Source organism: Crinia signifera, chromosome 8 (genome assembly GCF_055691185.1).
Source record: "Crinia signifera chromosome 8, ASM5569118v1, whole genome shotgun sequence".
In the NCBI taxonomy this organism is placed as follows: domain Eukaryota; kingdom Metazoa; phylum Chordata; class Amphibia; order Anura; family Myobatrachidae; genus Crinia; species Crinia signifera.
The window spans coordinates 121,911,008-122,055,186 of record NC_139224.1 but is presented as its reverse complement, the minus strand read 5'-3'; the positions used below and the strand labels follow the sequence as shown (position 1 = coordinate 122,055,186).

The 144,179-nt window shown below is 43.4% G+C and overlaps 1 protein-coding gene across 2 annotated transcripts; it reads right to left on the bottom strand.

The window, feature by feature from the left end:
- Positions 1–40,464: 40,464 nt before the first annotated feature.
- On the bottom strand, positions 40,465–140,787 carry DIPK1A (divergent protein kinase domain 1A). Of its 2 annotated transcripts, none has more exons than XM_083157087.1 (6): positions 140,654–140,787; positions 81,801–81,894; positions 72,070–72,204; positions 57,848–57,955; positions 45,930–46,106; positions 40,465–41,873 (listed from the first exon to the last, which is right to left on the bottom strand). In XM_083157087.1, exons 2-6 carry the CDS (start codon positions 81,801–81,803, stop codon positions 41,061–41,063), a joined length of 1,236 nt encoding a protein of 411 aa, XP_083013213.1. In that variant the 5' UTR covers positions 81,804–81,894; positions 140,654–140,787; the 3' UTR covers positions 40,465–41,060. The 2 variants fall into 2 exon arrangements, with proteins under 2 accessions (XP_083013213.1, XP_083013214.1); XM_083157088.1 differs by lacking the exon at positions 140,654–140,787 and adding an exon at positions 118,232–118,254.
- Between the last annotated feature and the right edge of the window lie 3,392 nt (positions 140,788–144,179).

Below are 144,179 nucleotides of genomic sequence, written 5' to 3'. Positions count from 1 at the left end.
ACGGTGAAATCCCGCACGACCAGGGAGCCGTGCCGCACACATTAGTTGTGAATGGACACTATTGTGTCCATTCACACGGGACGGCCACGGCCCGGCCGCACGGTTGCAGCCGGATCCCGCCACTGGTCCCTGCCGGGCTGTGGCCATCCCCTCCATGATAAAGTACTGTGTGCGGCACGGCTCACTGGCCGTGCGGGATTTCACCGTCCGGCAGGAGCCGGAGTGTGTGAAACCGGCCTTTGGACTCAGTGATTCGATCATTTGTCAGGTGTCAGGGTGCTCAGTGATTCGATCATTTGTAAATCTAATGGTGTGTTTTGTGGTTGCTATGCGCGCTCCCACGCATCTCACAATGCAAAGTACAAAAAATGTGCATCTAGTTCAAAACACGCTGCTGTAGCATATCCCCAGCATTATCAATTGAATGTGATCTAGTCCAAAACGCACAGTGCACATTGCACCATGAATGGCCAGCTTTAGGAATTATTTCAAATTCTTCACATTCCCCTCCAATGCAGAGAACATACTGTAGTTGAGGGCTTCATACCAATGTTGGGTACTCTTTACCTAGAACGGCTAATCGCGGGCGTCGGGGGTAAAAAATCGCGGGCATCGCGGGTACATAAAAAACGGGTGCGACGCGATGCCCGCGATTTTCCCATAGGGATCAATGTTAAAAGTCAGATTGGACGCGATTTTAGTGTTAAATGCCTCAATGCCCGCGATTTTTACATAGGAAACAATGTTAAATGGGCCACAGAGCCCTAATAGTCCCCTGAAGTCTTAAATGGCACCCACAATTTTTAACGCCACCCCACGATCAACGTGAACCCGAAGCGTGGCGAGCGCAGCGAGCCCGCGAGGGGCGGCGGTACGCGTCCTCCGACCTTTTCATACCCCCACTATCCACGTCGGCGTGGAGTTGAGAATAGAATAGTGTGGCGAGCGCAGCGTGGCGAGCGGACGCGGATACCTTCACAGTTATACGCGTCCCCTCGCGGGCTTCACAGGTGTCTGTGGCAACGCGGACACCTGTGAAGCCCGCGAGGGGACGCGTTTACCTGTGAAGGTATCCGCGTCCCCTCGCGGGGCTCGCTGCGCTCGCCACGCTTTGGGCTCGGTGGCTCGCTGCGCTCGCCACACTATTCTATACTCAACTCCACGCCGACGTGGATAGTGGGGATATGAAAAGGTCGGAGGACGCGTACCGCCGCCCCTCGCGGGCTCGCTGCGCTCGCCACGCTTCGGGTTGACGTTGATCGTGGGGTGCCGTTAAAAATTGTGGGGGCCATTTCAGACTTCAGGGGGACTATTAGGGCTCTGTGGCCCATTTAACATTGTTTCCTATGGAAAAATCACGGGCATTGAGGCATTGAACACTAAAATCGCGTCCAATCTCACTTTTAACATTGGTCCCTATGGGAAATCGCGGGCATCGCATCACACCCGTTTTTTAGTGCATTCGATGGTCGCGATGGGCGCCGTTCTAGGTAAAGAGTACCCAATGTTGTATTGCCTATAGTTCGGGTGTGGTATATGATCCCGACAGTCATTAGCCCGACGTCTGGATCCCAACTGGCCAGACTCAGACAGCGGAGCAAGCACAACAAAGCCCCTTGCGGGCTCGCTGCCCTCGTCATGCTGCGGGCGCGGTGGTTCGCTACGCTTGCCATCTATTCTCCCTCTATGGGGGTCCTGGACCCCCACGAGGGAGAATAGCCGGTGGCTGTCGAGAGCCCGTGTCTAGGTTTTGACTGTCGTATACCTCCCAACATGACCCTCCTCAGGAGGGACACATTGCTCTGTTCCTGGACTTCCCTCTTAATTCATGATTGCCAGCACCTTTGTGGAAACACCTTTCTTATCTATTAACCTGTTTAGAACAGGTGCTGGCAATCAAACATTAAGAGGGAAGTCCAGGAACAGAGCATTGTGTCCCTCCTGGAGGAGGTAATGTTGTGAAGTATGCTGTCGGGGTTTTCACTGTCGGGAAACTGTCCGGCACCCTATAGTTCTTTAGTGCACACCAGGATTGAAGTAATTGTTCCCAGAGAAGTATCAAAGAATAAATCTTTGGACAAAAATACAATGATAATTATGGTTTCTTTTTCCAGGTGAAATCGATCTAAAGACACACCAGCATTCCAGCATGTTAAAAATCTAAATAAGTAAGGTAATTCTAGTAAATATATACATAATAAAAAATAAACAATGCCATTTAGTGTTACGATCTGCCTCCAGCGGATCGGTGTATATGTGCTATTCACATTGTCTGTGTGTAGTTTGTCTGTTTTCCCTGGATTCTGCTCCCTGGGTTTATTCCAGCCGGTGTGTGTGTTTACTCGCTGGTGGCCTCCAGTGGTCAGCGTGGGCCATTGCAGCTCACTCTCAGCAGTGCCGAATTTCCCATTAGGCACGTGAGGCACGTGCCTAGGGGCGGCACATGTTTGGGGGCGGCACTTGGATGCTTCTGTTGGTGCTGTCAGCCTGAAATTTACCAGTAACTGCACAATATCCACTGTACTGCTCCATATTCCATCTTCTATAGAGTGTACAAGGATAGGGCATGCAGATACTGACCCTGTAAACTGTCCTACTGTACTTACTTATTCTATTCTATCAAATGAGGGCTTAATCAATAAAAAAAATACAATTAGGCAGGGGGGTGGCCATTATTGTTGTGCCTACGGGCGCCCTCGCTCCTAAATCCGCCCCTGACTCTCAGTGGTGTGTTATTAGGACTCAGGTGTGTCTTAATTAGGCTGCTAGCTTGCAGAGCTCACCTGCAGGCAATGTATGATTATCACCTCCTTGTGCTCACTATATAAACCCTCTGGTCACTCACTCCCTTGCCAGTTATACTGTTCAGTTCCACACTGTCCAGCTTCCAGTCAGTCTCATGTCCAGTCTGTATCCCAGTCTTGCTGTGTTCCTGCCGGTCTGTCGTGATCCCTGGATCCTGTATTGCTGTGCTCAGTGGTGTTCCTGGTCCCTGGTGGTTAACCCTCGTCTGTCCAGTCTGTTTGATGTACCGGGTACCCAGAGTGTCATCCCCGTGATCCAGTGTACCTGTTCTGGGTTGTCCTGTGCTGCAGTGTCCCAACTTCTTGGCTGTATAAACATCTCTCAGCTAAGTTGGGGATTATCCACCTGCCCATTGCTTTGTATTGTTACAGTTGCTTATTACATCTCAGTGTATTGTTACACCTGCACCCTGTATTAGCACTATTGGTACCGGTGCATTTATTTTCATTGTGTGTCATCTCCTGAGCATTGTTGCTCCCCTGAGGTTTCTGGGAGTTCCCCGTTTCTTGTGGGTATTAGTTAGCTTGTCCCTTTGCTCTCTCCTGGCCTTGGTGGGCGCGTTGTCACTCTTAAGACCGGGTGGCATCGGGGTTGGAGCTAGACTAACTGGCTCCTTCGAACGCGGCTATTATTGGCGAAGCCTAGTTCTGCACACGCCCGCCAACCCTAGTCAACGGAGGTAGGTTTGGCGGGGACACTCCAAGAACCCTTACATTTAGTGGCTTTTTAATTAATCAATTAAATTGGCAATTATCAAATGAGGGCTTATAAATTTCCAATAAAAAAATAATACAATTAGGCTTGGCGGGCATTACTGTTGTGCCTAAATTCCGCCCCTGCCTATAGGTAAGTATGCTTGTAGTATGTATTTAACTTATACTTTTATTAGTGTGTTTGTTTTTATTTTGGTGTTGTGGAACTATAAGAACCAGCAGACCCATTAATGCCACACATGCTGAGACTTGTAGTTCCCCAAGTCCCTGCGTGCGGGGGAGGCTTTCTGGTTCTTATACGGTTTTCAGAAGATTTCGATTTTCGGATATCGGGTTAACGGACACTCGAACTGAAGTAGGGAATGTCTGTAAACACCTTCCAGTTAACAGGATCTATATGCCACTGTCTATTTATTTATGCAGGGGCCAAGATGGGCATAGACATAACTTTAAAGTCTGTCAATTGACTCCTATGCAGAAAATCCTGCTAGCAGGTGTGTATTTCCAAACTCTCAGGTTCTTGTGATATGTCCCTGTCTTATTTTACTGGAATTCTATTAGGTGAGGGGTATGATGTTCATTTTGATTCCTCTAATTGTATAAAAATCAAAAGCCAAGTGACATTACAGTATAGAATACCTTTGTTATAACCCATTCTCCTTGTTTTAGCCAATATGTGCGCTTGGTTTGACTGGGATTGGTTGTAAGATATACAATTTAGGTATCCAATTTCTATTTTCCATATTGCAATCCTCCGATAGCTTTGCATTTTGTTGCCATTACCTAGGGGCCGATTCAGTTGGAAGAGCCGACATGTGCCGACAGGTGGTATTTCTGGCCCTACCAGCCACTAGGGCGTGGAGGGAGAATATAATAGTGTGGCGAGTGCAGCGAGAAAGCAAGCCTGAAGTATGGCGGCGAGCCATGTGAGAGGACGTAAGCCCTGTCGACCTTCAGTGGTCGACTCAATGCATGTTGACCTTACTTTGGTCAACCCAATGACCGATACCTGTATGTACAGGTGCATCCTCATACATCCAGCCTCAATACGCCATGCAGCGTGAGATGCCGACATGAGGGAGTTGCCAGGTCCCGTGCATCTCTGCTGGTGTCTTTTGTTGCCTAGAATGTATCTTGTTCTCAGCTCAATGTGACAAGGATGCACATGGAGACTGTGCTGATTAGTTTGTTAACCCTTGTATATTGTGCGTGACTGAGTCTATATATGGAGCACAGCAGTACTTGTATTGGAATAAAGCTTCCGCTGCTAAATTGATTCAGAGACTCAGTCGCACACAGATTAATCGGAACAATCTCCTTGTGAATGCTGGTTCCCTTTTTTCTGTGACTAAGTCACATTTTCGACAAAGACGGCCGTGGCTAGAAGATTCTGAAGCGACCTGGCGTGCCAAGAGGGGCAGTTTGGCGTGACTGCAGCAAAGATGAATGAGGACACATTGGTATTAATGCAAGTTAAAACAGAAACAACTACATTGTGTTTTCCCCACTCTTGCCATCTCATTTACCCACATTCTAATTTCCATGGGGAACCCTTGTTATCTGTGCAGAACAATCAATAACAAATTCTGAATATTCGCTTACTGATTTGTAATCACCGTGGCAGCGCATGTCAATAGCCTGGTGACTTACTTGGTTATCCAGTAAGTAAGGTCAGATATCTGTAAAGTTATGTGTTAAATCAGTGGAAAAAATAGTGTGGTGACAGCAGGAATAGAGCGATACATAGGACCAAATCTGTCCATGAGTCGGTCTGCTCAGTATAGCCGTAAGTACAGTACATGCTTAGCAGGGTTATGTGACCGCTGTGAGGCATGGAAGTAACGCTACTGTACCTAGACGATAATACAAGTCAGTGTATAGCTGTGTACGCACTGGATGATGTGTGTACCCAGAGGCATCTTCCCATACTAGGCCATACCTCTCAACTTCTGCAGTTGGGAGGTCGGGACTCTCGCGCGGCAAAACTGCACGCGCTCCCGAAAAGGGGACGTGGCCGCACCCCCATTTTCCGCCGCTCGTCGGCGCTGAATATTCTTGGCAGGCTGGGGGGACTCCCAACTGTGTCCCCCCCCCCACCGCGGGACAATGGCGGCCCGGGGGGGATGCGGGAACGTCCCCGAATATCGGGACGTTCCCGCGGTAAGCGGGACAGTTGGGAGGTATGCTAGACCCAGTCGGGTGCTGGCATCGGCAAGTGCATTCATGCTTGCCAATGCCGACCGCAATGAGTCATGTCAGTGCACATCATCAGCAACATTGTGCATATACACTAGACTATATTTAGTTTTTTTCATTCTGACTCATCGAATCCTGCAAAATCAATTAAAATGTCACCTGATAATAACATTAGGTATTAACTTCCAGATATTAGGGTATTCTAGCAATAAAACATATTGGCTGGATGGGGTAATATTATTAATGAAACTTCTTGTCGGCAGATGTAAGTGTATCCTAACACATTAACCATATTTATTTGTGGATAAAATCTAACTTATCTAAAATAATGACACGGACAACAGAAATGCCATTAAAATCAGTCAACCTTTTTATTTTGCAACACTTTAAATAACTATGGTGGCAGAGAGAAAGAACGGCTAGTTTATCAGTGACATTACGTCTTCAGGTGCATACACACTGGGCGATTATGCCCAGTGTGTATGGTGCACAATGATGGGGAAAATAGCTGGGCTGAAAAATGCTCAGTGCATACACACTGAGCATTTTTCGCCTGCCCAGTCATTTTCTCCAGGGGTGGAAGGTTTTCCATAGCAGGAGGCTATGGAAAGCCGTCCACTCACTCGCTCATCTACTGGTAATACCAGCAGATGAGTGGCGCCCGGCAGCGATGATGCCGGAGTGAGCAGCTTTACGCTGCCCTGATGTCCATGACATGCACTCAACTAAGCCAATTAGCCATTAACCAATAGAAAGTGTTAAGGCCCAAACTCTCCCCCCCAATACACCACAATAGGACGGCTAGACAGCCACGAGATCACTATATTGGAAAGAGATTGCGCCTCCATAAAGCAGAGCATTAGCCACTAGACTGCCGTTCTTTTCCGTCACAGAGAGGTTGACCAACCCCAACAGGAAAGGAAAAAAGAAAAAAGTTTGGGCTAGGGTGGGTGGGGAATTCAGGCTAAAAGAGGCAGCCCCTAGCTAGTAGTAGTAGTAGTAGTAGTAGTACGTTTATTTATATTTAGCTAGCCTAGAATCAAATTGCCGACATCTCCAGAACTATCAACATAACAACCTGACTAATGCCAAGGGAGTAAGGGGCTGGGATGACTTGGCCCGAGGTGAAAACCTGAAAAAACTGCACAGGGAACACAAACCAATAATGTCACTGTGTATTCAGGAGAAAACAAGACAAAATCCCTCGGGACCCTCACCGATAACGGTGACGAGTGGCAATGCTCCCAAGTCATGTCTATTCGTGATGTGGTGTAGAAAGCGAGGAAGAAGATTGGTGAAGGAGCCGGAGCAGTATTACACTATAATAACAAGCGAATGGAGCATCTTAAAGGTCGACACAGGCAGCCCCAATCACAAGCCGCTAGCCCACCCCCACACCACCTGATGAATAGACCATATACAATGATAGGCATCACACCTCCTGCTGCATCCTGGGATGCAGAATCTGTTCTTCTGTGACAAATTTGGCCGGCTCGACCCAGTGGGGTCATGCAAGCCAACCACTGTATCTATTCCGATCAGGTCTGAAAATCTCGGTCCTCAGAAGTAGATCCTGGTCCCATCTTTCCCAAACAACCTCCATTTTAGAAAAAGGAGAGTTGCCACCCCCAAGCAGCATCAGACTATCAATCACAGACTGTTCCATTATTTTCAGTGGTGGGGACTGGCTCTAATTGTGGGCGGAGAGGATAGATTTAGGAATATCGGGCCCCGATTTAATCCTATTACATTTTAGGAACCCAGACCTCCCATTCTTTGAGCTAATTGCATCCATCTTTTATTTTGTACTCTTATGCTGTGATTAAAGGTATTTTTAAACTTTACACAGTACCTGCTTTCTGTGCATTATTATTACAGTGATTTGCATAAGGAGGATTGGAAAGGAAAGACTCCTCAGATATGCCGTCTTTCCATTGACCATCTGTGAGTAATTTGCTTAGGGGGTATCCCCCACATTCTACAGTATAAGGATTGAAACACCTGTGGAGTTTAATGTATATGAGTGCCTGCTTTTCTATATCTTTGTGAGTGCTTTGAAAGGGGGCATAAACCCTGAAAAATCTTAAATTATATATATATATATATATATATATATATATATATATATATTAAATACCGTATATTTGAAAAAATAACAGTATTGCACAAGGAGATGTGTGTATTCTCTCTCTCTTCTCTGGCAGTGAGAAGGAATCTCTGAATTAACACATTTACAGGGGAGTACTCTTTTAGGGCCAGAAGCACTAAGCTTCAAAAGTGATAAAATGGAGAGTGATAAACAACCAACCAATCAGCTCCTGTCTGATATTTTTCAAACACTGTCTGTGACATGGCAGGTAGGAGCTGATTGGCTGACTGTTTATCACTCTCCATTTTATCACTTTTGAAGCTTAGTACATCTGGCCCTTATTCTTTTATCAATTGAGGTGCCACTGTCAAATTGAATGAGACAGTTTTGTGTCCAATTGCAAATTTTTAGGGGTTAGGTGATACCTCTTGTCTCATTAAGACATAGGCTGCCTGTATTTGAGCAGACAATTATATATTCTACGTCTTTGAAATGATCAATTATAGACTGTCTGATGCCATAGTTCAACCAATGTCATGGGGAGAATGGGTACAACACATGCGCAGGGTACCAAGTGTGAATGAGACAAATAACAACATGACTAATGCAAATTGTGGGGGGGGGGGAGATGACTTGGCCTGAGGGGAAAATCCTGATAAATCTGCACGGAGAACACGAGCCAATAGTGTCACGTGTATTCAGGAAATAACAGGGAAAAATCCCTCGGGACCCTCACCTCTAACGGTGACAAGTGGCAAAATGCTCCCAAGTCGTGTCAGCCCTAGGCCGCAGGGGTGTGGGTGGAGTTTAGTAAAAACAAATACCAATCTGACATGCCAAGTGAAGGGGTAGGAGGGGGTGAAACGACTTGACCCGAGGTGAAAAACCTGATAAACCTGCACGGAGAACACGAGCCAATAGTGTCACCGTGTATTCAGGCGAAAACAGGACAAAATCCCTCGGGACCCTCACCGCTAACGGTGACGAGTGTCAAAATGCTCCCAAGTTGTGTCTGCCCTAGGCTGCAGGAGTGTGGGTGGACTGCAGAAAAAAACAAATACCAACCTGACTAATGCCATGTGAGGGGGAATAGAGGGGTGAGATGACTTGGCCGGAGGTGAAAACCTGAAAATCCTGATAAACCTGCACGGAGAACACGAGCCAATAGTGTCACCATGTATTCAGGAGATAACAGGGAAAAATCCCTCGGGACCCTCACCTCTAACGGTGACGAGTGGCAAAATGCTCCCAAGTCGTGTCAGCCCTAGCCCGCAGGAGTGTGGATTGTAGTAGACAGCTGAATGCTGATGGGATGAGATAGAGCAGTTGTGATGGTATGGAATGCAGAAAAGAGTGGAAAGAAAAGAGAGGAGAGAGAGGAAAACCTGAAGGAGAAATAACATTTGTGAGGAGAAATATAGGAGGAATTACCACGATGTACGGTGGATTAGATTTTCATGTTCTTGAGGCTTTCATCAGATCCAGAAAATGTGACAATAGTCACCCAAAAGCGCTGGATAATAAATGCACTCCACCAAAATAATCAGATTTATAACAATTTGTACAATAACTCAGGTAGAAGCAAAGTTATCTAATTGATTGGGCAATACTGCAGCCCCAATTAAGAGGGTGTGTACCTCTGAATTGCAAACAATCGGAGTGTAACAGTCTAGGTGGCAACCAGCCACAGAGTCTGTTTAAGGGGCGCTGCTATGCTCAATCACACAAATACCAATATGACAATATAAATTTATATTTTATTTATAAAAAATACATAGAACAAATTTAAATACATGAAAGTGCACTTTTTACATGAATATACACAAGACAGACAAGACTTACAACGAATAACACTTAAAAGTCATTTTTGAATTACTGAGGCTGTGAGGCTAGAAATGGCTCTTGTAACACCTTTAACATAGGTATAGTGGAATAATGCCACCTTATAGTTACCAGTCCCGCTCTTGGTGGATAGTCCTTGGTTGCGTATTTGTAATCCAAATAAATGATGGTGAATATCAGGATAGCAGTTTCCCTTTCTTACCAGAGTTGTGCTCTGGATAATGCTTTTGTTGAAGGTACTCCTGCACCAATAGGACTCCAGCAAGCCACCATATAGACTCTTAGCCAGCGGACTTTTAGATCAGCAGTAATCTGGAGAAAAAAAGCACAGTTCAAAACGCGTTTCTCCGCCTATGTAGACCACATCAGCGGCTTCCTCAGTTGAACTGTGTATACATATACAGGCGAGTTTTATAGCCGCAATTTTCGCGCTGCTCATTAGCGCCGTACTTCCTGATGTGCGCTCCAAGCCTCATTCTGAGCTGCACATATTTATAATCTCTCGCGGCCATCTTTGATTTGCGTTCCACGCCTCGTTTTGACTTCCCAAGCCATTTGTATGTAGAACGGCGGCCATTTTTATTCACGATCTATTTGAAAGTGACAGAACTATTGTATTCCAAGCCTCATTTTGGATATCGTGTTACCCTATAATCAGCACTCATTCTGTGTGCCGCATTTATATACCAAAGATAGGTGTATTCCAAGCCTCTTTCTTTGTAAACCCTCAGAGCCAAGCCTCAATATAAACAGCCATATTTATTCAATGCCATTCTAGCTCCAGCCATCAGTTTCAATCACATAACGACATGTAAACATATAATAACAAGACAGTTAATTTTAAATGGTACCATTATATCATTATAACAGAAAAATCATCCCAACCCATAAAAATTACCATTATTAGTATAATTAATTATAAATATAAAAATAAACAAATAAATATAAAAATATTAAATAATAATTAAAAAATATAAAAATAAAAATAATAAATAATGAATATAGAAATATGAAAAATGAATTTAAAAATAACAAATTCATAAATAAATCATTAATAATTCCAAATAATATAATAATCATAATTCTACAATTCACTAAATATTTCATGGATCCTTGACATCCAATATATCAGATAAAAAATACTGAACAGTTCCCATTATAATTATAAAAATCAAGCTATAGACAAATAACCACAAAAATAAATTTTATAATGGTCATAAAGGTAATGACAAAAACACCCCAATATGACTATAAACCCTCAGCCTACCAATCAGATATTATTAAGTTCTATACTATCGTTGAGGCCCAGTGGATTTAGTGTACGCAAACAAAAAATCCAGTAGGCCTCTCTTTTGCATAACCGAACATATCTATCCCCCCCTCTCGGTGTATTTTTAATATGCTCGATCCCCACCATCCTGATGCCTCTCATCTCCCCTCTTTGGCATCCTGCCATATGTCTGTACAAACTGTTGTTATGGCTGAATTTTAGAATATTACGCCTATGTTCCATAAACCGCACATGCACATTTCTAATAGTGCGGCCTACATATTGGAGGCCGCACCCGCATGTCAGAAGATAGATGACATATTTTGTTTTGCAATTAATAAAATCTTTTATCGGGAAAGTTTCCCCTGTAACATAGGAAGTAAAATTGATAGTCTTCTTATCAATAATTGCACATGATACACAGGTTTTGGTTCCACCCCCCAACCCCCCACAGACATGATACCCCTCAGGTTTTCCCGGCAGCCATGTACTTAACTTACTAGTTTGCCCCTTCTCTTTATAAAAACTGGGCGCTAGCCGATCTTTTAAATTTCGAGATTTTCTAAATACTATTGTATTCTCGAAGTTAATTTCTTTATTCAGAATTTCATCTGATTTAAGTAAACATAAATTCCTCTTAACTATTTTCTTAATTTCCATGGCTTTACTATTAAATTGTGTTACAAACACAGCATTTTTGTCTTTTCTCTTTTTACTCCGGGGGTTGGATCCTGAACTCTCTATTTCCTCTAATCCACATGTTTTTTGTTCTCCATCTTCCTGTTTATTGACCAATGAATCCCTTTCTATCTTTCTTACAACAGCCAACGACTCATCTAAAATCTTCCTAGGGTACCCCTGTTCCATAAAGGCCTCATACAGTACTAAACATTGTTTTTCAAAAGCGGCGTCAGTAGAGCAGTTCCGCCTAATCCTCAGGAATTGACTCTTAGGGATGTTGTTTTTCCATTTATTGTAATGATTACTATGATAATTTAAATACCGGTTTTGGTCAACATTTTTGACATAGGTTTCCATCACAATTTTTCCCCCTTCAACTTTCAGGGCGATATCCAAAAAATTAATACCACCTTTGTGAAAATTACTTGTGAATTTCAAACCAAATTTGTTATTGTTTAAACTATTAGTGAATTGAATAACAGAATCGTGATCCCCATCCCAAATAAAAAATAAATCATCTATATATCTTCCATAAAGGACCAGGCTCGCCCCGAGATCGCGCCCCCAAATGTGCTCCTCCTCAAAGTTGCCCATGAAGAGGTTAGCGAAACTCGGGGCGAACCTGGTCCCCATAGCCGTACCATGTGACTATAAATAAAAACCCGAATCAAAAATAAAATAATTGTGAGTTAAAATAAACCTAATGGATTGTGTGATAAATGTCACCAGGTCGCCCGACAACTCAGGATCTTTGGATAGATAATAATCCACTGCGGCTATACCAAGCTCATGGCTGATATTGGAATACAATGCTTCCACATCACTGGTAATAAAACAATAAGTATCTTTCCAATCAATTGTTCCAACTTTTTGCAAAAAACTGGTGGTATCTTTGATGTATGACCGTAATTCTCGGACATACTTCTGCAAGTAACTGTCAACAAAATATGAAAGGTTGTTTGTCATGGATCCTATATCCGCAATTATCGGGCGACCTGGCGGACATATAAGTGTCTTGTGTATCTTTGGAAGAAAATAATATGTGGCAGTGACTGGATAGGGAACATAAAGAAAACCATATGTGTCTTTGGATATCGCCCCTCCAGTGAGTCCGTCATCTAACAAGTGACTATATTCTCTCAGAAACCTCTGGGTAGGGTCCCCAGATAATTTTTCATAATAATTAACATCATTAAGCTGTCTGTACGCCTCTTTTAAATAGTCTGAGGTGTTCATAATTACGACACCTCCCCCCTTGTCCGCCTGTTTTATTGTTAATTCTGCATCATTACACAGAATTTTCAGTGCAGCTCTTTCTTTATTTGTTAAATTGTCTCTAAGGGGGTCTTTTTCTGCTTTATTGCAAAGGGCTCTGAACTGTTCCATGGTGACCTTGTAAAAGCTCTCAACGAAGGGGCCTCGAAACTGTAACGGGTAAAATTCGGATCTTTTTTTAAAAATCTTTTTATTAGTCATATTTTCTTTTGCATCAAATATGGGGATAATTTCAGCCTCAGAACTCTGTTCTGTTGCCAAGGATTCTAGTATCTCAACCATCCTTGTGTCTTCTGAATCCAGAACCACAGAGTCCCTCCTCCTCAAACCTATATCTTTTTGGTGATTTTTGATAGCAAAATATCTTTTTTGACTAAGATTCCTGACGAATCTATTCAGATCTATAAACAGCTCAAATAAATTAGGTTTATTGGCAGGGGCAAAGTTCAATCCTTTTTCCAACAGACTGACCTCCTCCTCGGTCAACACTTTTTTTGATAGATTAAATATTCCCCTCCCCTTACCCTTGTCTGTGGGGGGTTGGGGGGTGGAACCAAAACCTGTGTATCATGTGCAATTATTGATAAGAAGACTATCAATTTTACTTCCTATGTTACAGGGGAAACTTTCCCGATAAAAGATTTTATTAATTGCAAAACAAAATATGTCATCTATCTTCTGACATGCGGGTGCGGCCTCCAATATGTAGGCCGCACTATTAGAAATGTGCATGTGCGGTTTATGGAACACAGGCGTAATATTCTAAAATTCAGCCATAACAACAGTTTGTACAGACATATGGCAGGATGCCAAAGAGGGGAGATGAGAGGCATCAGGATGGTGGGGATCGAGCATATTAAAAATACACCGAGAGGGGGGGATAGATATGTTCGGTTATGCAAAAGAGAGGCCTACTGGATTTTTTGTTTGCGTACACTAAATCCACTGGGCCTCAACGATAGTATAGAACTTAATAATATCTGATTCCATTCTAGCTCCAGCCATCAGTTTCAATCACATAACGACATGTAAACATATAATAACAAGACAGTTAATTTTAAATGGTACCATTATATCATTATAACAGAAAAATCATCCCAACCCATAAAAATTACCATTATTAGTATAATTAATTATAAATATAAAAATATACAAATAAATATAAAAATATTAAATAATAATTAAAAAATATAAAAATAAAAATAATAAATAATGAATATAGGGTACTCTTTACTTAGAAGGGCGCCCACGATTTTGATCGTGGGCATTGTTAGTAAAAAATCTCGGGCATCTCGGGCATTGAATGCACTAAAAAATCAGGTGCGATGCGACAGACGAGATGCCCGAGATTTCCCATAGGGAACAATGTTAAATGTCTCAATTGACCCGATTTTCCTGTTCAATGCCTCAATTGACCCAATTTTTCCATAGGAAACAATGTTAAATGGGCCACAGAGGCCAAATAGGCACCCTGAAGTGAATAATGGCCACCCGAATTGTTAACGCCACCCCACGATCAACGTCAACCCGAAGCGTGGCGAGCGCAGCGAGCCCGCGAGGGGCGGCGGTACGCGTCCTACGACCTTTTCATACCCCCACTATCCACGTCGGCGTGGAGTTGAGAATAGAAAGTGTGGCAAGCGCAGCGAGCCACCGAGCCCGAAGCGTGGCGAGCGCAGCGCGCCCCGCGAGGGGACGCGGATACCTTCACAGGTGGCTGCGCTCGCCACACTTTCTTTTCTCAACTCCACGCCGACGTGGATAGTGGGGGTATGAAAAGGTCGTAGGACGCGTACCGCCGCCCCTCGCGGGCTCGCTGCGCTCGCCACGCATCGGGTTGACGTTGATCGTGGGGTGGCGTTAACAATTCGGGTGGCCATTATACACTTCAGGGTGCCTATTTGGCCTCTGTGGCCCATTTAACATTGTTTCCTATGGAAAAATCGGGTCAATTGAGGCATTGAACAGGAAAATTGGGTCAATTGAGACATTTAACATTGTTCCCTATGGGAAATCTCGGGCATCTCGTCGGTTGATCGCACCCGATTTTTTAGTGCATTCAATGCCCGAGATGCCCGAGATTTTTTACTAACAATGCCCACGATCAAAATCGTGGGCGCCCTTCTAAGTAAAGAGTACCCTATATTCATTATTTATTATTTTTATATTTTTTAATTATTATTTAATATTTTTATATTTATTTGTTTATTTTTATATTTATAATTAATTATACTAATAATGGTAATTTTTATGGGTTGGGATGATTTTTCTGTTATAATGATATAATGGTACCATTTAAAATTAACTGTCTTGTTATTATATGTTTACATGTCGTTATGTGATTGAAACTGATGGCTGGAGCTAGAATGGCATTGAATAAATATGGCTGTTTATATTGAGGCTTGGCTCTGAGGGTTTACAAAGAAAGAGGCTTGGAATACACCTATCTTTGGTATATAAATGCAGCACACAGAATGAGTGCTGATTATAGGGTAACACGATATCCAAAATGAGGCTTGGAATACAAAAGTTCTGTCACTTTCAAATAGATCGTGAATAAAAATGGCCGCCGTTCTACATACAAATGGCTTGGGAAGTCAAAACGAGGCGTGGAACGCAAATCAAAGATGGCCGCGAGAGATTATAAATATGTGCAGCTCAGAATGAGGCTTGGAGCGCACATCAGGAAGTACGGCGCTAATGAGCAGCGCGAAAATTGCGGCTATAAAACTTGCCTGTATATGTATACACAGTTCAACTGAGGAAGCCGCTGATGTGGTCTACATAGGCGGAGAAACGCGTTTTGAACTGTGCTTTTTTTCTCCAGATTACTGCTGATCTAAAAGTCCGCTGGCTAAGAGTCTATATGGTGGCTTGCTGGAGTCCTATTGGTGCAGGAGTACCTTCAACAAAAGCATTATCCAGAGCGCAACTCTGGTAAGAAAGGGAAACTGCTATCCTGATATTCACCATCATTTATTTGGATTACAAATACGCAACCAAGGACTATCCACCAAGAGCGGGACTGGTAACTATAAGGTGGCATTATTCCACTATACCTATGTTAAAGGTGTTACAAGAGCCATTTCTAGCCTCACAGCCTCAGTAATTCAAAAATGACTTTTAAGTGTTATTCGTTGTAAGTCTTGTCTGTCTTGTGTATATTCATGTAAAAAGTGCACTTTCATGTATTTAAATTTGTTCTATGTATTTTTTATAAATAAAATATAAATTTATATTGTCATATTGGTATTTGTGTGATTGAGCATAGCAGCGCCCCTTAAACAGACTCTGTGGCTGGTTGCCACCTAGACTGTTACACTCCGATTGTTTTCATCAGATCCGACACAGGACCGGCCTTCGAGTGGACTGTCTGCGGCACACGGAACAGCTGGGATTTGTGTCCGTCTACACGTAGATGCAGCTTGGATGATATCTGTGGCCACAGAGCACAACTGTCACCTGCTCTCCATTTTGGAACTCCGTTATGCAGATCACACAGGATTGCATCTCTTCATCCTCGGCAATGGTGCAAGATGGAAATGCGCTGATCTCTAGATCCAAGGGTGGGAGATTCTCCCTGTTGAGCTGTATCAGCATGTATTCAGGGTTACGACTGTCGCTGTCTACTTCCATGGCCAGGAGATTCTGTCCGTTGATCTGTACAATCTGGGCTGGTTGATTAAGACCGCTGATCTCCACCACTGCAAACGACAGGAGGTCTTGCTCGTTGGTCTCTACAAAGATGGGCAACTCTGGGTTCTGCTCCTGCATCTCCAACACCATGTCATTCAAATGCTCCCTGTTGATCACTTCCAATGATGAATTCTGGTCATTGATCTCTTCTACGATTTCTTGGAGATTCTGCCTATGTTCTGCTGGATGTAGTTCCCTGGGACCAGGGATATAAATAGGCGAACGGCTTCAGGCTCTGTTCTCCCTTTGAGATGTTTCTCCTCTTGATGTTTGTTCTCGGATTTGCTGACGGGATCTTCTTTGGCGCTCGGACCGCAGCCTCTCCTCAAACACGGCCTGCATAGAATCATCTGAAAAGATATACCTTTATATTGTAGCTATAATTACCTATAGATAACATGTACAAAGCAATTGCTGATCATTAACTGGGTTACTGCAATAACATTTTGGTATATCAATGATGAGAGGCAGAAGATCAGGGTTATATTTTTAAGTAGTAGAATAAATTATCTAAATTAGTAAATATAACAATGATTTAAATTAATAGAAGATGTTTAGAGAGCGCCACACAATTTTTGAAAAATTGATTACAGTTTATTATAAAAAATACATATAAATATAAAAATACACAATTAGAAATAACTCATACTGTATAAAAAAGTCACAATAAATGACCAAGATATAATTAATAGTATCCGGCTCCAAATCACTCAATTTAGGAATATATAATGAGATTTCAAATTTTCTTAAACACACAACCCTGTGCGCACCAGGGTGTGTGTATTAATTGAAAAAAATAGTCCTCCAAATTTCTTTTTAGAAGATACGTGTATGGCAATTTTTGTCAGTGCCAAAAGAACTTTAAAACTTTGATTGGTGAAAATAACAGGACACCCTGAGAGTTGGATAGGTGTCTAATCACTCATGGTGATTAGACACCTATCCAACTCTCAGGGTGTCCTGTTATTTTCACCAATCAAAGTTTTAAAGTTCTTTTGGCACTGACAAAAATTGCCATACACGTATCTTCTAAAAAGAAATTTGGAGGACTATTTTTTTCAATTAATACACACACCCTGGTGCGCACAGGGTTGTGTGTTTAAGAAAATTTGAAATCTCATTATATATTCCTAAATTGAGTGATTTGGAGCCGGATACTATTAATTATATTTTGGTCATTTATTGTGACTTTTTTATACAGTATGAGTTATTTCTAATTGTGTATTTTTATATTTATATGTATTTTTTATAATAAACTGTAATCAATTTTTCAAAAATTGTGTGGCGCTCTCTAAACATCTTCTATTAATTTAAATCATTGTTATATTTACTAATTTAGATAATTTATTCTACTATTTTTATTGACAATTTCCAGAATTGTCTCTGGGAGCGGCCATTATCTAAACTTACCAGATTTGTTCCCCCCCTTTTTTTTTTTTGGTGTGTGTATGTATTTGTGTATATGTGTGTGCATGTATATGTACACATATATACACTGAGTAGTGGATTTATTAAAAGAGATCGCGCCCGATTATATTCTTTTTATATTTTTTATATTTTTTATATTTTTTATATTTTTAAGTGAATTTTTGTTATTGTTTATTAATAAAAACACATTACAGAGCAATTATACACAGACCCTACAGGGCCTCCAACTGCCGGGGAGCCTCAACATTTTCTAACATATTGTTTTTGTGGTGTATTTAAAATATATATATATATATATATATATATATATATATATATATATATATATATATATATATATATATATATATATATATATATATATATATATTTGTGCATTTACTAATTTGGCAAATAAGTTAAGACCTAGGGCAAGATATAATGGGGTGTGATTTTATGACATGCAATTGTTAGGCAGAAAAAAACTGCTGAAATTGCACATATTTCACAAATCGCACATGTAATAAGTTACGATTTGTGGTAAAATTCGCAGGTTTTGGCCTGTCTAAAAAATTGCCAAAAATCACAAAAACAAAATAGACCAGGTCCAGGCTGGTGAGTTTGTCAGAACCATGTACAGATCATTGTGATCTGTGCATGCTTATGTCCAAACAAGTGAAAAAAAAAAATGGCTTGTGGTCCCCCCCTCCTGAGCATAACTGGCCCCAGGCTCATTGAGCTGGTCCTGTTTCCCCAAATATACGGGCACCCAGCAATCTGACTATTCACACACCCTGCGTATGTGTATGCGCAGAAACACATCATCCCAATGTGAACGATCAGCCGCTGCAAATGGACTTGAATAAGGTCCCGAGTGCTCTGTGATATGTCAGTGGCCAATGTATTGTATCCTGTAGCTGGAAAATTATATTGAAAACTTATTTTTTTTTCACACAAATTTAGTGATTAAACTCTTAAGCCGCATACACACTGGAGGATATTAGAAAATAAATCGCTCATAAAGGGGCTTCTGAGTGTTCTCTTTTAAAATACACTTTAGTGTGTGTGCTCAATGTTATTAATGATTAATTCATTAATGACTGAACATACAGGTCAATTTGGCTATATAGTCAACGACCCTCATGTTCTGGGTCCTGGTGACATCACTAAACAATATTGTTTACCAATGTTGTTCAGTGTGTGCACTCAAATCGGCCACCTGCGGCCGGGTTGTGTCGCATGTATGGAGCTTTACAAGGACACTGGCTGTGATGAACGTCACTGGGAGAAGAGTCTGCATCAGCTCTCATATTGTGCATGCAGTGGCGTAACTATCGTCCCGCAGCCCCCGCGGTGGCGGGGAGGCGCTGAGGGTATGTGGGCGCCAGGGGGGCTGCGGGACTATTATTACTCACTAGCTGCCTTCTGCCGCCGGCGCTTTTATGTGCACCGGGTCCCAGCTCTCCAGACTAGTACTGCTGCAACCGCAGCGCTGCTAATACAAAAAGTGACACTTGGAAAATGGCTGCCCCCATACCGCAGACAGTTTTTCGCCTGCGGTATGGGGGCAGCCATTTTCCAAGTGTCACTTTTCATTAGCAGCAGTAAACGGGACGGGAGAGCCGGGACCTGGCGCAGACGGATGTGGCCCGAGGTAACACACACACACACACACAAACACACACACACACCCGCACCCCGGCTCCCCTCCACTTGTGTTTTTTTACCCGGGGGGGCATTTTTGGCAAGGGGGCGCAGAATTACTAGTTACACCACTGTATGCATGTGAACCTGTAGAAATCCAAATGGTCAATGCAGTAGCCCAGTAGTCACCAACACGTCGCTCGCGAGCTACTGGTAGCGATCTGGGTGGCTCGACCACTCTGCAGCCGCCCGCCGTCACTTCATCTGCCACCGCCGCTTCCATCCTAAGGGGAGGAGAGCCCATTGCACGTCTCTCCTTCCCCTCATGTTACCGTGAGTGGACTGTCAGCCAATCAGAGCTCCCGGGCCTGCAGCCAATCAGGAACCGGCCCGTGAGCTTTGATTGGCTGACGGTCCAGTCACAGTAATACAGTGAGGGGAAGGAGAGACGCGCGATGTGCTGTGCTCTCCTCTCCTCAGGGAAGCAGTGGCGGCAGACTCCAGCAGGAACACCGGACTCTCCTCTCCCCAACAGCAGCAACAATGGTTAGTTGTGCTGCTGCTGGGAAATTATGCACATTGGGGGCATATGTGTTTCAGGCACTTTGGGGGCATACCTGGCACTGTAGGCGTATACTTGGTGCTGTGGGGGCATACTTGGTGCCATGGGGACATACCTGGTGCTGTGGGAACATACCTGGCCTCGTGGGGGGCACACCTGGCACCATGGAAGCATATGTGTATCTGGCACTATTGGGGGCATATGTGTAACTGGCACTGCACTATTGGGGCATATGTGTATTCCCCCCCCCCACCACCATAGTTTCATTGACCGCACCCCATGTGGCTACAGCTCTTAGAGTACTGACCATGCCCTCATAGTGGAACAAATGGGGGATGTGGCCTCGCAGGAGTACCATGGTAGTAGGTGACCCCCCCCCCCCTAATTTTTGGCACACGCAGATGTGCCTTCTCCTCTGCCTCCAGTGTTGGGAGGTATGTTTGTGACATATTGAACATTGTGGTGTGTGGCATAATGTGTCAGGGGAATTAGAGTGTGTGGCATTATGTGTAAAGAGCATCTTTTGGTTATGCAGATTTTTTAAATTTAAGTAGCTCTTCGGGTGGCTTATTTTGTTACGAGTAGTTCACGGCCCAAAAAGGTTGGAGACCACCTAATGATGCCGTTAGTGTATGAGGCCTAGCTCAGAGTAAATCTGACAGCATATCAGCACCTCACCCCTAAATCCACCTCTGCAGACAGCCATGCTGCAGATGTGTGTGCATGCATAAAAAGGGCTTTTTTACACCTGCACAAATCATATGAATTGTGTTTTTTTGTAACAAAGGGCGGGATGTTCCAACATCCACTGCCCGTTTCACCCCTCTCTGCCAGGTACCGCATACATACTAATTGTATATGCTCTAACATATGCGGTTAGTAACGCAAAGGACAGCTCTTGGAATAAGAGCTCTTGCTGTCCTTTTCGATGCGGCGCTGCACCTGGACTTCCAGGACTGAAACCCGGGAGTTCCTCTGCGCATGCTGGGAGGGATCACAGCGCTGCTGTGTGAGGGATCTGAAGAGCTGGCAATGTATAGACTGAAGGGTTGGTTTCCTCTGGGCTCGATCTCACCAACCCTTAGTAATGTTGTAAAGTGTGCCACAGTCTGTGATAGCAGGCAGTAACGTGTTCATGTAACAGAGTAAAAGGGATTGCACAGGTCATAGAACAGAATGCAAATATGAATTTACAAAATGCATCATCAAAACACGTCACTATTTTCTAAACCCATCGCACATGTGTGTATGAGTCCTTTCTCCGACATAGTCATTTACCTACTGTATGCCCCTTCTAGTTTCAGGTAACAGCCAAGGGAAGAAGAGTAAAAAGAAGCAAAGAAGACAGAAGAGAGACGCTGACCGGGAGATATCTGGGCTGGAGCCACAGACGTGCAACTGCAATGTGTGGGGGAGGGGGGCGCGCTGTGACATAAGCTTGCTCCGGGTGCCCTAGCTGCACCCTACGCCACTGGCTGTGCTTTTCCAACAATAGTGTCAGTGTTGGACCCCCATTTAAGGTCCCGGGAGATTGTGGTTCCTAGGAATTTAAAGGAGTCCACTAGCCACCCCACACTGTCATTAATTGTTATCGGAGGAACACCAACAGACTTCTTCCTAAAGTCCACTACCATCTCGACGGTTTTGAGTGGGTTGAGCTCTAGTTGGTTGTTGCTGCACCACCACCGGTCCAATCGGTCCACTAAATTATTGTGTGCCTTACACAATCTGATATTATGTCCATTTCCATGCATTGATCGTGATCTTGACTACGTCTATTTCTGTTCTGTTTAAGCACTTTTTGTCTGGAATCATATTTTTGTATTATGTACACTTTTTTGTTACATGTCTCATTTATAATCGGATTGTATACTTTATTGAAAAAAAAGAAAGGATCCATACATGGCAGTGGAAGGTGTATTTAGGTGGTCAAATAGGTACTTTTTACCAAATAAGGTGGTTCTGATAGGATTCAGTTCAATAAAGGCACTGGAATAAATGCCCCTGTGTATGATACTGCTCCCAAGTACTTGATCCTGGTCTCCTACTCAGCAATGTCGCTATTACTGTATTCCCCCAGTGGGCCCTTCCTGCCCCAGTCCAACACTGCAGATAAATGCAATTTATGTGTAACGTGTTTTCAATGGGGAAAAATGAAAAGCATTATTTATTTCTGCCAGTAGAGGGCATAAGCCGCTCAGTAATATTAAAATAGCTGATATAAAAATAACAATCTATGGGGCACATATATAAAGTCTTAAAAAGAGATAAACGCGAGGGCGATAAAGAGTGGTTAAACATCCAGCCAATCCGCCCCTAACGGGCATGTTAAAAGCAGTGGGTCAAAGTTTCAGTTAGGGGCTGCTTGGCTGGTCAGTTAAGACCCTTGTGTTTATCTTTTTTTATGGCTTAATACATCTCCCCCTAATTGTTTTTATCATGGCTGTAACTAAGACTTGCCTTCTTTTGAAAACTAGAATCAGGGAGATGACAGCAGATCGTGTCACGTGAAGCATGGTGTGCCGTTAAGGGGTGCGCCACATTCTGCTTAAAGAGCATGTCTAGCTCCATATATGGATGTGTATGGCTATGCTTAATGTATTATTGTTGCAAGATACAGGGAGGGGGGGGGGGGATTTACTAAGATGTGTATTCTACTTCATTCTACTATCATCATTCTAGAGCAGGCATTCCCAACCACGGTCCTCAAGGCAAGGGCGTAACTACCAAAGGTGCAAGGGGTGCAGCTGCTATGGGGCCCAGAGCTGAAGGGGGCCCATCTTTGCTGTCTAAGTAATATGTTTTACATACATTTATCTCCATCAGTTGCTAAATAGGGGGCCCTTACAAACTTTTGCTATGGGGCCCACGAATATCTAGGTACGCCTCTGCCTCAAGGCACACCAACAGTGCAGGTTTTAGTGATATCCAGGCTTCAGCACAGATGGTTTAATCAGAATCCCTCAGATACTAATTAAGTCACCTGTGCTCAAGCCTGGATATCTACAAAACCTGCACTGGTGGTGTGCCATGAGGACCGTGGTTGGGAATGCCTGTTCTAGAGGGTGCTAAATAAATAAGTACATTCTGATTGGTTGCCCACAGCAACATCACATGTGAAGTAGAATACACATCTTAGTAAATTTCCCCAGTATGTCTATAAAACATTAGTAACAATATATTTTGGGAAGTTTTGCAAGTATTGATACTAATAGTGCTGCCTGCAATATGGAGTTTATTGTTTGCAACTACTGTACGCGTTCACAATGATATATCCGTTCTTCTCACTCAGCACAATATACATGGTAAATGTGATGCCTAGGCAATAAATTCCAAATGCAATCGGACCTTGTATGAATTAATTCCTAAGCATATAAGTATTTTAATTGGTCTATTACATGTTATACAATTGTGATCACGGTCTGCATCCTGAAGGAACTACCTATATTTATTGTATGCGCCAGATTCCATACAATTATACCATTAAAGAATTAGCCAAATTGGTAACGACACCAGATATTCTGGTTTAATGTCTTCAGGTATGGAAAGATTACTAACAAAAATTCTTAACCATGGCATGCTACTGTTGCTGCTGCTGCTTGTGAGTTATATTGAGTGCACACCAGCACAGATAAGACCCTGTGTGATCATGTACTGCTATCTCTCTCCTCTCAGGGGTGTCCCCAAGTGAATATAATGAGATTTGCCTTCAGGGACTCCTAATCAGCTGCAGAAAATCACCGTCCTTGCAAAGATAATCCTTAGTGGCACCCCTGGCAGAATTGGCGGAATCCAGGAGATTAAGGGTGCAATAGTTTAACCATTCAATAGTGGTCTCTCAGGACCCAGTAGCACACAGTTTTTTTTAATGAGATGATCCCATTTGAATTCATGTTTGGAGCACCAACACACACACACAGAAGCCACCCCCTGAAAAATACTACATTTGTCTCTTCATTTAAATGCCTAACCCAAGATCCTTTTGCTGATTTCTGCTTTCCACCTCATGTTGGTGCAAGCAGAAGTATGGGCACTCGCAGCATTCGTGTCTGATCAGAGGAATAATTGCATTGCTAATGCTCATTAGTTAAAGCTGTCATAAACACAACTACATTTCTCCCTTATTTTATTCATTTCTAAAATGAAACAGATTTCATCCTGTTTCTGAAACTAATTTACAAGGAACGTTCTAAGTACCAGTTTCCATGCACCGCTGCTGTCCACTATACTCTGCAGCCGGCAGCCGAGGAGGTGATTGGATGCCTGTGTGCGGCATCCATTTGCCTCCAGGACGACGGCTGAGGGGGATGCACGGGGGCTGGGGGGCAGCCCAGCAGCTTACCTCAGCGTTGCCGACTCTCCCGGAATGTCCGTGAGACTCCCGGAATCCTGGGACATCTCACGGACTCCCGGAAGAGGGCCCCTTTCTCCCGCAGCTGCTGCTTTCCGTCCCCTATATGTATAGTGCGCAACTGCGCATGCGCGATGAAGCCGCGCCGTACGCATCGCGGCAATAGTACCTTCATCAGCCTGGAGACCTCCCCGATCCCCGTGTACGGCAACACAGTACAGTGTGCACGTGAAGCCGTCCACTGCCTAACAGCAACAGGTGACAGCGGCTTCCCCTCCCGTCCTCCAGGCAGCTAGTATTAACTAGTGAAGTCTTTTCCTGCAGCAGCAGCACACAGTGACACTTGTGACAGCCGGCTCCGGCACACGGGTCACGGAGGCTGCTGCTTTCCACACACAGCACTAAGGTAATTGGATACTCTAGGCTTCTGTGTGAGTTCCCTGTGCAGCATTATAGCCCCTTTATCACTTGCCTTAACGTAAACAGTGCCCAAGCAGCAGCAGCAGAGTTGCAGCAATAATATTATCATCTCCCTCCTTGAGTCTGTCCTCCTCCTCCTCCGGGCACATCCAAAACCATATAACCCTTTGAGGACTACAGTGCAGGCAATCCATAGAGATATTTTTCTGATATTAATTTCTCATATTAATACCTAGATAAAACCCATATCTGGCTGCTTATCAAAGTACTGTAGGCCCGCCCCTGGTGACGCAAGGCCCGCCCCTGGTAACGCAAGGCCCGCCCCCTGGCTTTTCATTTTCTCCCTGAAATTAATTTTCAAAAGTAGGCAACCCTGGCTTACCTTGGTGCTGGGCTTCCCCCAGCATGGCGATCAGCGGTCCCAGTGCTTGGAGATGATGTCATCTCCAAGTGCTGCCTCCGTCTACACTGCGGACACTGTGGGTAGGCACCGCAGTGTAAACGGGGTAAATGCCAGATCCGACCCGGCTTGGATCCTTGTTCCAAATGCTGGGCCGGATCCGGGATTTTTGTTGTAAAAGGGGTATTAGAAAGCTCTGGTTGTACATTAAAACAGTCAGTCTGGTTTGTTGCATTCAGTCCAGACTGAGGAATAGTTTCCTATTTATTCCATTTAATCGCAATCTACATGGAGAAACATAGGAAGATTATTAGTTTAATTATTTATAGCAATTCCCTTGTTACATATTTATTTTACAAGGAAGCATATTCTAAAACTGTCTAAAATAAAATGTGGAAATCATTGATCGGGGTTTTAAAAACAATTAAATAAAACATGGGATTTATGGAATGGAAATATCATAAGCTGGGCTGCAGCCGAGAGGTCACTAGTACCACTAATCAGCTTGTTCTGTTCTATCATTTATTATTTATAGGCCAATCACCTGCCACATAGCACAGCAGCACAATTAGTGCTATTCCATATTGACGCATGCATATATTATGCCATTTGAGTATGACGCGCTGAAAATTGTGACTGCAGAGGTAAATGTTGTCTCTTCTGAGTTCATTAGGAAAGCATATTGGAAGGAATAATTTACATTTAACCTTAAATTATGGCTAATAGCAGCCAAGTGAGTTTATGTGGCCTATTTATTTATCTATAAAAGCTCACAAATATTCTGCAGCGCTTTTACGGAGAACAGTCCCTGCCCCCAATAAACATCTATCCAATCCCCTCATACAGATGAAGCGCCTCTCAGCCAGCGCCTGGAATCGCCAGATTCCCTTAGCTGGCAATCGCCAACGGAGAGGTGCTCCATCTGATGGGGATGCGTGAGCGTCTCACATGCACGCGAGTCCCCGTCGGCACGGCGGCAGGGAGCACTTTCCCTGCACGTATCCGATCAATGCTTACCTGGCCCATAGTATGTACTAGAATGTGCGTTAAAGCAAATCAGGAAGCCTACAACTTGCTGGATGTAATAGGCAGCATGGTGTAAGCTCACCAACTCACAGCAATACACCGTGCTTAGGTCGGGGAGATTGATGAAAACTGACAATGAAGTCCTATTACCACACAAAAGTGGCCTGTGTAAAAACTGTCACGCTAGGTTGTTGTGGCTCCACCGTAGATGGCTGTTCAGACACAGATTGCATGGGTGGTGAGAGTGTAGCTGTAAATATTGCCTTCGCATAAGTGGATGGCTCTGGAAAGTTGACTGAACTCCCAGTCAAAGGCGCGGAGTCTAACTGGGCAGTGGCCTTCACCATGGACCCCCGCAAGGGAATATGGACTTCCCTGCGTCCACCCAGCAGGTCGCGGCCCTCTGGCAGGAGTCTCACCTAGATCTCAGAGTGCTGAAGGGATATAAGCAGTGACCTTCTGAGAACCTGCAGGCAGCAGTGACCAGGAAACGGGATCTCCACGGGAAGCACAAGTAACTTTGGTAGCCCGGCAGGTCGGTAACGAAACTGAGAATAGATCACAACTGAGGACAGCCCACTCAGCGTATAAGGGTCGACTGAAGATAACTGTGACTGAAGATAGCCAACTCGGCGTATAACGGACAACTGAAGATAACTGTAACTGAAGATAGAGACGGATCAGGAACAAAGTAATCTGCAAGGCATGCTGGGATTGTGAGACTGGACAGAGGTGAAGCACATGGGAACAAAGGCTGTGGGAGCCGGCTGGGTATTCAGGAAGAAGCAGCAGCAAGAGGGGACAGGGGTCCATGCCCTTTATTCCCCAGGAGCTGTCCCAATTGGTCCCTGACCTCTTACCAGAGGTCATAAATACAGCTGCCCCCAAACAGGAAATGCCACCTCCAAGATGGCGGCGCCCATACCGAGAGCCCGCATCAGCATGTGGAGGGGCGAGTGGATACTGACAGGGGAGCCCGGCGCGGGAGGACCGCCAGCGCCCGTCTCAGTATGAGAAGCAGCGCATGACCCGGCGGCAGCGGCGGGGCATGACAAAAACATTTATAGGCTAAAGAAACTGGCCCACAAGCCAATTAAATACATTTTCAAATATAGTTGTACAGGTTGAGTATCCCTTATCCAAAATGCTCGGGACCAGGAGAATTTTGGATAACAGATTATTCCGTATTTCGGAATATTTTAATATTTCAATTATGTATTTTGAAGTATCTTGCATTTATGCTGTATAAACACATCAACCACATGCAGGGGCTGGCTGGCAACTTTTAGCCTAGGGGGCAAGTCCAGAGCACTGGCCCATAATCAGCCAAGTCACCGTCGGAAGGAATGCTTTTGCGCGCCGTAGGCGCGCCGAAAAAATAGGGGCGTGGCCTATCATAAGGGGCGTTGCCTGTACCATGATTGTATTGTGTACCTGCAGATTGCACATTTTAGCGAACCTTGTAATACCCATTACACATAAAGCCACATGCCGTAATGCCAATTACACATTATGCTGAACACCATGATGCCAGTTACACATTACACCCAACACTGCGATGCTAATTACTCAATACACCGCACACTGTGATGCTAATTACACATTATGCTGCACACCTTGATGCCCATTACACCCCATACTGTGATGGCAATTACCCAATGCTCCCCACACCGTAATGTCCATTACGCCCCATACCATGATGCCCATTACACCGCACAATGTGATGTCCACAGTGCCAGATATGCCCCCACAGTGCAAGATATTCCGCCACAGTACCAAATACACATATGCCCCCACAGTGCCAGACACAAATGCCGCCACAGTGCCAGATATTCTGCCACAGTGCCAAATACGCATATTCCTCCACAGTGCCAGATATGCCCCCAGAGTGCCAGAGACACATATGCCCCCACAGTGCCAGAGACACATATGCCCCCACAGTGCCAGAGACACATATTCCCCCACAGTGCCAAAGACACATATGCCCCCACAGTGCCAGATATGCCCCCACAGTGCCAGAGACACATATGCCCCCACAGTGCCAGAGACACATATGCCCCCTCAGTGCCAGAGACACATATTCCCCCACAGTGCCAAAGACACATATGCCCCCACAGTGCCAGATATGCCCCCACAGTGCCAGAGACACATATGCCCCCACAGTGCCAGAGACACATATGCCCCCACAGTGCCAAATACACATATGCCCCCACAGTGCCAGACACATATGCCCCCACAGTGCCAGATACACATATGTCCCCACAGTGCCAGATACACATATGCCCCCACAGTGCCAGATACACATATGCCCCCACAGTGCCAGATATGCCCCCACAGTGCCAAATACACATATGCCCCACAGTGCCAGATACACATATGCCCCCACAGTGCCAAATACACATATGCCCCCACAGTGCCAGATACACATATGCCCCCACAGTGCCAAATACACATATGCCCCCACAGTGCCAAATACATATATGCCCCCACAGTGCCAGATATGCCCCCCACAGTGCCAGATACACATATGCCCCCACACAGTGCCAGATATGCCCCCACACAGTGCCAGATATGCCCCCACACAGTGCCAGATATGCCCCCACACAGTGCCAGATATGCCCCCACACAGTGCCAGATATGCCCCCACAGTGACAGAAACACATATGCTGGGGTGAGGGAGGGGGGGGGGGAGAGCGCTTACCCACTCGCTAGCTGCGGGCCGTGCTGCGGCTGGATCAGCTTCTCCAGCCCTCCTGCGCTGGCCGCGGCTTCCAGAACACGGCCGCGGCTACAGGAAAATGGCCGCCGGCCTCCTGCACTGAGAACATGTCCTCAGTGCAGGGGGCCGGCGGCCATTTTCCTGTAGCCGCGGCCGTGTTCTGTAAGCCGCGGCCAGTGCAGGAGGGCTGGAGAAGCTGATCCAGCCGCAGCACGGCCCGCAGCCAGTGGGTGGGTAAGCGGCCCGGGGGGCATATGGCACTCTGCCCCCCGGCCCAGCCCGCCCCTGACCACATGAAATGCACACAAATATATTTTATTTATTCAAAAAACAAGGTTTCAAAACATGAAACAAAGTTTGTGTACTCTCAATCTCCGTCACTGACTTTGAATGCCAAGCAATCATTTTCTTGTTACAAATGTCCCCAGTAAGTTTTTAGCAAAAAAAAATATTCAGATAAGGGATACTCAACCTGTACAACCCTTCTTCATTAAGTAATTTGGCAGATGTGATGTAATGCATGTTACATAGCTGATATATTTTATAATCAACCACCAATGTTATGTTACTTTAAAAAAATAGAATCTGTTCTAGAGGTACAGTATATGGGGTACTTGTGTAGTATCACGGCGCCCATTGCATCGCAGACCATAAGGCATGCGATGGTATGCGATGCGACGAGATTTCCCCCAATGTCATACAATGTTAAAATTGTATAGCATTGTATATGGCATACAATGCTATACAATGCGATGCGATTTTAAATTGTATAAGCACCCTAATGGGGGCTTACAATGTTAAATGCACCCCCACTATGAACGTGAACTCGAAGCGTGGCGAGCGCAGCGGTACGCATCCTCCGACCTTTTCATACCCCCACTATCCACGTCCGTGTGGAGTTGATTTTATATAGTGTGGCGAGCGCAGCGAGACACCGAGCCCGAAGCGTGGCGAGCCCCGCGAGGGGACGAGGAATACATGTAAAGTAATACGCGTCGCTCGCCACGCTTCCGGCCCGGCACTATATACAGTCAACTCCACGCCGTTGTGGATAGTGGGGGTATGAAAAGGTCGGAGGACGCATACGGCCGCCCCACGCTCACCACGCTTTGGGTTGGCGTTCATACTGGGGGTGGCGTGGGGGTGCATTTAACATTGTAAGCACACATTAGGGTGCTTATACAATTTAAAATCGTATAGGGGGCTTATACAATGTTAAATCGCATTGCATCGGTGTGCATGGGGTGTATGGCATGCGATGCGATTAAAAGTCGTGCAACTTAATATCAGGGGCGCCGTGATAATACACAAGTACCGTATATGGTTTTGAAGTTTTTATTATTAAATTCTTTTATGTGTAATGCAAATGTGAGGAGGTCTGAGGCTTCCACTTATCTGCGACTGCAACGGGTTGGAAGTGATCATCGCTGACATCACAGATACTTTGAAAAACTGACTGGACACGCCTGCGTTTCATCATACACACACAGAAAATGTCCGGTTCTGCCCAGAAACTTTAGCTCCCTGTCAATCAAACTGTGATTACTGCGATGAAACTGCTAGTACATAGGTCAGGAATTTTGATGCTAATTGAAGCCTCGCATGTGCCATGCAGCCAATGCACATGCACAGTCATTCAATAATCACCTAAATTGCAAAGTTGCTGATTAGAGGTCAACTCTGAATCAGGACCTTTATACCAATTACTTTGCATGAGAAATACTAATCTTAAACACTTATATACTGCTACGATGTGAATAAGATGCAAAATTCTGGTAAAATCAGGAATCATTACCCGTACCAGGGCATTTAGGTCACGCTATACATCCTGTGACATATCATGTGATGTTGGAGGACACATCTGTAGGACATGTATTGCCAGCCACCCTCATTACTCCTGTAGCGATCTTCCAGTGTCTAATGGAAATTCACCCCATAAGAGTAGAGCAAAGCAGGGACCAACGTTTCATTGATGCCAATGGAGTGCAATGTCCAGTGCTGTTATAGAAAAACACACAGGCACCACATCTATCTATTTATCTATCTCAGACTTAACAAAACTCTTAAAATTATGGTTTATTCATAAGACACACATAAAAACAATCAGAATGTTGAGATCATTCATCAAGATGTCCAACTCCAATGTAATTCCATGATCACCGGTTAGTATGACGTAATTCCATATTGTGTACAGCTGAATTGACAAACCCAACGCATTTCATCTTCCGACTTCATCAGGGATAAGTCCAAATCGTGGACAATGGTATATAACTATTAGGACGTCTGATTGTAAATACAATTTCTTAAAAAGCACATGTACAGAATTGGACCAAATATCTGAGATTAATCCTTTGTGACTGCAGTAATTGGTAAGTATATCCAATTAGACAATGTCCTATCCTGCTCATCACCAGCTAGTGGATAACGTCCATTGTTGTGTATTTTACAGTATATGGTATTATTCACTCAGGACTGTAAAATTATATCATGGTGTAAACAAGGATTCCTGTTAGCATACATGTATATAAGGATGCAGGCAGATGTGGTTTATACAGTAGATTAGATAAAGGGAATTTCTAGCATCTATAATAATGTAGAGTATGTACTGCTCCTGCTACTGCCCAAGCTTCCTTAATTAATATTGATGTCAATCATGTGAACTCAATTATACTTGATGACTGCAGAATCAATACATGTATTATTTACAGGGGACTCATTTTCAATACAAGTGATGTTGATATATGTACAATGCACAGTGCTCACAGTTTAAAGACTAAGGACATTAGCCAGATGCGATTCTTTCTTTTAATAACAATGTGCTAAATGAGAAATACTCACATGGAAATGAAGCAGCTTAAGCGCGTAAAAAAGTGACCTACAGAAGTGTAATGGGGTGTACATACACTTTGATTTTGACATGGTTTTCGATTCAATTTTTCTGAATCAAACAGCGTTAACTGCCTTCGATGCAGAGTTTCTGGTTTATATCTGTAACTATCCCGATTCCCTGCATAGTCCAGCAGTAATACATATGCTGTATACACACAGTGAGATTTGACATTCGATTTTGACTATATAGTCCAAATCGTATACACATCGCATGCAGATCTCACAGGTTTTTTACCTTGCGCTCCCGATGCACGCTCCCGTGACAGCACAAATTGAAACCCAGATAGACAGGGCAGCAATGACTATATAGTGCAAATCTAATGCAGATTGTATGAATTGTATGTAAAAAGTACAGAGATAGCAAAGATTGCATAGCATTTGAATCATTTAAGTCGAATAGCAAGGGAATCTCACCGTGTGTACACACCGATAGAGATGAAAAACGCACACCTTAAAGTAATTTTGATAACATAATCACCGGTATCTGGTAGCATACCAATGTTTCAGAGATGCCGGCAGTCAGAATAGCTACATCGGAATCCAGACATTGGTATGAAGACCGGCACTGGAACTCTAACGCCTATCATTATGCCAATGGAATCAATGGAACTGTTGGCATCCCGAGCATAAGTTGGCAGGTGCTTGTGTTTAGGCATATATATATATATATATATATATATATATATATATATATATATATATATATATGTGTGTGTACTTTATAGGGGAGTTCATGGTTAGGTAGAACATGGAGGGGAGGAGGTTTAGACTCCTGGGCTGCTATTCAATTGTTATATTCCACCAAATATCCTGTTTTAAATGACAGGCGTTGGTAGGCCTATATCAAATTGAGCTTTTTTTTTTTTTTGCGTATTTCGTGCTCATTATGGTCAGGTTTACCAAAGCATTTGTGTATTTCACCTCACCACCCCAGGGTATAGCAAGCTGAAATGTTGATGAAAAACAATTGACTACCGCCCCAGGGGGTGTGGATCATTAAGTCACCAGCATGTTGGTCGACAGTCATTAGGTCGACATCATTAGGTCGACATGGTCATTAGGTAGACAGTGAAAAGGTCGATATTTAAAATAAAAATTTGTCCCGGATGTCGACGCAGTGACATGGACACTGAAACGCAGTACCGCGTCCCCTCACATGGCTCGCCATGCTTCAGGCACACTATTTTAGTGTCCCACCACGCCCTAGTGGATGGTAGGGCATGAAATACCGCCTGTCGGCACGTCGGCTCAAAAAAATTGTGAAAAACCCCATGTCGACCTAATTACCTTGTCGACCTAACCCATGTCAACCTAATGACTGTCGACCAACATGCGCCAGGTGTCAGGACTGTGTGCATCGGGACCGCTGGCATCCTGATACCATAACTAAAAATCATGCTGCCATTTCATAATGTGACCATTGGGGGCACTGTTGAATGAAAATATGTAGGCAATATCTCATTTGACATTACATTGTCCAGTGAGACAATAACGGCGAACTTATACATGGGGAATATTTCACCCACAGGATTTTGTGCTTTTTAAAGATACTGGAAGTGTTTACAGGTGCTGCATATTGTAAACATACAAAGTTATATAAAAATTAAACAAAGAACACTTTAAATATATGAAAAAATTATATTTAATATATTAAACATACATATAGATGAAATCATGAAAATAAATTAGTTTTGAATGATAATATACATATCCGAGTGGAAGATGCCAATCAGTAAGTATTTTATCGATTAAGTAGCTGAATAACACAGTAAGATATATCCCCCGGAGATTCTTCCATGCTTTATGAACTAAGATCATCTCTCTCGTTTATCCTTAATAAAAATAGAAAAGAGCAAAAGAAGTGCAATACGACATTACTACCACATCCATCAGTGTCCTGACCAATACCAGGACGCTGGGAGGACTTATTCACAGTATGGTAACACTATGCGGACACAGCTTCTAATGAATGTTAATCACGGGATCCTGACGATCCCAATGCCGGGATTGGCATCCCCAGTTGGAGGTCTGCGCTTGTGCAGACCCCCTTTGGCGAGCATCACACCCTTACCCGCTTGCTCTGCAGCGAATATATGCAGGTCTGAATCCGGCCCATGGTTTCCTCAGGCCTGTGTGAGCCATGTTTAGGCAGATGACATCCCAGCAATGTAGGCTTCATTTTAGGTCCAATCTACTCTACAATTGAAAATACTTAGGCAACCAAGGGATATGGTCAGCTGTTCCTCAGGCAAACGCCTTACCTGTGACAAACATTCTCAGGTGTATACCACAGTAATTCGCAGTGTTTCCCAAGCATGGTCCTAAAGGCACCCAACACTCCAGGTTTTAGGAATATCCATGTTTGTGCACAGATGGTATAATCGAACAGAGGTACTAATTAAGTCACCTGTGCATAAGCATTGATAGCCTTAAAACCTGTATTGTTAGGGAGCCTTGAGGGCCCCATTTGTGAACCACTGGACTAAAATGTGCTCACCACCTACTAACACTAAAGACAGCCATTTTGTGAGCTGAATTAAACAGTGCAGCTTATAAATCCAGTACAAACTACTGATATCGCTAAAGGTTTCATTTAAAATGATAATTGTTGCTGGCGATATATTTGTTTTAGTATCACAGTATAAATATATCAATGATACTATTCACCTGCCAGTATTTACTTTCAGTGATCTGTACAGCAAGCCCCAGTGATGTCCCTTCAGAGCAGCATCTTCTGCTGTGTTACCAGCAGTCTAACCCAGGCGGTGACAGGTTACTGTCCAATGCAGGTGCACGGTGCCCATCTACCACTACACATAAGGGCCTTATTCAGATCTGAGCTCAGTACAAATTTGTTTGGAAAATGGGCAAAACCATGTGCACTGCAGGTGGGGCTGATGTAACATGTGCAGAGAGAGTTAGATTTGGTTGAGTTATTTTGTTTCTGTGCAGGGTAAATACTGGCTGCATTATTTTTACACTGCAATTTAGATTTCAGTTTCAGCACACCCCACCCAAATTTAACTCTCTCTGCACAGGTTACATCTGCCCCACCTGCAGTGCACATGGTTTTGCCCATTTTCCAAACAAATTTGTACTGAGCTCAGATCTGAATAAGGCCCATAGTGCTTATGTGACACGGTAGGGTTTCCATAAAGGGAAGACAGGCTTTGCTGGGTCCTTATTGCCAGCATTGGGCACTGTACCTCTAGCACCCTCTATAGCTGGTATAATGATTTCTACATAAACAGTGGTTCATCAGGTGTCGGAGACTAGTAATAAAGGGGTTGTGGCTTGTTGGTAAATGGAGCCCATACGTCTCAGGTATCCGGACCCTAGGTTGACCATGTTTAGGATGACATTTATTAGGTCGACAGTCAGTTGGTCGACACCACTGAATGCTCAACATACTCATGGTCGACATCGTCTAAAAGTCAACACAAGGTTTAGGTCGACTATTGGATGGTCGACAGTCCAAAGTTCAACACAAGATTTTCATGTTTTTTGAGCCGACAGGCGGTATTTCATGCCCTACCATCCATGACGGTGTGGTGGGAGAATGAAATAGTGTGCCGGGTGTAGCGAGGCACCATGCCCGAAGCATGGCAAGTGCAGCGAGCTATGCGACTGGACCCAGTGCATTTTTTTAGTGTCCATGTCGACTGTCGACATTCAGGACAAAAAAAACATTAAAAACTTGTATCAAACTTTTAACTGTCGACCTTCCCATTGTTGACCTAAACCTTTAGACCCTGTCGACCATTCAGTGGTGTCAACCTACTGTTGACCATAGGGTGTCGACCTAGCATACCATAATCATGTCTCAGTGGGGTGATTCATTCCTAGTGAACTGACAGACTGCATTCCTATAACTGTTGGTCCAGCCCACCAATTGGCTGCCTTTTACTACCAGACTGCCATTCTTACCAAGTGCCTATACGTTAATCATTATGATATTGAACATCGGGAACGTAGTCATTCAGCGTCATTACATAAAACTCACAATTCATACCTCCATACAAATTTTTACAAAAATGATTGTGTTTTATGTTATTTCCCATACTTTCATATCTATTTTACATAATTAGCATTTTAAATAAAAAAAATGCACAAAATACCTACTGAATAGATAACCTCTGACACCTATGTATGGACTACAGAACTTGGATAATTTATAAATTAAGCAACAAGCCTCGTTAAGATGGCTTTAAGTAAGGCGACCCTGTAATAAGGCTTTAGCGATACCTCTTCATGCCAGACCCATTTGCTGTGTAACCATTCCTCCATTGGATCTCACTGTATAAAGGCAAATGTAGAGTATGTGAGGCATTGACATACATAAAGGTTAGGCATTGTGCAGCTCCCTATGCTGCCTGGCAAAGCATGCTGGAACCTGTAGATTCACAGCTGTGGTGTCACAGTTTGTAAGCATGGTCTACACCAATACAATTATATACAAAAGGTAATTAGCATGGTTACATAAATACAGCTGGATTACAGCACTTATAATGAAATCCCTTTAGAATACACACAACCTGTATCATCTAATGATGGAACATTATAATGTGAGCAGACTATTATAATCAAAACACAGTGGATGATATTGATGCAGTCAGCGTGATATCTCCGTGAGTCTGTATTACAGATAATGAGATGTATAATGCTGTAATACCCGGCAGCAACCAATGGATGGATTCTAAATAATAAAAAAATTTTGATTATAGAAAATAAATTTATTTCAAAATCTGCCTTTACCTGTAACGATGACTTGCAGTCTGCTGTGACATTACAGACACATAGGTGACTATACAATACTGGTTATCATTATATGGCTGACACAGAAGGGAAGACGCAATATGGATACAGCACATGTTACAAGAATCTGATATTTAGCACAACTGGCAAATCATATGAAATTGTTTGGAACACTGAAATTAACATCCTGTAATTTAATGTTGTATATATTCTAAATAGCCAGCCAATGAGAATAGAGTTATATGGACCAATGAGAATACAGTTATTAATACAGTTATTAATGTATTCATGATGTCCTCTTGTGTTACTTCTATTGATTTGCCCATTTAATATTTCAAACAGCCTCTGTTAGATATGCCCAGGTTCTGTTCTTGAAGTTACCATGGGGGATATTTATCAAAGTTTGGAAAGGAAAACATAAAGGAAGAAGTACTAGAACACAAGGACATCCATCAAAGGTGGTAGATGCTAAGAGAGTAGAGCAAATTTAAACATGCTTGGGGTAGGCATATGAATATCCTTAAAATAAATAAGGATCAAATAGGTTTGAGGTTGCCAAATGGTTAAAAAAAAAAAAGGTGCAGACTGGATGGGCCAAGGGGTTGGAATCTGCCCTAAAATTCTATGTTCTAAGTAGCAACCAATCAGCTCCTAACAAGGTTCTCAAACACAGCCTGTAAAATGACAATTACAAGTTTGCTGTTTGGTTACTACGTTATCTCCAAGCATTGATAAATATCCTCCCAAGTCTTTCATATTTATAAACAAAACATGTATCGGGTGATACAGATCTCCTGCTGGAAAGGACGTCACTCAAGAAGATCATGTTATCTGTTATCAAAATCTATGGTTTGAACCTGCCATATAACAAACAATGTGTTGTAATGATCAAAATGTGATCCCATTCCTGCCTGCTGTCGCTGTTTAGGGTTTCAGCTGTATATAGGGGGACATTGATTAAAGCTTGGACAGAGACAGAATGGAGAGAGATAAAATACCAATCAGCTCCTGTCACTTTTCAAACACAAAGGAAGATGTATTAAGCCTGGAGAAGAGATAAACTGGAGCCGAGCGCACTGTTGTATTCTCCCTCTATGCCCACTGGAATGGTAAAGTGCGAACATGTCGGTTTTTGGGAAGAAATCATGAAAAACTCTCCACTATTATTTATCATTATTTTATCTGTCGGCACTTTGGTTGTGTTAGTGTTCTCTGCCTGTCTGCGTTTTACTTGTTGGCATTTCAATTGTCGGTGTAGCATATATGTCAGTATATTGCCCATCAACATTTAGTTGTGGGGACTCCGTACATTGGCAACTACATAACTTATTGGTATGATAAAATCTAAATAAATAACAAAAATGGATAGACACTAGGAGAAAACAATAAAGCTAGACACAAAAGATCAACAAATGAATGTTTTGGGGCTATAAATGTTCTCTCTCTTTGGTGTTTTCTCCTAGCATCTATACCTCCATTTTCAAACTACAACAAACTCTATGATGGTGTTGGAGCTGAGCATACGTTCGATGGGTGCGGGACGGGATCCCGACAGGCATTCACCCGACGTTGGGATCCCGACTGTCAATACACTGACAGCCGAGTTCCCGATGGCGGTCGGCTATTTTCCCTCGTGGGGGTCCACGACCCCCATAGAGGGAGAATAGAATAGGTGGCTCGCATAGCGAGCCATCGTGCCCGCAGCGTGGTGAGCGCAGCGAGCCCGCAAGGGGCTTTGTTGCGCTCACCATGCTGTCTGGGTCCGGCCAGTCGGGATCCCGACGTTGGGATAATGAGTATCGGGATCCCGACTGTCGGACCCCTATACCACAACCACATGAGATTACCAGTTCATAAAGGGGAGAGGCAGCCTGCAGTGTCCTTCAGCTGCAAAGATGTTGCGCATGCAGGGATTGCCATACTGCGCTACTCCTAACTTTATTTAGAGTCAAGCTTTTTTTCACTTGTAATCACTTGCACAAGGAGAGCTGGGACAATGGCCACCAAAACGAAGTATGGTAAGAGTGCAAAGATGCAAGTCAACTATGTTGGCCTACACAGTGCATGCATCCCATGATGTTGGCCCACACAGTGCACAGTGTTAACTTACAAAGTTGTAGTGGTGAATGAGGCGCTCGGTCTCAGAAACCTATTCAGGAGCTGCGATCGGGTGGTTGCTAGTCAGATGCACAAAGGCGTACCGTTTTATGGGTGTGTACCGGGAATATAGCAGGTGAAAGTGGTTACACGTTGAAGTGGTTACAAAATCAGATTCCAATTGCTCACATTGGAGGCCATTCTCTGATAAAGAATGCACCAACCATGGGGCGTGGGGTAATCTAAAGTCTCACCCAAGCAGCATTGTAGTATGTAAAGAAACACAAATCGAGCACCCTAATCCTTGAGCATTTTCACACAGGGATTGACATCTAGTTGTACTTCGTGTAAAGTCACATATGCAGCGATAGATAAAAATGCAACACTACTTAGCCAGAACTAGCCAAATGATCCAAGTTGTGTCCATTTTGCATATAGGTATTTTGAAATGTGATGGGTAGACCTTTGAACATAAACTACTAAGTTTTTGAATGTAAGGTTTAATGGTTTTTCAAATGACGAGCCCATGACTGTTTGGCCAATGCATGATCTACATGAACATCCCTGGGATTCCTTAGCTTGTCCAGTTTTATTTCTTATTGTTCTCTTTGTGACGATCTCACAAAATGATGCCCATATTACTTTTACATAATTAACACTTAGCCATTTACACCTAACTTAATGAATTAGGGGGTGACTCCATTATCAGAGCACATAATCGTAAACAGCACATTGGAAAATGTGCTATGTTGGTGGTCACATGGTGTCTGGGAACTGGCCAGATCAGCACCAGGCGGTCACCAACACTAATTAGTTTGTTACTTTAGATTTCATCTCAACATGCACTAAGTGATTAAAACAATTTGATTTCTAGTAAATTCAGTCCAATTGAATCCAAATGTTGAGCTGACTTGATTGACAGGAATAAGAGAGAGATTAAGTGGGTGGAAAAAAAGTACCAACCAACTCCTAACTGCCATTTTACAGGCTGTATTTAAAAAATTACAGTTGGTTGACTGGTAATTTATCTCCATCTATTTTTATCTCCCTCCAACCCTTAGTACATAGACCCCTTAACCTTTGCATATACCACTTCATAGCTGTTAAGGCTCCCAACCACTAGTGCGATATGGCCACTTTTTATGTGATTCCAATGCATTGCTGCTACGGATCGCATAAAGAGTGACACATCGCATCTCATTCACCTGCGATTGCGATGTGAGGCGCATTTGTGTGCACCTCGCATTGCAGAGACTAGGGGCTAGGATCACATATGATACATTGTATGCAAAAGGACGAATACAATGTATCGTATGCGATCCTGTCCTTGGGAGCCGCCGGGTGAGTTGGTGGGGTACCGCATGCGTTACCTCGCCTACTTATTTGCAATAACCTTTAACAATGCACAACACTGCTGTTACAGTTTACATCCTACTTTTACTAATTAATAGCTTCAGAACGTTGTCATGGGCTTTCAGAATCTTGCCAAGTTGAGGTGTTGTTTTCGTTAAATTGCATGGTCACCACCTGATGTAATATGCAGAGTATATGTTAAATAATGTACATGTAAAATGAACCATAGTACAAAAATACGTAAGCATAATCTAACAACATATAAACCACTTAGTCGATTGCACATTTTAATGACATGTTAGCGTTTACTTATGTTCTGAACAATAGTGTGCAAATTCTTCCATGCTAACTTCATTTTAAATGGGTTTTTAAAATTCCATATAATAAAACAGCAGCTTTTACTCAACCACACTACAGCAGGAGTGGTCTTTTGGCTGGCGTTCTTAAAAAAGTTAATCTTCTATAAAAACGCCTATAGTTACACCATGAGAAGAAATTTAGGAGGCAAATTTCACAGCATTGTAACATCCTGAAAGTAGCGAATATGATGGAACCAGAAAAGCGATTGTTTAAATCCCAACAATTCTGGCTTCTTAAGTGCTACCAGTCACTGCAGAGCAACTAGATCCGATACGAGATGTCAATGACACATTGACCACATAAAATCTAACAACGGTTTGATTTTTAAATTGACAAACGAATGGCAATATAATAAAATACTGTTTTTGTTTGCTCATTTCACAATGATGGATACCATGACGATACAAAAAAAAAAAAGGTTATTAAAAGTGTTTTGTAAAAAAAAACAAAAAAACTTGTAGGCTACACATACAGCAGATGTTTTTGACAGAACGTGGAAACACATGGGCATTAGGAGTCGTTAGTATGAGATATCTTCTTCCATAAAAGGGCTTTTAGGTTGTTTAATATTAAGGAATGCTGCATCTCCATGTTCTTGGTAACAGCTTTCAGGGCAATGCAGGAGTAGATCTGTTTCTCCAATTCCTCTTGGATTTCCGAAGGGCTGCCCCGAAGCAGGTAGTCCTTTACCAGCAGGCATATTTTGGCTAGATTTGGATGGGTTATGTCGGCTGTGCATTTCTTTTTCCTTTGGTCGCACACAGTGCTGCAGTCATTACCATAAACACAGTCAGAGTCAGTCTCACAAGGTCGGTCTTTGATCAAATCCTTCAAGTTCATCTCTGGAACAATGTTTCTCATGTCCACCACTTTCAAGTCATATTTGTCATTATAACCAAAGTGTTTGGCACTTATATCACACATAAGAAAATTTCCATAAGGTCCATGAAAAATGTCTTCTACAAACTCTAGAAGACCTATAACTATCTTAGCCTTTCGAGGCCAGGATGGGGTAAACCACTGGTCCATGCGTTTTCGCAATCCTTGTGGAACAAATATTTCAAAGATCCATGGTAGGCTTATTCCATACAGTGAGGTGTAAGGTACGGGCTCAGTTATATATAGATCGCCACAGAACCCCAGCAATTTTGGAGTGTGCTCCTTGTCTTGTAAGATGACCATCAACAAAAACTCATTGAGCTGTAGAAGTGCCCACGCGGACTTGGCCTCTGGAAGGGACACGTGACCATCTTTATTACCATCTGCAGCGGCCAATATAAGGTTTACTAGGTCTCGAAGATTACCTTGGTCTCCCAATTTAGTCTAAAACAATAAAATAAAAAGTTTTCTTTTCAGTGATAAAACAACAACAACTGTATATTTATACATATATTTACACACACACACACACACACACACACACACACACACACACACATTAAAAAGTAATGAGAAAATAGCACTCTCTAGTGTAATAGGTAAGTGAAATCACCACAAATCAGTGCTTAATATGCGCACCATGTGAGAAAGAATATAGTGCTCATCAAAACATATATGGTGACCCTTTATGGACTTGGTTTTACCGGGATCTCCCCGGATGGTGTCAATTTGGACCTTTCAAATGAACAGTACAATGGTACTAAAACACAGCAGAAAAGAAGAATAAAGTAACCGGTGCACAGCACAATTAGTTGTACATTTTAATAGTCACATTGGTTTATAATCGGATATGTATCTACAACGATTTGTGTACTCTGCCCCTGTAACAGGGCTGTCTACATAAATGGTCCCTACCTTGTGCTTCCTGAGGGCTGTTACGTCCGGGGGGGGGGGGGGTGTTCACGCATATCAGGGATGGGGAAGGTGGGGTTGTCGGTCATGTGCCCTTTCAATACTGGGGCTCATGGTCAATTTCCCATTAAGCCAAATGGAAGAGACGGCCCTGGCCTTGAAGTGTTTATAATTATTAATTTCCAATTATTATTAGTATCTTCATCTAAAGATGTGTTCTCATACATCTTTGTAGCAGTCACACCAAACAACCCCCCCTTGGCGCAACAGGTCATGTAAGAATCTTCAAGGATCTTAGTAGCAAAGCATTGCACATAGGATACACAAGGAGACTGCACTGATTAATGTAATATATAAAACTTGTATATATATATATATATATATATATATATATATATAATGCTATATTAATGTAATATATAAAATTGTATATATATATATATATATATATAATGCTATGGCATTCTGAAGCTGTGTATGAAGTGTTACACTATAGCAGCCGCAGCTCTTTTCCAATACAAGTTCTGTTCCACTACATACACAGACTCAGTCACACACACTATACAGATGATACAATGATACAAAGATGCAGAGAAGTTGGATGCTCAGTCATGCCAGGCATCTTGTGCTGCATATTGTATTGAGGCAAGATGTATGAGGACATATCTATATGGGACCACAAGAGTTTCGCAGAGGCTAAGGGCCAGATGTATCAAGCTTCAAAAAGTAATCAAATATAGAGTGATAACCAGCAAACAAATCGGCTCCTAACTGCCATGTTACAGGCTGGGTTTGAAAAATGGTAGGAGCTGATTGGCTGGTTGTTTATTATTCTCCACTTTATCACTTTTTGAAGCTTGATACATCTGGTCCTAATAGAGTACAAAAACACATATTCAAACAAGAAAAAAGTGAATTACATAACAAGGAAAAGCAAAGACAAAAGACATGGTATATAAATATTGCTGCACCAGTGGTCAGGGCACTCAAATAAGCAGCAAGGTTGCAAGAAACATTGGTTATGTGCCATTGATGTGAGAGAAGATGATAGCATTAGCAGGAAAGCCAAAGCACATGTGGGGACCAGCTTGTGACAGTTTCATACCAAGCAGAAAAATCTGTTGTTCACCAATGAGGCTGAAACAATTGAAACAGTAAATTAACAGTATATTTTCTATAATAGTATATCAGTTATGCTAGAGATACTGTAGTGTGCATCAGGGAGATTTTTTTCCTTTCTTTTCTTGTGATAATTGTGTTATTGGTGTGTATATATGTTTATTGATTAAAATATAATTATTTCGACCCATAGTCTAGCAGTGTCAATCTTTGTGTTTTTTGGTTGACTTTGCTTTATGTAATTGAGTATCTACGTCAGGCTGCTGCTTGAATATAGTAACGGTAATTTGAAGCACCGCCAGGAATTCTGATATATAGCACATTGCCATTCTTTCCACTATTCCAGCAAAGACAGTCTAGGGGAAGTATAGGACTCTCTCACCTTTCCGTCTTCTTCATAATTTACCCTGATTCATTTGAAAACATATAGGGGTAAATTTACTGAGATGGGAAATTTTCCCTGATAAATGATCATTTTTTTATGTGTTGGGTTCTGCAAACACACATAATCCCACAACTCCATCCCATCTTCACTACAACTCCTATTTCAGTAAAATTACCCCATAGAATCTGTGAAAAGCTGTCGGATTATGTGTTTTCGCAAAACCGCTCTCATAAATAACGGTCACTTATCAAGATAATTTCTTGCATCGGGGGTAGCCCCAGCAAATTGGATATCACCCATGGATAGTTTATATACGGAGAAGTAGTGCAGTATCAGATAAAGTGAATTAGGAAACCTCCCACTTACACCATGGTCTCTGAATCATGGCTGCAGTCTGTAAATTAATCTCTATACATCAGACTCAGGATAGAGGAGAACAGAGCTAAAAGCCAGAAGCTCAGCTAGCTGAAAATCACAATATTGATGACATTGACTTCTGTCAGCCTGATTACTAAACAGTTCTAAAGACAGAACTCATCAATAATCATTCTGCAGTGCCAGCGGCTTACACTGCAGAATATGGCATGCACAGGATGCTTTACAAAAAAAACATCAAAACAAATAGTTTTGGTTAATGAGGCACAAGTGTTTTAAAGAGCCATTAACAATACAAATGTTCAAACTTTGGGTACTCTTTACCTAGAAGGGCGCCCATCGCGGGCATCGCATGTACTAAAAAATCGTAGGCGATGCGACCGACGCGATGCCCGCGATTTCCCATAGGGAACAATGTTAAATGTCCCAATTGACCCGATTTTCCTGTTCAATGTCCCAATTGACCCGATTTTCCATAGGAAACAATGTTAAATGGCCCACAGAGGCCAAATAGGCACCCTGAAGTGTGAAATGGCCCCCCCAATTGTTAACGCCACCCCACGATCAACATCAACCCGAAGCGTGGCAAGCGCAGCGAGCCCGCGAGGGGCGGCGGTACGCGTCCTACGACGTTTTCATACCCCCACTATCCACGTCGGCGTGGAGTTAAGAATAGAAAGTGTGGCGAGCGCAGCGAGCCACCGAGCCCCGCAAGGGGACGCGGACACCTTTACAGGTATACGCGTCCTCTCGCGGGCTTCACAGCTGTCCGCGTCCCCTCGCCACGCTTCGGGCTCGGTGGCTCGCTGCGCTCGCCACACTTTCTATTCTCAACTCCACGCCGACGTGGATAGTGGGGGTATGAAAAGGTCGTAATACGCGTTGATCGTGGGGTGGCGTTAACAATTGGGGGGGCCATTTCACACTTCAGGGTGCCTATTTGGCCTCTGTGGGCCCTTTAACATTGTTTCCTATGGAAAATCGGGTCAATTGGGACATTGAACAGGAAAATCGGGTCAATTGGGACATTTAACATTGTTCCCTATGGGAAATCGCGGGCATCGCGTCGGTCGCATCGCATGCGATGCGACCGACGCAATTTTTTTTACTAACGATGCCCACGATCAAAATCGTGGGCGCCCTTCTAGGTAAAGAGTACCAAACTTTGTAATAAATAATGAAATAAAGGCAGTATCTATTAATCACTCTTAGAAGTTACAATCTCTGCCTTCCCTCAAGTTAACTCACTTGTTATTGTATATAAAAGGCACCATGTCAGGTCTTAACATTGAACTTCCTTCCATTGAACTGTGCTGGTAACCCCCTTTAAAGAACCTATCAGGACACTCTGTGCTCGATACTTAAATATTAACTAATAAATATATGGACCCCGCACCTGTCGGGTCACCGCAGACATCCAGCGGCTCCCACTGTTCTCGCCCACTCTCTTCCTCTCCTTTCTGTCCTACTACACTTAGAGGCCTCCTCTACGCTATCCCGGTTCTCTTCTCTCCCATCACTGTGGCATGCGTTTGACAAGCACATGCCACAGCCACATTGGGGTCAACACACAAATGAAATCACCATAATTTGTACATTTTGTTTTGAAGAAAGGAAGTAAAACACAAATGGTTTTGTAACTTTGAAACCTTCAATATCCATAAGGGTGTATATAAACAAAAGGATACAATACGAGACGAAACACTTACTTTAAAAAGACTGTGCACCATTTCTTTGAACTTTTGGACAGTGGTACCTCTTGTTGGCTTGTCAAACAGTACAATTTCTTTCCTTGGCTCAAGTTCAGCTCCAAAATCGAGACGTAGAGTATCCTCCATTTGACACTTTATCACACCTTCCAAGTTTCCCCAGATCCCCAGGTACAGCTATAGAAAATATACAGTATCCATGAGGCACATAATTCTCTTGTATTAACTAACACTTCTAAATTACATGATTGGTGCAGATTTACAATTATACACTACATAACAGATGGATTCTGCTAGATTTACCACCACATGGACTATTATCAGGAATAGTAACCTATGCTGAATGCAAGGGGAACGGAGCAACACACCTTGCCTGAAGCGTATGGAATGGAGCAATTCCCTGAGGGTACAAGTTTACACTAATTGTGGTCAAAGGTGAAAAAACATACAAAATGACACCCAAAAAACCTGCAAAAAGCGTGTGTCACCATTATTCTTTATGCACTGTTTCATTTTGACCTTTTGACCCTGTTGACTATTTGTACCGGTAACTTTTCTACCATTACCTTTTGTACCTGTAGACCCTACGGCAGTGTTTTTCAACCACTGTGCCGTGGCACACTAGTGTGCCTTGAGCTGTTGTCAAGTGTGCCCCCAGATCTAGAGATGCCCAAACCAGTTTACAGCCACCACCAGTTCAAATGTTATTTACTTCTTTTCATTTAAAGGGCCAATGTATTTTATTTGTGTTACCTGTGGGGACCAGTGTGATTGTTTTTTATATGGGGGCAATACGTTTGGTTTTTTGCTGTGGAGGCCAATGTGTTTTGCCCTGTGGGGATCACATTTTGTGCCTTGGCAATTTTAAAATCTTATTTAGTGTGCCGCAAGGTAAAAAGGTTGAAAATCACTGCCCTACGGGGTCGGACCTATTACCTGCTTATCTAAAACCTGTAGATCAAATATATAAGAAAAAAAGGAAAGAACACTGCGATAACATAGTAAAGCACAATTACTTAAATCATAAAAAATATGATAAAAACAATTATATATAAAAAAACAATTAATAATCAGACAACCCTCCAGGTGAGGTATTCTGTGGATATTTGAACAACAATAATCCCTGAGGAAGCTGCTGATTCATATAGGCGGAGAAACGCATTGGTTCATTGTCCTTTCTTGGTATCAGTTATTCTAGATAGCCAGGAGATTACACCTTCATTGGGCGGACCCTGATATGGCCAGTCTGGAGTGCTAGCCAGGATAAGCCGGGAGCCAGGAGCCCAGGGAGCCTCTCCAACTAACAGGTGGCCACCTGTATCTATTGAAGAGTGCCTATTGCGGCTGTGACTACAATCTTCACATAAAGTGGTAATTATAACTGTGACACCTATTTGCCGGTATTTGCTTAAAGCCACAACCTTTATAGCCTAAATCGGCTAAGCTAACAACTAAAAACAAGCCTTCTTGCTTATTTTCAAGCTTGCTATATGAAGTGCTTCATACTTACCACGTAATTAATTGATACACCAGTCCAATACGTTTGGGACGTTTCTACAAAAAATAATGCTGCAACTGCTCTAACCCTAATAAGCTGAACAAACAAACTAACAACGGCTTTTTTCCTGCTTATGAGCTTTTGCATGAACAGCAACTCACTAACCATCTGTTAATTTAAATTTTGGGATTATTGATGTTCAAATATCCACAGAATACCTCACCTGGAGGGTTGTTTGGTTATTGATTTTTTTTATATAAAATCGTTTTTATCATATGTATTAGGGCTGAGTGAAAAAGTTGAAATTGAGATATTCAAAATCAGCTAGCATGGAAAAGTTGTGACTTGACCTGAATAAGAAATGTGCAAAAGCATTTGCTCTAAGTCAATATCTTCTGTTCCGGCAAGCAGGGGCTGGCTGGCAACTTTTAGCCTGGGGGGCAAGTACAGAGCACCGGCCCATTAGTAAATGACGAAATAAAATATAATATATTTAATTTTTTTTAATATATATATATAGTGATTGAAGTAGATATTTTTAAGTGGTGGTATGGCAAAGTGATGGTTCAGCGTGCACGCTGCAGGGAAAGATGTGTGGCCGCTCAAAAGGGGGCATGTCCTTGAGTGTAGTGTACCCCACCATATACCTCTTACGCAAATTATGCAACACAATAGTAGACCCCCTTATACTGTACTTGTCCCTTACACTTTATACCATATGGAATAAGCCAAATTTCACAGAGATTGAGTAAAAATTCACATTATGTAATGTTACACAGAATAAGCCAAAATTTGCATAATGCCACACACAATAAACCATAATTCACAAAGGAGTCAAAATTTACGTTATGCCACCTGAATTGAGCCAAAATTCACAATATGTCACACGGAATGGTCCAAAATTCACATTCTGCCGCATAGTAGGAGCCAAAATTCACATTATGTCACATGGAAGTGGGCCACAATGCAGGGATATTGTCGGCGGGGATTCAGGGACAGTGACGGCAGAGAGAGACAGATCAATAGGGAGGGATAGAGAGATGTAGGGTGGGATAGAGAGACACAGGCACTAGGGAGGGATAGAGAGAGACATAGGGCACTATGGAGGGTAGAAAGATGCAGGGCGCTAGAGAGGCGTAGGGCGCTAGAGAGGGCAGAAAGATGCATGTTGCAGTGGAAGCTGGGGAAAGGAGGAATTGGTACTGTATTAGGAGGAGTGCTGCGTATTAGAGGAGAGCCAGGATGGAATAGGTGGGAGCTGGGGACAGCAGGAGTAGGTTGGCACTGGACAAGGACATAAGGAAGCTGGGTACTGCCCCACTCATTAAAGAGAGTAAGGGGACTGCTTGTCCCAGGGCAGGTGTGCTGTGATTCTGACACATCCCTAGGAAAAGTAGATGGGGAGGAACATATAATAGAGAGGGGGCGGAGCCATGTGTGCACCTGGTTCTTGCAGGGGCTGGGGTGGCTGTCATAGGCAGTGGTGCAAGTAAGATTTTTTTCTTGGTGGTACTGATAGCCTCCACCAAAAATGGGCGTGGCCATGTGCCATGAGGGGGCGTGGTCACACAAAGCTAGAGGAGTGACTAAATGACAATAGTAGCATGGCATCAGGAGACAAGGAATGAGAAACAGCAGGGAATGCCTGGGGGTGGGTTGGCTCTTGCTTGGGGGAGAGCCAGGCAGCTTGTGCTTACAATTGTGGAGCCTGCTCTTCATGCTGTCAGCACCGCTGATGCCTGTCAGTGTGACAGGCTAAATCAGCAGTAGCCGATAGCTGCATCCATCACCAATCATAACGCTGGGTGGGCGGGCTGCGGATGCATTATATTTAGACTTAAAATAAAAATAGAATTGACAGTGGGTCAGGGGGTAAGTGGTACTGCGTACCTGCAACATATTTCTTACAGGTACTCCGTACCACGCCGTACCCCCTTACTTGCAGCACTGGTCATAGGTGCGGCCATAGATGCAGCCAGAGCTCAGCCCAGCCCAGCCCAGAGCTCAGCCCAGACCAGCACAGAGCCCAGCCCAGAGCTCAGCACAGCCCCAGCCCAGCGAGCCCAGAGCTCAGCACAGCCCAGAGAGCCCAGACCAGCACAGGGCCCAGCCCAGAGCTCAGCACAGCCCCAGCCCAGCGCTCAGCACAGCCCCAGCCAAGAGCTCAGCACAGCCCCAGGGAGCCCAGAGCTCAGCACAGCCCAGACCAGCACATGGCCCAGCCCAGAGCTCAGCACAGCCCCAGCCCAGCACTCAGCACAGCCCCAGCCCAGAGCTCAGTCCAGACCCCAGCCCAGAGCTCAGTCCAGACCCCAGCCCGACTCACGCTGCCGCTGCCCGCTGCTGCTTCATCTAGTCCCAGGCTCCGGCAGAGAGAACTATGGCTCCGGTTTGTCAGCCAATCAGAGCTCATGTCCCGGCAGCCAATCACCGCGGCTGCTGGAACACAACAGTTCTGATTGGCTGGCGGCCGGTGCCGCACTTCAAAGGGCCGCTGGCTTGGGAGACCTGTAGCACTGCGCTGCGCAATGCGCTGTCTATAGAACTTAAGTGAGCGCAAGAGGGAGGAGGCGGCCGGGAGGAGGCTGAGCCGCATTCAGCAGCCGGGCTGCTGCTGAATGGCACATTACACGGGGAGCCTGGGGATGGTATTTCGGCCTCACTATCATCGGCCTCCCGGGAAACTTCCCGGTAGTTATAATGGCCAATCCGCCCCTGTGTATGATTATGTCTGAATCAGGCCCATTGTGTAATGTGTAGGCAGTTTAAGATTTAAAATTTTTCATTAAAAAAAAAAAAATCAAAAAACAGTAGCTTACTGTGGCTTACTTACTGCATGGGGTACAGCTGCATATACCACTTGCCTCTAAAAGATCCCTCTTTCCAGGGCTGCAGCAGCTGTATAAATCCTGTGGCTACTGAGGGAGGGAAGGAAGGTGTGAGCCGCACAATCAGAAAGGCTGCTAGCTTGTCCGCACCCAGCAGTGCAGTCACCTCAGCTAGCAAGTGACCATTTTGTCAGCGTCTCCCCCAGATCAGCCCGATAAGCCCCGCCCTCTCCACGGAGCTCCGTGAAGCCCCGCCCCCTTCACGGAGCCCAGCTAAGCCCCGCCCCCTCACAGAGCCCTCCGCCTCCTAAGCATCTGCACAGTGCACACAGCAGTGAGATGAGCAGCGGCCGCATCCTCCTGACACTGACAGCCAGGGAGGCAGGCAGAAGATCCTTCCCGGCTGTCAGGTATGCGCAGCACAAGCGGCCCTAGTGCCGCATATATGTACTAGCCCGGGGGGCATATGGCACCCTGCCCCCCGGCCCAGCCCGCCCCTGCCGGCAAGACACCTAAAGTTTCGCTTTTTAGATGAAAATAACAAAAGTATGAAGAAGCTCCGATCTAGTTAAAATTATTTCAGGACGTCTTTTAGTGGTTCATTAATATACTTTAGCACTGTAAGAAAGAGTACGAGCTTGTCCTAGTGCAAAGTTACTGACTTTGGCGGGAGAAACAAATCCCTGATAACTGACCCATTTTCATGGTCACAATTGTGAATATTGTAGGCCAGATGCACTAAGCTTCAAAAGTGATAAAATGGAGAGTGATAAACAGCCGGCCAATCAGCTGCTGCATGACATTTTTCAAACACAGTCTGTGACATGACAGGTAGGAGCTGATTGGCTGGCTGTTTATCAGTCTCCATTTTATCACTTTTGAAGCTTAGTGCATCTGGCCCTATGTATTTTCACCTGAAAGCGTTTTTTTTTTTGTTTAGAAGAGGATGCTCTATAATTGAAGTGACCAAGAAAAAAAACTTGGTCCAAAAAAATCAGAGAAAATCCCTTAATATATATATATAGTGATTGAAGTAGATATTTTTAAGTGGTGGTATGGCAAAGTGATGGTTCAGCGTGCACGCTGCAGGGAAAGATGTGTGGCCGCTCAAAAGGGGGCATGTCCTTGAGTGTAGTGTACCCCACCATATACCTCTTACGCAAATTATGCAACACAATAGTAGACCCCCTTATACTGTACTTGTCCCTTACACTTTATACCATATGGAATAAGCCAAATTTCACAGAGATTGAGTAAAAATTCACATTATGTAATGTTACACAGAATAAGCCAAAATTTGCATAATGCCACACACAATAAACCATAATTCACAAAGAAGGAGTCAAAATTTACGTTATGCCACCTGAATTGAGCCAAAATTCACAATATGTCACACGGAATGGTCCAAAATTCACATTCTGCCGCATAGTAGGAGCCAAAATTCACATTATGTCACATGGAAGTGGGCCACAATGCAGGGATATTGTCGGCGGGGATTCAGGGACAGTGACGGCAGAGAGAGACGCAGAGACAGTGACGGCAGGGAGAGACAGATCAATAGGGAGGGATAGAGAGATGTAGGGTGGGATAGAGAGACACAGGCACTAGGGAGGGATAGAGAGAGACATAGGGCACTATGGAGGGTAGAAAGATGCAGGGCGCTAGAGAGGCGTAGGGCGCTAGAGAGGGCAGAAAGATGCATGTTGCAGTGGAAGCTGGGGAAAGGAGGAATTGGTACTGTATTAGGAGGAGTGCTGCGTATTAGAGGAGAGCCAGGACGGAATAGGTGGGAGCTGGGGACAGCAGGAGTAGGTTGGCACTGGACAAGGACATAAGGAAGCTGGGTACTGCCCCACTCATTAAAGAGAGTAAGGGGACTGCTTGTCCCAGGGCAGGTGTGCTGTGATTCTGACACATCCCTAGGAAAAGTAGATGGGGAGGAACATATAATAGAGAGGGGGCGGAGCCATGTGTGCACCTGGTTCTTGCAGGGGCTGGGGTGGCTGTCATAGGCAGTGGTGCAAGTAAGATTTTTTTCTTGGTGGTACTGATAGCCTCCACCAAAAATGGGCGTGACCATGTGCCATGAGGGGGCGTGGTCACACAAAGCTAGAGGAGTGACTAAATGACAATAGTAGCATGGCATCAGGAGACAAGGAATGAGAAACAGCAGGGAATGCCTGGGGGTGGGTTGGCTCTTGCTTGGGGGAGAGCCAGGCAGCTTGTGCTTACAATTGTGGAGCCTGCTCTTCATGCTGTCAGCACCGCTGATGCCTGTCAGTGTGACAGGCTAAATCAGCAGTAGCCGATAGCTGCATCCATCACCAATCATAACGCTGGGTGGGCGGGCTGCGGATGCATTATATTTAGACTTAAAATAAAAATAGAATTGACAGTGGGTCAGGGGGTAAGTGGTACTGCGTACCTGCAACATATTTCTTACAGGTACTCCGTACCACGCCGTACCCCCTTACTTGCAGCACTGGTCATAGGTGCGGCCATAGATGCAGCCAGAGCTCAGCCCAGCCCAGCCCAGAGCTCAGCCCAGACCAGCACAGAGCCCAGCCCAGAGCTCAGCACAGCCCCAGCCCAGCGAGCCCAGAGCTCAGCACAGCCCAGAGAGCCCAGACCAGCACAGGGCCCAGCCCAGAGCTCAGCACAGCCCCAGCCCAGCGCTCAGCACAGCCCCAGCCAAGAGCTCAGCACAGCCCCAGGGAGCCCAGAGCTCAGCACAGCCCAGACCAGCACATGGCCCAGCCCAGAGCTCAGCACAGCCCCAGCCCAGCACTCAGCACAGCCCCAGCCCAGAGCTCAGTCCAGACCCCAGCCCAGAGCTCAGTCCAGACCCCAGCCCAGAGCTCAGTCCAGACCCCAGCCCGACTCACGCTGCCGCTGCCCGCTGCTGCTTCATCTAGTCCCAGGCTCCGGCAGAGAGAACTATGGCTCCGGTTTGTCAGCCAATCAGAGCTCATGTCCCGGCAGCCAATCACCGCGGCTGCTGGAACACAACAGTTCTGATTGGCTGGCGGCCGGTGCCGCACTTCAAAGGGCCGCTGGCTTGGGAGACCTGTAGCACTGCGCTGCGCAATGCGCTGTCTATAGAACTTAAGTGAGCGCAAGAGGGAGGAGGCGGCCGGGAGGAGGCTGAGCCGCATTCAGCAGCCGGGCTGCTGCTGAATGGCACATTACACGGGGAGCCTGGGGATGGTATTTCGGCCTCACTATCATCGGCCTCCCGGGAAACTTCCCGGTAGTTATAATGGCCAATCCGCCCCTGTGTATGATTATGTCTGAATCAGGCCCATTGTGTAATGTGTAGGCAGTTTAAGATTTAAAATTTTTCATTAAAAAAAAAAAAATCAAAAAACAGTAGCTTACTGTGGCTTACTTACTGCATGGGGTACAGCTGCATATACCACTTGCCTCTAAAAGATCCCTCTTTCCAGGGCTGCAGCAGCTGTATAAATCCTGTGGCTACTGAGGGAGGGAAGGAAGGTGTGAGCCGCACAATCAGAAAGGCTGCTAGCTTGTCCGCACCCAGCAGTGCAGTCACCTCAGCTAGCAAGTGACCATTTTGTCAGCGTCTCCCCCAGATCAGCCCGATAAGCCCCGCCCTCTCCACGGAGCTCCATGAAGCCCCGCCCCCTTCACGGAGCCCAGCTAAGCCCCGCCCCCTCACAGAGCCCTCCGCCTCCTAAGCATCTGCACAGTGCACACAGCAGTGAGATGAGCAGCGGCCGCATCCTCCTGACACTGACAGCCAGGGAGGCAGGCAGAAGATCCTTCCCGGCTGTCAGGTATGCGCAGCACAAGCGGCCCTAGTGCCGCATATATGTACTAGCCCGGGGGGCATATGGCACCCTGCCCCCCGGCCCAGCCCGCCCCTGCCGGCAAGACACCTAAAGTTTCGCTTTTTAGATGAAAATAACAAAAGTATGAAGAAGCTCCGATCTAGTTAAAATTATTTCAGGACGTCTTTTAGTGGTTCATTAATATACTTTAGCACTGTAAGAAAGAGTACGAGCTTGTCCTAGTGCAAAGTTACTGACTTTGGCGGGAGAAACAAATCCCTGATAACTGACCCATTTTCATGGTCACAATTGTGAATATTGTAGGCCAGATGCACTAAGCTTCAAAAGTGATAAAATGGAGAGTGATAAACAGCCGGCCAATCAGCTGCTGCATGACATTTTTCAAACACAGTCTGTGACATGACAGGTAGGAGCTGATTGGCTGGCTGTTTATCAGTCTCCATTTTATCACTTTTGAAGCTTAGTGCATCTGGCCCTATGTATTTTCACCTGAAAGCGTTTTTTTTTTTTGTTTAGAAGAGGATGCTCTATAATTGAAGTGACCAAGAAAAAAAACTTGGTCCAAAAAAATCAGAGAAAATCCCTTAATAGAATAGTGCATCTCTGTGTCTTCTAATGTTCAACTCTTTACTGAATGCTACAGTAAGTTCAGTAAACAATGCATTACACTCTGTTATTTAGGTACAGCATTTTACACACTTCTGTTTATGGTCTTTAATTGTGGCAGTTTATTTTAAACATGAATCGGTCTGAAAAATAGGTTTTGCATCCCCTATGCTGGGAGTAGGGTGGCCAATCTCGATATTGGGATTGGCGGTATTCCCGGATTTGACCCTAAAAGCACCGGAATTTGAATCCCAGGATTAGAGTCTCTAATTCCGGGATTGCCCCAATGCCAGGCAGCGCTGAGAGACCATCTCTGCTTCTGATCCTGGCGCACTGCTGTGCACAGCGTGACCTGCCGCTCCATGTCACACAACCAACCGGCACCCAACCTCCTCGACAATGCCGCCGCCCCAGGCCTCCCAGACTCCGCGTCCAGGTACTGTGACAATGGTTTGGGGGGGGGGGGACAGAGTGGGATTAAAGTTTGTCATTATATTGACAAAATTAATCCCGGGATTAGGCATTTTTCAATCCCCAATTTTCAGGATTACAAAAATGCCCCAGGATTGGCATCCCTAGCATGTGTCAAAAGAGCAAGGTGGCCAATTTGACACTGGGGAAAGATAGTCATTGGAATGCAAGAGTATTAAAGGCCTACTTAGAAGCTGGAGCTGCCAATGAGAAACAATAAGAGGACACTATTCAACCAGGGATGGTTTGTTGACAGTTCATCATGTCAACATATCCATGAAGACCTACTGAATGTCAACATGGTCACTGTCAACAAGTCATACCACATATGCTATGCAAACATTATGCTATGCATACATTTCATACAGCAACTGTCAAGCCAGAATTCTAAAATCATATAAATTGTGTGTATTGAAAATAATAACAAAGTCTACTGGATATGCTATTGAGAGTTATTCATTTTATGAGTGGTGTCCAGCAGTACATACAGTATATGCCAATCACAAGTGGTTTGAACTCAAAACACAACATAAAAAAACAAGAAGAAGACGACAATAGTGTATGTGCAACATCTTTGAAACCAGTTATTTCTTAATCTGTTCTTGAATTTGTTCTTGATTTTAATTTTCTAAACATTAGATTTGTTTGTTTATTACAGCATAATGAACTTTAATGTATTTATTGGCTAATATTTTGGCTAATCTTTTGCATAATTATATTATCTAATGCAGCCCAATCATGCTACCAGCATAGGGGATAAAAAACAGTTTTTCAGACCAATTCACGTTTAAAATAAACTGCCACAATCAAAGACAATAAACAGAAGTGTGTAAAATACTGTACCGAAATAACAGAGTGTAATCCATTGTTTACTGAACTTACTGTAGAATTCAGTAAAGAGTTGGACAGTAGAAGACACAGAGGTGCACTATTCTATTAAGGGCAAACAAAAGGGATTTACTGTACCCTGATTTTTTGCCCCAAGTTTTTTTTCTTGGTCACTTGAATTATAGGGCATCCTCTCCTAAAAAAATAAAAAAAAGCACTTTCAGGTGAAAATTGATAAAATAGAGAGTGATAAACAGTCAGCCAATCAGCTCCTACCTGTAATGTCACTGTGTTTGAAAAATGTCATGCAGGAGCTGATTGGCTGGCTGTTTATCACTCTCCATTTTATCACTTTTGAAGCTTAGTGCATCTGGCCCTCAATATTCACAATTGTGACCATGAAAACGGGTCAGTTATCGGGGATTTTTTTCTCTCGACAAATCAGTAACTTTGCACTAGGATAAGCGCACACACTTTTTTTTTTTTTTTTACTATGCTAAAGTATAGTAATGAACCACTCTAAGACGTCCTGACATAATTTTTAACTAGATTGGAGCTTCTTCATACGTTTTGTTATTTTTATCTAAAAAGCGAAACTTTAGGTGTCTTGCTGGAACAGAAGATATAACGCTTTTGCACGTTTCTTATTCAGGTCACGTCACAACTTTTCCACACTAGCCGATTTTGAATATCTCAATTTCAACTTTTTCCCTCCGCCATCATATATGTATATTGTATTATTGTGTATGATCGTGTTTAGGAGATTAACTATAAAATAAACATTGTATGTTTAATGATTGTATCCACTTGATTTAAATTATTTGGCCTGACAGCGCTATCTAAAGGGATTTCTTATTCAGGCCGCAAGGTCCATTTAAGAATAATTCATGCTGAATTGGACCATAGTGCACAACTGTATGATAACGGCAAATGACAGTGTGTTTTCTATGCTCATAGGAGAAAAACGGATTTCCTACAAAAATTCAGGTTTTGCCACACCGGCAGCAATAGACAAATTAGTTGTATTTTAACAATAAAGAGAAATTCTATAGTTTATTTTATTATACTACTAGTCTTAAGGCCTATCCGACGGATGGTGAAAATATGCTTATGGAATTTTTGTTCCACCTACCCTTGCCAACCACAGCAGGGTAGGAGCTGCTGCAGCAGCCAGAGAAAGTCTCCAGCTATCCACCTACCCTTGTCAGCCACAGCAGGGCAAGGTGGATATCAACAGTGTTCGATTCACAGACCACTTTGCCGATAAGTCGCTTATTAATTTCAGTTTGTCAAAAGTTTTGTAACCTGAATTCCTTTTCATTCAATGGACCCTTATAGGCCTTTAAGGGTCCACTTAAGGGAGTCTGTTTATTGTGTTGTCTTCAGAAAGTCGTAGGCTTTCCAACGACATATGAAATTGCATGAAAACAACAGAAAGAGCATGGATCTATATGACAGCACCCCTTAAGGGCTCTTCCGATTAAACCCATTTTCAAAGTTAAATTGTCCCTTAAGATGATAAGGTAGTGTGCAAAGTTTGAAGACGATAAGTTATCGTGGAACATCCATACACACACAAAGATCATTCAATAAAAAGCCTATAAAAACTGCCTCCTTCCATTTCTAAATATAAACAGGGCATGCTAAATTCCCAGGTGAAGGTCATGTGATACCACCTACAAGTTAGCTCTGCAAGTAGTGAGAACTTACTGCTAAGTACATTTCAGGGATGGGCACACCAGATGCTGCTGAATGACTGCACTGATCATCATGGGAGATCATTCAGCAGAAGCAGATGGAGGGCAGAAGCCAGCCTTTCCCTGAGACGCACCATTTGCAAACCTTCCCCTATTAACACACACAAAAACAAGCTACCTGACTGTTTGGTTTTGTTGACAGACATTTTCCAAAATATAGGGTTTCCTTCGAGCACAGGCCGTCACATGCTGATCCGTCAATAATCCCCTTCCGATATTTATCGCACTGGAAAGAAAAGTCAGAATTAGGAATTGTACAGTAATAAAACCATCACACCTTATTTCCATCACCAAAACAGGACGGTCACAAATTAAGCAGATCCTCCTATACTGTTCAGTAGATACAGGAATGGAGGGAATACCGGGGAAATGTACTTCCTCTGAATGATATAAAAAGTTACAAATATTCTTGGGTTGTTTGATAATTCTCTGGTAACCATATGTAAAAAAATTGACAATGAAACTACTTAGCTATCGCTAGAATATATACTCTTGAATAATAGCAACAAAAACAACATAGCACTTCTCTCCTAATAGGACTCAAAGCGCTTTACATTTGCATTTACGGCAGAATTTTGTAGAGTAGAGGCCTCTCATACTGTGTGATTTCAATATGGATTCACCTATATAACACAAGACTATCTTTGGGTTTACAACTGTATAAAATGCATACTTATTATGTATTACCAGTTATTTAATAGCGCACACATATTCCGCAGCGCTGTACAGAGAATAGTTGAACAATCACATCAGTCCCTGCCCCAGTGGAGCTTACAATCTATATTCCCTACCATATGTACACGAATACGCAGATATCCTAGGGTTATTTTTGTTGGAAGATAATTACCTACCAGTATATTTTTTGGATTGTTGGAAAAAACGGAGTAACTGGAGGAAACCCACGCAAGTACGGGGAGAATATACGAACTCCACACAGTTAGGGCCATGGTGGGAATTGAACCCATGACCTCCTACCACTGAAGAGGAGTGGTATATTTTTTAGACATTTGTAATGTTGAAGTTGAGCCTGTTGACATTCATTATATGGACACTGATGAAATGTTGACAATATTAGAATGCTGCCAAAATGTCCCGGGTAGTCTAGCAGAGACTTACCTTGTACAGCTGGTCCAATGAGGTCTTCTGGGACCGGTGTTTAGTTGATGAGAACTTCCAGTGGACCCCTTCCCAAATGCAGCCTACCCCTAGCCGCCTCCTACCATAGCCTAACACTAACGCTCCCATCCCACAGCCTGACCATAACCCTCCCCTCCCACAGCATACCCCTAAAAGTGCATACACATGGTGTGATTTTGGCTATGTTATTTCTTCTGAACATCCTGGAGCTCAGAACCACCAATGTTGTCTATATTTCTGTGCAATTTTTGACTAAGGTCAATTTTGATTATACTAGAACACTATACTGTACACAATACAGTCAAAAGTGACCTGCCTGCACAGTCCATTTTCAGTCCCATACTGTCACCTAGCAGTGACTGTCCCCCCATCCTGGTAATCCCCCCTTCTCTGCATCGCTGGAGGCACAGCACACATCTCAGATCCGCTAGAGCAGGATGAAGGCGGTACCTGGCTCAGCAAGCCCCTTTCGGAGCTGACGTGGCCGCTCTACTCCCTTGAGCAACATGGTGCCAAGCAGGAGGAGAATCAGGTGAGCATAGTGCGCAGTGGGAGTGGCTAAAGGAGAGACAGCCAATGGTCCCTGCAATACAGTCCGCTTACATGGTATACATTTAATAATGCTGTATACGATAACTGCTGCTAGTGATCCTTCATGTGCTATGATAATGCTGTATACAAGGTATAATACACCATACAATTCAACCCATATTGGATTTCTATTTATGATACTACTGCAATACACTGGCACGAAGGCTAGATATACACTAGGCTGATGGCTCTGCAGCTCCATCTGAGGACTGGTAAGTGCATGCACGCTTACTGATTGTCCGTAACATGGGCTGGGCCTGACATCCAGCCACATGTGGCTGACTTTAGTCTAGAAACCACAAATCCAAGCCTACATTACGTTACCTTTAAGGATCAGGAATGAGATGCCTCTGGTGTTACCTAGCAACACTGCACGTCTCGGTCTGCTCATTCAGTCTACAATGTCACATGGGAATGGGTTATAGGATCGACACATATTATGTCGACATACATTGGGTTGATCACAGAAGGTCGACATGGTTTAGTGGAGAATGGGGGTGTACTCGAGATGGGATACTCAGAGTAGGAATAGGCGCCCTGTGGGGTGTGTTGCTAAGCTGCTCCTGCTGGAGGGATGTCAACCCTCCTGTGGGTGCGAAACAGGGAAAAAAAGGTGGAGCGCTAGGTGGATCAATTGGATATCACAATTTTTAATATTTTACGGCGTGCGTTCCAGCTGGCTCTCACTACAGCTATATACAGTGTCTTCCGCCCTATGTAAGGTAATTAACTCTGCATTATATTGGTATTAGGTCTGCCTCCTATATTACTATTATTACTATCATTTATTGTATTTAAACCAGATTTTTTTATACGTTCTTTGGATCAATTGGATAATTAATTACATGTGCATGTACACTTCCTGTCTAAGGGTATTTAAACCAAGCCCACTGACCAAGTGCCATACCTTTGATAAAGTCGTGACATCACGACGAAACAGGTTAGGCAGCACTTGCTATTTTTAATTGGACAAGGAAGAACCTCTGCCTCCGCTGGCCTCCCCCCCCCGACCCTGGCTTTTCCCTTTCATTGTCACCATTCCGGATTGCCCTCCTAAATTCCACCTCAATTGGGGAACCTTCCACCAGTACATCGTGGACTCCATCACTCGCAACATCGTGAGGACCCTTCAACAGAAGGAATCAGACCATCCTCCAGCGAGCAATCCATTACAGTTCCCCCCTGAAATCAGCGCATCATAGCGAGGACCCCACAATTGGGAATCAGATCATCCTCCAGCGTTCATTCACAACATCCAGGACGGCAATTTGTTTACCCTCATCCTCCAGGGCTATATCCAGCAAATAAAAACCCCAAAACTACCAAGGATACACGGCAGCTACGCAGAGACATAAGTATTATCTTCCTTGTCCATTCCTTTTATTGTTATTGTCATTGACATATATGCTACTGTTTATTTTCATTAGATGTTTTTAAAATATTTTTAAAATATTAAAAATTGTGATATCCAATTGAGCCACCTAGCGCTCCACCTTTTTTCCCCCGACATGGTTTAGGTCAACACATTCTCATTACAGCAAATGTATTACAAATGATGTTTTATAATTCCTATAACCTGCAATCTACCAGAATGACCCCACCTATTGTCCCACCTATTACAGTAATTTAAGAACTGGGATAGCTGCCACACACCTCGTGTAACCAGTAATTTTCTGCAGTGTTTTCACATTCTCTGAATAACTTGGTGCCACAGGGTGTTTAAGAACCTTTGCCCTTTTATACACTGCAGAACAGGCGGTTTGTCAGGGATGTACTCATGTTATACAGAAACAATCTTACACCGGGTGCTGCACACTCTCAGAGCATATTGCATGCTTTAGGGTTAGTCTGTTACAGCCCATTAATCAGACACACACGTGTTACACCGGTTCTGTCAGTGGCTGCATGTCAGCTTGCTTTATATGACACAGGACCTGCGTAATTCATATGTGTCCATGGTTAAAGGAAGATTATAGCAACCCCATTTGGAAACAGTATTTTTTAATTTAAAAATAGGGGGTTATTACCCCTCTAAAATTTATTTCAAGGTTGACCATAGAGTAATCAGATATTTTTTTGAGGAGTAAGAGGGGAGTTTGAGTGGTGCAATTGCCCATAGCGTAGAAGCTTGGGAACGGTACCGTTAATGGCCTACGGCCAGATTACCAATGGGGCTGATGGAGCTGCATTTCCAGGCCTCCACATAACAATAGGCCCAACACCATGATGGTCACCAGACACCAGCTGGCCATAAATGAGAAGTATTACAATTCCATGATTATTTTACACATTTATGTGAAGTTTTATATAGTAAGGGAGACACTGCGGCTTATAGTTTATGGGTCCAACAGGCCTACATAGCATTGGCCTCATCTCTCCTACTTCTCATAATAGGCCCATGAACATTTCCAGCTCCAGGCCCATGAACATTTCCAGCTTCAGGCCCATTAGGCCAGTGGTCAGGGAACTCGGTCCTCATTACCCCACACAGTGCATGTTTTGCTGGTAACCCAGCAGGTGCACAGGTGTACTAATTACTCACAGACACATTTTATAAGGTCGCAGGTGGAGTTAATAATTTTACTTGTGATTCTGTGAGGAGACCTGCAAAACATGCACTGCGTGGGGTAATGAGGACTGAGTTCCCTGACCACTGCATTAGGCCCTCAATTCTGCCCTGCTCACTTCACATTTTATTACATTTCCACTGCGAATGGTGCTGTTATTCACCGGTGGCCGCCACATCAAGGGCGAGATGCACTAAGTTTTAAAAAGTGATAAAATTGAGCGTTATAAACCACCAACCAATCAGCTCCTACCTGTCATTTTGAAACAAAGCCCTTGACATGACAGACAGGAGCTGATTGGCGGGTCGTTTATCACTCTCCATTAGATCCCTTATGTAATCTTAGTACATCTGGCTCCAAGTGTACAGACGGCAGTGTACTGCAGACCACCCACACACATAACACAATGCACTAATATATATCTGCACATATAACGGCCATCAGCTATGCTGCAGGGCTGGTGCAATATGCCTGTGAATGACATCCTTTTGCTGCTCCAACAAAAGAGCTGCGAGTGACGCTGACGTTTTTGCACATCCCTCACATTTTCCTTAAAGCTTGTATTTCATACCCGGGGCCGCAGAGAGGGGGGGGGGGGTACTAATTAGCCGGTCCAGGCTTGCTGGAGGGGCTCAGCGGGGGCCTTGGTCCGACCCCCCCACCATACCTTCCCTCACTGACAGCTTGAGAGCTTATGCTGATCCTGCTGTCAGCACAGCACATGCAGTAGGTGAGTGCTGCTGCTGAGGTGGGGGTGGGGGACGCCTTTAGAGTGTTTTTTCAAACACCTTAAACATTTTGGGGGTGGCCACATCTCCCATGATTAGGCCACGCCCCCAATATGTTACCGGGGCCCGGCATACCTCTCGGCTGCCCTGTTCATACCCTACCATCCACTAGGGAGTGGAGGGAGAATATAATGTGCCTGAAGCATAGCGAGCCATGCGAGGGGACATGGTGCATGAATATGATGTCCATGTCCAAATTCGGGACAAAAACATCGACATTTTGACTGTTGACCTTCCCATTGTCAACCTAATGCTTGTGTCAACCTTCCAATCCTGTCAGCCTAAGTCGACCTATGACATACATTAAGTTGACCTTTAGTGGTAATGTATGTAGATCTTCATAGTGTTGACCCTATGACCCTTATGAATTGTTATCCTGTCACTTGGTCAGTTAAGCTTGAGGGCTACCCATGAATCCCTTGTCGAGAACTGTTGCATAGCAACTTGTATCCTACTCCCTGCTGAAGGTTTCCTGTATCATGTGGAAATACATTTCAGCCGGAAATGGGCGCTGTCTGTCTGTGACCAATCATGCATTGCTTACAGCTTTATCTTATTTATCTTATCATAAACTGAACTTTACTAGGGCTATTAAACCAACTCACCAGTGCTGCAGAGTTAAGGCCCCCATACACTATGCGATTTTGGGACGATTTCATCCGATTTCGGCACTTTGGGCCGATAACCGGGAGAAATCGCCCCCAAAATTGCAGGTGTGAGATATATGATCCGATCCGATGCGCGGTCCCGTGCGCATCGGACCGGATCAGGGAGGTCGGACGGTCAGCACATAAGATCATCAGACCTCCCTGTATGCTATGCATATGCCTGCCCACCTGACAGGCATATGCATGCAGACTGACCGGGAGCAGCACGGCGGGCAGCGGGTCCCTGAGCACCAGCACACACTGACCTGGCCGGGTATGCTGTGATGATCACAAATAGCAGCAGCGGGGACGGGCAGTGCAGTGGCGGCTATTAGATTTTCAAAATACCTGTCAAATGACCGGCCGTTCTCTGATTGGCTGAGAGCTCTCTCAGCCAATCAGAGAATGGCCGGTTATTTGACAGGTATTTTGAAAATCTAATAGCCGCCACTGCACTGCCCCTCCCGCAGCGGCAGCGCTGCTATTTGTGATCACAGCATACCCGGCCAGGTCATCAGCACTCGCCGCACCCGGCGCCCGCCCACACTATTTGTGCTGACATGCCCGGCCAGGTCAGCAGCACTCGCCGCCCGCCCCCACTACTGGCGCTGCACCCCACCTGCTCCTCATTGGCATCACCGCTACCCGCCCCACTGCTCCTCACCGCCCTGCAGCTCCCCATTTGTTTTACATGTGATAAATCGCAAGCGATTTATCACATGTAAAAATTGACTCATCAAGTCCTAAATTGTATGTGAGCCTCCCGGGGAGCTGCCGGGCGGCTCACAGGAGAATTGGGTCCGACTTGTCCTTAGGACAAGTCGGCCTAATGTATGGGGGCCTTAACACACTGATAAGGCCTCTAGTCCCTATGGAATGCCCTTTCACGCACAATGAGACTGTCCACTAGCTTCCAACCTTTCAAGTGTTCCCTGAAAACTCACCTCTTCAGGCAAGCCTATCATATTTAAGTTCTACACGTATAACCCTTTGAGGCACTTATGTATATCGCTTCCCTTCTGGACTTGTAACTTGGTGGGGCTGCTATGCTATTACTGATGCCTGTCCTTGTGTTTCCCTCCTATATCCCTATAGATTGTAAGCTTGAAGCTTGCTGTCTGGGTCCCGCCAGTTGGGATAATGACTGTCGGGATCCCTCACTGCTTATTAGCTTTAGACTGGCTTCACTGTAGCAAAGGTGGTCCCCCCACATTTGATCTAATGGGACAGATACATCTGGCAGCTACTTGGGCAATTTCCATTTCTGCCAATGTTTGGGTTGGGGAATCGGGAAAAGCCAACATGTTGGAAATCCATGATTTGTCAATTCGGACCAAATAATGATTGGGATGGACATAGATGGCTTTGCATTCTATGTACTGTAGAATGTATCTGGTACCTACCAAACTACATAAGATCTTTCCCTTTTCCTATCCACTTTGTTGGTGAAGATGTGGGCAGATGGGTGACATTGGTGGACATGCCCGAAAGCTGTCCTTACTGGAGTGGGATCTTTGTAAAAGTAATATATTACAAGTGCCCAAGTGTCCATGGATGGCTATATTAGGGCTCCCGGCTGCTGGGCTCAGTATACTGTCATTATGTCACCAGACCTAAGGTCGACATGTGCTTAGGTTGACACCTCAGAAGGTCGACATGTGCTTAGGTTGACACAAGGTTATCACTTTATTTTTTGAGCAGACATGTGCCGACAGGCGGTATTTCATGCCTTACCATCCACTAGTGCATGGAGGGAGAATAAAATAGCATGCTGAGAGTAGCAAGGCCCCCTGCCCGAAGCATTGCGAGGGCAGCGATGCTGTGTCCATGCCATGGCGTGGATACTGGGGCTGACGCAAAACAATGCCAGGAGGTGCTTACATGCCATAGTAAGCACCCATCACATCTCATGGCATGGGTGCTTGTACAATGAAATATCGCATTGCATTTGGTGCCATGCGATCCTCTGCGATATCTCATTGTAGAAGCACTCCTGTGCACTTAACATGGACATCGCATCGCACGCATCGCACAGCACTATACACGGTAAGCGATGCGATTTTCCTACGCAGAATAGCCCACTAAGCTCTTTGCTTAGTGGGCGCCCTGCTAGGAAACAAGTACCGGTTAGTGGTCATTAGGTAAACCCTATTAAGTGCATTGAAGGGCGACACCTAAATTAGGTCGGTATGGCTAAGGATGACAGGGTTGGAAGGTCGACAAGCATTAGGTCGACAAGGTATGCAGTCAAAACATCGACATGAGCTTCTCCCGAATGTTGACATGGACACAGTCAAATTGTACTAGTGCGCTTGCCATGCTTTGGGCTCGTACTGGATGGTAGGGTATGAAATACCGCCTTTCGGCACCTCAACTCACGAAAACGCGAGAAACTCATGTCATCCTTTACTGTCGACCTAATGCTTGTGTCAACATGCCAACCTGTGTCGATCTTAGCCATGTCAAACTATTTCTGGTGTCGACCTAAATAAGGCAGATCTAGTGACCGTATGCTGTATGTTGCAGATTCCCTCAACGGATCACACACGCGCACTGGCACGCAGGAGAACGGAACAGTGGGTTAGGATGAGAGTAGGGATGCCAATCCCGTGGCATTATATCTTTGTTGCAATTGAGTTGGCACTACAGTATGTTGGGAGGTGGGAAGCCTGGCACGGGTTATTCATATCAGCCCCTAGCCTTTTTGACAGGTTAGTGTCCGTGTTACACTTCACTGCTAGATGCAAAGCCGATAGCAGTGCTCAGGGTGCATTGTAGAGGCCGATGCAAATAAAACGCAGAATTGGTACCACACTGTGTGCTGGGATGCATGGTTCAGCTTAGACAGAATTTCTGTGGCACCCCAAAGGAGCAATTTTGGGCAATCTGAATTTCGCTCATATAGCAATCCATAGATTATGTCTCTTTTGCAGAAATTCAGCAGCCAGCCCCATGCAGCAAATTGCCAACATGCTTCATTGTGTACTTAGTTTATGTATTGCCTCCCATCACAATGACTCTACTAAACATGTGCCTAATTATATGCCTTGAGAATAATTTAGGCTAATTAAAGGCTGTTGAAAGTGAACACCAAGTGCATATTGACGCCTTAGGGACAGATGCAGACACTAAATTGTCACAGATTACAGCATCCTTATTTTGTTCCCTGGCAGCCATACAGCAAAGGTTTAGAAACTATCGTAAATCCTATCTTAAAGCTTGGGACCCCATCGAGACATGAATATTTGGTACTTCTGTATTAGCAGGGCGCCCATTACGTAGTTTGCGTAGTGGTGTATTGAGAATACCAATACACCACTATGCTGGCTACGCAAACTACGTAACTTACATAGTTGGAGCTGTGCTAATACATAATGGGTCATATCCCCACTATCCACATGGGCGTGGAGTTAATCTTATAAAGTGTGGCGAGCCCAGCGAGGGGACGCGGATACACATGCACTCGCCATACTTCGGCTCGGTGGCTCGCTGTGCTCGCCACACTTTATAAAATTAACTTCACACCCACGTGGATAATGGGGGTATGACGTGGATAGTGGGGATATCGTTGTGTAAGTGGGTGTTGTGTGGGTGTGTGTAGTGTGTTATACTTACCCTCAACGGTGCCTCCGGCACTCATCTCCCCGCAGTCGCGTCCTCCATGACAGTCCCCGGCGGCGGCAATGTATGCAATTAGCATAGTGCCACTGGGGGAGCAGGGAAACCATGAGAAGCTCCCCCAGCGGCAGTAGGCTGGATTACGTACATTGCTGCCGCCCAGCCAGGACGCGTCTCCCCCCTCCGCCGCTCAAGCCCCGCCGCCCACCCTTCAACCCGCCGGTCAAGCCCCCGCTGAGCCTGCCCTAAGTAAGTGTAACTGCACAGCCACATATTAGCAGGGCGCACGGCTAGGCTACGCTGACAAGGCGTAGCCTAAGGTACGTTGTCAGTGTAGCGTAGCCAGGCGCCCTGCTAATACATAATTAGTGAGTCTTTTTGTTAGGGACCCAGCAGAGACGATTAGCGGGACGCTGGGTTGTGGGCTGGTATTTATTTTTTGGACACCAAAGTATGCCAAGCACCTGGATTTTTCTCTACATCAGACTGCAGAGTTGATAGAATTATGCTCATTACTAAGGCACTAAGAAGTGTGTATCTATATTTATTCTTCATGTGTGCAGTCTAGCCTCCGTCAAATAATGTATATTATGTATATATGTACATATGAAGGTGGAGACTCCTTAAACTTACCCTTCCCACCTGCCCAAGGGTGTTTTTAATTGGTAAGGGTCTTTGTCAAATTGTACACATTCAGACCTTACCATTATAGTACCTTTTTTCAATCTGTAGTCTGCAAATGCCAGTTTTGGGGCGCAATGACCCCATAGTGGGTGTGGCCTGACTGCTTTGGGGCATTGAATTGTAGCACTTTTATCCAGCTTTTTAGGCAGTTGAATATAGAAAGTACTGATGTTTTAATGGTTTTGTTTTACCTTCCTATTTGTTATTTGCAACGCTTTTAAATTTAGCTTAATAGATTTCTGCTTCTGTTTAACTATTACTTTGACAAACAGTGAGGGTTCACTTTACATTATAAACACTTATCAGCTGGTCCCATTTTCGGGTAAAAATTCCATATCCATGTTGTGCAGATTTGAGGTAAGATACTATGTAATTGACTCTTTCAGAGCATTTTTCATCCTTCCACACTTTTTTTTCAAGGTTTTCTTGCTCATTGCTCTCCATTGACCTTAACTTGAGTCTTGACTCTTGGCACATCAGCAGTTTCCCTGTCTCAATCTATGATTCTAGAACTAGTATTCAGCGTGTCCTCCTCTTACATCACAGGCATTGCCAGTAGCCTTTATGCTCATTGTAAAGCACAAAATGGACAGAAATTCCATCCTGGAGTTCCGAGAACACAATGACCCAAGTCACACTACGAACAAGACTGGTAGGGGAACCAGGCAAAGCCAGAATTCCAAGACAAAAAGGCATCTCCACAAAGTTTTGAATCCCACATGACTGAATTCAAACAAATGATCAATAATATCCTAAGCATAAAGTCTTTGGCCCTTAGGAGGTCACCTTTATCAAAATCTGAACTCTAGGCTCTCATTTAAAGGGCAAGCAGGATGACCCCTAATACTGTGGTATTAGATCCGGAGAAGACGTTTGATAGGACTGGCTGAACTTTTCACACCTTTCAAGCCTTTGATTTAGCTTCTGCTTCGCTCTTAGACCGGCATCCACCCCATTGAACAATGCAGTGAAAAACTGCTCAGGATTTTACAGCATATTCCTGACCCTTCTTGTTCCAGTCACATCCCCATTTCTGAGAACCTTCCAGAATAGCATAGAAAATTTTACCTAGTAGGAGGCCCAGGACTCACCTTGGATCTTGTATAAACGTGCTCAAGATAGTAGCTTGAGTTTACCCAATTTCCAGAATCATTATTTAGCTTTCCACCTTATCCAAACAGTTCTAGCGAATGTTAATCTCACATAGGTGTCTGAGTAGATCTACAGGCAGATTTTACTGAATGACTTAAAGGCCTCAGTCTGCTCAATATCTTTACTACTCTCAAATGTATGCTATTTACATGTGATCAATGTGCTAGAGCAAACATTCCCAACCACGTCCTCAAGGCACACCAACAGTGCAGGTTTTAGTGATTTCCAGGCTTCAGCACAGATGGTTAAATCAAAATAACTCAGGTACTAATTAAGTCACCTGTGCTCAAGCCAGGATACCACTAATACTTGCACTGTTGATATGCCTTGAGGACCGAGGTTGGGAATGCCTGTGCTAGCGCAAAGAAACACATGAGCAGCAATGGAGCCTTCCTCCAAGGGTGGCCAGATGGCTCCCCGACAGTCGGGATTCCAACAGTCATTCCTCCGACGTCGGAATACCAACTGCTCCCTAGTGGGGGTCCACGACCCCCATAGAGGGAGAATAAAGTAGGTGGCGAGCGCAGCTCGCCACCGTGCCTGCAGCGTGGCGAGCTCTCAAGGGGCTTCATTGCGCTCCCCCCCCACTGTGCAGTCGGGATTCCAACGTCGGAGAAATGACTGTCGGAATCCCGACTGTCGGTCATTTATACCACACCCCCTCCAAGGTGTATGAATTCTGAAACTTTCTAGTCACAGACCAAAAATAACTAAGGGGACTATTTACTAAGCCTTGAAAAAAGAGATAAAGTACCAGCCAATCAGCTCCTGCCAGGTTACCGGCTGTTTGAAAAATGACATTAAAAAGCTGGTTGGCTGGTAGTTTATCTTGGTCTATATTATCTCCGTTCAAGGCTTAGTAAACTGATCCCAAATATGTTAATATAACCTTTTATTGCCCTCTCTATATTAAGTATAATACTCTTTTTACATATGCATAACTGAACTGTTTATTTGTATACCCATCTTTCACTGTGCTAATTTTTTTTATAAATAAATGTGTTTATTTTACACTAATTACCCAATTGATCAATTTTCTTAACACTCCACACCCTTTTTTTGACACCCGCAGCAGGAGCAGCTTGACCTTTTCTTTGGCCGTGAGGCTTAAAGCCATCTTTTGTCTATTGATCGCAAATATATTTCCTGCAATATAATGTTGGGCACACACTGGAGCGATTCCAATAACCCCCAATATAGTTAACTACATCGGCGGTTCCGCAGGAGAACGATATATTGCACACTGACCATCTGACAACCGGCGCTTCATTCTACATATTTGCTCTCTCCGACAGATCCACCTGACTGCAATGGGACACTACGGAGCTGAAAGAGTGGGCCCTTAGTCAGGGTATATAAATCAAGGGAATCAGCTATAAATGGTTAAACATAGGGTACCTTGTACCCACCTGTCTTCACACTATCTATCTTTGATATCCGATCACTGCTGGAGGGATCAGGGAGGCCTTTGCCAACATACAAAGTGCCCTCATCAGCTGCTACGAAGAACTGCATATGGCAAATGCATCACTTAAAATATATTACAAGTATGCTTCCACAAATATTTACTGGCACTTGGTCTCCTTGGATCGCACATACCAAGGCACATTCCCACTTTCATTTTTTTGGATCCCTCTTATCTATGCTGTATGGGTCTAAAACCCTCTGATTATCATATAGATTGATAGATTTATTTTTATTTAATCTCTCTCCTCTCCACCTCTCACCTTTATCTTACTGCAAGTACAGTATAACATATTCTTCAGACACATTGTAATCCAATAAGGCACACATGTTAAACCTCTACTGAAGTATGCAACACATTATTTTAGCTGGGAACACTGCCGGAAATTGTGGGTGAAAAGCCATCTATTCCTGTAATACCTCCTAAAAATGATGCAACCCTGTTTACAAGCTGTGTCTTGGAATTTTCAATTTCTTCTTTGGCTTGGACTCCTTGGCGTTATACAAAGCTTAAACAATTGTGTGAAACTTACTTTGAAATATATAAAAATATTTGGAGAGTATCACAATAAACTCATATTACATTGAAACCAATTACTACCAGTGGTGGCTCCTACCTACTTAAAGGAGAAGGGACTGCTGCTACCCCTGAGCTTGAAGAGTTAAGTAGACGGCCCAGGTCCTGGTATTTGCACAATGTGACCAAAAAATTGTATGACTGCCCATGTGCAAAACCCTTTTTATAAATCTTTTGCTTTTTAATGTTTTTTTTTTAGCATGAGCAATAGTGAAAACACATTCACCTCTCATACTGTATTGTAATTTTCTTGTATTGTACCATTTTTGTTGGCTAATTTTGCACTTACCTTAGCTGAGGTAGCAGCAGCGGCGTAACTATAGCACCGCAGCCCCCGCCACCGCTGTGCTATAGTTAAACCCCCCCCCAATCCCCCGCAGACTTACCTATCTCGCTGGTCCTGGCGGCTCCGTTCTTCTGCTGAGGACCACCACAAAATGGCCGCCCCCATATAGCACACAGTTCTCTGAAACTGTCTGCTGTATGGGGGCGGCCATTTTGTGGTGGTCCTCAGCAGAAGAACGGAGCCGCCGGGACCAGCGCGATAGGTAAGGCTGTGGGGGATTGGGGGGGAGGTTTGCATGGGCTGCGGGGCGGGGGGGTGCCCAAAACGTAGCTACGCCACTGGGTAGCAGTAATACCTACAGGGAGAGATTGATGGATTGGCAGCGCTGAACAGGTTTTCTCATACCTGATTACTGTACTGAAATCATTTAAGCCCTCAAAATCTGTTTCAAATCAGTGAGTTTACATTCAGTAGTATCCATGACTAAAAAGCACCACAAGTCATTAAAAAAAGGAATCTTGTTGGGCCTCAAGTAAGGTGTTGTTAACATTCCTCCATCTGGAAAAAATGTAGTTCTTCTGGAATGCAAATGTTTTACAAGGCAAATTAAAGTTATGCTAAGGTCATGTTGCATCTATTGCAGGCATGGGCAAACAATGGCCCTCCAGCTGTTGTGAAACTACAAGACCCATCATGACTTGCCACAGTTTTGCTATAAGGGAATGCTGAAACTATGGCAGAGTATGCAGGGATGTGTAGTTTGACAACAGCTGAGGGCCACAGTTTGGCCATACCTGTTCTATTGGCTAAGGTAAAAGAGCATACTTACAATGTTAGCTTTACACTCATGTCCCCTGCAGAGCTCTGTGTACGAGTTGTACCGAACATATACAACCCAGCTGCCGATAAACACCGCCAGCCATGAAAAAAATAGGTATTTTATCCGCATATATGACAAACGAGCCTGTGGATACACAGAGCAGTCCTGTTACAAGGATTGTACAGACCAAACAGGGTAATCTTGCAATGGACAGTGAAATATTAGTTATTTTTATTTGCACAACATTTACTAGAAATCATTGTAAAGGCTTTTGAGGTCTTCAGAATATACATAGTGGATTACTTGGTAAGTGCACAAATAAATATATTACCATTACCATGAAGATAATGGACTATAAAACTTCTAGTAATTATTTCTAGGTTAGGCTATATTCCTGTATTGCAGTTCTGATTCTGCATGTTCAAAACGTATGATCTGGGCCCTTTTCACACAAATATGATACATCGGAACAAGAAATGGGCTGAAAAGTGGCACATGGTAAGTGTTTTGTCTCCAATATCGATCCGCAGTCCCATGTTCATCAGATTGGAGCCTGAGATCACAAGGGCTGCATCCAAGTGTTATTGGATTCAGCACCTCGGCTGGGATGGAATACGATTTCTGAATTTGAATTTCTGAATTTGGTGTATCGTATGCAATACTGCCTTTCGGGAATCTGCCGGAGAGTTCAAGGGGAAGCTTATGTGACTTCTACCCATGAGAAGTTGCATTCGTTTATGGGGCCTTAAGACTACACACAGTGTCAGAAAATTACAGAGAAGCTGACATGTTCTAGAGCAGTGGTTCCCAACCCTGGTCCTCAAGTACCCCTAACACAGTGCACCGGCTGGTTGACTTGGAAAATGTGAATTTTTATGGGTACTTGAGGACCAGGGTTGGGAACCACAGTTCTAGAGTTAAATACTGCTATATATTATTTTTTACTGTAAAATGATTGTTCAAGTACCCTAAGGGAATATCCTATTATCTGCGATGAATAACTGGAGCTAATGGTTCCCCTTAGAACATAAATATACTATGCATGTTACTCAATAAGCAGCATTATCAGCCCCATTTACATCAATGACAAATGCGTCTGGGAATTGATCATGGATCTCATGTGTTATAGTGTTCATTCTAGCACCCGGCACCTTTCAAAATCCTTGCAGTTCCTCTTTCCTGCCTGGGGTGTCACTGTCTGTTTTGATGCTTCTAGTACACTCTGGTCTGTATTGAAATACAGACCAGACTGCTAAGAAACGCCACAGCAGACAGCGACACCTCAGGCATTACAGGGAAACTGCAAGAATTTTGAAAATGCAGGGTGCTAGAATGAACACTATGTCATTGCCCAAAACCTGGACATTTACAATTGGGCTATAATTGGATAGACCGATAAAATACTATTGGGCTAAAAATCGAGATATTAGCTTGTTTTTGTCATGCAGTAAATTTCCGCTACCAATAAGAATCTGCGCTAACACAGGAGATTACACTAAAATGAAAGACAGGAACAATATGAAATACCAGGAGTCTGTCACCACAGCTGAATTCAATTGAATACTTTTTACTGTGAGGATGAAGAGAGGCACAGATAGCTAGATAGCTAAAGCAGGGGAGATTGTTTGTATATAATAGACAGTTTTAAGTGTATTTTTAGTTGACACATAGCAGGAGCAGACAATTGGACATGTAATAGGATATTGTACATATACTCTCATTATTACAGAAGCCGAGTCCTTTAAATAACTTCTCCACTCTATCGCCAATTCCAAGGTTTGATTCATCTCACCGACAGTGGTTTCCTTGGTAAACATAGTAAATGACTTGTTAATGAATGGTAAATGTATGGAGGGTTAATGTGGTCATTTGGTTTGCATTTATTACATCAAAGTTACATAGCTGACATTCATAATATAGAGCATTATGTTGGGGAGGGTTAGGCTGTAGGGAGATGGAGGAGGGTTACTCATTAGAGGGATAGAGGTTATTCGAGAAATACCACCTCACACAGGTCGCTGGGCCGATGGTATCTTAACATCATGATGTATATCAAACCATCATACCAAACCCTATGGAGGGATATATTGGTAGGGAGGCAACTTGTATGATTCTCTTACAGGAGAGCCACTCTGAACATCAAGTAAAGGGTCCTTCCCCCAAATACTGCTGTCATGTGATTATGTACTCTGATGTATCCACAGAACTGCAATATTTCCTCTGTGATCCTCTACCCCCCCCCCCCCCCCCCCCACACACACACACACACACACACACACACACACCGATACCCATGAAAATATGGCCCCATACATTAACCTTAATCTCAGCACTGTAATAAATAAGAACAGTACATTGATTCATAGTAAAAGCCACCAATATGTATTATTATATTATAAGACATATAAATGTAAAACAAAGCTACAACAAACAAATCTAACAATGTAATGTCTGTGGGTGGCCTTATGTCAAACAGTCAGTAAAAGCAAAGTGTAAGGTTGTAATGGGCAGTGTGTTATTATGCAGAAAATCTATCCGGTGTTCCCATTTGTTTTACATCCCACATAAATTCTGCAGCTCACTGGTACAAATCAATGCAGCCCAAAAGCTCCTTATTGTGTTATAATGAAAAAAGGAATGATTTGGCATAAATTTCTGAAGAGGAAGGGGAGATCGTGTGGTGCAGACTGCTCAACCCTCATGCATTTACACAAGGTATGCAGTGACCTAACTGCATTGTGCAGAGCTGTTATGTGAAGAGGTCATGTGATGGGGAAAGTGGCTGCTCCCAGCAAATAAATAAATCAGGTCTCTGCTTTCAATACAACAATTGAGACGATGGGATAAGCTTAGTCACCTTTTGGGGATGTAGGGCCTTATTCTAGTTCACTGTTTCTGACAAAATCCTTCTTAGTTGGACAAAACCATGTGCACTGCAGGTGGGGCAGATGTTACTTGTGAATAATAATAATAAAGTGAAATGTTTTAATCCTATACTAAAAAAGACTTATTATATCTCATTATAAATGTTTATACCAGAAAGGTCTGCTGGTGGGCTGGTCTCATTTGCCTTCTGCCAGGCTGACTTACCCTTCCTGCAAGGACAGCCCATACGGCGTCCCAGCACCAACCTCTTCATGCAACGGCCTAACCAGTAGCCGCACTTCCAGGATTTGCGTTCTACACAATGTAAATTAAAACAGGACATGATCATTGGCTGTGGTCAATAGATTCAGGTGCCAGGATAATGGAGCAGTAGTGTAACTTTGGCACTGGGATCACCATCCTAGGTGTTACAGTGGAATCACCGCTGATGGTTGCTCTTGCATTGGCTTGTGAGAGCAGGCTGCCTGTAGCAACAGCAAACAGGCAGTTCACATGGGGCTTTCAGCCCTTCCAGAGACCTACACATTTTATTGCTTAAAGGCAAAACAATCTAAAATAAAATGGCACACCAAAGAGCACATCAGGTTTGTTGCCTTTAAATCTCTATAATAGTTGCAGTCAGTCAGGGAACATATCTCTTGTCCTATGATTCAGGTCCTTAAACGTCTCATTGGAGACGGAACTAAACGCAGTCTTGGAACTGGATATGTGCAGTTAGTGGCACTGCTTCATGCGAGCCAGCTACAAGGGAGAGGTCAGTTAGGAACGAGCCAGTTTAGCTACTTGATGAAGTAAAAATTTTAGACATAGAAAAAAAAGGTTATAAATGAACAGGGAAGGACGAAGGCTACGTTCTGATTTTAATCTAGCTGTTGCTAAAAAAAGAATAGTAAGAGGTTTCATAGATTACGGTTTAATATAGACTTTAACCTTCCATTTTCATTTTCTCTTTAGAGGTTATTCAGATGTGGTTGGAGTTGCAATGGCTGCTGCTTACATAGAAGTGATAGCACTAATATTGTAATGCAGCAAGAGTGCAAATGAGACTCGTACATGCATTACTGATCGGAGCTGCATCCTTGGACATCTCCAACACCTTCGACCAGCTGCCTGATCATGGGCCGGATAAGGTGGGGCTCAGTACCCCCTGGGCCTCCCTATGACTTGCATGTATTCTTTTTTTTTTAGCTAAAAGGTTTTGTGTATGGGAGTGGGGTAGTGCTGAAGCTTCACCTGCATCGGAAGCAGAGGCACACTGACTGCACAAGTGTGCAGTGCATTACTGGGAGTTTACTAAGTCCCATGAGACTTTGCACAAGAGATCAGAGGCCGAGAGGCTTGTGCTGAGCTCTGATATTGTTATGGGAGGGGTTTTAATCAGAGGCAGTGCTGAGCCTGAGGTCTCCTACAAAGTAGAGACGGGCAAAACTGATTATTAAGCTGAGCCGGGCCCCGACGGATCTCTCAGTGAAAAGATACGGATCTTTTCGGCAGAACCTCGGCTCACTTTAAAAAAAAAAAAAAAGAGGGAGGGGGGATTATACATAACCGAGTAAAAACACTGATCGATGGCTGGGTGCAGAATCGCCATCGATGGCATCTGCACCGATGCCCATCCCTGGCAGCTGCAGCTAATCTTTCTATCACTTGTAGTCACAGCACTGTACTCAGTCTCCAGAGGTAGCACATCTCACACAGGTGGCAGCACTGAGATCAGCAAAATGCATTGCAATGGAAAACAAAACTGAAACGGATCACCTTTTTGGAATCGGCGGCTCACTCGTTATTGGATGTGGTCCGTTCAAAAGATCCGGTTCATTCGCGAACGACCCATCTCTACTACAGAGTAGGGTACAGAGGGACAAAAACAGGCATTCCATGTGGTATATATACAGATGGAGCGCTGGGGATCGACAGAATGTTCCAATTGGAGTGCCTCTCCGCCGCCGATCACCATCTGACTGGGACGTGTGTGCATCTCACAACACAGTCTCTCGACGGCGGCGCAGCAGGTACCACGGTAGGGGGGGTTCGGGGCGGTGAGGGGGACTGGCGGCAGTGGCGGGGACCTGGGGGGAGCTCCATTGCCACAGGGCGCATGAGCGTCTCGTGCGTGCGCGTACCCTGGCAGGAGCTGGTGATAGTTTTGCCAGCCCCTACAAAGACAAGGCCGGCTCCATCTGTATATATCCCCCCCCCCCCCCCCTCTGCAGTTACCCATTGACTATTGATCCTTTAACCTCAGCCCTTTATGGACACTTCCCCATTAGAACTTTCAGATTATTAGCATGTTGTACATTCTAGATCCCACAAGACATATAATAACAGCAAGTTTTTACATACTCTCCCACATCATTTTCCCCTATTATTTCTGACCACCTCCAGTTGTAGACCACAATTATTATGGGTACAACCTCTCATAATCCATATTGACTAGAATGCTTACCCATTGGGGTTTAAATGTACTCTACCAACACATTTGGATTTACATGTACTCTCTTATTGCAACGTTCCTACCTTTGTTTTAGAACATGTCCTTACATTTGAACTTGCCTCCTAGTTTATTTGAACTAGTCAGTGACATTATACATATGTATGATCTACATGCAAGGCTTTGCTACTAATATTTTCATTTGCTTTTATCTGCCGTTATGGCGACTCTATTTATTTATTTATTAACAGTTTCTTATATAGCGCATACATATCCCGCAGCGCTTTACTGAGAATATTTGAACATTCACATCGGTCCCTACCCAAGTGGAGCTTACAATCTATATTCCCTACCACATGTACACGCACACAGACATTCTAGAGTTAATTTTGTTGGAAGTCAATTGACCTACTAGTAGATTTTGGATTGTGGGAGGAAACCGGAGCACCCGGAGGAAACCCACGCAAGCACGGAGAGAATATACAAACTCCGCACAGTTAGGACCATGTGTTTAAGTGGCAATATACATGTTATTTATAAAGGGCAATACTACTGTGGTCACCAAATGTTTAAGAGGCACTACTGTGAGTTATGTTTAAGGGTCTCTACTTTGGTGGGCATTGTGTATAATGACCACTACGTTGGGCTTTGTGAATAAGGGCCACTACTGTGGGCTTTGTTTGTAGGAGAGACTACTATGTGGTGTAATTTGTGGTGGCACTATTTGTGGTGTAATATAAATAAGATTGTGTTACTGTATGATGTAATTGAAATGGTGTAACTATTGTGTGGCAATTTCCCTTCCTTATGGTACATCACACTTTTTGTGTGTGCTGTCCCTTTATTATATCTGTGATGGAGGGCAAAAATTTATAGTTTGCAGGGGGGCGCTGAACACCCAAGCACCCTTGCCCCCCAAACCTCTGTAATCAACCCCCACCATACACCTATAGTAACACACTAGCTGCACTCAGCTCTGTAGAACCACATTCTCCCCTCACCTGTGTGATAAACTCCCCATATCTCTTTATTATATCATAGTATCATATGACCTCCATCCATTACTTCTGTGCCAAAACATTTCCTCACCTCCTCAGCACTGTAATAACACATGCATATCCTCTGATCTCTATAGTAACACTCCCAAACCCCACCCCTGAAATAAAACATCTACCTCTCACCTGTAGTAACACAATCACCCAACACCTGTTCTGTGTAACACATACCACCCTCTCATCTATTAGTAGCAGGTCACCACACATTCCCCTGCACTATGCAAAAGGTTCCAGCAGACCACAAACCACACAGACCCTAACACGGTATCTGGGACAGATATAATGCAGTAGTATTCCTTCCCTGAGTCTTTTATCTCCTTGTATGTGCCCGGACAGGCCATATGTGCCCACGTGTTGTGCATCAGTTAGGTGAAAATGTTGCAGTGCAGGAAAAAAATCCATGCCAATTTATACATGACCCTTTTAAATGTACCTACCTGTTGAATAACTCTCAAAGATAGAACATTGATCAGACGTTGCATAACGCCAAGCATTTGCCACTCTAGTCCCAATCGATAATTCTATACATTAGTTTCCTTTAATGATAGAATCCAGCTAATTACACAAGCTGCTATCTTATTACAAAGTATAATGCAGTTGCTGTGAGTAAAACTCCTGGCCATGTTCGTAAAAAGGTGTGTTAATTCTGCCTCGATATGACCACATTATGAAGTGCTTTGTAATTCCTTGTGAGAAGGATCACTTCATCAGCCACATCCCAAGATGGAATCAGTTTATATAGAAGAAAGGTGGAAAATACAGTTTAACATTTATAAATAAATAAGTAATTCATTATGGGAACAAAAATGAACAAGCTACTTATAGGATAAATGAAGATATTATAGGGAATTCTGCTGCAGAGAAGGACTTGGGTGTCATCATAGATAAATAATCGGGTAATAGTGCACACTGCTCAAGTGCAGCAGCAAAAGCAAACTGGACACTGGCATGCATTAAAAGGGAAATGGATTCAAGGGATGCCAATGTGATAGAGCCTCTTTACAAGGCATTGGTGAGACTACACTTGGAATACGGTGTTCAGTTCTGGGCACCGCGCCTTAAAAAGGACATACATGATTTGGAACAGGTACAGAGAAGAGCGTCTACGCTAGTAAAAGGTCTTGAATCACTAGAATACAAAGATAAGTTAACCAGGCTGAATATGTTTTCATTGGAGAAACGGAGGTTCAAAGGTGATATATTTAGTATGTTGAAATACAGGATTGGGAATCATATGGAATTGGGACATGATTTGTTCACTAACAGGTCTATACTTAGGACACGCAGGCATGTACTGAGGCTCGAGGAAAATAAATTCCTTACTGAATTGCTGTAAGAAGAGGACTCTTCTCCATAAGAGCAGTACAATTCTGGAACTCATTGCCGGTGGGGCTGATAACAGCAACTACTCTTAATGAATTTAAATAAAAACTGGATGAATTTTGGCCACTAAGGGAATCCTATAGATGTGACTTACTGAAGTTTGTAATTACAAGCAGGGTTGCCTACCTCACGCATTTTGCGGGAGGCTCTAATTTTTCATTGATCCTCCCGCTCCCATGGAAATCCCTCGGATCCTCCTGGGTTTCTCATCCAGTTTGGGGGCTGTGTGGGTAGCGATGGCATAAAGGTGCCCATACACGCGCCGATCCTGGTGGTGCCATGTGCTCCCGCGGCACCTCATCGCACAGTACAAAAAGTATGTGCTGCACATACTTTTTGTACTTGCTTTTCATCACATCGCATTGCATGCACAAGGCATGCAATGCGATGCAATGGATGCTATTTTAGCCCAGAGCGCACGCCGGGATCGGAGCGTGTATGGGCACCTTTAGAGACAAAGTTGTGGAGTGGAAAACATGGAGCGTTGGGAGCAGGAGTGATGGCAGTGGAGAAATGAGAGCTGCGGCAGCGGGATCATCAGGAGGTGGGAGCAGGAGCGGCAGTAAGTATATTGTAATGTAAACTGTCACCCACCTGCTAAAGTGTGCTTCATCAGGGGTGCCGGCACTACCCGCTCAGCAAGGTATGAAGAGCAAGGAGCTGTTGGGCTGGAGAAGCGCTCTGCTATCTTGCTGTGGTGCACTATCACTGCTGGCTGCCACAACCTGTCAAACTATTTGACAGGCAACAGCAGCACTGGCATGGTGAAGAGCGGGGCCTGTCTCCCCCTCGCTGACCTCCTGGCTGCTCTGTTTTAAAGTGACACCATGCATTCAACAGGAGGCATACTCCTGTATGTGAGAGGCACGACTTAAGTAGATCTCAGCAAGTGGCAGGGGGCAATTTTCATAGCATAATTGGCACATAAAGTTCTTGTTAGTAACCCCACACATTTAGATCATTCATTTATTCTATTAATGCTTGTATTTTTATTTATATTACACACATTTATTTACAATCAATGTCCCTGCCCTTACCCTTAGCATCTCTGCTCTCACCCTCTCTCTGACTCCCCCCTCAGTGTCTCTGACCTCACCCTCCCTCTGACTCCCCCCTCAGTGTCTCTGACCTCACCCTCCCTCTGACTCCCCCCTCAGCATCTCTGACCTCACCCTCCCTCTGACTCCCCCCCCCCTCACTCGTCCTCCCTCTAAAGCTGGGCATACACTAGTGCAGCGTATGCCCAGCCGATCACATGCGAGCCCCCTGTGACCTTCCCGAGTAGCAGGATCAAATGTAATCCATCACATGCAATCTTCAACTTGTGATGGATCGCATGCGACCCTTGTTCCCGCCCAGCCAGCCACCGGGAGGTAGGTTGGAGCTGCATGCCGGGACCACGAGTGGCACTTGAGGGGACATCACACTGACTCGATTTCTCGGCCCATGCAGTCGGGGACAGGTGAAATCGGCCTAAATGGAGTTAGTGTATAGGGGCCTTAACTCCCCTCTTAGTGTCCCTGCCCTTGCCTTACTTCTAACTCGCCATTAACAACCCTGCCCTCACCCTCCCTCTAACTTCCACAGCATCCCTGCCCACCCCTCTAACCTCCTCAGTGTCCCTGCCCTCACCCTCCCCTAACTCCCCCCTCAGCATCCTTGCCCTCTTTCTAACTCTCCCATCTCTGCCCTCATACCCCCAAACTCCCCCCTCAGCGAACCTGCCCTAGCATCTAAAATCTCCCTGAAACTGCTTTTCAAAAGTAGACAAGCATAGTTACAAGTCAGACAGGTTGAACTTGATGGTATTTTTTCATCCTTTATCACTATGTTACGATGTAAGAGTCAGGACCATGCAGAATTATTTGAAGTTTCCTCTATGAGATTTTTGGTGTCACCTATCACTGCAATGTTGGGTAATAAGCCTCTGAGAAGCAAGGTGTTACCGGACACATTCCAAATATAGGCCAAATGGCTTCCCTTACCATTAAAGAGGATGGACTTGTGGTCACAGCTTCAGATTAGCGAGGTGGAAGCAATGGTGTTCCCACAAGGTCTGTTTGCCTGGATGCATCGGTTCTGGGGGAAAAGGAAACAATAGGTTACACGTCTGCTTCACATAACAATTTATAGGTCCATGTTTAAAATAAATGTGTTGTACACAGGTATTTGAAATGTCGTATTATATTCTAAACACTAACCATTGTAGGCCCTGGGCAAAGCAATGCATTGGGACCCTAGACACCATTTATTTTTTACAAAAATAAATCATAACATTCTGCTCCTGCAGGCTTGCATTATGTCTGTACATAAATACACATACCTCCCAACTGTCCCGCTTTCCGCGAGAACGTCACGGTTTTTGGGAATGTTCCTGCGTCCCACGGTGGGGGGCAGTTGGGAGCAATGTTCCCTCTAATTTTACGAAGGCTGTGCAACTTTGGAAGGAAATTAAAAATTTTGTGCATCACTTATATATAACTGGAAAATTACGCTCAGCATTTGTCTTAAGTTTACTTCAAAATTATATTAAACATTTAAACATTCAAAACACAGCACACAATGTAGTTCATGGGTGAAACACGCATTCATTAAGTCCACAACTGCAAAAAGGGACCACTGATGTTTGTGCGCTCCATTGTAATGTCTGTGCGCACGCTCGTCAAGTTGTGTGCACGCGCACAGCTTAGAGGGAACACTGGTTGGGAGTACCCCCTGTCAGCCAGTGAGCAGTGGTGAATAGATGCACAGTATGTATTCATACAGCCAGAGGGGCTGGGGGCATGGCTAGAAGCTCACAGAGCCTCTGGGCCATGCCCCCACAGCAGCAAAATGGTGGTCATGTCCTAGCATAATGATGCAAATTGTAATTGACGCCCCGTTTCCGGTAGGCCACTCCCCCAATTTCAGTCGCGCACATCTGTCCCGCTACGGTGAGAAGAAAAATTGGGAGGTATGCATACATACATACATACATATATACATACAGTGAATGGCTGTTAGCATTCTGATTGGTAAATAGCCCCATCCATTCACTGGCTGCAGATTAGGAGGCTAGTAGACGATGTTGCCTGTCTGCTCGAATTGTGTGGCCACCACCTGCCCCTGCTCAGAGGGCCCTAGAATGAGGGCCCACAGGAGCTGCCCTGTGTGCCTATACAAATTGCACTGTATATGTGGCAGAAGAGAAAATAATGGATGTATAGGAAATTAATCCAACGAGCAGGGCTCTCACCAGGATTGCAGATAAACAGAAGAAAAACCTGTTTATTCTTTCAATTTAGAGCATAGTAATAGCTGATGCTTTTAAACCCTTCAGGGATCTAATTAATCATGACAAATGAACTAATCCCAGAGAACCAGCAGCTGATCTATTCGGTTTGTGCTCAGAGAGTATGTTTCCACATTTACTTAGCGCTGGCCTAGCAGGAGAAGGCATTGATTACTCTGTTGTAGAGTGAGGGGTAGGAATACCGAAGCTTTCAAAATGATTAAAAGCATCCTGTTTATCTAGAAGAATGCAGTGCAATTGTTTATGTTCATTCATTCATATATTTATGCTAGAAGGCAAATTTATATATAAATCCAAGTAATCTTAAATAAACTTTCACAGAAGTATGGAAGCAAGCAATGAGCAACGTCAGAGTGATTTATTACAGAAAACAATGCGTTCCAAGAGGTGGTGCAATAATAAGCCTTCTCATATTCATTTTTGTTTCAGATACTGTAGTGCTTTAATAACCAGGATGTGAATCTGACAATGGGGAAAGAAGAACAATACATAATACACCGACTGAAAACCTAATTACATAGTATCAGGAGAGAACTACTAATATTATACAGTAACATACAGCCTAGAAGGCCAGCAGAATCGGTGGCTCTGTTAGCACCGCAGGAGAGCACATTGCTGAAATAGACTTGCAATACATTTTGTGAACTATAAATATGAGGTGTGTCTATTAAATTGCAGAACTGGGGCTAATACAACGGAATGAATAATAAAAAACAAACATAAGTTTAATAGTCCTCAAAATAATCACCTCCGGCACTCACACACTTTTGTGCACGGCGGTACAAATTCTGAAAACACGCTTCATAGTCCTCTGAAGACATGCTTCGAAGTTGAGCGGTTACGTTTTTCTTTAGGTCCTCTACGTCCTGAAATCGATGCCCTTTCAGAGCAGTCTTAAGTTTTGGGAACAAGTAAAAGTCAGGAGGTGACAAATCAGGAGAATACGGAGGATGATTAACCTCTACGATGTCATGTTTTGCCAAAAAGCGCTTCAGATTGAGAGCACAGTGGGGCCTCGCGTTGTCGTGCAGTAGGAGCCAGCTGCCTTTATCCATATTCGGTCGCACACGGTGTACTCGTTTAACCGATGCACTCAGCGTTTTCCCAATTTTGAAACATAACTTGATACTCACTCTTTGCTCCATCACCGACCGTGACACGCACTCCAATGAACCACCTGCGTTTACCTTCTGCCAACCAGAAATGCTGACGCAATCACTGCGCAATTGTTCCACCTTCGCGCCTCATTGGTTACGCTATCACATCCGCATGATGACGCGTTCCTACACATTTTCATTCATTAACTACACATACAGTCCTGGAATTTAATAGACACACCTTGTACATATTATACTCAATACTGGTCAGTACAGCACTTAAATGATACAATAGTTTCTGACTATTGCTGCCGATGTGTCAGCCGTATGAGAAAGGCAACACAATACTGGTCATCAACAACACAATGGCGGGTAGTGGTCATTACAGTATCAATCATGCTTTCTGGGGCCAACCTCTGCTGTACAGTACGTGAAAGTGTTCACGCGAGGATGGTAAAATACTTTGTGCATAGAGAACCACTGATATTATAATTTGCAGATTATGGATGGAATTAAATTTTTTGGGTCACCTGCAAATAATCTAAAAAAAAAAAAAGGTTTTGGCCACACGTTTCGCAGGTGGTGCCCATTATTTATGCTCCCTACCAACTGAGGTGGTGACCAGAAATTGAACGTCCAACAGCAGTGGTTAAAAACCTAAAAAATACCTCCCTGATACATTATATAAAGCTAAAGTACCTGCTACATCAGGTTCCTGTTGACCTAACGCTTGGGTCTATCTCTCGCTACTGGCGATCTAGACTCTGTCGACTATCTTTAAGCTTCTAACTAGATGCGTTCGACCAAGAGATATTGACCATGTCATTGCCGATCTAGACGCCGTTGATTTGCTACACCAGAGCCTATTTGCGTGCAGGAAGAGAACCGCACAGCAGTCAATCATAGAGCTTGTCTATACTGACAATATAAAGAGCAGCAAGAAAGGGAATATTCTATTCTATAGAACCGGCTATAAAAATAGAATCTAAATTGAAAGGTTCTCATCACCTGAGAAACCGTTACTAGCTCATTTGCTGTAATAATAGCACGCTAGAACGGCTCAGCCGAGATGCTTTGTTAGATCACAAACTTATTCCTCCCCAGAGCATAATGAAATAATGACGGAATACATGCTGCGGGGATTACATTCCGGTAATTGATGTCTTTTTTTATTAGACACCTATAGTTAGTCCATGATTAAGTTCCAGGCCACTAATTACACTGTTACGCAGTTGACAAGGTGATATTTTTATGAGCTACCGGAGCTATACTATCATTTCACAGAAGTATTACTTTTCACTTGCTTCAATTAATCTCAATGTCATAATTGTCATGTTTTCAGAATTTACTTTCCTTAGTGAACAATTCAGTATTTCCACCAACTTGCTGTATCACGGATTATTTATTGTGCAATTGCCAAACGGGTCCAGTCACCGACATGATTTTGTGGCTTTAGTTTTACTTTTCATAGCTCAATAAAAGCACAAAAAAAAAAAAAAAACCTTTCCATCTCCTCAGAGCCTGGCAAGAGAGATTTCTAGAGTAATTATAAATAAAATATTGGTACAGATTAATTATACGGATGCCACATGGGTGCCACCCACCTGTCATCTGGTTACGGTTATGAAGCATCAGCTCTTTTGCTGGAGCTCTCCTGACTGATGGGCAGCAATGGCCCAGCATGTAACTAATGTGTGTTGCCAAATCAGTAACTAGTGCCATCATACAGATGGTAATATGTAATAGAGGCACAGATTTCCTTTTCATGGGCCTATAGGTGCAACATGTAGTAGTTTGTTTATTTATAAAGGCACCACAAAGTGTCCGCAGCGCCGTACATAGCAAACAAAAAAACAAATGACCAGGTAACGTACAGGGTATGTTGATAAAATACAGCATAAATAGGGGTATAGCTGGTAGAACTAAAATCAGCATCAGTTCTGAAGTAGGTGTCGCAATTGTCGAGGAGACTGAAGATGAAGTAGAGGAAGGGAAGAACAGGGCAGGAGCGCTGGTGAGGTAAAGAGGAAGGGTGAGTACGTGAGGAAGGAGGACCCTACTCATAAGAGTTAACAGACTAAAAGGAGGTGGGTGGACGGACGAAAGACAATAGATAAGTAGGAACGGATGGGAACAGATGGAGGGGTAGGGAAGGCAGGATAGGTGGAGCGAAAGGTATTAGGAGAAGGGATATGCTAACATTGTTAGGTTGACAAGATTTAGGTTGACAGTCAATAGACTGACCACTATAGGTCGTCAGGCAGTAGTAGGTAGACACATGAAAGGTTGACGTGCGTTTGTTCGACATGGTCAAAAGGTCTACATGCAAATATTTTTGTGTCTATGTCAACGTATGTAGCTCTAGATCAGTGGTGTCAATCTCAGGGCCCTCCAGCTGTTGTAGAATTACACGTCCCAGCATGCCCTGCCACAGTTTTAGCAATTCATTATATAAAATCTGTGGCAGGGCATGCTGGTAGGTGTAGTTCCACAACAGCTGGAGGGCCATGAGTTTGACACCACTGCTCTAGGTCTATTGGAAGTAGACTTAGTACCTATGTCACATTTAAAGTAAACTGACTGTGCACATACAGTGATGAAACCATTTTGTGTCTCCAAACATTTTCTATATTATCAAATATACTTAGACCAGTGTCCAAATCCCTGGTGCCACCTGGAGGCATTTGTGGGAGGTAATGGGGTAGTGTCACAGCAGTTTCACTGGGGTGTGTGAATCATGAGCCTGCAATCCTGTAAATCAGTAACAGGATCAGTTCTGGTGTTTTATTCCGATGTCCATGTTTGTGCAACCATCATCTTATTCAATGATTGTTTGGTACGCAAGCAGAGGATTTCAGATGCCTCTAGCGAACGTTTTAATACAAATCCCAGCCGCTGGGACATTTGCAAATTTTTGCAGGCCCGATTCGTACTAAGTCATAGCGGTCAATGAATTTGCTTAAATGTCTGAATCAGGCCCCTAGGCAGCAATCCTTCCTGCTAAAGGATCACTGCACAAAAGCCATTAACTCTCCTTTGTCTAATTGTACAATATGTTCTCTCCTTTCATACATGCAATGTTCAAAATTAATTGAATTTATCCTCAGATTTCTGATTACAATAAGACAAACAAGACAAAACTGCTGAGACATCATATCAGATGGCATACTTTACTACTTGCATACTTTCTTTGTGGTGGATCATCCAACATATTTATTCAGTCGATGAATTCCTGAGATGTTTTGTGGTTAATGAATAATGGTCTTAACTTTTCTGTACTGTATCTACCTTGTAATTAAGCTTGAGGGAAAGAACTCAAGTATTGCAAAACCAACTCAGCATTTCTACGCATCGTGACCAAAACGAAAGACGTGTTTCTTGCAAGGAACAGTGCACAAATTAATCTTCTTCTAATACAAATAACTTGTCAAACATCTAAAAGATTAAATTCTTTGAGGTTAAATCTTTAGAAATTGAGACTAAACATTAAATTAAATTGGAGTCATTGATCTTATGTTATATTTTAAGTGGTGTATACAGGGGTCAGAGAGCCTACTACTTTCATGCTATAAAATTGGGAAATCCACAACTGCAAAAAGGGACCGCTGCTGCTTTGTGCGCTCTGTTGTAATGTCTGTGCGCCACGCTCGTCGAGTTGTGTGCGTGCGCACAGCTTAGAGGGAACACTGCTTGAGACCCACTTTTAGCATTTGTGCATACTGTAATACATACACTTCTGTATATATATATATATATATATATATATATATATATACACACGCATTACATTTTAGCTTTGTATTTTATGTCCCCTTACAAAATTAGTTCTTTATTTTTTTCATTGAAAGTATATATAAAAACCTACCATTAGTATTATTTCGTAATACCAATGGGTGCAATAAATATTATTACTATTATTAGCACTGCTCCCAAAGTATGTAACTTACTTTAAAATACATCATGGAGCCTGTTAATATCATTGCATATGTTACTAAGATTTATATACAAAAACGTCAATAAATCTAATGACTGTTCATATTTTGTGAGATGTAACTTGGCTTTGTTTACCATTTGTATAGACATGCCAGCCATAACAAAGATTTGACATTGCATATCAGCGGTGGTCAAATAATATCAAGTTTATGAGTAAGGAGGAAAATGTAAGCTGCATTGATTGTTCTGCAGCACGCATATTGGCAATTATTCTAGTTCACTCGCAAAGGCAAATTCCATCTCAAATGGACAAATGGCAGACATAAAGGGGGAAATTTACTAAAGGAATTTAAAATAAATACAAATAGGTGTATTTGTATCCAGAAATACCATTATTTCTGACATTTACTATCCCGAAAATACGGCAATTCGTATTGATAGCACATCAATACGAATTGCCGTATTTTCGGGATAGTAAATGTCAAAAATAAGTGTATTTCTGGATACAAATACACCTATTTTTTTTTTACAAATTTCCTTTAGTAAATTTCCCCTAAAATGTGCAGATAGAATCAGATTTGGGTGGGGTTTTACTTCAAAGTGAGATCTAAATTGTAGTGTAAAAATAAAGCATTCGGTATTTTCCCTGCACAGAAACAAAATAACTCACCAAATCTAAAGGTCCATACACACCAGGCGATTATGCCCAGCATGTATGGACAGCGATGAGCGCTGTCATCGCTGGGGGGAAAAGCCGTCCTCAAAGCCGCTCATCTGCTGGTAATACCAGCAGATGAGCGTCTTTCCCGGCAATGATGCGGGAGCGCGCATCACCTGGCCATACACACTGGGCAGCTTTGAGCTGAAAGCCGCTCAAACTTGCTGTTTTGAGCGTCTTTCAGCTCAGTTGCCCAGTGTGTATGGGCCTTAATTCTCTCTGCACAAGTTACATCTGCCCCACCTGCAGCGCACATGGTTTTGTCCATTTGAGAAGGAATTTGCCTTTGCGAGTGAACCAGAATAAGGACCATTGTGTGTTTTATTGAGGTTGCATGGAAAGAGTGCTTATTTTTAAAGTGAGTCAAATGCTTCTGTGTATTTGTTGTACAGCTTAAAGGTAACCAGGAACCTCACCCATGTTTATCTGTCTGAGTGCGTAACTGTTAAATACATATGGCTGACAAAGGGTACCTTCTTGGGCATGTGTCTATATAACATACTTGTAAGTCTGCTCGAAGCAAAAGCTTCAAAAGCTAGTCTGCAACCTTCTGTGTTTGTGCATGTGTGAGAAAGAGAAGAGATCAGATGGCAATGTATTGGAGAGACATATTTATTTTTTTATTCTTTATTGGGGGGGGGGGGGGGTATTTTAAGCCATAAATAGCCTTCCTTTGATTAATATGCCTTTATATTCAACCTGTGTGTACTTCCCAGTCAGTTACTATCTTATTGAAGATTTGATTTGTTCCTTCATAAGGTACAGACCTTAGTTTGTGTTAACCCCGTCTTGCCCATACTATACACTAAGGCAGGCATGTCCAAACTATGGCCCTCCAGCTGTTGTGAAACTACATTCCCATCATGCCTTGCCACAGTTTTGCTATTAGGGAATGCTGAAACTATGGCAAGGCATGCTGGGATGTGTAATACCACAACAACTAGAGAGCCACCGTTTGGACATGCCTGCACTAAGGTGTCAGCATAAGTAATGCACCATAATGGATACACTGAGTTTAGGTAAAGCAAAGTTGGGTATTTATGACATTTATTGGTCACCTTAAACATTTATAATACAATAGATAAATATTACTCAATGCTCCATAACACAGTAGGTAAACTGCTTTAATACGTTGGTCTAAATACAGATCTAAATTCATCTCGAATACACTTAAATCCATTTCCTTTTTCTTTTTGTAACCATCCATATAAGGATTTCATTTTTGCTGTATCTACCGGATAAGGTGCACACACAGGGGCCGACATTTTAGTGTATATCATTCAGTGTGTACAAACGATGTGTACATGCAGCGTAATCTGAGGATACGGACAATGACCGCTATACTTTTCGATGTAGCCACTGATGATATTGTTTGTGAAATAGCTCAGTGTGTATGCACTATATCGTTTGTCCAGGGAACTCCTTGATGACATTGCTGTCTAATGTGTACATAGCTATAGGATCCCTGAGATATCTCTAAAACAAAGTCTGATACAGTATGTCAATTTATAACAAACTGAAATAATAGTCATAGTAAAACAAATCAATAGAAATGTTAGATCCTGTCCCCACTGTGTATTCTGTCAATGGTAAAAATGAACATTTATGGAATGAATAACTGTACAAAGGAATCCATATCAATTACTGAAAACACGCTGAACAGCAAACACTCCAAATTGTTACATGGGAATGGGTCTCATAGACACTCAGCACTTTCCCACATCCTCTAGGTTTCCTTTCTATACTTCTTACTAGAAGTTTTATCTTTACACTACATTTTACAGTAGATACGTTTTGTATCCTGTAACCATGAACCACAGAGTGTGGGAATAATCTTCCTCTAGGGCAGGCATGGGCAACCTCTTGCTCTCCAGCTGTTGTGGAACTACAAGCCCCAGCATGCACTGCCACAGTATGGCTATAATGGAATGCTAGAACTGTGACCAATTACACTGAACGCTTGTGGAGTCCAGTTGGTTGCCTCTAGCCTTCTAAATTCCTCCAGCAAATGATAGCACTGCTTGCTTTTAGTGATTCCCTGACACTACAGCTATTCTGAATTTCCCTGCAGCCACGATTTGCACAAGTGTGTTAACTAACCATTTCTGCTATATTTTGCTACATTCTCTCTTTCCAGTGAGCGGAGAATGGTAATAGGACTATGAAAGCCTCTCCTGTCCATTCCGTGTTCAGTGCCTTGTACATTTTGACCTTCTTTCCTGAAGGATTTTTAGACAGCGGCAGAATCAAAGCCTAACCTGCTATTTATGTTCTCTACCAGATGAAGCATCTGGACTTTATTTAAACAGGTCTTTTTGGTGACCTTTCATCTTGGCCTAAGGAATTCTGATACGTAGACTGCAACAACAGTATTTCAGCAAGTATAGCAACTGTAATGCGTAGGCTGCTCATTGTATGGACAATGAAGAGAATGAAACAATAGATAAAGCTGCATTGTTATGTACAAAACAATGGGCAGTTTAGTCCAGCATGCAAAAGCTGTGCTTTATACGTATCTATGGCACGTGAGGTTTTTACAGCAAGTTCCCTAAAACCATTATTCTGAAGTAATCTTAGAAACTGATCTTTAGTTAAAAAAATTATTTTATCTAGACTGTAAAGAGTAACTCGCATTGTACAACTGTACCAAACACTGTTAGGGTGGAAAAGAGCATTATATTTTCACTCACATAAAGGAATCATGTTCAGAACTCCAAAGATTTGTGCTTGCTGAGAAATGAAGCTTCATACATCTCTTATCTCCAATCTGCATCTCTGTCACTGAACATTTTTCTGATTAGTTCAGGTCTGTGACGGTGGATATAATGTAAGCCTGTGAGCATTGTGCCCGTTGTTGTAAGCAGCATAGATTGAATCTGAGCACAGGTGGCAGAGACTCAGATGAAACTCAGCAGATGGACCCACCTAATTTTCATCCTTCGGTGCATGCTTCCTGCAGGAGTTTCAGAAGTCTACCTTTAGTATGCATTTTTGTTTTTCATATTAGTTTTTCTTTTCTCTTTTATAAGTAAGAACGGGAAGGAAAAAAAAAAGAAGTGGTTTACCAAATGAGGGAGAGAGCTGGGCATCACATTACGGTAATGGACTTTGCCCATCCCCTGTATCACATTGATTAGGCCCTAAGCAACTCTGTAGTAGTATATTTCCCTTTAACTCTATGATAGCCCTCAACCACCACCTCTGCAGTAATGTGTTCTCTTTTATTTCCTCCCTATTGTTCTTTAGTGGCACATAGTCCTCTGCATCCTGTAGCAGCATATTTTGCACTCTCACTCACATTGTACACTTTTCCACCTATCTTTCTGTAGCGGCACATTGTCCCCTCTACCCTCCTTAGCGGCACACTGTCCCCTCTTCGACCTGTCTTTCTGTAGCAGAACATTGCACCCTTTACCCTCCTTAGCGGCACACTGTCCTCTCTTCCACCTGTCTTTCCATTGTGGCACATTGTCCACCCTTGTACCTGTCTTTCTATAATGACACATTTTCCCCTTTCCTATCTGTAGTGGAACATTGTCCACCTTTGCACCTGTCTTTCCGTAATGGCACATTGTCCCCGTTCCTCTCTGTAGTGACACATTGTCCCCGTTCCTCTCTGTAGTGGCACATTGTCCCAGTTCCTGTGTAGTGGCACATTGTCCCAGTTCCACTGTGTAGTGGCACATTGTCCCCGTTCCACTGTGTAGTGGCACATTGTCCCCGTTCCACTGTGTAGTGGCACATTGTCCCCGTTCCACTGTGTAGTGGCACATTGTCCCTGTTCCACTGTGTAGTGGCACATTGTCCCCGTTCCTCTCTGTAGTGGCACATTGTCCCCGTTCCTCTCTGTAGTGGCACATTGTCCCCGTTCCTCTCTGTAGTGGCACATTGTCCCCGTTCCTCTCTGTAGTGACACATTGTCCCCGTTCCTCTCTGTAGTGGCACATTGTCCCAGTTCCACTGTGTAGTGGCACATTGTCCCTGTTCCTCTCTGTAGCAGCGCACTCTTCTAAAGTTTAGAAAAACTATAAACAAATTTGCTTCACAACTCATTAAAAACTTCTGCTGTCTGTAATCCTTCCTTTGACTCTGTGCCATGTTCATTAAGTACTTACAGAGAACCTTCCTGTTGCGAAGCACAGTAAAATAACATATTTCATGGATAGACTGAATGTGGCTGTAAAACTAGCATTACTTTTATTTCAGAACATAAAATGTTTGGCATACCTGTTTTTTAAGTAAGAGTAAAGTGGTCTTCTCTCAAATATGTTCTCAGTTCAATTAGCTGATACTAAATATATGGGGTAGATGCGGAGAGAAAGTACCAACTTGTTTTTTTAAGTAAAAGTAAAGTGGTCTTCTCTCAAGTACGTTCAAACTTCAATTAGATGATAATAAATATTATGGGGAAGAGAGAGGGAGAGAGAGAGAGGGAGAGGGGGAGAGAGAGAGAGAGAGAGAGAGAGAGAGAGAGAGAGAGAGAGCTACTAACAATCTACTTCAAACTGTTCTTTTGCAGGCTGTACTAGAAAAATGGCAGCAACTGATTGCCTCTCTCTCTCCAAGGCGGATACATCTTCTGCATACAAAGAAGGCATGTGATATGCCCTTCAGCACTCTGACAAACAGTTGGCACTTCGCTAGTACAAAACCTGGTGTGTTGTTACATGAATATACCTCTTAAGGTGTCCACACACCAAGCAATACGCTCGGTGTATTTTGTAGTGGATCGCATTGCATCTTGTTCAAAACACATGCAATACATCTCTATGCCATGGAAATTCTGCATTCATTGGGGTGTATTCAATGCGGCCGGCGAGGGGGTTAAAAGGTGGGGATCACCGAAAACAATCGATTCTAGCTGTTTAATCTCCACGCCGGCGCTCACCCTATTCAACAGGTCAGGGAAATCCTTGCTGTCAGAGGACTCGCGGCAAATGCAGGAGCCCACTGGATGTAGCCGCGGGCTAACCCCCCATGCTGACCGCTCACGCTATTCAACAGGCCGGGGAAATCCTTGCGATTCCCCAAACAGCAACGCTCGCGGCTAATGCAGGGAGCCCGCTTCATTTAGCTGCGAGCCTCGTTGTTTTAGCAGCCGCATACGCCGTCTCCCCCTCGCTCCAAAAACAGCATGTGGCAGGGGGTCAGTTGAATATTGACCCTGGTCGCTGTCACAGCTCGCAGAAAGCATTGAATACACCCCATAGTCCATCTGCATTTTGGGTGCATTATTAGTGCATGCAAATAATATACTTATTTAACCCTCCTTAGCATTGAAGATTGAAAGAGTTCTGCTACAGAGTTTGCCAATATTAACTATATTTATTACAAGTATAAAAGGTTTCCTTTGTAATATATATATATTGTTTCATAAGCCTACAGGCAGTGACACAATAATGTAAAATGGATTTGTTAAATGGCACCACCAGAAATGCTTCATACATACGGATGACGACAACTATTGGTGGATTCTACCTATGGGCTGCAGTACAGTAGTCACATCTGCCTGTATGAGCCGGATTCAGAAGGCAGGAGACATCTGAGGACAAAAGACACCCTCTCACAGGATTGCAGATCTGACTGCGGTGTCCGAAGATGCCTGAATGGAACAACATCGTGATCATTTGTTGCAACGCTCACAGCCATCCGCCATCCAAGTAACCCTCAGCGCACTCAGAATGGCAGGTGGAACTGCTCAGTCAGGGCCCAGGACGTCTGCATCAAAAGATGCAAACCCTGGCCATGCCTAGAAAACAGCGCTGACACTCCTCTGTTTTGTGCTTTGCACTCTGTCTGAGCTTGCAGGCCCTGTAATGCACAAATGCCATAACACAGAGCATACAGCTAAAAGCTGTATAGATAAGAACAAAACATTGGCCTGTTATGAACTAGCCTCTTATTCCCTGTCTGCTATATAATGGGCTTGAAGCAGCAGCAGGAAGGGGACAGCAGAACCCAGGCGCACTTGACTCCTCTATTGCATGGGTGCTCCTGACCACTGAATACCGCCCTTAATCAGTACCAATGACATTGCACTGGCTTGGGCAGAGTTACATGGATATCTTCTGTTTTGGGGTTTTGTTCTGCACCGCTTAAATATAAACCATTTCTTAAAATCTTGGGTATATCTTAACTATTCATTCCTCTCTCTCTCTCTCACACACACACACACACACACACACACACACACACACACACACACACGTGCTGCTCACAGCTCTTTGGAATGCATTAGAGATTTGACAGAAATGAATGTTTTCTCTTTGTAGCATGCTGCAGAGGTATTAGTTCTCGGTGTATTGTGCATTACTGTGGGGGAGTCAGCACAGAGTGGACTGGGATAAAGAGACTTGAGATTTAATATTCATTCCTGGTGTGCTGACCTTGGCTGCTTTATACAAAAAGCTTAAGTGAACTTCAAAATAGCAGTCTATTGATCTAAGGAACCTTTTGTCTGCATGCTTCACCGTTTATTCAAATACTGTACACAACAAAGTATGTATTTTTGCTACCAGTTCACCATGGGGTTGGGTTCTACACAGCAGCAGTAAAAGGGTGCTTGCTATAACCCATCTTGAGCTTAGTAGAGAACTCCATGTGGAGCCTAAGGTATCCTGGTCGAAACAGAAGACGACTTTCAGGAGTGGTATAGTCACCTGATCCCCCGCAAGCCGCCTGGAAAGATCACATGCGATACATTTCACTGTTGCAGGGAGGGGGTCAGAGTCATGCAGAACCGCCCATCGGACCCGATGGGACATCAAACCCATCCGATTTGGGACGGATTTTAGCCAGAGGCATCGGAAACACGTGAAATCACAATAGCGTATCGGGGCCTTTACCCCTAAGAATGTCGCTTTTAGAAGAATGATGGTCAGGCATATTATAGAGGTCAGAAAAAAATGTTATGTCCAAGTGTAAAGTGGGGAGAGATGAGATACATATTCAACTCTGGTAGCCTTCATTTGGAAAAAAAACAGGAAATGGATGCTTTGAAAGAAATTTAGATGTACCAAAAGTTCCACAAGAAAAAGACATGGAACAGCTGTTTGTCTTAGTATTAAAGAGCACATGGTCCAATTGTTTTGATCAGTTTCCTCAAGCTGCTCTGATTTTTTTCCACAGCCCAATAATAACAATATTAATAATAATAATAATAATAATCTTTATAAACTGCTTTTTAGCTGAACTCAAAGTCCTTTACATTTCAGGGGGAAAAACACATAGGTAACACTCCAGTAGTTACAGTGACTGAATAAGACACACAAGGTAGAAGATACCAAAAGAATCGGAAGTTTAACTGCTTGTTCTTCCTATCTCCAAAAGTACCATCAAGCCAAAAGTAATATTGTTACAATATAAAGCAAACAAAATACAATTTGCCTCCAAAAGTATTCTATTGACATTCTGTTCATCTATGCCACACAAGTGCCAGACATCATGGGTGCTCTATACTGGCTACAAAACATGGAATGAGCATTATGTGGCAATATAAAAAAAAAAAGAACTGTATGGAAATACACCAACATACAAAATAATAAACACCCACATACTGTAAAATACACCTTACAAAGATCACAAAAAGACTAAGAAGCCATCTTGGGATCACAAATGATAAAATATATTGTAAAGATGACCCATCGCTTTTGAAGTACCCAAGGTGCTCAAGAGACACTGTTAAAGTGCCAGGCAGGGACAGATTAAATGCAGCTAACAAACCTTCTGTGATGGAACTACAAACAGATGTGTTAAGGTTAATAGAGATAGAGTAGTGGCCCAAAGGCAGCAATCAGGTACTAACAGCCAATTATCTAGAACCATTTTTTAATGGAGAGCTACATACATCTCCCATACAATGTGGCCACATCCTGGAAGTAGGCTGCATGTAGGAGAGCTAGGCCTTAGGCAGAGGACATCAGTGTGTCAGTGTGATGTATGGTTTCCAGCCATTGATGTAGACGTAACACTAAGGAGTAACTCATACGCGTGAGTGCCATGCTGCCATGGTGAGGAAGGCCATTTGTCAATGGAGAAGCAATGCAGAACAGATGCGTAGAAGAGGAGCATCATGGGTGCGGTGGACAGAAGAGATGTGTGTCCGTGCTACTAAGAGGCATCACTTCCAAGGTGGTGATGAGGATGTTCTGAGGTACAAGATGTTTGACCCAGCGAGTAGCTCTAGCTACCAGCTGCAGGTGGTGACTGTTCTCCGTTCTAGCTTCGTTCTACTTCTTATCCAGTTGGAGTTATAATATTCTCGGGCAGTGGAGTTACAATCCAGAGGCAGGGAGGGAGAGCCCACCTTGAGGCCTAGATATTGGAGATCAGCTTGTTTGCAGGTCAAAAGTGAGCAGCTAGCTTGAAGTATGGAGAAGGCTGCAGATCTCTATTCACTCCAGGCACAGGCCTGGGTGTTGCAGCAGAAGACTGTTATATGTCTATGGGCAAAAAAGTCTAAAAAGTTCAACAAAACTTGGCATGGGAAAAGGCTGCGGCCACTGCATCAGAGACTCAGTCTCACACAGATATACAAGTGTTGCATGTCAAATCAATCAGCGCAATTGTCTGCTGCATCCAATTACCTGATAGATCGAGGGGCTTGGCCTATAAAATATAAGCATAGTCCCACAGATCGCTCAGTGCACATCGGGGTGTACATAGCGGGTGTACTGCGGTGTGTGCTGAGTGATCGTGCTAAAGCACCTCACTCAGCACGGAGGCCGGGTCGCCCCGTGTGTACGGGGCTTAAGCCACATTTTTCCTTTTTTGCAAAAAAGATGCCCAAGGCCAGCAGAGTCTCGCTATACCTACTCCAGAGGGGCTGTTTGATGTGACTGCAGCAATGATGTCTGAGAGCTGTATATTATATCTAATTATCTTCACAAGCGCATACTAAAAATATTGTAAATATTGTAATTCATAAAACAGAAGGGAGGCAGAGCTTAACGTGCCCTTGCCAGCCTTGAATGATAAGGCGCAGCTGAAACATAAGGTCAGGCAGTTTTCTAATGAATACTGTAACTATAAATATGTGCAAAACGCAATAAATGGAAATTAAGTTTCACATCTTCTACGGTAACACTTCCCAATTCAATTTCCCAGACGGTGCTTCTGCCAAGCAGACAGTGGGAGGAGGATCTTCTATAATCAGTTTAAGACCCAACAGTTTTTATTTTATGTTTGTTCATTGCATGCTTTAATAATTGCTTAAGGGTTAGTCTATTTTGCTAACACCTCAAATTGTATCCGTGTTCTTTTGCATTCTGTTAAGGACATGTCCCAATTAACCTTTCTGCACTAGCACTGATGAAGAGAATGAACCATGTCAATTTAATCCTTTAAAGTTGCAATAGAATTGATTGCAGGCCACAAAAAAAAAAAAAAAATGTCAGCATACAGGAAAATATATCACTTGATGCAAAACCTTATTGCTCATGAAGCCAAGGACAGGATATAATGGTGCAATGTAGTGTCTGGGCAGAGAACAGTTTCTAAATTTGCTAGGACAACCGTTCTTTCATTTAATTAGCATCTAGTCTCTTCCTCTGCATCATTTATTGATTCATCTGAGCAGCGCTGCCAATCTGCACAGCAGACTGAGGCAGCCAAAATTAAACTCCAGTTCAAATAATAAAGCATGTTATTTGCTGAAGGTTTTATTTTAATGCATACAAGCAAATACATAAAAATAGGGTAAGTGATTTATTACACACATAAATGAGTTGCAAACATTCTTATCCCCAGCAATGTAAAAGGAAAAACAGTTATTTATAAAGGCGCCCGTACACACACACATATACATACATATATATATATATATATATATATATATATATACACACATATATACACATACATACACACACACATACACACACACACATACATACACACACACGCACCTTGTGTATAGACCACTTTTTATGCGTTGCATTAAATGTGTACAATTTGCATGTATTTGTCAGTAGGTCCGATGCGATGCACAGTCCCATGTGCACCGCATTGGAGCCTTTGTTGCACAAAAGGTGGCGAGATTTCTCGGATCGCAGCCAAGCCAGGTAGGCTTGGCTGCAATCGAATGCAATATATCATATGCAAAAGGACCACAAAAGATATGTATGACATGCAATCTTGCTGCCTGGATAGGTCCCAAGTGACTCAAGGGGGGATCTTGGGTGACTTCTTGGAGAAGTTGTCCTAGTGTATGGCTAGCTTAAGCGATCTACATTGTGTTGATCATTTGTTATCTTCAAGTTAGAACATCTGCAGCAATTTATGCAACAACTTTGATTTTTTTTTACACAGGTTCTCGAAGTCGGTCCGCAGGACCCCACACGGAGCATTTTTGCAGGTCTCCTCACAGAATCAAGTGAAATAATTAACTCCACCTGTGGAACTTTTCAAATTTGTCAATGAGTAATGAGTGCACCTGTCAGGTGACCTAGAACATCGTGTGGGGTCCAGAGGACCGAGTTTGAGAACCACTGCTTTAATATGTAAAGGTGAAAAAGAAATACATACTGTATATCAGTTGTAGTGTCATGGGAATACATTCTTTTTTAGAACCGACTTGAACGTTTGTAAATAAATATGCTTTAGTCACAAATCGTGTAGACATCGCTTTTAACAATGTCTTCATTTACGTACATCGTCTAATATGGTCCTCATATCCCTGTCCTCTTGATTTTATTGCAGCAACATGTCCTCTTACACTGTTCCTAGTTTTGCAATGAGTTTCCTGTATTGCACACACAGAATGCGGGACTTTGGTCACAAACGTGGCAGCTTATTACTAATAAGTTATGAGGCACCATGCTGAGCACAGATGCCAAGCTACGGCATTCTCATACTAGTACAGCAAAGGGAAGCAATGTGCCATAGCAGAACAGGTGGCAGCTACATAGGACGTGATGAAGAGGGGGCCCTGATTGGCCAACTCTGCTGCCGTTCCCATAAATGCCTCTTCTCTTATAGTTGCAACCAAGGAGGAGGGGTAACAGTGTTGTCTTTCCTTTCCTTGAACATCAGAAATCTTTAAATAACCAGAAATGTTTTACCTTCTCTGCCCACTGTAATATATCCATCAAAGTCCATCCAAAATACATTACAAGAGGGAAGTTATTGACTAATGTGTAACAAGATGAACTCTTTATTCTAATATAATTTTTTTCACTCTTACATTTACTTATAATATTTTTAGGAAACTGTTTATGTTAGTAATTTTTTCCATTGCAAATATTCCTCTTCAGTATATATTGATTGACAAAACAAGCACATTTCTATGGGACAATTCATACATAAGTAAACAGATGGTAGCTATGCACTGATTGGCATGCAGCCTGAGAGTAATTACAGTGTGTGCACCAAAGCGGTTTCAAAAACAATCTCACAGTATTTCAACAGGTTCTAGTTATGATACTATGCTCCATCACACCGTCACATTATATCCTATCCAACATTCACCTATGGTGCTGGCCCCACCAATGATCACCAAGAAGTGGTTGAGAAAGTAGATTTCCATCTCCACTCAAATAGAGGGTACACACAGTGAGCTTTGCCCTATTTTTCTATTAGATTTGGCTTATAGGAGCAAAATCGAATCGAAAATCAAATGGGCATCAAATATTTTTTTCTACATTTGATCCCAATGCGCGCTCCAGTGTAGTGTAAAGGTGCCCATACACAGTACAATTATTGTATGCAATTTGGACTAGAACGCATCGCATACGTTTTGCAATGCAATCTAGTACAGAAATGATGTGCAGCACATACTTTCTGAGCTGTGCAATGGGATGTGTGCATCTCATCGCACCCGGCAATTGTACCGTGCATGGGCACCTTGAATCAAATAGAAAAATAGTCTAGACAAGCAAGAATATATAGTACAGATCAAAATCGAATGTGAACATTGTAATCAACACAGGCCCACACCCAGATCAAATAGAAAGTGAAGAGTGTAGAGATTCCCCAACCGGCAGACTATTCCTAAAGGTTATTATGTTAGGTTAGGTTATTATTATCATTATAATAACACTGCGTTATTATGCCCAGCGATGACCGCTATCATCGCTGGGGGGGGAAACCACTCAGTGTGCGAGGGGGTGGACAGCTTTCCACAACGTAGTGCTATGAAAATAATACTAGCAGATGAGCGGCGGTCGGCAACGATGATGCGGGAGGGAGCAGTAGCGTTCACCGCTCATCACTGCCCTGTACACACTGGGTGGCTCAGATTAGAAAACTGAGCGGCTTTGAGTCGCCCAGTGTGTATGGGCCTTTAGCTTCATGCTACTTGGGCAACACATCTGCACAATCTATTAAGTATGTCTGAAATAACTCGCTGGTCTTTTAGTACGCTCTGAATAGCAAAAAGGAACAATATAATAGCATTGGTTTTTCAGTGTGACATTTGATGTTCGTAGAGAAAAATAAGCACTTTGGTAAAATTGATATACTTGCATTCATGTCTTCAGGCTGCATACACACAAGTTGAAAATGGTCAATTTAAAATGCATTTCTAAAGAGGGCCACACACTGCTGCAATGCATCACAGCAGTGTATGGCCATCCGACCGAGCAGAAGGATCGCATGCACTCCTTTCACATTCAATGTACCCATTCTCCACTGCCGGGAGAGGGGCAAAGTCAGAGGTCCGATTGGCCACAGCACCTCTGATTTGGGCCGATTTCTCAGTCCGATCCATTTAGATCGGGTGAAATCAACACAAATCAGACTAGTCATGCATCAAAAGAGACTGTTTATAAAATAAGAAAAACCCTGTAGCAAATTCCAGCATAACAGGAACATGATGGAAGTCATACAGATCACATGGATCAATATGATCACATTGGGACATTACTTTCAGCGCAAGTGAGACTATTCCTGGTTTTTGCTGAAGTCGTACAGGTACAGAAATAAAAATCAATGAGTAAACCTCACAATGTGACCTCACAATAGAAAAAAGAGCCCCCTTTCACTGCTTCATTTTATCAGACACAATGATGTTCCCTCAAGCTGGGTACACACCTTTGTACACTCTGACCCGGTGATCAAATCTAGCAATCTAAATGATACGCTGTACAACAGCGTATGTATCATTAAATGCTACAGCACATCCAATGGGACCATTCAGTGAATGAGGGATCCTACAGAACCTCGTAACTGAAAATTCAGACTGAACGATTTGTAGGATACGAGGTATGTGGATATTAAATAATGAGAGTGACGCTATAATTTAGGTTTAATTATATTAAAGTGCATTTTAACTACGCTCTTCACACATGCTTAAGCTCATTATCTTATCCTATAGATTGTAAGCTTGCGAGCAGGGCATTCCTATCTTTAAATGTTAGTAAATACCCAGTTTGTTGTATCACTGTTCACAATCGCAAAAGCACAACAGAATTTGCTGCTATATTAAAAACTGTTAAGAAATAAATAATAATCATCTGTTTGCTGTCTCAACAGCTCTGTCCTTCTCTTCTTTACCTAAGTAACAAATGCAAAAGGTGTTCCCTTGAATACAGATTGACGTAAAAAAAAAAAGAAGTCACAATGTGCTAGAGCGAATGGAGACTCATCATCTTTATATGTGTTACCCAATAGAAGTATATGTGCATCTCTTTGACTGCCTCAAATCAGATCACTCCCAGGACCCTTTGCGGCATATGCACAGAACGACTCCCAGGGACTAAACTCAGTTCTTCTATTGCAAAGGACAGCTCTAATCAGGAGAACTGTCCTTTGTGCTTTTAGTCACATTTTAAGTACAAATCTGCATTATTAGAAGATCATTTTTAGGGTATTCTAAGGAGAACAGGTCTCCATCAGGATGGCTCACAGGCAACGCCTAGGTAGACACCAAATGGTCGATATTGACGAAACAAAGTGTAATGTGTAAATCCATCCATGTTGAACCAGAATTGGAATGGTAAACTGTGGTAGCGAAGCAAGGCACCATGCCCAAAGCATGGCGAGCACTGCACTAATTGGGGGTCCACATGCTCAAATCTTGACAAAAATGCTAAAAAACCCAACGGTATTAACGGTAAGGCTAGACATTAGTCAGTGGGATGACTCACACCCCTCCTGTAAAATCCCCTTTGCTACTGAAAAATAAATGACATGGATTCCCCTCAAAAGAGGGTAAGGTCGAACAAGAAAATAACAATTATGGCTTAGCCTGATAGTAAGGAAAGTCAAGATAAAAACATTATAAATGTATTCGTTTCAATAAATAAGATAAAAGATACATTAGCAAACGTAGGCTATATAACTAAAGAATGAAAGGCCTTTTGGCTGCCAGCCTCAGTCCGCTGTGCTGAGTAAGGAAGGGCGGTGGGGTGATGGCCCAGATTACACTCTCATAGTCATTATATCCAGTATACAAAAGAGAATATTTGCCCAAGAAGGCAGCAGTAAAACAAAACATTTACTTGTAAATGATCTTATTAATTAGGGTAATGAATATGAAGAGTTGCACAATTTCAAGTATAATTAGATTAGACATTGTACTAAATAAAAACATAAGACAAGCAGAATACCTCCAGGGCCAAGAAAAACAAAGAAATGTATAAAATCATATGATATTAACCACTGAAAAACATGAAAATTAAATAATTATAGCAGACAATATTTACCCATCACTGATGCAGTGCTGGATCAACTAAGAGCCGAGGGATCATGAACTTTGGAAGCATCTGGGGGGTCCTCAGATGCCCAGACACCCTACTTGGTCCAGGAATTAAGTTGTCGCTTCATTGATAAACTACTTTGCACTGATCTGTTCTTCTACTCTCTCCCCCTCCTCCTCCTCCTGTGCTGATCTTGCATAGGCAAATGCAGGGGAGTTTACATTTGCATGGAATCCCCCATTCCCACAGCCTGGCCAGCAGCTACTGCATACAGTATAAAGAGCAAAGGGTAGCTTCTACACATGACCAGTATCAGCAGTGGGGGGGTATTCTGACTACCTATGGGAGGGGGCTATGTGCTGAGTATGGGGGGCTGTGCTGACTATCTATTAGGGGGGGGGGGGTCTGTGCTGGCTATCTATGAAGGGCTGTGCTGACGTTATGGGGAGCTGTGAGATCTATGGGGGCTGTGCTAAAAGCTGCAGTATAGTCTTTTTAATGTGGCCCACACTGTCTTAAAGGTTGAACACCCCAGTTCTAAAAGTTGCTAAATGAATAAGTAGAATCTGATTGGTTGCGATGGGCAGCATCCCTTTTCAATAGAACTCCCATCTTAGTAAATTTACCCCCAGAGTTTGAATTTCATGTGCCTACCTTTTTAAAAACAGATCCCAACATCCGAGGACCCAAACAAGCAGTAACAGGTAGTGACACATTTAATGCAGAGTAGGACAGTTTACTGCGGACGCTATTTGGCCGGTCAGAACTTTATGCTCCCTCTGGACTTTGGGGGATATGTAAGAAGATGTGGTAAGTGACAAATGCGATATAACCAGCGTTATTTGTCACAACAAACCTCAGTATGTATGATAGCAGATGATTTTGATAAGCGCACTTTTGCCACTTATGGTTTATCCTGGGATGTGTGATAACCTGCAATGTCTGCTGGGGGTCCAAGCTGCACACTTGAGATCTTGCACATTGAATACAAACGTAAACAGTGGTGTGAGGGGGCAGTGTTAAAAGTGAATTAGCGTAGCGCAGCCCTCTCAGTCCCAACAAACATGAGCCAATAATACTCCGTTATTTAGGGCGAGTATGGTATAACTTACCGGCAGTTGGGATTCCGACGATCATTTCCCCCTACATCGGAATTCCAACTGTCAGGATCCCGACAGGGGGTAAGCACATTAAAGTCCCATATAGGCTCTCTGGGGGCTCGGTACTGAGCTGCGCTCGCCACCTATTTTATTTTCCCTCTATGGGGGTGGTGTTTAAATTGGGATTACGATTGTCCGGTTCCTGACAGTTGGGATTCTGATGTCAGAGAAACAACCTTCGGAATCCAGGCTTTCGTTGAGTCATCTAGGGCTCAATACTCAAGACACCATGAGAAATTAAAATGTATCCAAAAATCATAAGGAAGCCAATAACAGACAATACAACACAATACAGGGGAACAGGGGACTTTACAGTGCTACATGTATAAAATATGGTGCAGAATGAAGGCAAATACAAACACTTGGGGCCTGAAGGCATTAGGATGACCACTAAAATGGAAAAATGATCTTGCGCTTTCAACAGTCTGACCACACATTAATATACTTCATGAATATTTAAAGAAAATAAATACTTAAAGCCAAAAACTTAAAGTATTTTCCATCCAATTAAGATTTTAATAACATTCTTGTTTAAAACAAATGTATAGTACTAGTAGGTATAAAGCCAAACCTTGCACCACTCACCAATTTATCATGGTTCTCTCATCCCTGAATTGATGCCCATAATAACCACAGACAGATCAGGTGTCCCACTCGTCTGCTGACCACTTTCCTATACCCTGCCTGGTGACTGGCACTCAGCAATGGCACATGTACTACCAGTGACTGCAGGGACAATAGCTCTGGCACAGGAGAGAGGTGTTCAGCATGGAATTAGACCAGTAGATGTAGGGGAGTGAATTCATTTTGAAATCAAGCTGTAGTGACATTATATTTAAATATTATAATATATAACTTTTTTTTGTTTTTGTTTTTTAACAGGTTTCACCAAGGACCATTCATGTTTACAGTGGCATAGGACCATAGGTGATCATTGTTTAGTGCACAATCAGGAACAACATTAAAGTCCACCATACATAAGAATTTTACATTGGGTTTATGGAAAGGCCGACTCATCAAGATCATCAACATATTCACATACTCCTCACCTCCTTGATAAGATCCCGAGCAGGTCTTTCAATAAACACAGATCATAATCATAACATAATCATAACAAGATATCCCAGAGTGCTGCAGGAGATCAGTAAATTTCAATAAATAAGTTTAAACACTGATTGATGCTACATCATCTAATATGTAAAAAATTACAAACGGTATTAATATCATCTAAAAAATATTTCATAACGCAGGTCTATTTTTAGGCAGGCTCAGCGTATGCTACCTACCTCCCTTACATGTACTGTATCAAATAGGAGGCTCTCATCCTTGTTACCTGAAGCCAGTGTACAGTCCATGCCTGTACCCAGTGGTGGATTGCCCACTAGTCATGTAGGGCAGCAGCCTAGGAGTGACACAACATGCTCATTTGCATGACAATCAGGCTAGGCCGGTGGTCAATAAAGTCAGGGGATTCTGGTGAATGGGATTCTGGCAGTCACAATACCAACCGCTGTCATCCTGGACATATGAATTGGGCCATGAAATGGGATACGTTTAGGTATTAGAGGGGGACACAGGGTTATGCTGCAGGGATTGAGGGATAGAGTTAGAAACTAAGAATGGAGGGTTAGGGACTAGTGGGGAGGGATAGGCTGCAGGGAAGGGGGTTAGGGTTAGGCCATAGTAAGGGAGGGTTAGTTCATCTGTAAGTATCCCCTTTCATAGTTTAAGTGAATTGTAAGCACTGAAACAATGTTTTGTTAGGAAAGGTTACAACATGGCTTTGATAACTGAAGAGCTTCCAATACTGTCCTGAATAATTGTGCACACAGCCTGTTTAGTTTCTCATAATAAAAATCATTGCGGCTTTCTCAAAGCAATGTATATAAAAATTGGAAAACATTAACATTATACCGGAAACTTTAGATCGTTTATAATAAACAGAGCAGAAAGTAATACAACACATAATGTTACATGCATATGAAATTCTGATTTCTCTTCCCAACTTCACAAGTGTTGGATGCTGCTCACATTCTGCACAATAAAGTGCTGACTGCGCCATGTTCTTGTGCTTACTGCTGATGAGAGTTGCTGGTTAAGTTACAAAGCAGCACTTTTCAAAGTCGCAGCGTCTTCTGCAATTTACATCTCTAGCAATAATATTAAATACAAAACGCACCTAGTTTTGTATATAATATTAATATAATATTAATACCCCTTTAAATCCATAGGATAAAACAAACTTTTTTGGCCACATGGTATCAATAGTAACAATAGCTAGACATACAGATGTAGCAGGCTTCATCCTTTGACGGCTCCCGCCAGATCCCATTCACTGGTGAGCGCCGGCGATAGGGACTGGGACGCACGGGTTGGTCAGCGTCTCCGTGCCAGTCTCCGCTTCAGGGAGACGCTGCCCAGTTCGGGAAGGGGGGGGGGGGGCGGCGACGGCGGGGAACGGTGGCAGGCTCCGTTGCCACGGGGCGCGCGAGCGCCACTGGCAATATCCGGACGCTGGTGGGGGCGGGCGATTCTATCCTGCAAAGATGTAGCCTGATACATCTGTATGTATGCGTGCATTTTCAAGAGAAGTAAAATTCCTAGTGTCAGCGGCGTAACTATAGCACCGCAGCCCCCGCCACCGCAGGGGGGCGCTGTGCATGTGGGGGTGCCGGGGGCTGCGGTCTATAGTTCCCCCCCCCCCCCCAATCCCCTGCAGACTTACCTATCTCGCTGGTCCTGGTGGCTCCGTTCTTCTGCTGAGGACCACCACAAAATGACCGCCCCCATACAGCACACTGTTCTCTGAAACTGTCTGCTGTATGGGGGCGGCCATTTTGTGGTGGTCCTCAGCAGAAGAACGGAGCCGCCGGGACCAGCGCGATAGGTAAGGCTGCGGGGGGGCGCCCAAAACATAGCTACGCCACTGCCTAGTGTATTTATAGATTAACACATTTGCTTTGTCCATATTTCACTTTGAATCGAATCCCGATAAGCCTAGCAGCTTGAAGAATTGCATTCATTAACTTGCATTATACTGTATATGGTCAGTTCTCTAAACTATTTATGACCTAAGGAATATTGAACAGGTTCCAAATTCTCGATTTGCTGATCCTGACTGTTTTCTGTCAATATCAGGGGATCTGCATTTTTTCTTACGTTTAAGATGCCCGATCCCCCACCTGTATTTCAGGGGATAAGGACATTTTGGCATTCTGCTGCTGATGTATGGGGACATAACTTTTCACAACTTGTAAAATTACACTACTGTATATCTCCCCACCGTGGCATATATGTACTAAGCCTTGATAAGTGATCAAATGGAGAATGATAAAACTATCAACCTGCTCCTAACTGTAACTTTTCAAACACCGCCTGTGTGATGACAGTCAGGAGCTAACTGGCTGGTACTTTATCTTTTTCTATTTAATGGTTAGCACATCTGCCAAGATCTGCTTCCCTCCTACCTCCGTCGTTAGAAAACATTTCCCAGTACCTCCTGCATCTGGTAGCACATACACTGCCAGATGTGGATGAGCAATGATCAGGTCAGCCAGGCATGCTGGAAGATTCTTCCTGCCTGATGTTCCGAACATCACTGCAGCCGTACACTATGCATAATCTGTGGATTGGGATGATAAATCCAGAATGTATTCCCAGCTTTAGTTGTATAATTATTTCACATTTTTATTTTTCTTAGTGTATTGTCCATTTGAAACATTTTACAGTGTATTATTTGTTAATACAATTGTATTTTCCCAATGAGGCTATATGGTTATGTGGGTAATATAGACTATAGTAGTACCATAGAAATATTTACCATGTCTCTAATAATAATACTAGGGACATAGTTATGTTACAGTATTACTTCCATTGTTAAATAACAACGCAGGCTGTTATTTTTATGGTAAACTCTCACACAAACACCCATCAGAAAAAAATAAAAAAAAGTTTTGTGTTTTTTTTTGTAATTTTTTTTTTAAATTCAATACTGAGGAGCAGATTTATTAAGATCTGTGAAGTTATAATGTGGCTGGTACTTTATCACCAGCCAATCAGCTAATACATACACGGTACAATTATTGTATACAATTTGGACTATTTTGCATCGCATTGTATCTCATATGTTTTGCGATGCAATGAGATGAGATGAGATCTAGTACAAAAAAGTATACAGTATGCAGCACATATACTTTTTGAGCTGTGCGTTGAGATGTCTGGCCGATCTCATCGCACCCAGCAATTCTACCGTGCATGGGCACCTTAACTGTGAAGTTACAGGCTTGCTTTGAAAAATGACAGTTAGGAGCTGATCGGCCACTTCACTGAGCTTAATAAATCTACCCCTCAATTCTTTATTTCTTGCACCTCGTGTAATGCTCCGTGTATAAACTTTCATTAATATACACTAAAAAATGTTGGCTGGCTCAGGTATTTTATATACTTTTCAGCAGGCATCTCCAAAAAACAGTTTTCCTCGATTTATTGTATTATGTTATGTATATAGTGCTTTACATAGAATCCATCGCTGCCCCAGTGGCGCTTTCAATCTATATTCCCTACCACATGTACATGCACACACATTCATTCCAGGGTTAATTTTGTTAGGAAGCTATTAACCTACCAGTATATTTTTGCATTGTGGAAGAAAACTGGAGTACCCGGAGGAAACCCACACAAGCACGGGGAGACTATACAAACCCTGCACAGTTAGGGTCATGGTGGGAATTGAACCCATGACCATCCGCAATGCCTTTATCTTGTTACTGTACCTGTATTTCCTTTTTTTTTTAGCACCAGTTTACGAGGAGATCAGAAAAAGATATTTACACTGAGATTATCTCTGCAAGTAACATTAATCCTCAGTAACTCTACACTTCTCTAGTAGTAAATGTGCAGTAATACCTTAGGGCAGGCCACACGGTCTATAAAACAACAGGAACACGTTACTAACTGCAGTATTGTGCTCTGCTGCTCATACATTTCCTTTCCTTTTTCAAATGCAATTCAAATAAATATACCGGTAGACAACAATCAATTGTTGGCAAATGACTATTTCTTCTGTAACATTTTCCATAAATATCCCTGAATGTGTTCACACATGTACATTTTACTTTGGACACTGTATTTAAATACATATTTCTATGGTTTTACTTGACATATTTCATATAACTCCTCTGCATATAGAGAAACAATAATGAAGTAATGGGAGTAACCGAATTGAAGTTCCAAGTATTGCGGAGGGTTACACTTTACCAATATAATATCAGGTTTGGCCGTCAAGGAGTTGTTGGCAAACAGACTGCACCCTTGGAAAACTATGTCAATGTATGAGGTAGGCCACATTACAACATGTACAGTTTAGGTCCCTGTGGTCTAGAAGGCTAGTTACACAAATACGCGTTACGGTGCAATGAACAATGTCAGAGATATCATTACCACAACCTAACAGGCGAGCCAGAATGTTTAGGAAATATCAAGATTTTCCAAGGAGTGTAGCTACGGGGAATATAAATAGTTTAACCCCACATTATATGCACATATATGGTCACAGGTGTAGAGAGCAAGCCAGGAACACCAAGTTCAGTGGATGCAAAGATGTATTATAGCACTAGAACACTTAACACTCATTAACGAGGCGAAGCAGGAAGGGACATTGACAAGATGTATTGGCATCTTGTCCACCAAAGCGGTGGGGGAGTGCAAACTCATTTTACAGGCTGAGTTTGAAAAATGACTATTAGGAGCTGATTGGTTGGTTGTTTATCACTCTTCACTTTGTCACTTTTTGAAGCTTGATACATCTGGCCCAAAAGCAGAGCAGGAAAAAAAAGAAGATATCATAGAAGAGAATGTGTACTGTAACGTCATCTCATTCTGGCACTATAGAGACAGACCACCCTACTGAACCATGCCAACCACAAAAGTGGAAACTACAGATAATGACCTTTTTTCTTTTCAGGCAAAAATGCATTGGGGCTAATGAGATACACCCTTATATTGTCACCGTTTCCCATAATCCTTCTGACTCACACTTGTTTCTGTTTCCTACAGTCTATGTTATTCCAGCCCTATCTGCTCACTGCAAGGTAAATGTCCTAGCAACATTTCCAGGACATTTTGTTCCCATGTACATATTGGGAGTCTGATCTATTCATTTACATATGATAGTTGGAAGTAAAACACATATTTACTTGGATATATTGAGTTTGTTACTTCGCAAGAGGTGGTCAACTAAAATGTAGTATTTGCAACCGCCTTAGTTAAAACTTCTGCAATTATTAATACACAAATAAATGCATACCTCCAGACTTTCCGGATTATCGCAGAACAGAGCGTTGTTGTTGTTTTTTTTTTTGGGGGGGGGATAGTGGATAGTGGATAGTGATAGATTGTTGTCAACCGACAACAGGTGAATAGATGCCATGCACAATGTCCATTTACGAGAGAAAGATGGACCGGGGGCATTTCAATAGCTCACAGAGCACAGGCCTTGTTGCCACAGCGACAGAAGAGAGAGGCATGGATCACAAGTGCGACATTCCAATGAAGTCATGGCCCTTTTCAGATGTGTGTCTCTCAGGTCAATGCTGCCAACTTTTGGGTGGTGTGTAAACGTGAACAAAGAAAAACAACTTACCTAGAATATGTTGTACCCTTTAATGTTTCTTGATCTGTATAGTTGTACTTTTTCTATATGTCTATATGCTTACCTAAGTATATACTTCTATAACTATATATCTACCTCTCTACACAAAGTGGATGACTTGCTACCCAGCTTTGACATTCAGCAGAGTGGAGCTGCACTCATGACTTATAGACCACCTAATGTAATGCTCACTCACTCTATGGTGCAGGTGCTGATAACCAAAGTTATATAGGGAGCATCATTCTGAAAAGGTGACCATGTCGCATGGATTTAATAGAAAAGAATAAGGTAATAATTATTCATCATCCCACTGATTGAGTTTTTTTTGGCATTTGTTAAAGTTATAATCGGTACTTATATGTTAGTTGGGCGCCCACTAACCTATTTGATTAGTTTTACGCGTATGCTCGCCACGCTTCGGGCTCGGTGGCTTACTGTGCTCACCACACTATATAAAATCAACTCCATGCCGACATGGATAGTGAGAGTATGAGCATAGTAACTATAGTGTGCGCCCAAATGACATATACTGTATGTACCTTATAATCTGATCAGAATGTATACAAAACAGGAATTTATGGGACTCAGAGTTAAACTGGGTACACACTATAAGATATTTCCTGACATTATGCACAATAATGATATCTTTAGCAATATTATCATGCATATCACGTATGATGCGTACCCACTACATTGTTAAAAAAAAACTCATTGTCATCTGTACATGTAATCAAATTTTGCCTATGTCTTTATGATATAGGGGATGCGGTCAATATGCCGGTGGTCAGAATCCCGGCGGTCGAAATACTGACGCCGGAATCCCGACCGCTGCAATGCCGGCACTTTGTCCGGCATTGGGAGAATAAAATAGTGTGCCAAGCGCGGCGTGGCACAAGGCCCGCTGTGTGGCGAGCGCAGCGAGCCCGCAAAGGATCCTACTCATTCCGGACTACTGGCATCTCTCGTATCCTGAAGTGGGAAGAGTTTGGTGATAAAGATACCGCTACATGAACATAGGGACTGTCATACAGGTCAGTCCACTTTCTGTTTGAGTGTGCTGGTTTGATTTATGAAGATTTGCCTACCCCAAAAAGATACCTGTATGTGAAAGTAGGGACTGCTCCCAAGGTCAGTATAATTGACTGACCTGTGTAAAGTTTGGGACCTTTTGGAGAGTGGGATACGAAAAACAAAGAAAAAGATATGTGTATATAGGGACCTACACCAAGGTCAGTGTGGTCCTAAAAGAAACCCCTTGGACTCATTAGAAGATACCTAGGAGACTGGAAAAAAAAACTTTTTTCTCCTTTAAAGACGTGAAGTAGCATGACTGCTTTACATTTCATACAGGAGTCAGTCATGATTGGAACCAGCTGCTGAAGTGAGACCGGTATCTTTCCCCATTATTTGATTTGAAACCACATTTAAAGTTATTCCCCTTTATTTCCCCATCTATAAAAAGGCTAGTAAGGCTTCTAATCAAACTTCTATTTATTTTACTATCACCTGCTGCAGCTGAGTGAAATTTCAAAAAAGACAAATCACTTCTGCTTTTCAGAAGCGGATTATTACTATTTGAGGTCTGAGGGTGGGTAACAAAAAAGTAACAGCCTAAGAAGGTGAAACAACATATGGCTTTGAAGCGCTATTCTTCTTAGTTGTGCATGCAATTATTCTTCTTTAAATGACTTATTTACAGTTTCTTATATAGCGCAGCATATTCAGTTGCGCTTTACAATTGAAATCCCTTGTAAAATTATTAAATTAGTTTAGGATTCATACACGGAAAGGTGAAAATAAAATGTCACTTATACCTCTTTCACAAATACATGATTATGGAGCTAAACCAGGGAATTTGCCAGCTTGCTAGACCCAGCAAATTCCTGGGCCATGTTTGAAAGCGGTAGAAACAAGTTTTTGTAGCCATATCTGCCGTTAAAGCAGATAGGACAGTACATACCCCAGCCTTCTTCATATGCCCTATGCAGTCTATAAAGAGCATTCTATGCAGGGTGCTGCTCTGTCTTCAGGGGAAAAAAAATTCACCATGCCAGACCCCAAAACTACAGCCAATGTCTTTAAGCATGTTCAGCATAAAGAAGAAAAAGTAGTCCTGGAAGTGATAATATTGCCCCTACAGAGCCATGATCTCAACATCATTGATAGTCTGTCTGGGATAACATGAAAAGACAGAAAAGCCTACATCCACAGAGGATTTGTGGTTATTACTCCAAGATGTTTGGAAAAACCTCTCTAGACAGTTCCTTCAAAACTGTTGGTAAAGCCCCAGACACATTAAAAGAGTCCCCAACACCGCTGATATTGGCAGGGTGGGGACCCAGCATGGTGCCAGCATCGACAAGTGCATACACTCTTGCTGATGCCAGGTTGGAAAGGGAGCGAAGGCGGGGGGAGCGAAGGTCATGGTGCGGCTGCAGCATGACAGTTGTTAACAAAGAATCCCTCATCTGAACATGTTCAGACGAGGGAGGTGGTCAACGAGCGTGCATTGCTAACGATATGGAGTCTACGAACTAGGTACTCAGAAAGCCCTTCCTGAGCTATATTGTGACCAATATCACCCAGTGTATATGGGGCTTTAGTGTACCTAGAAGAATTGGGGTGTGGTATAACACACCGACAGTCGGGATTCTGACAAAGCCTGACATCTAAATCCTGACTGCCCGGACTCAGACAGCAGGGCTCACTGCGCTCGTCAGACTGCTGGCACAGTGGCTCGCTACGCTCGCCACCTATTCTATACTCCATCTTTTGGGGTCTTCGACCCCCACGAGGTAGAATAGCTGCTGCCCGTCTGTTGGTGTTTTAGCAGTCGGGATTCCGACATCGGTGTAATGACTGTCGGAATCCCGGCTGCCAGTCAGTCATCCGGCACCCAAAGAATTGATGCTATTTTGAAGGCAAAGTGTGGTCACAATAAATATTGATTATTTCTCTTCAGTTTATTCACTTTGCATTTTGTTAATTGATAGAAATAAACGATTAACACTTCTTTTTTTGAAAGCATCCTTACCATTAAATATATTTTTTTTTCTCCTCCTCAGACCTTTACTTCACAGAGCTAAAGGATATTCAATCTTCCTTTAATGACATGCTGAAATGTCTGTTGATCTGAATTATCAAATGGACATCAGCCATCATGAGGAATGAAATTATTTTGCCTGAAAATATGACAGACCATGTGGTAGGCGATGTGCCAGAGGATGAGAATCTCATGTGCAGGTGTATACCAAGTGTGCGGTGGCTGCGATGGTAGTTACGAAAATTGCTTGGAACAAAAAATTTACTATAAATTACAAGCAAAACAATTACATTAGTAAAATCTGTTTTTTTTTCTTCATATTCACCTCATCTAAACTTTTCTAATGCGTTCACCTGCAGTAAATGCAATAAATAGAACAGGTAGCATTCAGCAGTGCAATAATGCTCCACTATGCAAGTGGCAACACAAATACTTATGTGGTCATTGGAAATAATTATTTCCGTTGTTGGACCAGGCATTGTACGATCGCTAAAACTGCCAGTAAAATGTTTTTTTTTTCCTTTGTGCATGATCATTAAAACTGCCAATAAAATGCTATTCAGCATGAGAGCGTAAAGTAATCTAGCAAGTGGAAAGCCTTGGGTGTTTATTTCAAATTGACCAATTTCAAGGTAAAAATTTGGCATCAATGCCGATTGATACAGGAAAATATTCTACCTCCTGAAAAGCCTTAGGAAACTCAAATTAATTGCACAAATAGTATGTGCCATAGAGTACTGTTCACTGTAAGAAACTGAACCTTATTAGCAAAGAACAAAAAAAATAAATAAAATGGAACATTTGATGGGCACCAATTAAAATTATGCAAATATCAATGTATAGCCACTGTGGCACTGGTCAAAATTAAATGAAACTAATTAAAAAAGACTGAAAATATATATTTTCTCTTTCAGAAACATATGAATAAAACTTTTTCACTAGCAAACATAACCTGGGATTTTGCGTGGGGAAGTTCATCAACCTGGGTTTTTTGCTAGTGGAAATGCATTCTGGTAAAAATCCTGGGCCAAGTTTCCTGGCAATCCAACCCAGGTAACAACCTGGGTTGGACTCAGGAAGCTCCCGGGTCCAGAGGCAGTGGTAACGGGTAAGACCCAGGTGCCGTTCATTGCAATGTAAAAGCCGCCGCTGGGAGATGCTCTAACCTCCCAATGAAGTCACCCACCTGGGATGATGCCGGGTCGGGACGCTAGTGGGAAAGGTTTTCAAATCCAGAGTGAGATCCGGCTTGTATAGTGGAATAGGGGTATTACTCAGTGGTCTTCAATCCTCATTGAGCCCACACACAGAGATGTGTGCTAGGTGCGATTTCCGCCTATACAATGTGTGCTATGCGATTTGGACTACATGAGATTTGAATCAGATTTTAAACTACACTACAATAATAGTATGTAGTACTATAGTATGTGCTGTAGTACAAAAATACCTATATGCACATACTATTTTGCCTTGCGATGTTGCCTACAGTGGAGCGCGCATCATATCCTAGGGGAAAATAAACATGGTGTGATTTGAACTAGAGAGGCATTGTGATTTGAACTAAAAAGATAAAATCGCATGAGAGAATCGCACCATGTGTGGGCACCATAAGGACGTCGACCTAGCAGGTACAGAGGTGTAGTCTTTACTCAGTGATACATTTTCAAAGATGTGCAGTGGTGGATTTCATTATCGCTTGCGGTTCTGTGAGGAGACTTGGACAAATGTGAACTGTGTGGGGTCCTGAGGACAGAACACAAGAACCTGTGCAATAAACAAACGTGTTTAAGGAGAGAAATTTACACAACTGCGCTCAGCTTGTATGTACTTTAAGCTAGTTACAGGTGCTGCTAGTCTCGTTAAGGGTATCCCTGTCCCTTTTTAGTTAGATTTGAAGAACAGTTTGGGGTGAGACAGCGCTATCCTGTTTGTGTTGGTGCTTGGACGTGTGAAAATGAGGAAAGAATGGAAATTCAGAAATAGATAAAATAATGTAGATTTATTAGATAGTTGAAAGTGAAAAAAATATATATATATGCAAGCAACTGAAGTGAAATGTTCAATGTTGATCTTGCACCAGACTCTGGTGTTCGAGGGATGCTTAGGGTTGGGAGTCTGAATTACCCTAAGGGTAAATGGGTACCTCTGTGGGTATTACTTGGTGTTGTAATTACACCTGTGAGGGGTCCCCAGAGTGGGGGATTCCTATGGCAAGTGTCACCAAATGAGTTGTCCCAAACGGGTTTTAGTCTGTACTAGACTTCTTTGGCTCCCGTAGGTCCTGGAACAGGACCTACGGTCTCACTTGATGATTTGTCCTAGGAATGGAGTCTGGGTGATGGGGTGGTGGTGTTTGTGATTCAGCAGGGAGGTGCCTTATGGGCTTCGGGCGATTCGTATTGAACCCCCTTACAATCTCATAGGTGACGACATCTATGCCCTCTCTGCTTACTACACTGTCCTGGTGTCAAATGTCTTGGGTAGATGAACTGCTAGCAGCATCCCGCATCGCAGTCTGGTGTGCAGTGTGACTCACGGTTCTGGCGGGGATCGGGTGATGCTGTCTGCGGGGATGTCTCAGTGTCCTGTTCGGTCCCCGGAGCTTCCCTCTTCCTCCGTGTTGATGCGTGTCACAGCGTGCCTCCGGTCACTTCCGGGTCTCGGATCTCACGAGACTTCGGGCGCCGGGTTCACAGCGCTTGTCTGTTCTGGATCCCTGCTGGGGTAAAAGTCACTTGATAGGTATCGAGGTGTCTGTATAAGCAACGCGTTTCGGCTCCACTGGCCTTTTTCATGCTTGAAAAAGGCCAGTGGAGCCGAAACGCGTTGCTTATACAGACACCTCAATACCTATCAAGTGACTTTTACCCCAGCAGGGATCCAGAACAGACAAGCGCACTGCACAAGCGCTGTGAACCCGGCACCCGAAGTCTCGTGAGATCCGAGACCCGGAAGTGACCGGAGGCACGCTGTGACACGCATCAACACGGAGGAAGAGGGAAGCTCCGGGGACCGAACAGGACACAGACATCCCCGCAGACAGCATCACCCGATCCCCGCCAGAACCGTGAGTCACACTGCACACCAGACTGCGATGCGGGACGCCGCTAGCAGTTCATCTACCCAAGACATTTGATACCAGGACAGTGTAGTAAGCAGAGAGGGCATAGGTGTCGTCACCTATGAGATTGTAAGGGGGTTCAATACGAATCGCCCGAAGCCCATAAGGCACCTCCCTGCTGAATCACAAACACCACCACCCCATCACCCAGATTCCATTCCTAGGACAAATCATCAAGTGAGACCGTAGGTCCTGTTCCAGGACCTACGGGAGCCAAAGAAGTCTAGTACAGACTATCTTAAAACCCGTTTGGGACAACTCATTTGGTGACACTTGCCCTAGGAATCCCCCACTCTGGGGAGCCCTCACATGTGTAATTACAACACCAAGTAATACCCACAGAGGTACCCATTTACCCTTAGGGTAATTCAGACTCCCAACCCTAAGCATCCCTCGAACACCAGAGTCTGGTGCAAGATCAACATTGAACATTTCACTTCAGTTGCTTGCATATATATATATTTTTTTCCCTTTCAACTATCTAATAAATCTACATTATTTTATCTATTTCTGAATTTCCATTCTTTCCTCATTTACACACGTCCAAGCACCAACACAAACAGGATAGCGCTGTCTCACCCCAAACTGTTCTTCAAATAAACAAACGTGCACTTTAGGCCTAGCAGAAAGAAAAACACACATGAACATAATAAGTCTACGCAGTGTAATCAGCATATTATACTCTTCTCAGAATTGTATTGATTGATGTAAAGACATGATAGGAATAGTAAGAAAGTGGATGAAAAAAATGGGATTTTGGTACCTACTGGTAAATCCTTTTCTCTGAATCCGCAGGGGCCACTGGCGTTCACAATGGGTAATTGAGCTGGCTTGCTGGGAGCTAGGCACACTTATAAAAAAAAAAAAAAGCAACCCCCAGTTAGGAATTTTTGGGAACGAGAGGTGATAGAAGCAGAGCAACATAAAACATCATACAAAAACTTAGAACAACCATAAACCGGAACAAAAACAGGCAGATCCCACAAGCAGGGTGGGAGGCCAGTGGCCCCTGCGGATTCAGAGAAAAGGATTTACCGGTAGGTACCAAAATCCCATTTTCTCTTTTATCCAGCAGGGGCCACTGGCGTTCACAATGGGGAGGTTCCAAAGTCAATCCCCTGGCAGGGAAAGCTCGATGGATCCTGCAAAACCAAACGTCCCACTGATGTGGAAGCTGAAGCAAAGGTGTCAAATTTGTAAAACCTAATGAAAGAATTTACCAAGGACCAAGTTGCAGCCCTGAAAAGTTGCGAAATAGAAGCACCCCTGTGTGCTGCCCATGAAGTGCCCACCGCTCTTGTAGAATGGGCCGTCAAAGATGAGGGTGGTCTTTTACCCGCCTGCGTATAAGCCATCCGAATAGTGGAACCTATCCACCTGGCTAGGGTCTGCTAGGAAGCAGGCCATCCCCATTTAACTGCGCCATGAAGAACAAACAGGCAGTCTGTCTTACAAACTGACGACGTCCTGGCCACATAAATCCGTAACGCCTGTACGACATCCAGCGTTGCTGACTCTCCAGATCCCTCACGAAACCACCTTAGATAGAAAAGTGGGATTCGTCCTTAGTTCTGCTCGGTCGTAGTGAAGAATCAGATACGGCGATCGCTCGATTACCCATTGTGAACGCCAGTGGCCCCTGCTGGATGAAAGAGAAAACACTAATGGGGCCTACACACGGGGCTACTGTGCTGAGCGATATGAGTGATGCTAGCTCACACAGCGATGTGTCAGCGACATGTGCTGAGCAATCTGACAGGGCCAATGTTCTCTGGTGACAACACTGGCCCTGCTCTGAGATATTACTAGATTTATCCTACGTTCAGGATCTCATTCACCCAGCGACAGCGTATCGCTATGACCCCTACACACAGAGCGATGTGGGGCCATTTTCTAAGTGATCTAGTCAGATTGCTTACAAAATGGGCTGAAATCGCCCCATGTATAGGCCCCATTAGAACTATGCAGTATAGAACAAAGTACTCTCTCCTTCGTTGCAGGAAAGAAAAAAAAAATACTGAAAATATATAATTTTTTTTCCTTTAGAAACATATGGAAAGTACTTTTCTTCTTTGCTGTCTATAATATCCCTACTCTGTAGGGAGCACCTGCACTAGAGTGACTGATACATGCGTATCAAACCTATAATGTGGATTAATGCTAAAATATTTGCCTGAATATCACTGTTGATTTAAAGGTATTTAATTGCGTGTACCCTGTGCATAAGGAATTTCCCTTCCCCTTTTCCCTCTGATTACTAACTATACTAACTATGTAGTATACCCAACAATACAAAAACAAACAAGCTTATACAAACTCCTACTAGAGGGGGTCTATGTACTAAGCAGGAGAGAGATAAAATGGAGTAAAATAAAGTAACAGCCAATGATATCCTAATGCCATGTCACAGGTTGTGTTTAAAAATTAAAGGAGCTGGTTGGTACTTTGGGGGGTCTATGTACTAATTGCATCGTGCATGGACGGTGTGATGTATCGTGCCGTTGCTAGGTACACATAATTTACTGTGTACCCAGCATTAGTAGATATTTTCTTCCAGTTATTTATATAGCGCACACATATTGAGCAGCACTTTACAGAGAATATTTGGCCATTCACATCAGTCCCTGCCCCAGTGGAGCTAACAATTTATATTCCCTACCACACTAAGAACACTGGCGACCAGCGAGATTGATGGACACTGTCCGTCAATCTCGGACAGCAAAGCGTGGGGACGCGCATTGCTGTCGCTATAGCCTCTACACAAACACCGATGTAGGGGCATTTTCCAACCGACTTTGCCAAACTAAGTAAAGTTGCTTAGAAAATGCCTTAATATCGGCATGTGTGTAGGCCCCATTACTCTTATACAGCTTTTGTATCAAATAAATACAGAACTAACAATGACATTTCAAAAATAAATCTAAAAAACGTTAAGAGAGTGTGAAAGCAGGCAAAGAGGAGGAAAAAGATGGAGTAATAGTAAAGAATACTATTTAAATGTTTTGAAAAGTAATTTGGCATGAAGAATGCCTTCCTGTAGCACTATAATCTAGAGCTTTGTCAAGTAGGAACCTGCCATATTGATTTGGGCACTGTACTAAGGACAAATGAGTGTCCCATAAGGAAAACTATGCGTTCATCTGAATACTTATTTTTATGGAATGCCTAAGGAGGTGAAGTGTACTATAGGAAACACTGCAGTTATTAACAGGGAAATTGATATACTAAACTCAAAGCACTGCCTTTAACATTAAGACCGCACTTTACAAAAACATGGTAATAACAATTAAGGGAAAGGCATACAATATTTCCCTATGGAAAAAATGCAATTTGCAGGCACCAAGGCAATTGCATTTGCTCTCATTAAAGTACATTCATAAGAGACAGACCAACTGCTCTGGCATGGAAGCCTGGGTTTTCTATTATTTTACATTTTATTCTTGTCCTGCAAGTTTTCCCTTACTTACTGCAGGAAAAGTCAACAGACCCTCACATCGGAGACACAATAACATCTGGGTGGTAAAATATACATCACATATTGAGAAATGTTGCAGCCTAATGGCTTGTTCACACTTATACCCCTTTTACACCAAAAACGCTGGGTCGCACCTGGGTTTTTGATCCCCGCTTCAAGCCGGGTGCAACCCTGCAGTTATCCCTTTTACACCGCCGCATCCCCTAGCCACCGCTTGGAGATGACGTCATCTCCAAGCGCCGATCGCCGCCACTGGGACCCGGACCGCTGCGCTGGGCGCAAGCCCAGCACTAAGGTAATCTGCTGGGATGCCGTCAGCCCCGTACACCCCCCCAGCCCCTGTCCGGGAGGTGAATGGATGCCACACACAGGCATCCATTCACCTCCTCCGCTGCTGTCTGTAGAGTATAGCAGAAAGCAGCGGAGGCTGTGTGTACCCCTCCACCCAACCTGCAGATGCTGCGGTCCGCAGGTTGGACGTCCCCCATTCATGTAAACGGGAGCCAGGTCGGATGACCCGGCGTACCCGTTTACACCGCCCTCTACCCAGGTCCTAGCAGTCTTCTACCCAGTTTAGGACCTGGGTAGATGTCCTGTGTAAAGGGACACGACGTGACCCATTTACACTGTCGCTAACCCGGGTCTGACTCGCCAATGACCTGGGGTTTTGCGGCGGTGTAAAAGGGGTATTATTTATTACATTCTTAGAGATATAAATGGTACAAACCAATCAGCTTCTAACTATTTTTCAAACAACAGCCTGTACATTGAGAGTTAGTACCCGATTGGTCAGGACTTTGGGCCAGATTATTTCTTGGAATGCCATTGTCACTGCCCATGTAGATTTCCAATTGGACCCTGGAGAAGTGCTTGTATGCAGTCCCCCCTTCTGCCTTTGCCTGATTGGCATTTCTGGAAATGGGTGCATGTCGCCCCACTTTCAAGGAGTGGCAAGGCCAGGATCTGCGATTTTGAATGCATACCTCATGGCCTCCCAAGTCACCATATGATGGCTAAGTAAGAGGAGGCCATATCCACGAAGCAACACAACCATTCATCGCTATGTTGGTCGCAGCACTAGGATTACAAGTCCAGCAAGGAGCAGTTCTGCATTGGCATTTTTAGTTGATGGATTTGCAAAGCTGCTTGTGTTTGGCTTTACTAATCTGTCTATTGCTGAATCAGGCCCATTATCTCTATTTACTTTCTCCCTCTCCATGCTTTGGTAAATCTGTACGCTTTGATAAATCTCTACATGAAGATAAGAATAAGCATTAGCATGTGCTGTAGTGTGAAGAAGTGAGGTGTGCAGGGTGTGTATACCCCGAGCCCCCTGTTACCTCCACTGCTGCAGATGGTGGAGGCAGGAGATTGTCTGCTGCCAGTGAGGGGTGTGGCAAGGTACCACACAGCTGCATGCGTGACAGCGCACAGCTGCCAGCATGGAGTCCTCTGCCTCACTCCCTGGTACTGAGCCTGCCGTCTCCAACGGCCGGGGCTCAAAGCGTATGGCCTATGGCCAGGTGGCCCAAATTTGAGTTCCGCTGGGCCGCCATAGTACTGCTGATCAATCACATCATACCCGCAGCCGCTATACTGTAAGGACACTTCCACCCTGCCTGCAGTGCACACTCTTGCGCATCCTCACGCTCACCCACCGGCACCAACCTCCCCCTCCACCGTGCGCGATCATGCTGCGCATTCAGGGCTGCTGCTGCAGCAGAGAGTGTGAGGAGGAGGCAGCTTACCCCATCCCTAACAAGCGGCGTAGCGGTACCGCCCGGTATATGATCTAACTCCAGTAAGTCCTGTCAGCCTGACAGTGTCTGGCCTTTTGTCATCTTTTAATATCTGCTCAGTCAGGTCCAAAAATATCTTTAGCAACAGAGAAATAGTGCACAGTTAACTGTTGCTAAAGATATTTTTGTTCCATGGAATCTGGCTTTATTAGTCGGGGGGAGCAGCCTGTGTGGTCCTGTTATTATCGTACAGGGGGAGAAACCTGTTGTGTGCTGTTTTTATACAGGGGATCAGCCTGTGGGGTCCAGTTACTATTATAATACAGGGGAGCAGCCTGTGGGGTCCAGATTGTGTCATATTCTGTAATGGGCATTACGGTGTGTTCCATAACGTGTAATGTCTCCTTTTATGATGCCACGCCTCCTCTCCATGAGGCCACGCAAGGCTCCCGCCTGCACTCTATCATTCGCCCAAAATAAAAAATTGTATAATTGTTAGGGAAACCAACAGAAACTAGATATCCGCAGCAATACAAAGAAACATTCATGGTTTTAAATAGTATCCGGGTGGCTGACAGACAATATGTCGATACCAACGTATCAACTTTGACAAAAGGTCAGCACAAGAAATGGGTCAACACATAAAAAGGTTGACGTGTTTTTCAGCAAAAATTTTTTTAGGGGGGGCACTTCATAATTTACCATCTAAGTGGACTCCTATTGGAACGTTGCCACCCGCAAGGCAGTGGTACACAATACACAAATTAGGGGTCCGCATTAGAGCACTTTTGCATGCACAAATAATAATGTGGATCTATATATTGTCTGTGAGCTATACCCAGGGCCAGACTGGCCATCTAGCACTTCTGGCAAATGCCAGAAAGGCCGATGGCATTGTGGGCCGATTTTTGCAGAAAGTTGCATTCTCCCATGGGCAATTATCACTTCTACCAGTCTGCTGTGATGTCTCTGTGTCCACATACGGTGGCGGACATTTTCTTGTGGTTTGTTCTCCCACGGCTGTAGTGTAGCTAATGGACACAGGACTCTGGCACTGCACCGGCACCCGGTGACGTCATCATCCGGCGATGGACACGGCAACAGACAGGGTCCAGGAGGGGAGCACTGGGCACACATCTCGCTACCTTCACGCATCTTCGACTCCTCCTCCCACAACATCAGAGTAGAGGACTCCAGGGTTGCGCCAGCTCCTGGTAACAGCACACATTTGTGTTCAGCCTGGTTGCTGCTGCGCCACCCCGTTGAAGACTTATGGTGGACACCCAGTACCGGCAGCAAGGGGGAGAAGTTGTTTGTGAGCACGTCAAGGGACCGACTCACCCACGGGGGGACCAGTGGACATTGAAAAGGTAATCAGGTGAGGGTGCACTACAGGGAGTAGGGACACCAGCTCCCTGTAACACTCATCTGATCACCCCTTCAACATAGACTGGCCATTTGACATTGGTTTTACATATTAGACTAACCCACATGACCCCCTCCCAGTACCCAGCTCATAGTGCCCCCCTCATACAGCTCTGCCCCTGTCCTGCTAATATTGCCTCATGCTCCCCCCACATTATCCCCATCTCACACCCTCACTCTCTGTGTTCTCACCGCGCCATGGCCCATAATAATGTGTGATGGGCATAAGGATTGTGTCATAGTCTATAATGGACATCATGGTGTGTGCCATACTGTGTAATGAGCATTATGGTGGGTGTGGTATATGGTCCCGACAGTCGGGATCCTGACAGTCATTAGCCCGACATCAGGATCCCGACTGGCTGGACTCAGACAGCGGAGCAAGTGCAACAAAGCCCCTTGTGGGCTCGCTGCGCTTGCCACACTGCAGGTACGGTGGCTCGCTACACTCGCCACCTATTCTATTCTCCATCTATGGAGGTCGTGGACCCCCATGAGGGAGAATAGCCAGTGTCCATCGGGACCCCAAGTGTCAGGGTTTTGTCGGGGTAATGACTGTCCGGCACCCCATTATGGTGTGTGTCATAATATGTAATGGGCAATACAGTGTTTGGCAATGTCTAATGGGCATAACGGTCTGTTCCATAATGTGTAATGTGCATATTGGTGTGTTCCATAATGTGTAATGGGCATTACGGTGAGTTCCACAATGTGTAATGCCTCCTTTTTTTGGGACGCCATGCCCCCTTTCCATGAGACCACACCCCTTTTCACTGCGCATTCGCCGCACAAAGGTCCCGTCTACTATGGGTGGGCCTGTGTGCTCAAAATGCCAAGGCCAATTTCTGGTTCCAGTCCGACCCTGGCTATACCCCACCCATTTTAAATAGAGGCTTGTATACTCTAAAGCTGGGTACACACCTAAAGATTTATCTTGCTCCCAAATGCTGGAAAATGGATAAACAATTGTTTGTCTAACTTTATCAAATCAAACTGATTTAGCTAATTTTTTTATTAGTGACCATTGTCCATTTTACAGCATTTGGGAGCATTTGATTGTCATTTGCTCCCATACATTACCTGATTTTTGTCATTTGATCCCTTACAGGCGGAGAAACATGTTAGTTATCTACTCTCTCTTGGTACCAAGACTCTTTGTGGACAGCAGTGACATTCTTTTTGGCGGATTCAGATAGGACAAGACTGGAAGTGCTAACCAGGCCGGGAACCGCAAACTTTACTGTCATCTAAGTGGCCACCTGCATATCCACAAACATGCTTCACTAAAAACAAGAAACCATAGCTGCTGTCCAAAAGAAGTGGTAACTATATCACATTACTAACAACTTTTTACTACTAAAATGCTGGGATAGGGTCATTTGGTCTTCAGCATGTTGGTCAACAAGCATGGGGGGGGGGGCGACATGGTTCTAGGTCAACATGGGTTTAGGTCGACAGTCAAAAGGTCGACATGAGGTTTTTCACTGGGTTTTTTTTTAGCCGACAGGTGGTATTTCATGCCCTACCATCCACTAGGCCGTGGTGGGAGAATAAAAGTGTGCCGAGCGCAGCGAGGCATCGTGTCCGAAGCATCGCGAGCGATGCAAGGGGAAGCGGTACACTTCAATCTGTGTCCATGTCGACATTTACTTAAAAAAACGGTGAAAAACCCCATGTCAACCTAGACATAGTCAACCTAATGCTTGTGTAGACTTATTGACCTGTCGACCTAAACCCAAGTCAACATTGTCCTATGTCGACCCAATGCTTGTCAACCAACATTCTGTAGACCAAATGATTCCAACCCAAAATGCTTCATATATGCGCTTTGATGCATTAATGGACTACCAAATACGAACCTGCATGATACAACAAAGATCTCTCTGCATATATGCTAATAACTTAGAGACTCTCCTCCTGAAACGGTCTTACTAATACCCCTTTTACACCAAAAACCCTGGTCCGACCCTGGTCTTTGAACGCTGGAGTTTCCAGGGTCTGACCCTGCTTTATACTGCATTTACACAGCACTTCGACCTGGGTCGGACCTGGGTCCGCACCATTTATACTGGACCTGGGTCAGCCCTGCCTTTTCTTGTGTAAAATGGCCTGAAGCATCACATCACCTCCCCTGCATCTCATCACCCCCCCCCCCTGAAGCATCAAATCACCTCCCCCTGCTCATCTTTGCCCCCTGAAGCACCAAATCCCCCCTGCACATCTTTACTCCGTGAAGCACCAAATCCCCCCCCCCCCCCCCGCACATCTTTACCCCCTGAAGCACCAAATTCCCCCCCCCCCTGCACATATTTACTCCCTGAAGCATCACATAATACCCCCACCACCCCTGAAGCATCACATCACATCAGCCCCCCCCCACGCCCCTTGCACATCATTACCCCCCTGGAGCATTACATCATATCACCACCCCACCTCAACCCAGTGCGGGGACCAGCCTCCAGGCAGCGGGGTCCGGCAGTGCAGGGCAGGCGGGTAATCCAGCGTATAGGAAGTTGCCAGTGGGGTCCCTCCAGTGCATGGGAAGTAACCCGTGGGGTCCCTGCGGCGGATGGGAACTAGTAGCGGTAGTTCCCAGCCGCCGCAGGGACCCTCACCGGTTACTTCCCATGCGCTGGATGGACTCTGCCACCGGCGACTTCCCATACGCCGGATGGACGCCCTGGCCGCCTGCACTGCTGGACCCCGCGCTGGGGGGTGATGATGTGATGCAGCAGAGGAGAGTGATGGATCCCGCTGCCTCCACGTCGAGTAACACCGGCAGCCGCGGTGAGCATCCCCTCCGTCTCCCCCTCAGCAGCCTGACAGATCGCCCCCCGCCCACCCCTCAGCAGCTGCAGACACCACTCTCCTCCCGCAGCATGCCGTGCACGGACCCGCTGCGGGTGCCTCAACCCGCAGCGGGACCATTTACACCGGGCTCTACACGGGTCCTAACCGTGTTCTACCCAGGTCAGGACCTGGGTAGAGGACCCGTGTAAATGGACACGGTTTGACCCCATTTACACCGCCGAAGATCCAGGTCTGACCCGCCGCTGACCCGGATTTTTCAGCGGTGTAAAAGGGGTATAACACTGTTGGAAGTAGTGATGTTGGTTTCCACCAGATAGATTGGACAGATAAATCTTTATGTGTGTACCCAGCATAAGTAATGATGCAGCCATAAATTAAATACAAAGGAAAAAGACGTCACCTGGGAGTGACATGGACTTTTAGAAGCACATTTGTAGCTTTCACATCACACTTTTAAAGCGGTATATTGCCGTTTTTTTGCCTTTTAAAACGTTTAAGGCTGCAGTGTGAAAGTGTCATAGTTGAAATACCATTTAAAGTTAACTGGTATTTCAACACGTTTAAAAAGCAGAGTCCTACCCGTTTTAAAGCCAATTCAGAGCCGTTTTTTGTGCTGTCTGAATGGCACTGAAATGGTATTTAGTAAAAAATAAAGGTTAGAGCACTGATAGGCTGTCCCTTGTCTTGTGTCCCTTCCCTGAACCAGGAAATAAGCTGTGGGTAGAAACGTGTTCAGAGGTTAAACGGCTTGACTGGTGATGTGAATGGTACTTAAATGGTATTTTTAAATGGTAATCTGCTGCAATATGAACACTAGACCCGTTTAAAATACCATTTAAAATTACAGTTTTTCAAAACGTTTTAAAATGTTTTATGTGATGTGAAAGCTACATCAGTCTGCAACTTTGTGCTTTATTGAGGTCTTGGGACTTCTCTGTGGCCTATATAATCTATACACATTACAATACGGGGTACATTAGTCACCTTTATATTATTATACACATTTCAAATATGAACATGTATTTAACGGTCAAGATTTAAACTCAGCTCAACACAGAATACAAGGGCAGATTTATTAAGCTCGGTGAAGTGATAAAGTGTCTGCTTTTAATCACCAGCCAATCACAGCTAACTGTGAAGTTACAGGCTTTGTTTGAAATTTGACAGGTAGGAGCTGATTGGCCAGTGATAAAAAAACAGACACTTTGGGGGAAATTTACTAAAGGAAATTTGTAAAAAATAGGTGTATTGTATCCAGAAATACACTTATTTTTGACATTTACTATCCCGAAAATACGGCAATTCGTATTCATATTGATAGCACATCAATACGAATACGAATTGCCGTATTTTCGGGATAGTAAATGTCAAAAATAAGTGTATTTCTGGATACAAATTTCCTTTAGTAAATTTCCCCCTTTATCACTTCACCGAGCTTAATAAATCTGCCCCACAGTTACTAGTGGTGAGTATTGGTATGAGTGGGATCACTAGCAGTTGCTGAATTGCAAATTCCTTAAGGTTCTCGTACACGGTGCTTTTTGCCCATGCATTGCTTGCTCCTGCACACATCACATGTCATAGCACAACAAGGATGTACCGCACATACTTTATGTACTAGATTGCATCCAATCTAGTACAAAATGCACACTACTGTAACACATCTCAATCTAGTTCAAAGTGCATGGAGCACATCGCTCTGTATGAGCATCATTAATGTCAGCACCTTAAGAAGACAGTGGCACTTATACTTCTAACAAACGACAATGTCGTTAAACAGAAATCTGCTCACTCAAGCGCTGCCATAACTTTCATGTAGTGTGTATGTATGTATATAATATACACACAGTGTGCTAAATATATTGGAGCAATATATAGTATTGCACATGAATCTGACGTCAATGATCTGCTTGGGAAGAGGGGGGTCAATGATCTGTTGAACGATTGGCTTGCATGTGAATAGAACATACTGTACTGTAGAGATTAATGGCTGCAAAGACACGACACATGCAGTGAGCTTTGAGGAAAAATAACAGACATATAAACTACCTAGTGCACTGCTGCAGTAAGATTGCTCATAGAAGTCTTTAAATAAGTCTAGAACATGTATGACATTTCTAACATGTATAACAACATTTATGACAGATTATTTTGCTTTGTGTCAGTTTCATTGCTGCCTGCAGTGCTCCCAACTGTCAATGAAGCATAATGGAGTACTTTGGTAACCCATGACAAGCCGCTACATAAATTACATAGTACACTATATGCTGCAACTTTAAACGGTGTAAATGGAAGTGTCTGAAAGCTGCCCTGAAGCAAGGTGAAGTTACCTACGCACCAACAAGCGATGTGCTCCAACACAAGCGTGCGGATGTGGCCTAAGATTTAACAGTGGATTTAACCTTCATGTCTGGGTGTACGCAAATGAAAATGTTGGCGTTCAGCAATTCCTTAATTGGTGTCACAATATGGTTCAAGCATTACTTGTCTTTGTCACTCGCACATGCTGGATATGACACCGACCTGTTTATTAAATGAAAAGACTTCATTTGCTGCAGAATTACAACACTGAAAAGAGAAATGAAGTACAAAAACTAGATGGATGAGCGATTCTGACGTTAATTATTTTCTGTATAACAACATATTCATTGCTTCTTACAAGGCAGGATAGGCAATGCAATATCTACACATGGGGCCTGATTCAGACCTGTTCGCTACATTGTGTATACTCGCAGCCTAGCAGGTCAGCACCGCCCCATCTAATGCTCGCACCCCCCCTCCCCCCAAGCATTCCCTTGCTAGCATGTGAGGAGATGTGTACGAGAACATATCCGATCGCATGTGCCTGAAGGGGAGAGAATCAATTCGATGGTCACCGACCGTCGAATGATTTCTCTCCCCTTCGGTAATAAAGGACATGTGACGCCAGCCGCCCACTCCGAGCAGGCATCGGCCCCTCTGCATTTTCATGGTAACGCCCATAAACGCTGGATGTTCCACTTGCCTTCCTCTTTCACTCCCTCAACAAGGCATACGCGTTGGCGAGTGCAATATTCGCCGAAGGCGTTAGCAAAAGTGTATAACGGCGCATGTGCAGCCCTCCAACATTGGAAACTAAATCAAATTCGGCCCCATCCGATTCAACCTGAATTGGGGTGCCGGATGACTGAGTCAGGATTCCGACAGTCATTACACCGACGTTGGAATCCCGACTGTTAAAACCCCAACCCTTGGGATCCCGACGGCCACTGGCCATTCTCCCTCATGAGGGTCCATGACCCCCATAGAGAGAGAATAGAATAGGTAGCGAGTGGATTCCCAACGGTCGTTGTGCTATACCACACCCCCTGAATTAGGCCCATGGTACCTTTACTCAAAACTTCTAGCACTTAAGCCCTACTTCTATTTGTTATCTGAAGCTATAGTAATTGGGTCTCTATAAGGACAAACCATGTGTGGAACCCAAAGCTATTCATTTACAGCTGTTCATGTATTGCTGGCTGTGGTGCTGTATTCAAATTCAAATTCAGACCAAATATCCACTATTAAGAACAAATTTCACAATTGATAACTAAGTTCTAAAGACAAAGTGAAGCAGTGTAATCTTATGTATGTAGCCACAGGTACATCATTATGTCAGGTCTGTTGTGTCACACCTTTCCCCACACAGGAACCGGATTCTTTGTTTAACTTCCTATATACCAACTCCTTCTGCATCCAATGTGTATTCTGGCCTTTTTTATAGAGAGCAATTCTATGGCTCGGAGTCTATACTAGGGTGTGGTGGAGACCTGGCGTATGGTAGCTGGCTCACTCCCTGCTTCCAATACTTTATTATCTAGCTTTGGAAATCACATAAAATCATTACATTTTTGTGCATTACAGGAAATACACACACAAAAATACCTCATTAAATAGTGCGTTCATCTCACTATAAACCTGTAGTTGCAGCTGAGGAATAGCGCACACAGATGTTTAGGTCATAACCTGTGAAGCTGTAGGAAGATGAATACATTTGGTGCAAGGTTTTAGTCACCTTGTACTAAAATAAAAGCTCTGCAAATCACCATCCAAAAATGTATTCAAGCTCTTTAAAACTAATTGAGGATGCAGCGACCCTTTCTTCATGTCAATGGCGCATTTATGTTAAAGGCTTAACCGTTTCAACAGAATTTTTACATGGCATCCATTGGAATTACTGGTCGACGAATAGGCATAAAACTGCATAAAGCCAGTATCGTGCCCAAGTTAACACTGTACACAATGCTCGACCACAGAGACAAAACTGGCTCTTTAGCTGCAGCAACATGCTTTAACCACACCGAAATGGAACAAATCGGCAACAAAAAGTAAAAAAAAAAAAAAAGTAAAAAAAAAAAAGGATAAAAAATAGTATTAGAGACATATACTATTCCTGGATCGGAATCCGGATTGAATACCCCCCTTGTATATTAAATTGATTATTGCTCCCACAGCTCCCATCTCAAATGACTAGGAACTGTTCAGTTGTGTGCTAGGTTTTTTTGGCTGTATTCTGGTGCCCGAGTGCATGGCATTAAGCAACTTCTGCCGCACTAATATTTCAACATCAATAACGTACTTTTTGGGATGAAGACCTTTCCTACTCTACAGAGTTGTTTCTCTGTATGTGGCCTTTTCCATTCTCTGTACTTTTATACATTATAGTGTTTGTTTTAAGCATGAGGAGGTATTGAACAAGTAAGTATGGTAAAAAGTGTTAAGATACTATAGGGCAGGAATGGGTAACCTTTGTCCCTCCAGCTGTTGTTGAACTACAGATCCCAGCATGCCCTGCAACAGATTTAACATTTCCAAAAAGCAAAACTGTAGCAGGGCATACCGGGATGTGCAGTTCAACAGCTAGAGGGCCAAATGTCCCTAATCCCTGCTATAGAGAAACAATTTACTTGGATGCAAAAACCAGTAGTTGCCTTAATGGCGTGGACCTTGAATGTTACATTGGCATTAATACAAACTGCAAAGCCCAGCATGTTTTGCACTTAATTAGTGCCACAAAATTCGGTACTTGTGAGTTATCCGGGCGCCCGATGTGGTCATCGCATGCCATTATAATAAGCATACGATGCGACGCGATTTTCCATCGCGTCGTATCTCGTCGCATCGTATGCTTATTGTATGGTATACAATGGGATGCGATGCGACGCGACGCGATGTTTACACTTCCCGCCCATTTTTAAACCCGCCCTCTGGCACATCTGGCAGAAAATCAGTGTGAGGTAGTTTCCAGAGGAGAGAGCAAGTGTTTGAGTGTGACAGATATTGATTTACAGCGTTTCTGAGGTGAATTATTGGACATTTACCCCAATATTGCCCCATTTGGCCCCTTACACCTGGCCCATTTCACCCCTTACACTATTATTGCCAAAATGGCTGTGGTTGATGGCATCTTCAGCCTCCCAAAAACAGAGGAAGAGACAGTCGCATTCCTGCAGGAGAAAGGGCTGCTCCCATTGACTGCCACATGCCCAAATGGCCACCCTATGCGCCTGTCCCTGAAAGAGCGCAAATGGCGCTGCTATATTAAAAGCTGCAGCAAAAAACAGAGTCTGCGGGCCTCCCTATTCTATCCTGGGTGCAGGCTCCCATTCATGACGATCCTGCGGTTTATCTGGTGCTGGTGCGATGAACTGACATCAATTGAATTCTGTGCAAAGAATTTAAAACTCTGCAATAAAAGCACCATTTTTTACAACGCCTTGATGCGGGAGGCATGCCAATGTGATTTAATGGCACAGCCACAGCAGCAGATTGGAGGCCCAGGCAAAATGGTGGAGGTTGATGAAACCCTGTTTGTCAAACGCAAGGCCAATGTTGGCAGAGTACTCCCACAGCAGTGGGTGTTCGGAGGAGTGTGCCGGGAGACAGGGGACTGTTTTATGGTTGCAGTTCCCAAACGAGATGCACCCACTCTCATTGGTGCAATTGTGCAGCACGTGGCACCTGGCAGCACCATCGTAAGTGATTGCTGGCGCGCCTACCAAACTAGTGAACTGGAGCGGGCTGGTTACAGCCACTTGCGGGTAAATCACCGCTTCAACTTCGTCGACCCAGAGACTGGTGCACACACACAGAACATTGAGCGACTATGGGGGTGTGCAAAATGGCGCAACAAACGCCAGCGGGGCACAGCCCGCCATCATCTAGATTCATACATGCAGGAGTTCATGTGGCGAAAATGCCTGGCGAGAGACAACACATTTGAGCGTATTCTGCATGCGCTCACGTTAGTTGATAAATCATGATATTGATTGATTATTGTGTGCTTTATGATTACTTGTTATTCTAATTTATTTCATTCTTATGTTAATTACACAGTTATTACCTTTAATTCAGTTGTCCTTAATGTGTCAGATATGCATGATATGGATGAATGATATTGGATGCTCACAGCCACTCCACTATCAACGTGAAACCGAAGCGTGGCGAGCGCAGCGAGCCCGCGAGGGGCGGCGGTACGCGTCCTACGACCTTTTCATGCCCTACTATCCACTAGGGCGTGGAGTGAGAATATAATAGTGTGGCGAGCGCAGCGAGCCACCGAGCCCGAAGCGTGGCGAGCGCAGCGAGCCCCGCGAGGGGACATGGATACCTTCACAAGTAAGCGCGTCCCTTCGCGGGCTTCACAGGTGTCCACATCGCCATGAACACCTGTGAAGCCCGCGAAGGAACGCGCTTACCTGTGAAGGTATCCGTGTGCGCTCGCCACGCTTCGGGCTCGGTGGCTCGCTGCGCTCGCCACACTATTATATTCTCACTCCACGCCCTAGTGGATAGTAGGGCATGAAAAGGTCGTAGGACGCGTACCGCCGCCCCTCGCGGGCTCGCTGCGCTCGCCACGCTTCGGGTTCACGTTGATAGTGGAGTGGCGTTAACAATGGGGATGGGACTGACATTGTGTCACTTTTTGGGACACTTTCTTGGGGGTTTTACACTGCAAAAATCGGGTGGTATCGCATCGCATCGCATGCCATGTGGTTAACATGCGATGCGACGTGATCACTTTACATAGTACCCGATGTAAAATCGGGTTCGGGTGGTCATCTCGTCGCGTCGCATCGCATGCCATTTGGTTAACATACGATGCCATGCGATGCGACGCGATGCGTATACGACCAAAAATCGGGCGCCCAGATAACTCACAAGTACCCAAAATTCTGTGGGCAAATACGCTGAGAAGCCATTAAATCTCCCCCATATCTCACAGTGGGTCATGATGTGGGCTAAAAAAGCATATTTGAACAAGGTAAGCAAAAATAAACTTTAAAAAAACAAGAGATCTATAATACAATTAAATGTCATGTCATTGTTTATTTAGTCATTCTTGTGTCAGGACAGTCTGTGTTTAATGTTGCACAATAGAGAGTTCTAGATTACAAATGGAAATATCTTCCTGCACTGTGTTATAGACCTCATCTTGCCAGGCAGAGCCGGCCCTAGCCTAAATGACACCCTAGGCAAGATTTTGGCTGGTGCCCCATAGCACCGCCACTAGTTCCGCCTCTGACCCGGCTCTCCTTTCCCAGCACCATCAACCCTCATCATAGCAGTCATCATTTAGGTGCTCCGACCCACAATATTTTAAATAGAAACAGTGCACACATTTGGTGCGCAGCCCAAACAGGGGTGTGTGCTTGCTGGGAAAGGGGCATGGCCACACAATAGTACCCCCAATTCAAATTATGTCACACAGTAGTGCAACTTTATTCACATTATATCATGTGATGGTGTCCCTTATTCACGTTACACAGTATGTACATTACACCTCACATTCTTCACATTATAACCTTAGAAAAAAATCCTGAGAAAATATTGTATTTTAAGCACCTCCATGGCCACACTGCAACCCAGCACAAAGCATATTTTTTACGCTGTCAAAAAAAGTTACTGTACCTTTCAATCTCTTTCATAAGATAAAATCAAAGACAATAGTTTGTTTGTGGTATTGAAAGATTAGCAAACAATTACCAAAGATCAAACGTAAAACCACATTGTGGTATAGACATGTAAAAGTGTGTTGTGAAACAATTGGCTGTTGATGAGTAGATGTTTATGCTGGCTATGCACACCTGCATTCATAACTGAATAGGAATGACTAAAATAAATTATGCAAATATTTCGTTTGCAACAATAAAGATTTAGCATATTTGTGTCTCTTCTTTTCGTGTTTGTAGATATGTAAACATGTCTGTAACCTGCTGTCGGACGACCTGGGTTGAGGTGCGGTGTGAAAGCACCACAGCTCATATGTCGGGTCGACCTACCCGGTAATTCGACTTATATATAAGGAATATAAGAAGGTTTAAACCCAGGTTGCCCTCTGTATAATGGGTGACCCGGGTTTATTGTGAAAGCACAAGCCCAACATATCAATGAAAGGGGTTTAATGTAGTTAAGCAAATTTGTTGTTTTGTTTTCCTTTGTATGGCACTTCAGAACCCTTGTGCTACCTTATAAATAAGACCATATATATATATATATATATATAATAGATATTTTGGCCATGGTACTTATAAAGAAAACCCTGTAAGGGTCGATATAGAATAGTTTTGCCATCAATGAAGGAGAACCATATGGTTTCCATTCATTGATGTCAAGCATAAACAAAGTTGTTGTGTTTTCTTCCCTGAAGTAGCCCTGGACACCGAGCATAGCTCCGCCCCCGACACCCGTGAAGCCCGCAGGCCAATCAGTCAAAGAAAATGTACGACCATCCATAGGTAAAAACATTGATGGACATCCAATGCATAGTATGCCATTATCAATGGCCAGTAGCTTTACTGCCATCAATGGCAACGATGGGCATCCCTAGCACCCTGCATCTTTAAAAACCTGTGCAGTTCCTTTTTCCTGCCTGGGGTGTCGCTCTCTGATTTGGGGATTCTAGCACAGTGTGGCCTGGATATCAGTGCTCAGATACATACCAGACTCTGCGAGAAGCACCAAAGCAGAGAGCAACACCTCAGACAGGAGAGAGAAACTGCTCAGGTTTTAGAATGAACACTAGAATCCCCCCTTAACACACAGTGTGATTTTGGCTTAATACAATTTTGACTAAGCAATTTCCCTTGAACTCCCCAGAGCCTAGCACCACCGTTTTGGCTATACTAGGAATAGCTTGTACTACACAGCCGACAGTATTTTTTTCTTTTGCGATACTAACACATCGACATCGCAAGCTGTATACACACGCACAAGGTGCAAAATGTTTTCTACATGGACTATACCTTAGAAAACATAGGCTATATTTGTAAGCCCCTTTAGAGGGCTTACATTGTATATATGCTATTATGATTTTATTAGATGTCTCATATATTGTAAAAATAGTGCATATTAATATAGGTTTTGCACAATGGCCCCGATACTTGACAGATATATAGGCAGCAGAAACACAGTAATAGACATTTCAAAAGAAATTCAGATTTTTTTAACACAGAGATGATTCACACTTTTAAGGCTACAAATTATGTTGGAAGTAAAATTACAAATATTTATTACAAATCCACCCCCCCCCCCCCCCCAAAATACAAAAAAATAAAATAAAATACAAAATAATGCTGATTGCTTAAAGCAATCCCTGATTTACAAAATGCAAAGTACCAATCTTGTCCCACTATCTGGCAGAAGCACTAGGTACGGTTTCGACATTTCTGAATGTGTCAGACTCCATCATTAATAAGCACTATGGATGCGTCACTGTAGCAGTGAGCCCAAAAAAATACAGCAGGGGCATGCCGCTATATCTGAGACTAATTGGGCAGAAGTCATCTACTAAAAAGGACTGGCATCATATATAGATTATTGATAAGAAATATGCAAAAATCATTGATATAGAAAACATTCAATACTAAACCTTTGCTATAAAACATGTTTGTCAATCATAAATCAGCTCAAAGAGCCCAAAACAGAACTGCTGATTAACATTATTATATAGTAGAGTTGACCAATAAGGGAAAAATATTAACTCACTGCTGCTATATTAGCAGACAGCCTACACAGTATAGACAAAGCATACAGATAGGTTCATATATATTTGGACAGGTACACAATTTTGGCTCCGTAATCCACCATGATGGATATGAAACTAAACAATAGAAATGTAATTCAAGGGGTCAGACAAAACGATCTTATTCAACTTTTAGGAAACGGAACCATTTTTATACTCCATCCCTTATATTCAGGTGCTAAAATGTAATTGGACAAAATATCGGGATCATAAATGTTTCATACTTTCATGCTAATCATTTGCAGCCAATGACTGCCTGAAGCCTGGTACCCATGATCACCAAATGCTGGGTTTCCACTTTTGTTATGCTTTGCCAGGCCTATACTGTAGAAGTTTGTTTGTCTTTCTAACGTTAATTGTGTCTCCATCAAGTGAAATGCATGCTCATTCGGGATGAGATCAGGTTGACGAATATTCTGCTTCTTTGCCTTCATACTATATGGCATTCAGATCATGAGCGATTCAACGCCTTATCCGTACTTTTTTCTTCCCATCCTTCTGGTACACGTTCATCTATGTTTCATCTGTCAATAGAACTAGGATAGCTTTAATATAAACTGGCCTTTCTATTCTTGAGGCTTATGAATGGAGGAATTAGCGGTAGAAAGAAATAAGTAATAATGCCACTGCATTGGTATGACCTCATCTTGAATACGGTGTCTAGTTCTGGAAAACATACTGTATGTCCAGGAGGATATAATTATATTAGAAACGGTACAAAGAAGGGCAACTAAAATGGTGAATGGCCTACATCACAAAACCTCAATATGTCTAGTTTCCTAAGCCCAGTTTGAATGTGATTAGCCTTAAATTAAAGTTTTTGAAACCATATTCACTACAGAACTTTTTACATGCTACAAGTATACATTGATACTTTTTTATTCTTCTAGCCACAGGCCTAAGAAGTGTGCACTAACATCATTCTGTGAATACACAAAAGTACACCTTTTTATTGTTATATATTTTATATTGTAATAAAAACCCATGTTTTATTGAATGCATGGTTGAGTAGTAATATACAGCGCAACCGCTCCACCTTTTCCTCTTATTCACTACAGAACTGTAACATATGTTTTGGTAAGAAGCTGAAATAACCAATATTGTGCCATTGTCCAAACATAAGGACCTAACTCTATGGGCAGTATTCACTGCGGCTGGCGAGTTGGTTAAATGGCGGGGATCATCGAAAATAAGCGATCCTCTCCGTTTAACCTGCGCGCCTGCCGCTCACCGTCTTCAATGTCCCGGGGGAACCCACGATGTCAGATGACGGCTAGGATTCCCCCAAACAGCAAGGCTTGCAGCTAATGCAGGGAGCCCGCTGCATTTAGCCACGAGTCTCGCAGTTTTAGTGGCCGCACACACCGTTTACGCGGCGCTGCAAAAACCCAGAAACGGCAGTTGAATACTGACCGTGCAAGCTGTGACAGTGAGCAGTCAGCACTGCTCACTGTCACTGCTGGCAAAAATCATTGAATATACCCCTATGTCTGCTATACATAGTGCGAGGTTACAGATGTAAAGGTCTAATAACTAGGCCCTAAAATTTGACACTCTGTTTCCCTTAATATATACCATTGCTGCTTTCAGACACCTGACAACCACACACTTTGTAGTAATACAAGGAACAGCAATCTACTCTCATGTGCCAGTCTATGGTCCACCATGTTACAAGTCTGACCCATTTCAAAGAAGCTCAGACTGAAAAGGACATGATCCGACAATAAAAGCTGTATTTTTTAATTTAAGCCTCATTTAAAGTTCACGCTCACATTTTTGCCCTGGAGTCTTACAATGCAGTAGTTTCTCTTGTTTACATAGGCCAATTACCTGCAGTGATTTTCAGTCTGTACGATTATTGGATTCAAAACACAATATGTAGGTATGCTTATTAGCTTCATATCCCAAATGGAGAAAAAAAATGAAACCTCCAATTTGCAGTAAGTAAACATTTTCTGCTGAGGCTCTGAACGTATATTACATGAACATCCCATCAATTCTATGATGGATATCACCGTACTACATGTAAATGAAAATTACTTTTGCAGTAGAGAACATAAGAAACAGAGGGGGGGGGGTACATTATTTGCACCGGCAGCTGTCTGTGCTGGGCATCCAACGGAGCAATTCAGTTGTTGCTCCATTCGGGCGGAACAGCTGGCGGCACCAGCAATGCTGCTCGCAAGCGCCAACAACCCCCCTCCCCCATATGCGTTGAGCAAAACAAGCGAAGTAACCCTTTTGGGTACTCAAATGGCACTACTGCATCACTACCAGCACTTTAGTAGGGTTTCAACGGTTTACAAGGCAAAACCTGGCGCCACAGGGTGCGATCACATATCACAATGCCAGACACTTTTACATTAAACCCGGGTCGCCCATTATACAGAGAAGAGACCCAGGCCCTTCTTATTACACAGGTCAAACTGCCCGGTTGGTCGACCCAGTCTGAGGTGCGGTGTGAAAGGGTATTAAATTATAATATACAGGTAATATAGAATATTTAGATCTACATTATCCTGCCTTAGCTGTTTATTGTAATGTTCCATCTTTGACACATGCAGCACAGGACTGGGAAAAGTCCACGCTCAAAATCTCTATCTGTGACTTGATAAAAACAAGTAGCACCAGCATTGGAACAATACAAAAAAAACACCTTAGACTGAAAATGGTTTTGTATAGCAATTGCTTTTAAACAAATATAATATTTATATTTATCTCCAGTATAGAATTGATTTTATAAGGAAATGTATTTTACCCCATATGGGGCATGCCTGCCTGGAGGAAAACAACAAGTTTTTAACTTTTGGGAATGCAGGAGATACAAGAGCAACACAAATAAAAGATTGCTATGGTTGTAAGGATACCAATATATATATATATATATATATATATATAAATAAATAAATAAAAGGAAACATCAAAACTATTATATTTTTTGTCTTAAAGTTCAGGGTCTCCCCAGCATCCAAAACATAGCCATGGGCGGCATGCAAAAACACCAGTGATTATGTCATAGTTATTAGACCTATCACACCAACATTAAAATGACATCAGTAATATATGCAGGCATACCAAATTTCTCCAGCGACATCATGATACCGTTTAATTTGTTACAGACTTTTTATTTTAATCTTAGTAAGAGCAGGGTATTCAAATATGTAAAAGTTCATGATGTGCAGCTGGAGAACCATCATAGCCCATAACCAGTGCACACAATCTGCTCAGGAATGACAAACAAGCAATTCATTTTCTTTCAAGCTTCCCAGGAGTCTCATCCATTAACCCGAAGCACTTGGATGCCATGTATAACACTCTGCCATAGATCAGGGGATGAGGAGAGCTATACTTCTTTGCAGAAGTTGTCCCCTTCTATGACATAGACCTGCCTTTGGGGAATGCACAAAATGAAATATAGATACTATTGCTGCTTGCTGCATAGAAAAATGCAAAGCATTATTAATGGCTGACTACATGCACAATTCTATTTAATGCAGCAGTAACCCATAGAGAGGCACTGATTGCCCGCAGCATGACAACAGTGCATAAGCCTGGGTGCATTAGCTAGTGGGGTGTCCCTGATATGATGCCATTATACTGAAGCCGCCTGGTCCGGTGCAGAAGGGAATAACGATGTGGGTGGCACCTCAGCAGGCAGTGGGGTTGCAGCAGAGACTGTGGTTATTGGCATTACCTGGGCTGGAGCTGGCATGGTCAGTAACGCTACTGCTGCTGCTGCCGCTGTCCTCTTGCACGTTAGGTGTATAGGAGCTCTGGGCAAGCTCTCTCGGCAGGAGCCAAATCTCGCGAGATCGTGCTGCTCAACCGGCTTCTCGCGGTGTCTTGCTGCCAGTACTATATTATACATTCCCAGCATAGTTACAATGTGACAACCTAGGGGGCTCGTTTCCAGGTCTCAATGCTGCAGCTTGGCCAGCTCTCTTTATAGGCTTTATTTTATATACTTAACTTATATATATAAAACTGTTTAGGCTGACATTTCCCTGGCAATAGCTCCATGTCTGGGAGATAGCAATCCCATTCTAATCATTCCAGTATGGATTTGTTTTACCCATATTAATAGAATGGGTTTGGTATATCTTGTAATCAACATGTACAATGTCGACAGACAACATGCCGACACTTATTACATTTGTACATGGTGAATGTGTTGACAAACAGTTTCTCGGTTAACCCTTATGCAAATGCTATATAAGAAACTGTTAATAAATAAATAAAATAAATGTCAACATTTTCATTATGTCGACATGAGACAAGATGGCAATTTTTTTTTCCTATCAATCAACAGTTTTCAGATTGCCAACGTGTCAGATGTTGACATTTTTTTACCGTAACATTTGACAAAACAATGGTAAAGCTCAGGGCATAGCAGCCAGCTAATGCAGCTCTGCTTGTAACAAGACAATTCTGCTGCCAAAAATTTTCTCTTGGCCGCCTGCAATAACATTTTTTTCTCAGAAAAAGAAAAAAAAAACAGCCGTGCCTTAATAAATGAACTTTGATATTTTTTTTATTGCAGGCTAACAACACACTATCCAGAAGAAATGTACTGGAGAGAAACAGGATAGAGCAATTTCACCCACCTTATTGTCGCAGCAGCACAAAATATTATAATGTATATTGTATGACAGTGAGGTCTATTGAGCTATGACAGTTGCCTAGTTTGCCTCTGCCTAGGGCCGGCTCTGCTGAGAAGCGTAGCTTTCTGGAGTTTGGCCCTCTTCTGGTTTACGCCATTATCAGATGATGTAAGCCACTTTATGCTTATGGAGGCAAATTTAAATGATACCCCTTTCAGACAGAAAAAAAGACCCGGGAATTTCCCTGCTCTTGCCGTGTCGACCCGGGTTTTTCTTCTGTCTGAAAGGGTCAACACGGGTTTAAAGTTCCGGCTTCGACCCAGGTATTTACCTGGGTTTTTCCCGGGTCTGTATTCCAAAAACCCGGGTCGCCGGCTGTCTGAAAGGAAACGACCCGGGTTTTTGGGATTATTACACATTGTTAGGCACTGATTGGCTCTCCTGGTGGGGTGCTGGCTGATTGGTTGTGAGGATAGGCTTCTCTGATTGGCTGGGAGGGCATGGCAATGGAGCTGGCCTCTGAGGTCATTAGGGAGCTGAAAAAAGGATAGCATGGCCCACTGGTAGAAGCAAGAGGTGAGAGCTGCTGGCAGTGAGGGGAGGAGGATATCGGCAAACAGATGACTGGGACAGTCAAAGATGCCACAGTGTACTCAAACATTGCAAATATACTGACAGCCATGTGAGGTAACATGTACCTTCCAGTATATAAAAACAATAAAACTTGTTTACAACATATCCTTGTGTCATGCCATGGTTAATGCAATGCAGTGAGCAGTCACCACCCACTTTTGATGACCTCATCTCTGTGTGCCTTTAAAACCTATGGATGGTTCGGGAATTGAGTATGGATTTGCGAGTGAATAGCAATCCATTCACATTTCAATCACAAATTTACACAGGGTGGGTTTTCTTTATATCTGGGTGGCGGCTATCTACTTGTAGTCATCTTCAACTATGCAAATTAGCGATCAGTTCTTAATCATCCCCCCAATGTGGTCAGAATCTAACTCGTAGGGGCAGAGGTTATTGCTATCACTGTCCCTGCAAGTTACACTTAGGCCCTTATTCTGGTTCACTCGCAAAGGCAAATTCCTTCCCAAATGGACAAAAGCATGTGCACTGCAGTTGAGGCAGATATAATTGTGCAGTGAGAAATAGATTTGGGTGAGTTATTTTGTTTCTGTGCAGGGAAAATTCATTTTTACACTGCAATATACAGTAGTTCTCACTTTGAAGTAAAACCCCGCCCAAATCTAATTCTCTCTGCACATGTTACATATGCCCCACCTGCAACCTGCAGTGCACATGGTTTTGTCCGTTTGAGAAGGGATTTGCTTTTGCGAGTGAACCAGAATAAGGGCATTAACGCATACTTTAGCTGGGACTATCTCATTATAAATGTAAATATACATTGTGATAAATTGCCACAATTATTAATACATAGGCCCCTGTGTTATTATATATCTCTACATCGGCCACATACAAGTGTTTTCTCAACTGAATGGACAGATTATCTCAAGGCCGTAACTACCATAGGTGCAACTGTTGCAGCTGCTATGTGGCCCAGTGCTGAAGGGGGCCCATCTGTACTGCATAACTTATATGTGTGCTATATACATTTAACACTTATTAGTTGGTACATAGGGGCCGTTCCAAACTTTTGTTATGGGGCCTGCAATTATATAGTTACGCCCTTGGTTCTTCTTGTATTTAAATACCTCTAATCCTATAAGCCCTCTCTTTATACTATAATAAATCTAAAATATATAGTAATTTCTCTATCCCTTACTCCTATTTACCACAAGAAATACTGTATTTAATAGACATATTGGCATGAAGATCTATAACTTCATTATGACACTACAAGTGTCAAAATTCTAGGTTCATATTTGTCCAGTAATTACCATCAATATTGCTATAACATTTGATTGTAAAACTGTATTTATGGACTTTTAATTGTATATCAGGGAATCTGCTGCGCTATATAAGAAACTGTAAATAAATAAATAAATAAATATCACAGATGCATGGGTGTTTCCTGATATAGGCAAGCCCAATTTAGAAATGTTATAGAAAAGCAATTTTACCATATGTTTCTAAAACACAATGCCCAATTAAATTTTGGCCCAAAAAAAAAAAAAAAACACTTTTAGAATAGTTAGACATTTTTGGCCCACTCTATACACGATGTACTGTAGTACCCAACCAGGTCCAAAATGGTCAAAGTTTTTTTCATCAACCAAAAACTCAGTTCCTACCAGTTTTCATGCTTACAGACTTAATAGACCCAAAACAGAAATAATAATAGCAAAGTAGGCTACAATTGTAAAGCGCAATGAAATCTGCTGCGCTATATAAGAAACTGTTAATAAATAAATTTTAATAATAGTGCAAAATATTAATTAGTTTCATGGATGCTTGTGATTTGCATTCCCCAAGTCTTCCCGCTGTTATACTGTACTGCCCCTGTTATACTGTACTGTTATACTCTGCAACGTGAACATAGCACTGGTAGGGGAACATGTGAGAGCCAACATTTCAGGCATGCATTGCATCATTACTTCACCATCCCGCCCACTTAACTATTGAACTTGATGAAATCCGGGAAGGAGGGAT

Excerpts from the sequence above, each read along its gene's own strand:
- DIPK1A (XM_083157087.1), bottom strand. Across the intron at positions 46,107-57,847 it reads CAACAAAACCAAACAGTCAG|CTGTACCTGGGGATCTGGGG; the intron begins GTAGCTTGTTTT and ends TATTTTCTATAG. Across the intron at positions 41,874-45,929 it reads TGGTGCACAGTCTTTTTAAA|ACTAAATTGGGAGACCAAGG; the intron begins GTAAGTGTTTCG and ends TTATTGTTTTAG.